We start from the raw sequence: 144,179 nt of genomic DNA on the forward strand, positions 1-144,179 counted from the left end.
CTTGTCTATGTGCTCTGTGCTTAGTCAGTCGTGTCCCACTCTCTGTGACCCCACAGACTGTAGCCCACCAGGCTTCTCTGTCCACAGGGATTCTCCAAGAAAGAATACTGGAGTGGGTTGCCATGCCCTCCTCCAGGGGATCTTCCCAACCCAGGGTGCAAACCCAGGTCTCGAACATCACAGGCAGATTCTTTACCATCTGAGCCACCAGGGACGCACGTGTATGAAAGACACTCAAATATTAGTTCTTTCTACCTCTTCCTTCAAATTCAGTTCCCAACGATATGTACAGTACATTCCAATAGATCACTTACCAATTAGAGCAAACATCAAGGCTACCTGTACTGAGTGTCCAAAGCAGTGGTTTTCAATTCCAGACACACAAAAGAAATACTTGAATGTTTTTATTTAATATTCCAGTACTTGCATTACATATTATTATTTTACAAGCTATAGCCTTTTAAATTAACTAATTTGGCTGCATACAGTCTTAGTTGCAGCACACAAGAGCTTTGTAGCAGCACACTGACTCTCTAATTGTGGTTCATCTGCTTACTCCGAGACACAAGCAGGGATATTAGTTCCCTGATCATGGATTGAACCTGTATGCCCTGAATTGCAAGGCAAATTCTTTAAACACTGGACCATCAGGGAAGTCCCTATTTGGACATTAAAAAAAAGAATATCTGAGCCAAGAGCAGAGGAGCCAGAGATCAAATTGCCATCATCCACTGGATCATCAAAAAAGTAAGAGAGTTCCAGAAAAACATCTATTTATGCTTTACTGACTACACCAAAGCCTTTGACTGTGTGCATCACAACAAACAGTGGAAAACTATTAAAGAGATGGGAATACCAGACCACCTTACCTGACTCCTGAGAAATCTGTATGCAGGTCAAGAAGCAACAGTTAGAACTGGACATGGAACCACAGACTGGTTCCAAATCAGGGAAGGAGAATGTCAAGGCTATATACCATCACCCTGCTTATTTAGCTTATATGCAGAGTACATCATGTGAAATGCCAGGCTGCATGAAACACAAGCTGGAATCAAGATTGCCAGGAGAAATATCAATAACCTCAGATATGCAGATAACACCATCCTTATGGCAGAAAGTGAAGAAGAATTAAAGAACCTCTTGAAAGTGAAAAAGGAGAGTGAAAGGGAGCAGATACATGTATTAGTCAATCAGTTCAGTTGCTCAGTCATGTCCAACACTTTGCGACCCCATGAATCGCAGCACACCAGGATTTCCTGTCCATCACCAACTCCTGGAGTTTACTCAAACCCATGTCCACCGAGTCGGTGATGCCATCCAACCATCTCATCCTCTGTTGTCACCTTCTCCTCCTGCCCCCAATCTGTCCCAGCATCAGGGTCTTTTCCAATGAGTCAATTCTTCACATGAGGTGGCCAAAGTACTGGAGTTTCAGTTTCAGCATCAGTTCTTCCAATGAACACCCAGGACTGATCTCCTTCAGGATGGACTGGTTGGATCTCCTTGCAGTCCAAGGGACTCTCAAGAGTCTTCTCCAACACCATAGTTCAAAAGCATCAAATTTTTGGCACTCAGATTTCTTCACAGTCCATCTCTCACATCCATACATGACCACTGGAAAAACCATAGCCTTGACCAGACGGACCTTTGTTGGCAAAGTAATGTCTCTGCTTTTTAATATGCTATCTAAGTTGGTCATAACTTTCCTTCCAAGGAAAGTTGCCATGTATACATATGGCCAATTCATTTTGCTGTACAGTGGAGACTAACAGAACATTGTACAGCAACTATATTCCAATAAAAATTAAAAATTAAAAAAAAAAGAGGAGAGTGAAAAAGTTGGCTTAAAACTCAACATTCAGAAAACTAAGATCATGACATCTGGTCCCATCACTTCATAGCAAATAGATGGGGAAACAATGGAAACAGTGAGAAACTTTATTTTGGGGGGCTCCAAAATCACTGTATATGGTGACTGCAGCCATGAAATTAAAAGATGCTTACTCCTTGGAAGAAAAGCTATGACCAACCTAGACAGCATATTAAAAAGCAGAGACATTACTTTGTCAACAAAGATCTGTCTAGTCAAAACTATGGTTTTTCCAGTGGTCATGTATGGATGTGAGAGTTGGACCATAAAGAAAACTTAAAGGTGAAAAATTGATACTTTTGAACTGTGGTGTTGGAGAAGACTCTTGAGATTCCCTTGGGCTGCAAGGAGATCCAGCCCATCAATCCTAAAGGAAATCAGTCCGCAATACTCATTGGAAGGACTGGTGCTGAAGCTGAAACTGCAATACTCTGGCCATCTGATGCAAAGATCTGACTCATTGGAAAAGACCCTGATGCTGGGAAAGATTGAAGACAGGAGGAGAAGGGGACGACAGAGAAGGAGATGTTTGGATGGCATCACCGACTTGATGGACATGAGTTTGAGTAAGCTCTGGGATTTGGAGATGGACAGGGAAGCCTGATGCTTTACAGTCCATAGGGTCAAAAAGAGTCAGACACAACTGAGTGACTGAACCGAACTGAGCCAAGAGCCCAACCCCAGAGTTTCTGATTTAATTGTGCAGGGATGAAGCATGGAAAGCAATATTTTTTCAAAAGCTGCCTATGTTGATTCTATTGTGCAGGAGGGTTGAAAAGCACTGGCCTGAAAAAAGAAAACTGTTAGCTCTCCTTACTCTGCTCAGCATAGCAGGATGCTGCAGTCCATCCTGGTAAATTTCCACTATGAGCAGAAACACAAATGGGAGGACCACTTGCCTGGGGAAAGGAATTAAACCTGTATCATAAAGAAAGAAGCTCAATGGTGCAATGATTAGCCTGACTAATTAAAGACAGTGAGGAGCCAACAGTCACTCTCTTCTATTATCTGAAGGGTTTTTCTGTGAAGAGGGATTGTGCCTGTCTTGCATGGCCCCAAGAGATGAAGCTCTATGAATCAGGGGTTCAAGTCAGATATGACCACAGATGGTGAGTTCACAGTCACTGGGGGAATTCAAGAAGACATTGCATGACCGCTTGATGGGGATGCAGAGAAGGGGATTCAAGTGTTGAATAAGCGGTTGGTCTGCTTCTTAATGGCCTCTATCAACACTTTATGGCAATAGCGATAATGAATTTTGAGTGATTTTGTAGGACAAAGAAGTCTGTAAAGTGAAAGGGTGAAAATATCAAGCCATCATGCTCTGTGCAACACTTGAGTCTTCCTACTCCATGGGCTTAAGTGTCCTCAGACACAACTGAAGCAGACTCAGTACTCCTGAAAGTTGTGGGGAGAGAATTACATGGTACATCCGGTGGAATCATCTAGTCCAAGGTTTTGCATCATTTTAAAAATTATTTATTTGTTCATTTTTGGCTGCATCAGGAATAGTTGTGGCATGCAGGCACAAGAGCATGAGAGATCATAGTTGAGGCACTCGGGGTCAGTAATTGTGGTGTGCGGGCTTAGTTGACCCAAGCGTATGGGATTTTAGTTCACCAACCAGGGATCGAACCTGTGTCCCCTGCATTGGAAGGTGGATTCTTAACCACTGAACCACCAGGGAAATCCTTATGTCACTTTTTAAGATATTGGAACCCCTCACTTCCTTAAAAAAAAAAAAATCTACGTGGGAATCTAATGAATGACAAAGGTGGGGCTCTCTGGGTGAAGTGGAGTGGCTGTCTCAATCTCCCTCAGTGGCTACTGAGAAACCTGCTCACAGCCCTGGGGCTCCGCAGTATGTGCGTGTTAGTTGCTCAGTTGTGTCTGACTTTTTGCAAACCCATGGACTGTAGCTTCTGTCCATGGAGTTCTCCAGGCAAGAATACTGGAGTGGGTTGCCATTCCCTTCCCCAGGGGATCTTCCTGACCCTGGGATAGAACCTAGATCTCCTGCATTGCAAACACATTCTTTACCATCTGAGCCATCAGGGAAGCCCCAGGGTGCCATCGTACAGGGGTTGAAAGCCATCATATCAATCCTCTCTTTTTACACATGAATAAACTGAAGCTCAGAGTGATTGTGACTTGGTTAGAGTCATACAGAGAATGGGAGAAGAGCTGGACCCAAACTTAAGCTCTGCATTCTTGAACCCAGAGACTGTCCCACTTGCCTACACTAATGCCTTTTACTGTGGATAAGAATGTCTCCAGACCAGGCTGTCTGACCCATTCTTTGGCATTTGTCTATGACAACAATGATGCATAAAAGACTCGAGAACTTATTTCAACTAAAAAGTCAATCTTTTCCCTAGGGTTGCCCATTCTGTGTGGCTGGTGGTGGAGATGGATTTAGTCGAATAGCTGGCTTCTTACTCAGTGCCCCAGAAACCAAGGCCTTCCATTTGCATAGTGACCAGACTGGACTGGGGAGGGGGAAGGCGGCGCTGTCATTGCACCCAAGCAAGCCACTGGCCCATGCAGATGGGATCTCAAATCTTGGTCCCAGCACAAGGGTGCTTCAACTAACTGAGCAAAGCACTTATAACTGACTGGAATTTGGATGTTGTATTTCTTTCCTTCCCTTTCTCTAAATTTGGAAACGGATTTAGAGAACTTACACCAAAAGGCAGGTAATAGAATGAAAAGGGAATTGGTAAGGACACAGGGGTGATTCTAAAAGCAAATACTAATAAATTGGGGGATTGGGATTGACATATATGCACTACTATGTATGAAGCAGATAACTAGTACAACACAGCAGATAACTTGTGTACAACACAAGGACCGCTGCTCAGTACTCTGCAATGGCTTATGTGAGAAAATCTAAAAAACAGTGGATATATGTATATGTATAACTGATTCCCTTTGCTGCACACAAGAAACTAATGGGGCTTCCTTGGTAGTTCAGCTGGTAAAGAATCTATCTGCAAGGCAGGGGACTCTGGTTCAATTCCTGGGGGGGAAAGATCCATTGGAGAATGCATAGGCTACCCACTCCAGTATTCTTGGGCTTCCCTGGTGACTCAAGTGGTAAAGAATCTGCCTGCAATGCCGGAGACCTGGATTCAAGCCCTGGGTTTGGAAGATCCCCTGAAGAAGGGAAAGGATACCCACTCCAGAATTCTGGACTGGAGACTTCCATGGACTATGGACCATAGAGTGGCAAAGAGTTGGACACAACTGAGCGACCTGCATTTTCACTTTGAAACTAACACAGCATTGTAAGTGAACTATACTTCAATAAAAATGTTTTAAAAATAAATCTAAATACCAAAACATTGGATAGTTGGAGGTTCAATCGTAAAGTCTTTCCAGCCATTCGCTCAAGTAATCAATCACTTACTGACTCCCTCATTCAGTACTTAGTTATAGAGCACCTATCACTTCTAGACAATATTTCTAAAAACAAACATTAATGTAAAATTGATGCAAAAAATCAGTGCTAAAAATCAGATGAACAAAATATCAAAATTTTAAATAAAGACAAAATCAGTATTTTAAAAATGTTTTTCCCTTCTGCCTCAGGCTCCAGTAAACAGCATGGCACTGTTACAGAACTCATTTTTATTTAAAATTTTGATCTTTTTGTACAGAACAGACTTTTGGACTCTGTGGGAGAAGGTGAGGGTGGGATGTTTCAAGAGAACAGCATCGAAACATGTATATTATCTAGGGTGAAACAGATCACCAGCCCAGGTTGGATGCATGAGACAAGTGCTTGGGCCTGGTGCACTGGGAAAACCCAGAGGGATCAGGTAGAGAGGGAGGTGGAGGGGGGATCGGGATGGGGAATACATGTAAATCCATGGCTGATTCATGTCAATGTATGACAAAAACCACTACAATACTGTAAAGTAATTAGCCTCCAACTAATAAAAATAAATGAAATAAATAAATAAATAAAATGAACTCTTTAAAAAAAATTTGATCTTTTGTTTATCTTGGATTCTTTTGCATTAATTTTGATTTTTTAAAACATTACATTAAATAGTATCTATTTTGATTATTGCATTTGTTTGATACCCTCTTAAATTTTGTGCCTCAGGCAAGTGCCTCCTGCTAATTCCTCCTGTCCAGGCTTTGTAAAAGCAGAAGAATACAAAAAAATAAATAAGATCTGTATGTATTCTCAAGGAGTTCTCAGCCTAGTGGGAAAGACAGACAGGGAAACACATAATTGAAATACAATTATTTCTGTAATGGAAATATGTGCAAGAGCCAGAGTTGGCACAAAGAAGGGAGGAATCCTCCTCGTTGGGATGGATAGTTGGCATCAAGAAAGGGTGAAGAAATCGTGTGCTCAGGCAAGGAGGAGTGCTGTGGCAAGATGAGCCATTCAATCCAACTGGCAGGAGTGCAAAGCCAAAGCTTGGGATGACGGCACAGCAGAAGGGGAACTTGGATGGGTAGGCAGGAGCCAGGGGCTGCAAACACTGACTGAATACCTGGCATGTGCTTGGTGCTCTGAGAACCCCACAAAGCATTATAATCTTTGTTATAATGTGTGCTCTGAGGAGCTCACTTTAATTACAGCAGACAGAGCACGTCATAAGGAAAAAGAAACAATAAAAGAAGGTAATTAACAAGGGGCGCAGGGACAGTCTGCAAGACAGTGGCTTCCAGGAAGGTGCAGTCAGTCACTCTGGACTAGGGAGGACACGGAGGAAGTGGCCCTTCAGTTTAGAAGTGAGGGGTTTAGCCAAGTGCCAAGACTTCACATCTTCCTGGCTATCTCCTCCCTGTCATGAGGCTCTGTCTGCATCTCCCTGACTGAACAGCTTCCGTTCATTCATTCTTCTTTGTGAATGCAGCCTAGAAAGCACCCTCCGTGGCCCTGGTTTGGAAGGCAGCCAGAGCTCTGTGTCCCTGGAACATAATCCCAGCTGACTCCCCTTGCTGGATGAGCACCGCAAAAGGTATAAATAACAGCAGCAATAAACCCCTCCCAGGGCTGCTGTGGGATTAATAAACCCTTGAGACCCTGGCACTCCAAGTCCTGCAGAAACTAATGCTTCAATAGCTATTATGAGCAGGCTCCCAGCCATGGCTCCTTCAGCACATGCTGTTAGATAATCTCTCCTGACTATTGCTGGGAGCCATCAATCACTCAGTGTCTGTCTCCTAACCCAGGCTCTGGGAAGAGAAGGCGAGGGATTCTGCAAGGATAATGTGGGGTAGGACATGAAGGGGACAACCGTCCCCAGCTGGGTGACTTTCTCAAGAATAAAGTGAGTATATGTCACAGGCACAGGCAACTTGGTTTCCCCACCTACTGGGTGGCCAGCAATTGGGCTGTTGATAACTATCCCCATTCTCTCACTGGGCACACGGTGGAATTGCATTTTTCTTCCTCCTTTGGGGGCTTCCCAGGTGTTGCTGGTAGTAAAGAACCCATCTGCCAATGCAGGAGACATAAGACATGAGTTCAATCCCTGGGTCAGGAAGATCCCCTGGAGGAGGGCATGGAAACCCACTCCAGTATTCTTGCCTGGAGAATCCCATGGTCAGGGGAGACAGGTGGGCTACAGTCCACAAGGTTGCAGAGAGTTGGACACGATCAAACGGACTTATCACATACACCCTCTTTGGAGTCAAGTATAGCCATGTGCCTCGCTTTAGCCATGAGTGTGAGTGGAAGCTTGGGGGAGGGGTGGTTAAAAGCTAGTGCAAAACTCACCATTTTTCCAGCTGTATAACAATTGAGGAAGAATATGTCAATATTGATTTAGCTTGGGAATCTAAATGACCAGGAAAAGCAGAGACCCCCCTGATCTGCCTTCCAAACATGAATGAGAAATAAACTCTTGTTCTTTTAAGTTACTGAGACTTGGGAGATTTTTGTTACTGCAGCCTAGCATAGATGAGCCTGATTGGGTCAGGACAAGCTATCCAACCTTTTGAAGGCTCTGTTTCCTCACTTGCAAAATGGGGATAATCATATCTATCTATAGTGTTAGAGTAAGATTTACAAGAGATAATTCATGTAAAATCATTAGCAAGTTCTCAGCCCATAGTAAGTACTCAATCACTTTAGCTCAGAAGTTATTATTATTATCGTCATAGTATTCTCACATTTGGTATTACATCTCTCTTCTTGGCTGCTACCTCTCAATTTCTATACCTCTTTACCATCCCTGATGGAGGTATTTGTCCTCCATGTGTAGACTGAGTCTTATTCTCAGGCTCTAAAATCAGGTCCGGCTGAGGTGGGAGGGTTTGAAGCTGCTCTAATCCAACTGCCTGGAGGTGGTACCAAGTTATCCATCCACACAGAGCCGCCCTTGTGCCTGGGTCCCAATGGCTGGGCCTCTGCCCACTGCCTCCTCCCGTATCATACCCTGGGAAATGGTAACTAAATTTTCATGTCGTTTCCAAGGTCTAATGTCTGGTTCTTCATATCTTACATTTACATCCTTGGTATCTCACTCCACACCCTTAGCTGTGGATTCCGACCCTGAAATCTGCTGAGGCCTCATCTTCTGCAGACATACTTGTTCAGAGTCCTTGTCACGCTTTGGTCACTCTCTGGCCGTGCACTGACCCCTGGCTGCTGAGCCTCTGATAAACTGTGACTGCAGCATCTTTGCTTTGCTTCCCAGAGCAGTTTTTATCCTCCCCCCACCCCCACCCAGCATCTGGGGGCTATCTTTTATCGGCTATCTTTTCTAGAGTGTGTGAATGAACTATGACTTGTTCATGCTTGTAATTCCAAAGCTGGGCATGCAGTAGGTACTTAGAAGGTATCTGTTGAACGGTGAAAGAATGATGAATGAATGAATGAATGGAATGATGGAATCATAGACCCTGAATACCAGGAATGATAGATATTAAAGCCCTTTCAGACTCTTCTCTTCTTCAGATTTAAAAACTGAAGTCCAGAACCACATAACCCCCTTAGAGGCAAACTGGACCCAGTAACCACGCATTCCACCTGGGGAAAACCAAGGGAAAACACACCCTGCCTCAGATTCCCCATGCCAGGGTGGACACAAAATCCCTTACTGTTCTCCCTGACCAGGAGTAAATGTAATCTACTAATAGGTGACTATACAATAAGTCTTGTCTTCTCTCTCTCTTTTTTTTTTTTTTAAAAAAAGCAAAACAAAAATAGAAAATTGTCAGTATGATAATAGGGGGAATTATTTAGGGAAATATTTTTCTTTTATTCCCCTCAACTTATTACAGTACACAAAGAGGAGATGTGTTTGAATAAACAAGGCAGATACTGAGTAGGAGAAGAGGGAAATGACCTTGACTTCGTTCACGCTGACCAACGTGCAAGCCCCAGAGCTGCAGCTGGCCTCCAGACCTTTGCTCTGCTGGGGTGCCCTGGGCACCTGCCTTCTGCCCTTCCCAGGCCTCACTCACATGCAAGATTCTGTGGCAGTCTTGCCTTCTCCAGGGCACCCAACCACTCCTTCGGTGCCCATGAACTGCTCTGTCCTTTGACATCTCTGTGATAGCCCCTAAGCACACACCACGTGCTATTGTATGTGAATGCACAGTACATAGCTGTTTCAAATTCCCTGGCCACTGATGTCCACAAGTACCCTCAACTCCAATCCTCCTAATTCCTGGCCCCCGTTGTTTGCCACTAGAAGGCAGAGACTTTTTGCGAATGCTTCACTGTAGACCCTCAGAGCCTTGGGCCATGCAATATCCATCATCAGTATGGAGATTTGGTTGAGAGAGGAAACTCAGAAGCACAGGCCTCTGTCTCCCAGGAAAAGAGACAATGAGCAAAAAAGTGAGAGAGAGTATCTCTGCTTCAGGGTTTTCTAGCTTCTGCTAGAATGATGAGCTCAGGAACGAGGCTGGAGCAGGAAGGAGCTGCTCATCCTTCCAGATCTCTACATACCAGATAAGGCCTCAGCTTGCAGAGACACTCTTGGCTCACCTCTGGTCCAAACCCTAACTTTGGTTGGATTCTCCTCCAGGGAGCAGCGTACCTCCCTGACTCAAGACCTCTCAGTTCATAGTGGTAGACAGCTAAGAAGCTCCATTACCTCAGGTTTCTGGGGGCGGTGCCACTATATGTCTGTTGCTGGTGTGGTTTTTAGTGGCACCCCTGAATGACCCTTCATGTGGACAACCTGAGGGGTGCCTGGCTGGAGGAGCCCATGGCTCTCTCCCTTTCCAGCTGGGGCTAGGTCTTCATGCTCACTCATCACTCATCTGGGCAGCACTTTGCTGAGGGTCAATCGCTTTTGCCCTTTACATCCCCGTTTCACTTTGCTATTAACCATCACTCAGTTGAGAGCATCACGTGTGTTACAGATAGGCAGTTGAAGGTACCAAGGTTAAGTGACTCCCTCAAGGTCACACAGCTTGGGGCTAGATCCTGAAGAAAACCCAGCCTTTTTTTTTTTTTTCCCTTGTGCTTTGTCTCTAAGATTGGGGGGAAAAAATTTCCTGTTCATTTCAGGCTGAGTGTGATTTTAAAAGACCAACATTTTCCTTCTCTTCTATCTGTTCCACATTAATGGCCAAGCATACAATTCTTGCAGGGGTTGGGGGGCAGAGTTGGGGGCCATTGTTTCTTCTTCTGGGAACTTCTGGCTGCTGTTTAGCCGGTATATACCTACATACGGTGCTGAAAGATATATCAGTGTTCTCCTTGGCCATGGCAAAAAGGAAGCATTTAGACATTTTACCTCTCCAACTGTGGGTTCTCCTTTGATTCCCCCTGTTGAACCTCTTAAAGAATATCAAGAGAGGCAGAATTTCTCTACAGGAGAGAATTAAAGGTGGCAGTCTGATGGTAAGGCAGTAGGTCCAAGGGACTCATCTTGAGAAGAGAGAGACCTTTCTCATGCCAGGACCTCCTGAGATCTACCAAGTGGCTTTATGGGTAAGTAACTGCCATGGAAATGGAGACTAATGGAAGAAATTCAGCCCTTCTGTCAGCTCAAGTTTCAGAAGCTACAAGTTTCAGGAACTAGCGTTGTTTGATCTGTTCTCAATTCCTTTATCATCACAAGCTTCCTTTACTGGCTGAATGGAAATCAATAAAATTACATTTTCAAGGAGCCTGTCTCATGGATCTGGTCCATGGGAAGCCCAGGGACTTCCTTGGACTCTGCCTCCTCTTCCTCTGTCTGTGCAGAGGAGATGTGCATGGACATCTTCTGCATGGCAAGTAGGGCTCATAATCCTTTGTTTCCTCTGTGCTAGAGAAATGTCTCTGAGTCCGTCCCTCCCCTCCACCCAGGACCAAGTGTCCTCCCAGATAGATGAAGACAGACAGAATATGGATGACTCCAGAACTTGGGGCTGGCAGTGGTGCCAAATTTCTTTTATTAAACTTTATTTCTGTAGTAATTATTTACTCAGTAAGACACATGGTAGATTTGGGGGAGGGTCCAGCATAAGAGAGGTATATATTTGTTCACAAATCTCCCATCTGTGTTGCCTCAGCATCTGTTAGGAGTTTCCTGTTTCCTGATGTGAACTTTTAAATTTATATGTATTATTTATTTTTGGCTACCCTGGGTCTTCATTGCTTTTGCACAGACTTTCTCTAGTTGTGGTGAATGGGGCTTATACTTCCTTGCAGTGTGAGGGCTTCTCATTGGGGTGCCCTCTCTTCTTGGGTAGCACAGGCTCTAGGCATCCCTTCTAGCTTCAGTAGTTGAAGCTCACGGACTCTAGAGCATGGGCTCAGTAGTTGTGGCAGGCTTAGTTGCTCCGCAGCATGTGGGATCTTCCTGGACCTGGGATCAAACCCGTGTCCCTGCATCAGCTGCATCTCATCCACTGCACCACCAGGGAAGTTGGATGTGAATTTTTTTTAATCTTCCCAGAGTTCTCAAGCCCCATGTCTCACTTTCTAAAGAGACAGGGAAAAGCTGTGTGTCAATTAAATAATGTAATTTTCTAGAATCTTCCTGGTGGCAATAGGAAATATTATTCTGGGGCTTGTAGAAATTATGCCTCTTTGATCTTTTGTTTAATTCCTCTGAATTTAAATGTCAATCTGGAGAGAAAAATCAAGGCTTCCTGGACATTTAGAAATACTCTTTCCACCTTTTAGCCTTAGCTCTTGCTGTTATTTCCTCTTGGAATTCCCTCTCTCTTTCCCCTTTTCTCTTGATCATCAGAAACCCACCCATTCTTCAGTCTTTCTCTTATTATTCCTTTATTACTGGTCTAATTTATGATTCCTTTTCTCCTAAAGCATTTCTTTGTACCACATATTCTTATTTAATCATACTATCATGTATTGTTATCTGTTTCAATTCAGCTCAGTTCAGTCACTCAGTCATGTCTGACTCTCTGTGATCCCATGGACTGCAGCATGCCAGGCTTCCCTGTCCATCACCAACTCCTGGAGTTTACTCAAACACATGTCCATCAAGTTGGTGATGTCATCCAACCATCTCATCCTCCTGCCTTCAATCTTTCCCAGCATCAGGGTCTTTTCAAATGAGTCAGTTCTTCACAGTGGCCAAAGTATTGAAGCTTCAGTTTCAGTATCAGTCCTTCCAATGAATATTCAGGACTGATTTCCTAGGATTGACTGGCTTAATCTCCTTGCAGTAGTAATCAGCCTCCAACTAATAAAAAAATTAAAAAAAAAAAAAAAGAGTCTTCTCCAGCACCACAGTTCAAAAGCACCAATTCTTTGGCACTCAGCTTTCTTAATGGTCCAACTCTCACATCCATACATGATTACTGGAATAACCATAGATTTGACTAGATGGACCTTTGTTGGCAAAGTAATGTCTCTGCGTTTTAATATGCTGTCTAGGTTGGTCATAGCTTTTCTTCCAAGGAGCAAGCATCTTTTAATTTCATTGTTACCTGTTTCGGGTATATAATATTATCTTTCTAAGTGAGATAAAAACTTTCTCAGGATAAGAACTACTATCAACAATAGATATTTAGATTACCTACTATTGATACAAAACATGTTAGGTGGAAGAAGATAAAAAGAGAAAATGAAGACTCAGAAAAATAAAGCTGAGTTTGTTCAGGCTAACTTTTTCATTTTATAAATGAGATATGAAGGCAAATACAAAAGGAATCTTTCACATTCCCAAGCATATACCTAAACTGAAATCCAGATTTAACCCCATTTCAGAAATTTCTCCTCTATCTCATGCTTCCCACTCCATAGGAGTTTAGCAGCAAAGATTATATTCTGGAAAGAAATAGATGGCTGGAGAAGCTGAACTTCCCAGGTTTCTTTTAGAAGCTGACTGTGAGGGAAAAATTGAAATATTTTGCATGAATTCAGTTGACTTTGTTACTGTTTCCCATTTTCCAGCTCCCAAGAGTGCTGGATTTCAAAAACCTGTGCCATATTTTTTAAGTCCACGGTAGGCATGCAATATTATTGGGTTGAATTGGACTGAGGTGACAGTGTTTGTTAGGGAAGGAAGGGCAGTGTACTTGATCCCCAGGTCATAGTCTAGCTAGTTACCAAATGAACCAATGATAACGGTGTTTGAATGCCAGTGAGCTAACATTTCATATACATTCTCTCGTTTATTACTCACAACATCCCTATGATGCACATGGGATTATTATGCTGATTTTATAAATGAGGAGACCAAGGCACAGAGAGAGAAATTAAACAAACTGTGATGGAGGACAGGGAGCACCAAGATGGAGAAGGAGACGCTGTCAGGATTCTACTAGTCTTCTGCTATTGGAAGACTCTATTGGTCTCATAGAGAAAGAAAACATATTTTCCTCCACTATAGTTATATCAGAATAATTCACATTAGTTTAAATCTAAGGTTGAAAATAATATCCCATGGGCCAGATATCTGGTTTGGCTACACAGTGTTAAAAAAAAAAAGAATTTGTGAATAACATTTAAAATTGGGAGGTGGTATATAGAATTATTGATTTTTGGCTTCCCTTGAAAAACTGGAAGAATTGTGTTTTTGTGCCGCACGAGTGGTAGCTGGAGCTGAAGACTGACAGATTGCCCTGGCAGATTCTCCAATTCCCCGTGACCCCCCTCTACTTCCCACCACTCCCCAGCATGGAGGTGAAGGGGTTCAGAGTATGCTGCACCAAAATATGCCACTCTGACAAAAGGATTGTTCTGAGCTGAAGGCGCTTAGGAAAAAGCAGACACAGGAGGAGCTCACTGCCTTCCCCCACCAGCCTGAAGGCAGAACAGAAGTCCCCCTTGTAAAGCTGTCTCCACCTCCCTCACTTCCCACACCAGAAGGAGGGAGCAACCTTATCGCTGGAGACTAGATGTCATCATCAGACTAGGTGGCACCAAGAAGGAGTCTACGAAAACAGCTTACTAACTAAACCTTATCTTCCATTTCCTCCTCTCAACCTTTTCTCCTAATGTGCTCAGTCCTGCCCATGGGATTCTCCAGGCAAGAATATTGGAGTGGGTAGACACTTGGGGAGATACCAATTCCTACTCCAAGGAATCTTCCCGACCTAGGGATCGAAACTGCGTCTGTTGCATCTCCTGCAGTGGGAGGCAGATTCTTTACCACTTGACACCACATGGGAAGCCCTATCTTCCATAAGTTTCCTCCATACATTTAGCTTCCCACAGTTTGCTGCCCTGAAAAGCCTAAATCCTTTTTTCCTTTTTTTTGTGTGTGTTGTCATTTCTCTATAAAATTATTGTTTTTCTTTCAGATGTTATATAAGCCTGAAGTCTTAGCCACTTTTTTGCGCTTCTCATCAATGAAAGTGATAGTCACTCCATCGTGTCTGACTCTTTGTAGCCTACCAGGCTCCTCCATCCATGGGGTTTTCCAGGCAAGAGTGCTGGAATGGGTTGCCATTTCCTTCTCCAGGGGATCTTCCCAACCCAGGGATGGAACCCAGGTTTCTTGCATTGTAGGCAGACATTTTTACCGTCTGAGCCACCAGGGAAGTCTTATAGAACTAAAACTCCCAACAAATGGAAAATGTCAGCATTCTTCATTCCAGATTAAAAGAATCAGAGAAGTTCTTCAAGAAGACCACCTGGAGCCAGATTAAAGGAACCCCAGAAATTCATCAGATTACTTAAGACCAGATTAAAGGAGGGCAGGTTCTATTCAACCTAATCCTCTCAGCAACCCCACCCTTGAACTACTGCTCTTAAGTAAAGTGAAACCACTCAGTTGTGTCCAACTCTTTGGGACCCCATAGACTGTAGGCCACCAGGCTCCTCCATCCATGGGATTTCCCAGGCAAGAATACTGGAGTGGGTTGCCATTTCCTTCTCCAGGGGATCTTCCCGACCCAGGGATAGAACCCAGGTCTCCCGCATTGCAGGCAGCGGGTTTAACCTCTGAGCCATCAGGGAAACTCCTCATTAAATCCCCTCAGGTCGGGACACAGCTTTTGAGAGGCACAAATCTGCTCTGTCCCCCTTTGTCTGGCAAAGCAATCTGCATGCATGCCAAGTCTCTTCAGGCTGTTTGTGACCCCATGGAAGTAACCCACTAAGTTCCTCTGTCCATGGGGATTCTCTAAGTAAAGATACCGGAGTGGGTTGCCATTTCCTCCTCCAGGGGATCTTCCCAACCCAGGGATCGAACCCATGTCTCTTATGTCTCCTACATTGATAGGCATGTTGTTTACCACTAGTGCCACCTGGGAAACCCGCCAAAGCAATAAATTTATTTGAATACTTCCACCCAAAACTCTGTCTCTGAGATTCCATTCAGCACCAGCACACAGAAGTTGAGATTTGGCATCAGAGTGTAGAAGGAAAAAGTTTCTCCTCCTCTCCAGAGGCCACAGTGGGTTGTCAGGATTCCTGATCTACTTCCCTCCCTTTCTGCCTGGCCCTCAGAATCATTTCAGTTTGAGATACCTACAGTGCGCACCTATATCGTATTTACCTACAGTGGTCTTTTCTGCTACTCAGGGACTGCTTCTACATAAGAAAAAGGACTTTAAGAGTCTTGTGAAAAATCAATGATCTTTCTAAATTGGAAGAATGAATTATTGTCAAAATAACAAGCCTCATTTTCCAGTGTGGGAAAATCACTGGAATAATTTCTCTAGAAAGAAACAATTTCGTTATATGGAAAAATCAGCCTCTGTTCAGCAACCCTTGAATGGCAGCTTCAAACATTAGAACCTTGCCAAACGAATTTTCCCCTTTCAGATTTAACACTGCTCCATTTATCTCAGTGGGGACTAAGGACCAGCTAAATTTGAAGTCATAAAGCTCAGCCTTTTTGAATGATTTTGGTCAAAACAGCTCTTTTGTAAGCAGGTGAAGTGTGCTTATTTAATGTTCTTCCTTCTCAAAGAGTCTAAAGAGAAATTTCTAAAATTTTCCCCAAACATTTCACCTCTGAGCGGATTATAAAGGTAGAGAATTTCAGTTGGAAAAGGGACACATTTCAGCAGTGTTATCAGTTGGCAGAAAATAGGAGATTATGAAGGAATCAGAGTTCCTCCCCCCCTTGCCTTTAACTAGAATGAATGCTTCTGTGATCACTGTAATAACGACGTTTTGCATTTATATAGCACCATTCATTCTTCTGAGGAGCTCAGAAAGCTTTATAAACATTATCTCATTAAATCCTCTCAACCTCCCTGTGAGGCAGGTAATGACAAGAGAGATTATCCCTGAGGTACAAGGTTCCCTCAGGTTGGGGGTAGGGGGTGGAGGAAGAGGTGAGATGAGCCTCCTCCCTTAATCCCAGGTCCGGTCCCCACCAGGCTGGAAATAAAGCTCTAGTCTGTAGAATGCTGACGAGGCATCATGTGAGGAACCCTGTCTCCTGGGGCCGTCAGGAGGGACTCCGTTCCCCACGTGTCCTTGCACGGCTTCCAGAGCCTCATGCACAGGGAAACCATGTCTGGGTCCTCCCATCTGGAAGCTGTCTGGGGACACAGTAGACAGAGGAGGCATTCAGCGAGTATTACTGAATGCATGAATGCCACGTTAGTCTCAAGATGTCCAGCTGCACTTGGTTGTGCTCAAGTTCAAATTGTACCCAAGAGTTCAATTTTCAGAGATTTTCCTTTACTTTTGAAACACTGAGGCCCATTTTCAAAGGAGCATGTTTGCTAAGTCTCTGCAGTTGTGTCTGACTCTTTGTGACTCCATGGACTGTGGCCCACCAGGCTCCTCTGTCCATGGGATTCTCTAGGCAAGAACACTGGAGTGGGTTGCTATGCCCTCCTCCAGTGGATCTTCCTGACCCAGGGATCAAACCTGCGTCTCTTATGTCTCCTGCACTGGCAGGTGGGTTCTTTACCACTACCACCACCACTAGTAGAATACCTGGTGGTGATTTTATTTTATTTATTTTTTAAATTTATTTTTAATTAGAGGATAATGGTTTTACAGTGTTGTATTGGTTTCTGCTGTACAACAGTATGAGTCAGCTAGGTCACATCTGACCCGGCCAACCCCATGAACTATAGTCCACCAGGCTCCTCTGTGCATGGCATTTCCCAGGCAAGAATACTGGAGTGGATTGCCATTTCCTTCTCCAGGGGATCTTTCCAAACCAAGGATCAAAACCCAGCACTGCAGGCAGACGCTGAGCCACTGGGTAAGCTGGGAAGTGCTATAATGCTAAGCCGCTTCAGTCATGTCCGACTCTTTGTAACCCCATGAACTGTGATCTGCCAGGCTCCTCTGCCCTTGGAATTCTCCAGGCCAGAATATTGGAGTGGGTTGCCACGTCCTTCTCCAGGGAATCTTCCCAACCCAGGGATCGAGCCCACATCTTTAATGTCTCCTGCATTGGCAGGTGGGTTCTTTACCACTAGTGCCACCTGGGAAGGAGGGTAGTTAACTGGACCAGTCCCATAAATTAACAATGAGACGTGTACCTCCAGAGCAACTGGCCTGGCCCTAACGGACAGGCGATGACAGTAGAGGGAAGAAGAAATTTAATAAGAATGGAAACTACAGACTCTTCTGCAGTAGCATTATTCTTCTAGACTCAGAATCCTCATTTCCATTCTAAGCGTCCTCACTAGAGAAGAGAAAGAAGATTTAGCTAATACCAAATAGGACATTGGGCTCACCAGTGTCTTCACACTCATCTTGTCAAGGAATTCTCAAGGAACCAGATAATCTTTGGCCATCTCTTCTGGATCTCACATTTATCGTCTACACATTTATCTATCTGGGCAGAGGAACCTGGTGGGCTACAGTTCATGGAGTTGCAGAGTCGGACACGACTTAGCTGATTCTCATTGTTGTACAACAGAAACCAATACAACCAATACAGTGCATTGAATCTCATTTAACGTGTTAATGAAGTCCAGTGCCTTACTACAGTTCAATTTAATTATTATTTTTAACTATCTTGTATATTGCAGTATAGTTGCTTTGAAATGTTGTGTTAGCTTCTGTTGTACAACAAAGTGAATCAGCTATATGTATATATATATATATACACACACACATATATATATACATATATGTATATATATATACATATATCCCCTCCCTCTTGGGCCTACCTCCTGCCTCCATCCCACCCATCTAGGTCACCACAGAGCACAGACCTGAGTTCCCTGTTCTATACAGCAGCTTTCCACTAGCTATTTTACACATGGCAGTGTATATATGTCGATGATACTCCTTCAATTCATCCCACTCTCCCCTTCTCCTTGTGTTCACAAGTATATTTTCTATATCTGTATCTTTATTCCTGCTCTGCAAATAAGTAGAGCATCTATCAAAACTAAAAGCCACACTGGTTAAATTACTTGGTCAAGATCATATCATCAGTTATATCATTGAAAAAATAAGAACAAATCAATTCAGTGGAATGAAGTTGCTATTTTTCATGGGACCCAAATAAAGGTTATATTAAGCACTGCACACATTCATGCTAATGAAATACAGTTATAGTTTTTAGGAAGCATGTTTTCTTTGTCTTCAAAGCCTTGGGCATGAGCGTAATAAAATATATGCTGGAAACAGGGCATGGTGGCTGTCAGAACTGAAATTTTAAAGAATCATGAGAGTCTAACAATATAGGTTAAATGAATAAAGATACATTTTAAAAGAAGCATAGACTGCATTTTGTTACTAGGTCAGTTGTACAAGGACAGATATGGGTTTCATATGACCCATAGGACATTGGATTTCAATACAGTGTATCATTCACCCTAAGGAAGATACTCAAGCAGTCAAGGCCCTAATAAGGCCACATTAAACCAGGAAACCAACTGCTCAGTGGTGTGTGTGAATCACTGTCACTCTGTAAAATCCCAAGGTCCTCAAAACTTTACATTTTCTGGAATGTTTTAATGAACCGGAAGTTCCAGGAAGGCAGACATGCAGCACAGGAAGTGCTGTTGGGCAGAAAGGAGACACTCCTTTAAGCCTAATGATTTCTACACACCCAGCTCTAGAGGAGCTAAATGCCTTCCCTGGATTTCCCATGTGGCTCAGTGGGTAAAGAATCTGCCTGCAAAGTAGGAGACACAGGTTCAGTCCCTGGGTCAGGAAGATTCCCTGGAGAAGGGAATGGCTACCCACTCTAGTATTCTTGCCTGGAGAATCCCATGGACAGAAGAGCCTGACAGGCTACAGTCCATAGTGTGGCAAAGAGTAGGACATGACTGAACACACACACAAAGGCCTTCCCTAAGGTGACACATTAGGAAGTAGGGAGACAGGACTGGCCTCCAGACTCCACCCCAGGACCCTTTCCTTGACCTGGAGGGAACCATCTCTTCCCCTGGAGATGAGAGAGGGCCTGGGGGTCATGGAGCAGGAGTTGGGGGGGCATCTGCTCCCCAGGGCATGCACTACAGCCTGGCAGCAGGTGCATCAGACAACAGGAAGAGGCTCAGTTTGGCTGGCCAGAGCCCCGGGATTTGCACAGTCTTAGCCCAGCCTGTCACAGCAAGGCCAACATGGCCAGACCCGCCGAGGCAAACATGCCCCTTTGGCTTTCACCTCAGGTCCTTAGAGGGCTCCGTGGAGCTGTGTCAGTATTGCCATGGCAACAGAAGCAGGCCATTAGAGCATTATGGAGAAATGTGAAAACTTGGGGGCCTGTAATTCACCTGTGAGGCTGAGTGGCTGAGAGATGGATTAATAGGGGGTCTCAGCCCACGCTTGGCTGGCCCAGTGTTGTGCTTTAGTGGTAATGGGACACCCCCCCCACCTGTATGCTGGTGGGGGCAAGTGTGGGTGACGATGACCACATCCAGAGGCCTGTGGCCGGCTTCTCACGGGAACCAGGATGGGACCCTGGTGGGGAGATTGAGGAGGGGTCTGCAGACAACCCAAGCTTCCTCAAAGTCCCTGTTGGCAGGTTCTCTGCCACCCTCTGTGGGTCTCACAACTGTTTTCCGTCTTACTTGAAACCAGAAAATGCTCTTCCCAGATGGCAAGGGAGATCTGGATTCATGGTGAGAAGATGGTACTTGCAAAAGAAGCACCCCTTTAGCCTGGAGAGGATGACCCAGCCTGGGTGTGTGCTAAGTCGCTTAAGTTGTACCCAACTCTTTGCAACCCTGTCGACCATAGCCTGCCAGGCTCCTCTGTCCATGGGATTCTCCAGGCAAGAATCCTGGAGTGGGTTGTCATGCACTTCTCCAAGAGATCTCCTGACCCAGGGATCGAACTCTCGTCTCTTATATCTCCTGCACTGACAGATGGGTTCTTTACCACTAGCACCACCTGGGAAGCCCAGGCTGGGTGATTAGGATGCTTCTCCAGGAGGGTGAGGGTTAGCCAGTTGAGAGAGCAGGACTTCGGTTTGGCTGCATACCTGCCTACCCTGGCCGCCTTTATGTCTCTAGCATTTTACACAAGTATCTCAGGGCTTAATAGCACAGACTCTGAAGCTGGAGTTGGGTAGGAATCACAGCTTTACTACTAAAGGCTAATAATAATAACTGCCTTATAGAGGTGTTATGAGGATTACATGAGTTAATGCATGTGGTATTTAGGCTAATGCCTGGTATTTGGTAGGCATTAAATATATGTTAGCTAGCTCTGGTAGTATCATTAATGTTATTAATATCACTCTGGATTTGTCTAATAAGATGTCTTATAATGGAGAAGGAAATGGCAACCCACTCCAATATTCTTGCCTGGAACAATCCCATGGACAGAGAAGCCTGGCTGGCTACAGTCCATAGGATTGCAAAGAGTTGGGCATGACTGAGCGACAGAACACATCTTATAAAATAAGGGCATTGGAGGAAGTTGATAATTCAGCAAACATGCTCTCATACATCACTGTTGGCTACCAATGTCTATTTGATTTAAAGATGGTTTGGTTTAGCAGAAAGCAAAGTTGTGTTAATGCCCCCATGTGAGCTGTACCCCAAATGCTAACCTTATTGGATTGGATGGCCCCACAGCTGTAGTACACCCAGGGTTTGCACATAAAGACAGGGTGGCCCTAGCATAGTTGCCTTGGTTGTGCCCTGAGCAAGAGAGTGGCCAGCTGACCAGTGAGTAAGAATTGAAGTTCATTCCAAGCACCATTCTCCAAGCCACGCTCCCAAGTTGGGGCTAAGTTTGACTGGACGAAGGATGGCCTTTTCTTAATTTTCTCCAAGGTACCCTGTGGGCTATCAGCAGCCTTGTGACCTTTGGGAAGGTCATGGGAAATGGTAACCTGAACCGTGCCCCTCCCCCAACCCCCCAAAAAAACCATTTCACTCAGGTGCAGGTAGTGAATTAAAAACTTATGCTAAGGAAACCTCTGAGTCTGTGTTTATGGTCTTGAATGACACAATTTCTTGCATTTCTTCAGTCTGACATCTTGCCTTCCTATTTCTGCTACCTAATGTAGCATTTGGTTAGATTTATTTTGCTGAGGAGATCACGTCACTTTGCCTTGATGAGAAATGACAAGCAGTCCCTTCATATTTACCCATATTTGTATGTGTGCAGAAATATGGCCACAAATGTAGAAACATGGTAATGTGGAAATGCCTTTTCCTCCTTTATCTTCATTTGTGTCCAGCTGATTTGGATAGTCCAGGAGCTACACCTTTCAGAGAAGTCTGGTAACAACCACCTCTCCCTGAATTAGGTCTGCTGCAGGTGGAGTTTTGGCAAGGTCACACCGCCAGCCCTGACTCAGAGGCACGGGAGTGGGGAAGGTGTCTTGAGTCCTGAAAAAGCCAGAGCCCTGGCCTTTGTCTCCTGGAGTTAACTGGTATTGGCCTCTATTACACAGAAGTGAGCCATTCGGTTTGATACATGTCTAGATACCTTTAGAGGGCAGAGGGCACCATTGGTGCCTCAGCGCAATTCTGGACCCTATGGGGAGATGACACATGGTGGAAGGAAAAGACTAAAATGTCAAGAGTGAAGTGTCCTGGATTCCAGCCTGGATGTGTAATAGTAAAAACTATGAAATTTTAACAAGCATCCAACTGCTCAAACTTTAGATTCTTTATCCCAAAATGGGGATAATAATACTTAACAAGTGTTTGTGGGGATAAAATGCTACAAGGCATGTGAAAATTATGAAACACAACTTAGTAGATCCAACTAAGAGTCACCAAGAATGTGCTATGTGCCAGGTATTGAGCGAAGCATTGCACACTGGGAAATGGTTCGTGCTCACCACTTGCTTCTGATATGCAACATGAGGAGGTTGTATTACATCATCTCTATAGTACCTCTCAGCTTTAGGGCTCTTTTTTATTCTACTCTTATCTAATGGAATAAATGTAGAATTTTTAGAGCTTGGAGGGACGGTGGGGAAGAAAGAAGAAATAGGCATGCGACACACATAAAACAATTTAAAAGAAGACAGAAAGAAATGCACACAGCATCGTAAGGGCATCTTTGAAGGAAATATCCACCCCACCTCCATCATCCCACTGCTCCCGCCACTGGTCTCTTCTGACACCTCTCTGTACAGAGCAGGGAGGTCAGAGGACCTCTGGGGAGACTCGGCACAAAAAAGAGGGAGGAGGTCAACCATACTTCCCTTTGAGTGGTTTTGAAAGTTTATAGATCTGCTTTTATTTTTAAATTAATTTGTTATTTATTTATATTCAGCTGTGCAGGGGCTTCATTGCTGTGTGTACTGTCTCTAGTTGTGGTAAGCGGGGGCTCCACTTTGTTGAGCTCACTGGCATCTCACTGCAGTGGCTTTTGTTGCACAGCATGGGCTCTAGGGCACGTGGCATTCACTAGTTTTAGCATAACGGCTCAGTAGTTGCATCTCACGGGCTCTAGAGCTTGGGCTCAGTTGTGGCACAGGAGCTTAGATGCTCCATGGTATGTGGGAACTTCCGGGACCAGGGATCAAAACTGTGTCCCCTGTATTAGAAGTGGATTCTTATCCACTGTGCCATCAGGGAAGTCCATGAATCTAGTTTTAATTGATAACATAAATATGTGCTCTTTGGGCTCTTGCCAAAAATGTGTATTCTTAATCTACTTGCTGCCCAACAGTAATCAATGGATCAGAGGCAAAAAAAGGTGTTCCTACAATTGTGAGAAGGTCATGCAGTCTACTCCTTGCTCTGTGTCACTGGTCCTCAAATTGCATAAAGATTTGTTAAAACCTAGATTCCCTGGCCCCAACCTTAGCGTTTCTGATTCAATTTCTGATTCTGGAAGAACCTCAAAATTTTGTGTGTCTCATAAGTTCTTAGGTGATATACTGATGCCACAGGGTTACACTGTGAGAAAAACTAGTCTCAATAATCTTAAGTTTATCAACAGGTCAAGCCTAAAGCAGCATGATACATACTTGTAGCAAACTGTTTTATAAAGATTTTTTTCTTTGATATGGACCATTTTTTAAACTCTTCACTGAATATGTTACAATACTGCTTCTGTTTTTATTGTATTGTTTTTCATGTTTCTTTCTTTTCTTTTTTTTTTGGCCACAAGGCATGTGGGACCATAGCTCCTTGACCAGGGATAGAACCCACGCCCCCTGCATGGGAGGGCGAAGTCTTAACCACTGGACTGCCAGGGAAGTCCTTAGCATGCTGTTTTGATTCCTGACCTACAGAGTATCTTTTACTGAATTCCCTGCTGACCCTAAGTCATTCTTTAACACTGAGGAATAACACTAGCAACAGCCTGAAGAAATTACCGGTGTCTTTACTCTTATGAAGACGTTGAGGATGTCAGCTACTGTGTCTCCCAGGGTTCTTTTATTAGGGTAGAAGCAAGAGATTTTTAGTTCTCAGAAGCAGGAGAAATTGTTAATGTTTTTACAGACTGGTTGGGATGCTTTCCCTTTCCAGGTTCTATGACTTCATTTGACCACAGCAAGCTCTGAGATCAACATACAGCCTTTTTCTTATACATAGAACCTATGGCACGTATTTTAGAGTACTAATTTTCCCTGTCATGTATTTTTATTCAACCTCTTTTTCCTTTTTCTTTTTTTCTCTAGTAAGCTTTCTCAAATCCTTCCTGGAAGTGCGGGAGAAATAAATAAATACATAAATAATGAAATAAAGAAATGGTGAAAATTATGTGTCCTGGCTCTGAGGGGACAAGAAATAGCGCAGTAATAGAAGTAGGTGTCACTAAATGTGTGTTGTCTGTCTGTTTTAGTGCAGTAGGTAACAAAAGTGATTTACCCAAGATCCACCAGCTCTACGCTAGAGACCCGGCACTAAAGGATAAATCTTCTTGCTCCAGTGACAGAGATCTTTTTCTAGCCTTCCCTGCTTCCTGTCCATAAAGCATCGAGATAACTGGGCTCCTGCCTCAGTGCTTGGTGTCAAGTTAGCCAGCCCGAGAAATCAATGAAATGAGTTCACTTCAAGCCCAGTCACTCCCACTCCCAACGGGTCAGCAAGAATTTATAAACACTTTAAAAGATGCCCTAATCATTAATAAAGAGTTTATCCAATGTGAGAGAGGGTTGGTCACCCCTCCCACTTCTCAGCAGTCCCTGGAGCCATGATTACATTAACCCCAGGAAGGACAAAAAGTGTTAGATCTTTACAGAATTCTAAAAATGATGCTTGGAAGAATTCAGACTAAAAATCACAGGGGTGATGAAGAGTGAGTCTAATGATTAAGTGACAGCCATTGCTGACGTAGCCCACATCACAGGGATTAAAAGGGCCAGGCGGTCTGTGTGGATCACTCTGGACTCAGCATCCGTGAGTGCCAAGGTATGGGGACCCCTCTAACCAACCCAGCGCCTACCTCTTCACCTTTGGTATGAGCCGCTCATCTGGCCTCCCACTGCATTCCGTGCCCCACACTCACGCACTGTATGTGCATGCGTGCCAAGTCACCTCAGTCGTGCCCAACTCTGTGCGATCCCATGGACTGTAGCCCACCAGGCTCCTCTCTCCATGGTGTTCTCCAGGCAAGAATACTGGAGTGGGTTGCCATGCCCTCCTCCAGGGGATATTTCCTACCCAGGGATGGAACCCACGTCTCTTGCATCTCCTGCATTGGCAAGTGGGTTCTTTATCACTAGCACCACCTGGGAAGCCCCCATCTACTCATAACTCAAGTTAACTATTCTGGTGTCTGCATCTAGACTACAGATTCCTTCAGGGGACAGACAGCCAGAGAAGATTTCAGCAGGGTTGGCACAGAGGACCAAGCCCTGTTTTATTCTTATGTAAACAGATTGAAGGAGCATATTCCAAACCTCATCACCTTGCCACGTGGCTTGGAGGATGATACACAAGAGCACTGATTATCTCTTGCTCCCACCGTGAGGACCTAGGAAACCCTGATCAACCTTGACTATCTTGGTTGCAGAAGCCAGATCGGGCAGGGGAGAGGAGATTAAAATGGTACAACTCCCTTCCTCCTTCCCTGCTGCCTTCTCCTAATGAATTCTTCAAACAACATCCAGAGGAGGAGGTGGACCGGGGAGGGCCAAACCACTAACCAGCTGCATTAATCATGCTCCACGCCTGGAGCCTGGCTGAGATGGATTGTCCTTCAAGCCGGCCAGTGTTCAGGTGTGGCTCTCTAGTCACAAGCTTAATCCAGCACTTCTTGATCTTCACAGGAGTTCTCTCCTCTCGTAAGTTGCCCTGTGAGGCCACAGTTACAACAGAGTCCTGACAGAGGGTTCCCAGGAGCGCTGGATTGGAGCCCTGCACCCCTATTACAGCCAGGACGTCTCAGGCTGAAAAAGGTCACTCAGGATCACAGGAGGAAGACAGGGAAGTAACAACAACAACAACAACAAAACCACTCTTCCATGCCCGATGCTATCTGGCTGCCTGGAGAGGAGAGGGAGTTAGAGACAGACTGGCTGACTCCACTGGGCTCCAGTTTTTTTGAGAACCTGTGTTTATGCATCCTCTTCTTTCCTCTCCCTTTAAGTCCTGTCCGTCCTTCGAGAACTAGTCTGCTTTGTGCACCCCTGATAGATGGATTCTGCTTTCAGTGGGGCTTTCAAAAGCAGTCCCAATGCACTTCCTGTTTATGTACCACAACCCCGGCCCACTCCCCCCCCCCCCCCCCCCGCCAAGTCCCTGGCACCCTCATTCTGTCACCTTTTTCTGTGACACCAACCAGGTGACACGGCCACCTTTAACCCTCATCATACCTACAAGTGCCGAGAGGAGGAGCAGCCAGAGACCTATGAGATGTGGCTTCTTTCCCCGAAAAGAGTGTGCAGCCTAGAGGGGAGAAGAAACATACTTAAATGGAACATCCAGAGAGAAGAGCCTGACAAGGTATAATTAATGGGTTGGCTTGGATTCCACCTCTTTTCTTTCTCTGGTGTACCAAGAGGAGGAAGTGTAGGCGAAGGGGAGAATGACAAAACGGAGGGCAGAACCGGGAGGAGGGTAACAGCTCATTCTCAGGTGGAACAGCCAGACCTCACATCCTAAAAGACTGTCTGGACATTAAGAGTAAATCCAACAAACATCATTGACTTCAGAGTCACATAGACCTTGCCCTGAATTCCAGTTCTTCCATTTATTAGCTGTCTGGCCTCAGGAAAGTTATATAACCTCTCTGAATTTCCACATTCTTATCTGCAAAATGCCTATGATAATATTTATCTCAGGGCGGAAACATTTAGATGACTCAAGGAGGTCAAGTGTCTAGAACTGGGCCTCGGTCAATAGTGACCCTTCATTTAGTTTCTTAGTCATTCAAGAAAGATATAAAGAACATATTATGTACTAGACATTTTGCTAAGCCTGGTATACATCAAGGGTGAACAAAAAAGACAGAATCCTTATCATCAGGAAGACGGCATTGAGGCCAGGGAGATAGACAAGCAAGTGGGCAGTGATAATTCAGTCTGCTTAATACAAGGATGAAAGAAGCACAGATGGTGTCATGGGAGACTGAAGAAAACATCCCTATTTTATTCTTAAAATTTCCTTCCCTGTCCCTTTAGTCACTTGCATTATTTTTTTCTTTTTCCTTCTTCTAAGATTATCTGGCCAACTGACTATTTCTTTTCGTTTTGCTGATAAATCTTTCATGCTCTAAGGAATTGCTGGTCACTTCATGTGCCCAACCAGCAAGCATGACAGCTTTCTCATCTTTCAGCACTTCTTTCCTCCCTGCCTGGCTATCTGCACCATTTTTCAAAAGTAGACTTAACCCCTTGACTGCTCTCCACTGTCTGGTCCAGATGTCTATCAGAAGAGCTGGCAGGAAAGATCTGGTGTTGGGAAGAGTTACTCAGAGCTCTGATATTGAGCTGAGGGGAAGAAGAGGCAGAAGCAGATTGTGAGCTCTTTGCTTCCTCCACTCTTTCGTTTTTAAACAGACAATAATTTATTTGATGTGGGCAGAGATTTATTTCATGACTTACAGGACTGGAGATTTGGGGGCAATAAAAATTTGTCAGACTATTCAGACCTGTCATCTTCTGAGTGCCTTCTTCAGGCGCCAAGGTTTCCTTAACTACGCAGATAAGTCTTCCAGAGGACTGCTGGGTCCTCTGTCAAGGGAATAGTCTTGTTTTCTATGGGGCTGCCAAGCAAGGCTCTGTGGGCCAGGAGGGGCCTGCAAGGATGGATGCTGAGCCTAGAAGAAGGCAGACGCTAGGCAGAGAATGGTGTACATAAAATGAAAAATCTGATCTACTATGTTGGCACATATTCCTTCAAGCTCAAAGGGCTGCAGTCATCACAAGGAAGGCACGTGGTGAGAGGTACTTGAAAGAGACCTGGACTTGAATTTAAAAGCCCCCAAACTGAAATTCTTTGGGCAAGTACTTTAACTTATCTATGCCTCAGCTTTCTCTTCTGCAAACTGAGGGGGACTCCTAGACTTCCTGGGAATGGCGACAAGCTGGCAGAATTCCTGAACTTGATTTAGAGGTGTGTTGCAGACCCTTGTTCACAGCGGCAGTATAGATGCTTTGCCCGGGCCCCACTGCTCCCCCAGCTTCTGTGAGCCTTTACTTATCAGCGCTCAGTCCTCTACTGGGGATGGCCCTTGGACCACTGGAGCTACCCCGGAGTTTACTTTCATCACCGCATCTCCCTCTGGCCCTTAGACAATGCCTGGTTTATGTTGGAGGGTGGAAGCTCCAGTAATGTTGACTCAAGTCTGAACAGACTCTGAGATGTCTGCACACACCAGAGCTCCCCTGCAGGGTCAGGCTGAGCCCAGCACTGTGCCTGGAACATCACCTTTGCTTGGCTTAGTCCTTCCCCTGGTCCTTTTCTCTTTCACACACTAGCTTTCCCTTAACCACTTTTACACGAATGTTCATCCTGGCGTCTGCCTTTAGGGAACTACCTTATGACACTTTTCAAACCTGAAACGTTAATGGAGTTTATTCTGTTAATAAAATATCTACCTATCTTTTTCCTTCCTGTCCCTCCCTTTCTACATCTCCTATATTGCCAACCTATAAGTAAACTTTCCTTTGGCCAACGATGGAGAATCGTTGAGACGGAGAGGCTTTAGGTGGTAAGGGAAGTACCAAACTTGCAGTGGTTCCAGTTAAAGGGGCATTTCTTGCAAGATCATCTTTAATTCCTGAAAGCCTAGAATGACTCTCTGTCACTAGAGTTTTGCTAAGCATTTATTCAATCTGATAGTTAACATCCAAACTTGCTGTGACTACAAGATGCATGGAAGTTTAATGGGATGAGTACTTTTGCTTTTTTAAGTAAGTTTAGAACTCAAATCTTATGTTTGTGCTATAAAAGGGGATAAAAATCATTAGTAATCACATACATAATGCATTAAAACTGGTTCTTACCATACACAGCAACATATAAGTACTTTTACGCTGTCTAGTTTTAAAATTTCAATTTCAATTTCACAAGGCGTACCTGAGCTACTTTTCCCAATACAAGCATGACTAGTATTCTTGAAATTCCAACCAAAGACAGTAACTGTATCATACTCAAGTGAGATGGGTACTTCTTTAAAAAAAAAAAAAAAAAGTGGAAGGGGGAGGATTGGAAACATCCCTCCAAATTCTGAGCAAGTACAGAACTCAGTGGTCCCCTAAGACACCACTTCTTTTCCAAACTATATTGTACTTGTTATGGACACATGTTATCTTCCGGACTAGATTGAATGTTCCTTGTGGACGGAACTTTATCAGATGAACCCTTTGGCATCAAGCACATTGTCTCACAATTCTTACAGAACTCAGGAGACACTGTTTGAAAGAACAGAAATGGATGTGAAGAACAGTGTAACATGGAAGGGTCATCAGTGATGGACTTAAGGTTCAAATTGAGCTCCCGGACTTATATCTGCTAGGCAGACAAGCATATGTTAACCTCTTTGCAACCCTCTTTTCTCATCTGTAAAATTGAAATAGTACTAATTAACCATTTTGTGAGATTTTCCTAAGGTAAGTGAGGTATTATACGTAGAGGGATTGTGAACATTTCAAACACACTGCAGCCAATTAACTAAAACTGACTGCTGTGGAGCTCAGTCAGCTCTATAGTCAGAGAAAAGACAGCAGAAGCCCTCATCCCAGCCATGATGCCTCCCTGGGAAGTGCCAAGGAGCTTTGCTGTCTGCACAAGCTTTCCCTTAGATAACAGCTCACTCTGAAGTTTTAGAAGCCTTTGTCATTCCTATTTTCAAGAAATCTTCTGAAGTCTTATTACTCTCTTGCAAGTGAATCTAATCAGTAAACTTTCTGAGAGTACACAGTGCTATGGAAATGTACTGTATGATAAAGATGACACTAGAGATCAGTGGGGAGATGATAGATTGCTTAGAAGATGGTGTTGAAAAACTAGCAGATTTCAGGAACTTATTTAACTTAGACATTTGCTGCAGATATCTTTCTGGAGAAAAACACAACTGGGTTCCTTTAAGGGAGCATCACACACAGAGCACAACGTGCACAGATTATAGAAGCAAATACTGTGATTGATAGAAGGTTAGTAGAAGAAAATGCAAGAGAATCACTTTATGACCTTGGGGTGGGGAGAGACGGCTTAAATGAAACTTCAAAAGCCTAAAGTGTAATGTAAAAAAAGTTGAATTTGATTGAAAACTAAGGATTTATGGACAATGTGGATACATTTGACAGATGATATTGGAAGGAAATATTTGTAATATCAAAAGTTGGCAACAAACTGATATATAGAATGTATAAGGAGTGCCTATAAATCAACAGCAAAAAGGCAGATAATCTAACAGAAAAATGGGCAAAGGATCAGAATAGAAAATAAAAAAACTAAACTCCAAAGCTAACATAAGAACTGCTCAAACACATTAGTAATCAGAAATGGGCAAAATAAAATAATGAGGCACCAGTTTAAACTATGAGCTTTCCTGGGGGCTCAGACAGTAAATAATCTGACTGCAATGCAGAAGATCCAGGTTTGATCCCTGGGTCAGGAAGATCCCCTGCAGAAGGGAATGGCTACCCACTCCAGTATTCTTGCCTGGAGAATTCCATGGACGGAGGAGCCTGGCAGGCTACTGTCTACAGGTTCAAAAGAGTCAGACATGACTTAGAGACTATACCACCACCAACAACCACATCAAACATGTTGGAATCATAGGCTAAGCAATAAGAGAATGGGAGTGGGGAATGAGAATAAAAGGGAATAATAAATCAACAACAAGAAGGGGAAAAAATCCTTTTGGGAGTGGGGTCCACGTTTCCTCTTTTTCAGTGGCTGCTGAGGTCCAACTGATTTGGGGGATAGATCTATCGATTGCCTTTGGTTGAAGAGATCTGCGGGTTTCAAAAAGTGGCAGATGGACATAGTTGAAGTTTGACCCACGGTATCATCCTCAGGAGACATCCTGCAGATGTCCCCTCACTCTTGGCTTTGGCTTTTACTTTACAGGCTTAGAGACAGTCTCTGTCATTGGTCAAGTGACACTGGGTCCTGGGGGCTGGCAACTGAGATTACATGTGAGACAGAGTTAAAATCAGAAGGCCAACTGATTACATTACAATGAGAGGTAATTGTCATACAACCAAAGCGCTAAATGCCATATGATTAGTCCATTCTCTCTACAGTCAAACAACAGGAGAAGTCAACTCCTAATCAGATGGTTTCTTTGATAGTGACAGAGATAGAGCAGAAGGAATTTAATCAATCTTATTAAAAGTCACTCAACTGAGATTTTGAGGGATTATCCGTGACAGGGATAGTCCTGCTAATGGGAACATATGTAATTTGGGTACATATATTAATATGTAATTAGATGCTGGAGATTGAGACCTAAACAAATATGAACATAAGCAGAAGCTTGACTCCAGACAAATAGTATAGCCAACCACCTTAGGCTATAATTGTAGCATCATCCAAGGTATCATCATCAGGGGACATCCTGAAGATGTCCCCACACTTTTGGATTTGGCTTTTACTTTGCAGGCTTAAAGACAGTCTCTGTCATTGGTCAAACTACTGCATAATTGCGCTCATCTCACACGCTAGCAAAGTAATGCTCAGAATTCTCCAAGTGAGACTTCAACAGTATGTGAACTGGGAACTTCCAGATGTTGAACTTGGATTTAGAAAAGGCAGAGGAACCTGAGATCAAATTGCCAATATACGTTGTATATAGAAAAAGCAAGAGAGTTCCAGGAAAATATCTACTTCTGCTTTATTGACTACACCAAAATCTTTGTGTGTATCACAACAAACTATGGAAAATTCTTAAAGAGACGGGAATACCAGACCAGCTGACCTGCCTCATGAGAAATCTGTATACTGGTCAAGAAGCAACAGTTAGAACTGGATGTGGAACAATGGACTGGTTCCAAATCGGGAAAAGAGTACGTCAAGGTTGTATATTGTCACCCTGCTTATTTAACTTGTATTCAGAGTACATCATGCAAAATGCTGGACTGGATGAAGCACAAGTTGGAATCAAGGTTGCAGGGAGAAATATCAATAACCTCAGATATGCAGATGACACCACCCTTATGGCAGAAAGCAAGGGGAACTAAAGAACCTCGTGATGAAAGTGAAAGAGGAGAGTGAAAAAACTGGTTTAAAACTCAACATTCAAAAAACTAAGATCACGACATTCAGTCCCATCACTTCATGGCGAATAGATGGGGAAACAATGAAAACAGTGACAGACTTCATTTTCTTGGGCTCCAAAATCACTGCAGATAGTGACAGCAGCCATGAAATTAAAAGATGCTTGCTCCTTTGAAGAAAAGCTATGACCAACCTAGACAGCATATTAAAAAGCAGAGACATTACTTTGCCAACAAAGTTCCATCTAGTCAAAGCTATGGTTTTTCCAGTGGTCATGTGTGGATGTGAGAGTTGGACCTTAAAGAAAGCTGAATGATAAAGAATTGAATCTTTTGAACTGTGGTGTTGGAGAAGACACTTGAGAGTCCCTTGGACTGTAATGAGATTAAACCAGTCAATCTTAGGAAATCAGTTCTGAATATTGATTGGAAGGACTGATGCTGAAACTGAAATTCCAATACTTTGGCCACCTGATGCGAAGAACTGACTCATTGGAAAATATCCTGATGCTGGGAAAGATTGAAGGCAGGAGGAGAAGGGAACAACAGAGGATGAGATGGCTGGATGGCACCACCGACTCGATGGACATGAGTTTGAGCAAGCTCTGGGAGTCGGTGATAGGCAGGGAAGCCTAGCATGCTGCAGTCCATGGGGTCACAAAGAGTTGGACACAACTGAGTGGCTGAACTGAACCACCTTAGGAAAAACCTATCTCTGACAACAAAACTGCCCTGGTCTCTGAAAACTGGAATAAAAGCAAAGAAGGCATCTCACACTGGGCAATGTTGATTTTTTACCTGAGCCCCATGATCCTGGAAAAGAGTGAATGTAAGAAATGTCTGAATCCCTTCCTCTCCTGAGAAAGAGCCCCCTAGTCCAGATGACTGAGATATGACTCAAGGGTGCCTCCCCCAACACCCCCACCTGTTTATCTGTGACAAGCTAAGTGTTAGTCACTCAGTCGTGCCTGACTCTTTGTGACCCCATGGACTGCAGCCCACCAGGCTCCTCTGTCTGTGAGATTTTCCAGGCAAGGATACTGGAGTGGGTCGTCATTTCCTTTTCCAGGGGATCTTCCCAACCCAGGGATCAAACCTGGGTCTCCTGCACTGCAGGCAGATTCTTTATTGACTGAGCTACAAGGGAAGCCCCATGACAAGCTACACGTGGTCAAAAAAAGAAAGAAAGAAAGAAAAGTTCTTCTTGATGCCATCAGGATGCTTGCAGGTCTATAGTCACAGCAGTCTCCCTGTTTCAATAGTCCCTTTCCCCATCCTTGAAGTAGTCCTTTCTAATAAAGTCCAGTTGGGATAGTTTAAATTTTCCCTCTTCATAGATGATCCCCTGCAAGCTTCTCTGAGTGCTCTGGAGAAGATGCTACCATCCACTCTAAGTGTGGCAGAAAAGGAGCAGGGTGGGGGGAGATTCCTGAGTACTCTGCAAGAGTTGGATGCCTCAGTGGAGTTTTCCCTTTTTGTGGACAATATTGTGGGCACTACTTTGTCACCTAGTCTGCTCAATGTTCCATGGAGTTTCCTTAAAAGTTAAAAATGGGGACTTCTCTGGTGGTCCAGTGGCTAAGACTCCTTGATCCCAATGCAGGAGGCCCGGGTTTGATCCCTGGTCAGGGAACTAGATCCCACAAGTTGCAACTAAGAGTTCACATGCCACAACGACAGATGCCGCATGCCCCTATTAAGACCCGGGGCAGCCAAATAAATAAATAATTTTAAAAAACTGATTGAAATATAACTATCATATGATCCAGCATTCCCACTCTTCAGCATATATCTAAAAAAGATAAAAATTTGTTCAAAAAGATACATGCAATCTAAAGTTTGTAGCAGCACTATTTACAATAGTCAAGAAATAGAAGCAATCTAATGGAGAAGGCAATGGCACCCCGCTCCAGTACTCTTGCCTGGAAAATCCGATGGACAGAGGAGCCTGGTAGGCTGCAGTCCATGGAGTCGCTAAGAGTTGGACACGACTGAGCGACTTCACTTTCACTTTTCACTTTCATGCCTTGGAGAAGGAAATGGCAGCCCACTCCAGTGTTCTTGCCTGGAGAATCCCAGGGACAGGGGAGCCTGGTGGGCTGCCGTTTATGGGGTCGCACAGAGTCGGACACCACTGAAGCGACTTAGCAGCAGCAGAAGCAATCTAAATATCCATCAACAGATGAATGGATAAAGAAGCTGTGGTACATATACACAGTGGAATACTAATCAGCCATAAAAAAGAATGAAATATTGCTATTTACTGCAACATGGATGGACCTAGAGAATATCACACTAAGTGAAATAAGTCAGAGAAAGACAAATATCTTGTGATATCACTTATATGTGGAGTCTAAAAAATAATACAAATGATTTTATTTACAAAACATAAACAGACTCACAAATGTAGAAAACAGACTTTTGGTTACCGAAGGGAAAAGGCGAGGGCAGAAATAAATTAGGGGTAAAGGGACTAACAGAACATAAATACATATACACAATAATTAAACTATGATTTTTTGTTTAGCACAGGGAACTATATTCAATATCTTGTAATAACCTATAATGGAGAAGACTCTGAAATAAATTTATATAAATATATATAGATATGTGTATAATGGAATCACTTTGTGGAAACCTGAAAAATAACACGCTATCGTAGAGCAACTGTAATTCAATTTTTTTAAAAGTCACCCTTCGATGTTTCGGTTGAAAATTCACTCCTCCCTCCTTTCTCTTTGCTTGGTTCTTCACTTATACTCTTCTTTTAAACTTAAAAAGTTGCAAAGTAACTTCACTGGGCCCTGCATTTGTGAAGAAAGAGCCTTGTGGTCGTCTGGGGATTGGTCTGTAATTTTTCATGTGGTGCAGATGATGTCCACCCAGGGCCCTTCTCTAAGGTGTATTTTTTTTTTTTTTTTTTTTTGCTCTTTAAGCACCTGTCCTAGTCTCCATCCCCTTCCCTTCTTTCTCCTTGCCCTGACCCATTAACAAATGAATTAACTGGTTCACTGACTACACAAGCATATGTAGGACATGATCTGTATCTCAGGATTGTTCCAGGCACTGGAAACAAGAGACTCACAGGCTCTGCCACTGAGAAGCTGGCAGAGAGCAGGGGAGACAGACAAAATAAAGTAATATAGCACAACACGACTCATCCCATAATAGAGATATGAAAAAATAATAAACTGCTGTATATTGAGTTTAAATCAATGTGGCAGGGGTGGGGAGAATGACAAAGAACAGACAAGTAACAGTTGAAATTGTTTCATGTTTTATATCTAATACTCAACCTTCCTTGAGGCCCTTTAGATGAGTCTTTCCTTAGAGGTCACAGACTGGATAATGCAGCTCTTTACCTGTTAGGCATTGGCTACAGAATCCTTGCTAGGAAGGAGCTTGTAAACCTACCCAGTGTTGACTATGGAGAAGCAGCTCACAGTGGGTTTTGTGAGGGAAGTAGGGGGAACTCTGGGGCTTCTCAGGTGGCTCAGTGGTAAAGCATCCTCCTGCCAATGCAGGAGACCCAGGTTCGATCCATGGGTCAGGAGGATCCCATGGCGAAGGAAATGGCAACCCACTCCAGTATTCTTGCCTGGAGAATCCCATGGACAGAGGAGCTTGGCGGCCTACCATCCATGGGGTCACAGAGTCAGACACGACTTCGGGACCAAACCACCACCAGGGGGAGCTCTGGCCTGAATGCCCTGACCACACCCTCCTAGACCTTCCTAACTACATTTCAGAGATGTGCGTGAGCAGGATCACCTTAGGGCCCCATCCCACCAGTCATTGTCTTGTACACAACCTTGGACTAAAAGGGGTTCCAGCAAAGGCGGCCCTGCAGGCTTTCAATGATCCACGAGGTTTTGCCCAGAGATCTGAGTATCTTTCTTTCCTGTCCTATCTTTGCACATCTGGTGACTTTTATAGGAACATCACTCAACTGCAGAGGCAACTCCGTTTGTAGGCAGTGGCCTCTTTCATCGGACCTTTGCTCTGTTATTCAAAGCCTTGGCCCACAGGCAGAGCTAAATGTTAGGATTTTCCACCCCTCTGAGCCCTGTGCTGCTTGCACTGGTAGGTGTTTTTTTTTTCCCAACTAGGAAAAAAAAAGTCGACTTTTCAAAATATATAAAATAATTCAGCTGCTTTAAAAGTGAGTTAAGGACCTTCTAACCTTGACAAATGTACCCTTAATCTTTTTGTGATATCTTTAAAGTCCCAATCCACTTAGGAGATGAGAAAAGAGCTGAGTAAGAGAGAATCAGACAGTGTGAAACGATATAAACTCTTCCTAGTTTTCTGAAGATATGTTGTTTTCCTTTAAAATGTGTTTTTTTTTTTTTTTTCATGAAGAAGCTGGATTCCAATCATTTACTCAACAAATATACACATTGTGTGAGCATGCCTGGCACAGTATTATATGCTGGGGTGTGAGGATGACTGCTTCTCTCAAGATAGCCAAGAGAGACAAGAGACTTTGTGGGTCCAGCACAGTGCCTGACACTTTGGAAGTCAAAACTATATATGGCAAATTAATGGATTAATCAATAATTTGTGTCTAGGCATTCAGTTCAGATACCTAGAGCTGTATGTTTATGAGAGTTGGAAACAAGTAAAAGGATTATCAGGTGAGACCTTGCAGGAAGGGACTCTCCTCTGGGATTGTTTAAACCAGAGCTGTTTTTCTAGAATGGTGCTCCAGTCAGGAAGTACCATCATGCAAGGGCATGAGTCCTCCAATCTCCTGTGAACCCCTCCAGACAGCTGAGTCTCTGTTGTTATTATTTAGTCACTAGGTTGTGCCCAACTCTTTGCAATCCCATGGACTGTGGTCCACCAGGCTCCTCTCTCCTTGGGATTCTCCAGGCAAGAATACTGGAGTGGGTTGCCACTCCCTTTTCCAGGGGATCTTCCTGACCAAGGGATCCAACATGTGGCTCCTGCTTTGGCAGGCAGCTTCTTTACCACTGAACCACCAAAGAAGGCCTGTCATAAGGGCTTACTCAGAAAAATCTGGTCTCATCCTGGCTGGGCAAGAGCACACACAGGTACTCAGCATGCAGTTTCTCCTGCAGGTTGTGTGTGCACTGATAACAGGGCAATGGGCAAAAGTTTATTGATGTGAATGAGCAGAAGTTGATCAATGAGCAAAAGTTGATGATATGAAGAACTGAGTCATTAGAAAATACCCTGATGCTGGGAAAGATTGAAGGCAGGAGGGGAAGGGGAGGACAGAGAATCAGGTGGTTGAATGGCATCACAGGCTTGATGGACATGAGTTTGAGCAAGCTCTGGGAGTTGGTGATGGACAGGGAAGCCTGGAGTGCTACCGTCCATGGGGTTGCAAAGAGTTGGACACAACTGAGTGACTGAACTGAACTGAGCAGAAGTATTGCAAAGAAAGGAGCCACAGGGCTCCCTTTCTTTAGCAGACAGCCTGAAGGGTGGCTGCTATAAGCCATCCGGTCTCATTGGAGATCCTGCACCTAGCCAGTAAAAATAGCCTCCTTCCTGACACTGAAGGGGAAGAAGGATGGGAAATGGCTTAATTACGTTCATCGAGATAAGAAAAGGACAGAAGGGGTCAATATGGACCAAGAGAGCACCTTATCAAATTGTGAACCTTTCATCTCCAGATAAGGCTGGTATGACCTGGAGCCTAAATAGACTGCAGCCAAATTCTATTTCCATCTGGTTGACATTTCCCAACTGAACAGAAGAGGGGATTCTGGGACCTTCTTTCCTTCAATAAGTTTGCTCTATGAGCTTCCACTCAAAGAAACCCTGAGCACCAAGCCCGGACATCAGGCCTGGGCAGGTGATTAAACAGTAAGTGGCCTTTACTCAGAATATCTGCTTTTAAATCTTGAGCCTGGGACAGGAGAGGTTGGACTTAGTCTGCAGGCCTGGAGACGTCCTGGTGGTGTTTAGGTCACCAGGTCCTGCTCACTAATGCAGGCAGGAACCTCACGCCTGGAGGGCATCACCTCTGAGGTCCAAGCTCAGGCCCTGACTGCTGTTGTAAACTGAGAGGTTTGTGAGCTCTGAGCCAGGACAATTCTGTCTTACTGAGTCACCCCAGGCAGCCTCCTGATCTGCCTGATCATCAGCATCTTCCTATGTGAGCAGTTGACAGTGAAGCTGGTGTAGAGAGAGGAGCTTGAAGATAAAAGAGTTGGCTTTCTCCATAATGACATGTTTGGTGGAAATGAATAGAGATAAGAAACAAACTTGAAACTTTAAACACTCTTGTTTACAGTCTATACCACAATCAAAGTATGCACCCTTCAGTTAGGCTTCTAAAATATCCACAGTTATGTATATTTATATTTTCTTCTACGTAGTCATTAGGAGTCTCACCAGAGTCTTTGCAAAAAGGATATTTAATGACTTTCCATGCTCAACACCAGGAGTTTCAAAAGTAATGTTGTAATATGAGCTTCTATTAAATTTGCTTACCTATTGTACACATTATAGGACATAGATTAAGGTTATTTTTTAAAATGCCTTAAACAATGGATGTGGAGATGCTCTGCTATGCTCTGCTCCACCACAGGGTCCCTGACTCTTCCTACATAGGACGAGGAGCCCGCTCAGAGGCAAGTCACAGGCCAAGCTGGCATCCCAGTACATATCCTGGGAGAGGTGGTCCATCCCCACGCCATCCTGAAAGGCATTTCTGAATTCTAAGGGTTCTGCTCAGAAATGTTCTCCTAGAACTGCAGCTTTTATCCAGTCACTTTGTCCTTCACTGTGACCACACCCTCAAGTTCACTGCCAAAGCACTCCTTCTGGTCTGCCAGGGCGTCCCACCACCTGGCATGGATGCCTTGCCAGAGATGTGCTGTAGCACTTCGGGGACAGACAGATGTCTCCTTGAGAAAGTGGCACTGTGTTACACCCCTCTCCGTGAGCCCACACCTCCGGTTGCTGGCAGGTGATGCGAGTGTGCTGAGGGGGCCAGGCATGTGAAAGGCAGCACCAGTCTAAGCAAAACTTCCAAGGTGTGGGGCTCAGGGTGGCCAGCTTCTCTCTGCTGTAAGATGGGGTCAGAAGGAGCACAATGCCTTCCCTCAAAAATCAAATTGGTGGTGATCAGAGCTGAGGGAACCAAGAGACTTAGCAGGGAGGCAAGGAGGGGAGTGGTCCTTAGTGGTCCCAGCTGGACTCCAGCTGCCATTCTTTCTACGTTCTGGGTGTGTATGGTCATTCCATGAAGCAAGTTTCATTTGTTTAGGATGAGGAGCGTGAGAAATAAGACAGGGTTGAAAAATGGGAAAGTGGGGATCTAGTCCCAGCTTGACTACCAACTCCCTGTGCAACAGCAGGAAAAAGCACTTAGTGCTTGGGGCTGAAATGAAATGTTGAAAGAGATGACTTCAAAGACATCTGTCAGCTTCAACCATCCATAATTCTGGGGTTTGCGGTGCTGACCATTAACGGAAGTGTGAAGTAGGCAAAGTATTCTTTCCACCACTCCCAAAAAAATTACCTTCCTCCATCTCTCCCCTCTTCCTCCTTTGCATCCTCTTTCCTTCCTTCTCTTCTTCTTCCACTACAGAGCAACTGAACCTATTGCACGGTCAGACTCTGAGGATGGAGTGGTCCCTCTGGAGCCCCTGGCCAAGATCACCATGCTGTCTCATCCACTGAGAGTTTTCTGATATGGAAACACCTTTGCCAGTCATCAGCCATCTTTTTCCTTCAGAACCTTCTCCGTGTCCTCTCTCCATGGAGATTTACCCTTTCAGATGCAGGGCCCCTGACACTGAGGATCTGACCCTGGGTCAGATGTGAATGCTGGGGTCCCGCATGTGTTGATTTTCTGAGACAACACTACTGGCCTCACCGGGAAGAGAGGCCATAGTGGGTGCTAGTTCCCTCCAGGGACTATTCGATTACTCTGCCCTCCCTCTCATAGTCCACAGCTGGTTGCTTGACTCAGGATGGCTTGGCGCTTCTACTCATAGTGTGGTCCACAGACCAACAGCATAAGCACCACTCAGGAGCTCATAGGATGAGGAATCTCAGCATCCCCCCAGACCAGTTGCATCAGAATCCAAGATTCCCCAGGAGGTTTGCACGCACATTAAAGTCTGAGAAGCACCAGATGAAGGCTTCAAAATAATGGCTTTATATTCTTACATTATCAAAGAATGTTCCTCACCCTGAAAATAATAGTAATAATTAACACACACAACCTCTTTTTTTTTAATTTCACAAAGCTTTGTCACAAATATGATCTTTTTTCATCTTTATCTTTGCAAGGTAGTTTTTGTTTATTTTACCCATCTTAGATCAGGAAATTGATACCCAGAAAGATTTAGTGCTTGTCAAAGATCACAGGTGGCTCAGACAGGAAAGAAGCTTCCTGCCATGCATGAGACCTGGGTTCTTTCCCTGGGTGGGGAAGATCCCCTAGAGAAGGGAATGGCTACCCACTCCAGTATTCTTGCCTCCTTGTTTTTACTATGGTTTCCGTATGCAACTGGATGCTATTGGGGGCCTGCTTAGTTGTTTTTTTTCCATGTCATTAAACCACACCTCTGTGTTGCAAGGGGTCTCAGTCTTAGCTGGTTAAGAGGAAGCCATTTATTTGTTCCTGCCACCCTCTGGGAACAATTTTCTCAAGCCCTGGAGCTCTGCCTTGGGCAAGAATTCCATAGACAGAGGAACTTGGCTGGCTACAGTCCACAAAGAGTCCGACATGACTGAGTGACTAACACTTTTCAAAGATCACAGAGCCTGTGACTAAGAGAGTTAGAATCCGAATTCAAGACTCTGGGCTCCAAACCTCAACTTTCTGCATTATCATTCAAACGTTCCTTACGAAAATTATCGGGGCAGACTCCCCGCAGTCATCCAATGTATATGTTTGCATTCCTTCTCTTAAGCTGCAGTAGGCTTTATGGAAATAGATCTTGGACCCTGTTTGTGAATGTTTATTGCCCACTAATAAGAAGTGAGTTGCAATTTGACTGGAGTTAGAAAGTAATGGCCTGGTAGTTACCATGTAATTAAGGAGTAATGGCACGCGATTATATCTCTGGCCTGGAGATTGAAAATGATATGAGAGCCCACCTCCTCCTCTACAGAGAAACCCCGAATACAAATGCGGTGTCCAGGCAGACACTATGCATCAACCAGGCAGGGCTGGTTATTTTTTCCCTTGCCTCCTTTTTTTTTAACCGTGGTTTCCAGATGCAACTGGATGCTATTGGCAGCTAGCTTAGCTGCTTTTGTTCCATGTCATTAAACCACAGCTCTGTGTCACAAGGGGTCTCGGTCCCAGCTGGCTAAGAGGAAGCCATTTATTCACTCTTGCCCACCCTGTAGGGACAGCTTTCTCAAGCCAGGGAGCTCTACTTTGGGAGAACTCTCACAGAAAGCCACGGGGTCATTGCTTTCTGCAGGAAATGGGAACCTCCAACCTGGTTGTCCTGAATGCACCTGCTTTTTTATCTACTGAGGATCCCAAAGCTGCTTGTCACCTCCAGGGACATATTGTCTGGGGACGGGGGGAACGGCTGACCTGGGTACAAAGACTATTTGAGGTTTCACGTTGGGCATTCATCAAACACTGCCCTCACCTGCTGCCTGGGAGCACCTGGCACACAAGTGGTGATTCATTTCAGAGAGCGGAGGATTCTGTTGGACACCGATGTGCCTATTTGGTTTTCCATCTGGCTGATCATTAGTGCACAGTTGTGCCTCTCCAGCCTCGTTGCCCAGCTGGCTTAGGCTGGAAGGGCAACTTTTCAGGCAACTAGGGAGGAAGTGGACTCCATGAAGAGACCTTACTGCCCTGGGATGCTGGGAGGGGCTCTTCTTGACCAAGAGCCCATTTCCTTCAGTCCCCTCCTCCATCACAGACTGTTACTCCACATCCCTCCTGGGCCATCTCAGGCTGTCCAGCTTCTTAGTGGAAGATGATACAATGCTCAGGCATGAGTGCATCCCCACTGGCAGCCTCTGCTCTTGTTCCCACCATCCTTTTCTTCCCAAAGGTCCAAAGGGAACATCTGGTATTTGTAAAGCCTTTACCAGTTTGCAGAACACAAAATGCTGGGAAGTGTCCCAGCCCAGGAATGGCCTTTAAGGACTTTGTCTAGAGCAGCAAGTATATTATAGGATCCTATTACTGCACCACCATTTTTAATTTCAAGAGACCAGAAAAGTCTCATGGATAACCCACTTAATGTATGGGCTAGAACAGAGCTAACTGGGTTCATCGGTCTATTGTGTGCTGGCCTTACTGGGGAGAAAACAAGTATTGCCTACAGCTAGCTTTGGACCTAAAAGGAGTGAACCAATACAAACCATGGAAGCATACACTTTAGAACCTGAAGAATCTTAGGAAATGATCCAATTCAAAGCCACCATTCTACAGACGAGGAAACAGAGCCCCAGAGATGTTGTGAGACTTGTTCTCAAGATCCCACACTAGCTGGGGCTGCACCAGGAAGAGTGCCCAGGACTGTGATGCTCGGGGAATTGGTGGTTGTCAAATATATGTCCCTGTTCTTCGCTTTGAGAGAAAATGTAATAACAAAGCCAATCACTGCTAAAACAGGGCAAACAAGAAGACTGTGTATTAGAATGGAAATAATTGTGGCATTGGAATAAGAAAACATTAGCTCATTTCTACCCTATAGCTCAGCTGTCTTGCATAAGTCATTGAACTGCAATTTACCCATCTATAAAATGGGAATAATAAAACCTACCTCACCAGTTAAATAGTAACAGAAATTAAATGGAAAGTAAAGTGCTATCTGGACTTCCCTGGTAGTTCAGTGGTAAAGAATCCACCTGCAATGCAGGTGATGCAGGAGACACCAGTTTGATCCCTGGATTGGGAAGATCCCCTGGAGAAGGAAATGGCAACCCACTCCAGTATGCTTGCCTGGTAAATCCCATGGACAGAGCAAGCTGGCAGGCTACAGTCCATAGAGCTGCTAAAGGGTCGGACACAATCTAGTGACTAAGCAACATACTTAATTTCACATAGATAGAGTCATCTTTGCTAATAAGTCTTCCTTTGGTTATATGAGCATGGAAGTCCAAAAAAGTGATTTCAGGGCCCCAGAGGTAAATGCTGGCATAGAACCCTTCCCCTGGCTTGCAAGAGAGTAATAAGTAAATGTATACAAAGAGCCTAGGAATCTCAGAGCAATGAGTGTGAACTTGCAACTCGAAGGACAATTTACCCTCAGCTTCATCACCAAACCCATAGTTAAAGAGCCTCTGCTGGATGGGAGCTGGACTCTCTAAACCCTGATAGAATTGGGGTAGGTAGGGAGAGCTGGGAGGAGGATATAAAATACCCAGATCAGAGTAATGATGGGGAAAAGTTGACCCAGGACCTCACCCCATCCCATCCTCTTCCTCCCACCTGGCTTTCATCAAAGAGAGGCTGAGTTCTGGAGTCTTTCTCTACCCCTGCCCCACCTCCAGCAGAGCAGCCAATGAGCAGAAATACAGCCCAAAGTCCACAGTAGGCAAAGGGGCTGAACGAGCCAAACCTGCACAATCAGGCAGAGAGCAAGGGTGAGTAGGTGGTTCAGAGACTAAGTGCTTAGAACGTGCTCATGAAGCTTGATCACACAGGTCCTGCAATGCACGAGACTGGCCCCTGGGGTCCAGTACACCCTTGTGGTGGAGCCCCTTGCCGAGGTGGGCAGGTATGTGGAATGCCCTTTCATGGAAGCTCAACCTCACACAAATGTGAGTAAGAGAATATACTGTCTAAACTCCAACTTGCCTTATCAATTGAATTGTTTTTAGTCTCTTTCCAGTCTCTTTCCCCTATCCCACAGGCAGATTCCTTTTTCCAACTGCTGAGAACAGTCTGAATATCTCAGTTGCCACGTCCTGTTGATTCTAGGTATGAAATACTGTCATGACCCACCACTTTTCCCTCTGCCATTGCTCTGCCTGGCTTCAGTCCTTCATTGCCATTGTCCTTGACTGTCAACTGTCAGGAGGCAGAGAACTGGATGACCACTCTATTCTGGCCCACTGTAGCTACACAATATATATTGTGGATCAAATGGTGGGTATGATTTACCTTAACAGGCTCCTCACTCGATTCCCTGTCTATATCTATGCCTGTTCTCGCTTCAGCCTGAATCCTGCTGCCAGATTAATCTTCCTGATTAAAATTTTCTAATGCCTCCTCACGGCCTATGGAATTAAATTCAAACCCTCAGCTTGAAATTCCTGTTGGCCATAATCTGGCCCCATCTGATTTTTCTTGTTTCCCTTCACGGATCTGACACTTGTACCATCCTTAGTGACTACTGCTCTCAAACTCACCCTTGAGGTTCCCACTTCTGTGCATTTCAGGATGTTTCCTCCCTCCGGCCATCGCCCCTCTTCCCAGATGCATCTATGGAAACAGTACTCAACTTTTCTAGACCTTCAGTTTCCTCATCTAGTAAATGAGTTGCTAACAGTCATAAGGCTGTGATATAAAACACTAGCTCAATATGTGATGCATGGAGAGTGTTTGATAAGCTTCTGTGAATAAGTATTACCTCCTCTTCAACGTCTGGTTCAAATCTGACCTCATTCAAAACTTCCCTTCTCTTTTGTTGCTCCCCACCTTATATCCGGGCTTCCCCGGTGGCTCAGCGGTAGAGTCCACCTACAATGCAGGAGAACACAGAAGATGCAGGAGACCCGGGTTTGATGCATGGGTCAGGAGGATCCCTGGAGGAGGAAATGTCAACCCACTCCAGTATTCTTGCCTGGGAAAATCCCATGGAGGGAGGAGCCTGGCAGGCTAGGGTCCACGGGATAGCAAAGAGTCGGACACGATTAAAGCAACTGAGCATGCACACAAGAAACTTATATCCAGTCCACCTTATGATCTCTCTAAGCATTTAGAAACTCTGACATACTTTGAGTCTTGGTACTCCTGTGTTTCCCGCTAGGTCATAAGCACCTTGGAGACACAGATTTGTATGACCCAGAGGTTAAGGGTGTGATCTTGGACTGAGTCCGCCCTGGTTCAAATCCCAGACCCACAACTTCTTGGATGAAACACTTCAGGCAAGTTATTTAGTCTCTTCAGGCTTGGATTCCTTCTCTGTGAAATAGGGATAATAACGTTATTCAGCCCCCGAAGTTGTTAAGAGCATTGAGCGAGATAATCCACGTAAATCACTAAGCACAGTGCTTTGTACATAATGTGTGTTGGGTAAATGTTAAGAATTATTGTTACTATACATTTCTGTAGCTTACATACCTAGTGGAGAACTTCGAACACTAAACAAATATTTGGAGAATAAATGAGTCTTGGAGCCTCCGTCAGGAAGGAGAAGGTTAGGCAGACAAGCTTTCCAGGCTCACGGTTCTTTGCCGAATGCTCGCCTGTAGCCATGGAACAGGTGTTTGCAGGTGCATGGCCCAACTGGGACAGGGGGCATCCTCAGAACTCATTCATGTTTAGGAGACCCTCCTAGACAGGAGTGCGGCTAGTGTGGTAAGCAGGGGTCAGATCTTTGTGACCCCGGCCACAGGAAACTCACACAGAAAGCTGAAGGGTAGGTTTCTGGGGTGGGAGGTGGGGAGCTGCCGAGAGACACATGGAGAAAATAACAAAGGAAATAGCATTCAGACACTTGTGTTCCATTTCACAGTCATAGTGTGGGGCCTTCTGCTTTAGCATCCCAAAGGGGAGAGTACTTCCTGTCTCCTAGTTATCCCCAGCTCCACGAACTGTGGTGCTTCACCCTGATGGCTCAGTGGTAAAGAACCCACCTGCCAATGCAGGAGACTCAGGTTCAATCCCTGGGTCAGGAAGATCTCCTGGAGTAGGAAATGGCAAACCACTCCAGTACACTTGCCTGAAAAATTCTGTGGACAGAGGAGCCTGGAGGACTACAGTTCATGGGTCTTTTCCAACGAATCTGTTCTTTGCATTAGGTGGCCAAAGTATTGGAGCTTCAGCTTTGGCATCAGTTCTTTCAATGAATATTCAGAGTTGATTTCCTTTAGGGTTAACTGCTTTGATCTCCTTGCTGTCCAAGGGACTCTCAAAAGTCTTCTCTATCACCACAGTTTGAAAACATAAATTCTTTGGCATTCAGCCTTCTTTATGGCCCAACTCTCACATCCATACAAGACTACTGGAAAGACCATAGCTTTGACTATACAGACCCTTGTCAGTGAAGTGATGTCTCTGCTTTTTAATGAACTGTCTATGTTTGTCATAGCTTTCCTGGAGCTAAAAAGAGCAAGGATCTTTTAATTTTATGGTTGCAATCACCTTCCACAGTGATTTTGGAGCCCCCACAAAAATAAAATCTTTTTTTCCTCTTCCATTTGCCATGAAGTGAAGGAACCGGATGCCACGATCTTAGTTTTATTTAATGTTGGGCTTTAAGCCAGCTTTTTCTCTCACTACAGGGAACATATAAATGCTGATAAAAGAAGACACAGGGTGGCCCATCTCTGGAGATGGATAGGGAATGCTCTCTGTGGAGGCTTTAACTGCATCTGCCAGTCTCATTTGGGGGAAAAAAAAAGTTTTCTTGGCCCATAGGTGATCCTCATTCCTTGCAAGAGCCCAGAGTAGGGAGTTCCCAGAGGCTCTAGCACTGCCCTCCCCAGCCAGGCTCCCCGGTTCCTCTGATTAGGGCCTCCCCAAGGGAGTGGCAATCCCACACTCCCCCAGAGAATGTTCCCACTGCTGTGAAGGGGCTCCCCACCACTTCCAGCCTTCCCACCTTCCCAGAGTGGGTGTCAGAGGAGTCACAGAGAAGAGACTCCGAGCAGCTCTCAGCTGACTGTCTGCCCTCTGCAGAGAGCCTGGCTCTGTGGTCAGCACAGGCTGCTGGGGTTTCTACCTCCTTGACATCACCCCTACTCCTGGGACCTCCCCTGTGGGATGCTGTGATCTGAAACTGGAACAAGAGTAAGATGGTGGCATTTGTCTTCTCTCTGTTCCATCCTCCTCCAGTCCAGGCATAGACCTCAGTAACCAGAGCTGTGTAAAAGCCCCCAGAATCCCAACCAGGCAGGGCATGGCAGTGAGCTAGCCCATCCTGCCCATGCCCAGCTCCCTCTCTACAGTTCCATCAGCACTGAGATAACATCGTCTCTCCTCTGCCTTCTAGCTGGGCTCTGACCTTGTGAGCCACCTACCCAGGTTGCAGTAACCTTAAGACTTTTGTGCCAAAAGAATTCTTCCCTGTTCCCAAAGCTCACCAAAAATCATTCTCCAGGGACTTCCCTAGTGGTCCAGTGGTTAAGAATCTGCCTTACAATGCAGGGAATGTGGGTTCAATCCCTGGTCAGGGAACTGGGATCCCACATGCTGTGGGGCAAAGTCCATTCACCATAGCTACCAAAGCTTGCATACTCTAGAGCCCACACACCAAAACTAGAGAGTTCCTGCCCCCCCGCCCCGAAAAAGGTCCGAAGTGACACAAATGAGACAAGATGAAGCCAAATAAACAAAAAAATTTTTTAAATTGTTCTCCATGGCAGCCCTTACTTGGCACTTGGGAAGAAAACTGGCAGATGAATCAAAATGAAGAACTGTATATGCTTTCTAATCAGCTCAGTATATTCATGCTTCCTAGAGTATGTGTGTCGTAGAATACTAATTACTTATAGTAACTGAATGGTGGCCCTCCAAAAAACATGTCCATGTCCGAAACCCTGAAACCTACAAGTGCGACCTTATTTAGAAAGGAGTGTCTTTTCAGATGTAATTAAGGATCTTGAGATGAGATTATCCTGGACTATCCAGGTGGACCCTAAATCTAATGACAGGTGTCCTTGTAAGAGAGACGAGAGGAGAAAACACAAACACAGAGAAGAGAGCCATGTGAAGGTAGAGGCAGCGCTTGGAGTTATGCAGCCACAAACCAGGAAAGGCCTGGAGCCCACAGAAGCTGGAGGAGGCGAGGAAAGATTCTTCCCTAGAGTCTTCAGAGAAAACAGAATCCATCGCTTTGATTCTGGGACTTCTGGCCTCCGGAGCTGTGAGAAAATTAAATTCTGTTGTTTTAAGCCACAGAGTTTGTGGCAATTTGTTATGACAGCCCAAGGAACCTCACACATTTGATAATCAAAAGCAGTAGTATTGCTGTCTCTTTGATGTAACTTGAGATGCACGAGGCAGGAGAGCAGAGGAGAGTATCAAGAAAGAAAAGACCCTGAATGGAAAGTTAATGCCCTGAGTTCAAATTCCAACCATGCTTCTTCCTAGTACCTGGCCAGGAATGATTGAACTCCTCCAATCCCCAGCTTTCCCATTTGTAAAACTTGCTGTCTGCCTCCCAGGCTTGGCATAAAGCTCAAATCAGGAATGTGTACAAGAAAGGACTTTGGCTCTGTACATTTGTGTATGTCTAGAAAGGATTATTATATTCAGACAGAGCTGAGTTGATGCTTTTGAACTGTGGTGTTGGAGAAGACTCTTGAGAGTCCCTTGGACAGCAAGGAGATCAAACCAGTCAATCCTAATGGAAATCAGTCCTGAATATTTATTGGAAGGACTGATACTGAAGCTGAAGCTCCAATATTTTGGCCACCTGATGTGAAGAACTGACTCATTGGAAAAGACCCTGATGCTGGGAAAGATTGAAAGCAGGAAGAGAAGGGGACAACAGAGGATGAGTTGGCTGGATGGCATCACATAAAGCATGATAATACTCACTATGTAAGAACATCATGAGGATTAAATGAAGTTATAACTATGAATGGGCTTTCTTTGGTGGCTAGGATGGTAAAGAATCCACTCACAATGTGGGAGACCTGGGTTCAATCCCTGGGTTGGGAAGATCTCCTGGAGGAGGGCATGGCAACCCACTTTAGTATTCTTGCCTGGAGAATTGCCATGGACAAAGGAACCTGGCAGGCTGCAGTCCATGGAGTTGCAAGGAGTCAGACATGACTGAGTGACTAAGCACATCACTATGAATGGTCTGTACGTGGCCTAGAACTTGATAGGCCTTGAATAAATAGTCATTGTAGGGACTTCCCTGGTGGTCCAGTGGCTAAGACTCCATGCTCCCAATGCAGGAGGACCAGGTTCGATCTCTGATCAGGGAGCTAGATCCCATGTGCTGCAGCTAAAGATCCTGCATGCCTCAATGAAGAAAAGACTCCCCCAGTGTCTCAATTAAGAACTGGCAAAGCCAAAAAAATAAATGAAATGAAAATATAATTCTAAAAAATGGTCATTGTAATTGTATCATCAGCACTGCCCACCTATAAATAAGATCAGTCCTATATTTCAAGTTAACCTGCTCTCCTAACATTTTTACACATCTAGATATGTTCTCTGGAAAGACTCAATTCCTCCTTTTGGAGAGAGTCTCAAAAGACTGGTTTAGTGGAAACTGCAGATTTCTAAAAAGTCCTTGGCCCTTTCCATAGTAGCCACTGGAAATTATGGGAGATCTCTAAGGACCAAAGGAGCAGGCTATCTCTGACACCCTTGAAATAACTCATTATATAGGTGATGGTCTGAAAGTGTCAATGGACTTCCCTGGAGACTCAGATGGTTAGGAATCTGCCTGCAACATAGGAGACTTGGGGTTGATCCCTGGGTGGGGAAGATCCCATGAAGAAGATAATGGCAACCTACTCCAGTATTCTTGGGAAATCCCATGGACGGAGGAGCCTGGTGGTCACTGTCTATAGGGTTGCAAAGAGTTGGACACAACTGGATGACTAATACTACCACTACTACTGAAAGACTCAGATCACTGGGAGAAGTGCCTCCAGCTCTATAGCCAGTGACTCTCGAAATATGCTTCAGAATCTCATGGATGACAGATTTAAAAGGTTACTGTCTTGGAAACCATGGCTGAGATTCTGACTTACTCTGGGCAGGGGACAGAAAAAAATGCACTTGACCAGCATCGCAGGAGCCTCTGATGCAGCTTGCCTATAGTTCACACTCAGAAATGAGAGCATGCATTCAGGGCTTATCTCTCCACCCAAACGAGGGGGCTCAAGTATTGTGACTTGGGGTGAGGGGAACCTCTCCCACTGGTTCCTAGAGTCTTGTCAGGAACTTTGAAATCTGTGGCTTAGATATCCCTTGCTTGAAGGCCACTTAAAAAGACTTACAGTGAAGAGGTAAAGAGTTAACCCTTTTTTAAAATGCCACTGTTAATATTTTTGCTCGAATGACCCGAGCCGATACAGTCAGGTCTAGCTGAAAGCTATTGAAAGGGAGCCCTGGGATTGGAGCTTGCAGCTGCATTTGGTCGCTGAGGAGCAGGGATTGATTGACAAGGGAGGGAGGAGGAGCCACAGAGCAGGGATGGAGACTAATGTCCTCTGTAGCTCTTTGCAATTTTGCCCAGATCTGGCCTAGAGGGAGATGGAAAGAGAAAGCCGTTGTCCCCAGTGGTAGTGCCAAGCACGAGAGCAAAGGAATCACCAGTTCATTCCATTTGTCTATCAGATCCCTCTGGGCCTGCAACACGGCTTCTGCAGCCATCAAGGTCAAGTCGTGGAGAACACTTATCTATGGGACTCTGCAGAAAACAAAAGGAATCTCATTTTCTCTCAAATTTAATTTTACCCTGTGCTGTGAGAGTGCGATCCTATCAGGGCTGGAGTGTAATAGCCCCGTTGGAGTGGATCAGATTGGATTTTCGATAGCGCCCGCGAGCTCCTGCATGGCGCACACATCCGCCCCGGCTGTCTGCGGATCGGGGACTCTGAGACTGAAGATGATTCGCCTCTCCTCCCTCTCCAGCAGCTGATCTTGTGGTCCTTCAGCTTTAGTGTGTGGTCAGCAGGACCTAGGCACCAGAAAGGTCCTACAGACCCAGGCTAAGATGTTTCTCTTACCGATTCTCAGGGGTAACTGGGTTGTTTTCAAGTTTCTAACTGCTGGAAACAACGCCAGGCTTGCAGTCCTCATCCCTGGGCTTCCAGAAGCAGACAGGATGGCAGGTCATGATGGTGCCAGTAAGAGATCCCTGGCAGACAGTCCATGGACACGGGAAATGCAGAAATATGATGGAAGGATGGCAGAGACGAAATAGAGTGACCTGGCCAATGCATTTTATCGCTGAGAAAAATTTTCCTTCCTCTAAACAGATGGCAATGTGTCATGAGGCTGGAGTCAGGCATTGAACCTCAGAGGGTTAGGGCCAAGGGGCAGCAAGGGGCTACGGGGGCCTGCGGGCCTGGGGGAACTTCACTGCCTGCACTGAGAGGCCGTAGCCAACACGATGGTTAAAGGGCCAGTGTTGAGATCGGGAAGCCAAGACATTTTACGGGTTGAAAATAAAGTTAGAAGCAAGAACCAGATGATTGCTGAAAAATAGCTTTGGAGTGCTGGAAACTCACCTTTATTCTTGCAGGATCCTAAAAGCTAAATCAGAGCAGATGCAATTATTAGTAGGGTGAGTGAATGGAAATGTACACACAATATGTATAGAGAAAGTTAAAAAGGGATGTATAGAAAATAAAAGTGGCAATCATTGAGCACATGCTTCCTCACTGTGTAGATAAGTTATCAGCTCTTTGGAATGAATTTCAGGTGCATAGTAAGTCCTGGGGTGGGACTTTCTGATAGGACCTCTGCCTAGGGGTCATTCCCCAGGACACCCTGAATATAAAGAGCCCTTCGGGCCCTGGTGGCATCATTGCTGAGGCTGCTGAACAGCATGCCCGTCTTGGAACAAGGGGCTTTCAGCTAGAAGAACTAGGGATTTTGTGGCTAAACAATAATAATAGTAATAATCAGGAGTGAAAGGTAACATGGACTTGGAGGACAGATCTGACAAGTAGCAAGATCCCCTTCTGCTTTATGGAGAAGAGCCTTTGGTTGAGGCATGCAGAAAAGAGAGACAGGCTCTTATCCTATCTCTAGAAACCACAAATCAATAAAACCTTTTAATAGAAACTGTCCTGGAATCATAGCTCATTGAGGAAGTGTCTATGAGTAGCAAATCACAAACTGAAAATGTTATGTTGTTCTTATTATTTAGTAATAATAACAGCCATCACAATTTACAAAGTGTTGACCATGTGGCAGGCCTGGAAAGTGAAAGTCACTTGTTCGTGTCCAACTCTTTGTGACCGCCCCAACCCCGGGCTATACAGTCCATGGAATTCTCCAGGCCAGAATACTGGAGTGGGTAACCTTTCCCTTCTCCAGGGGATCTTCCCAACCCAGGGATCGAAGCCAGGTCTCCCGCATTGCAGGCGGATTCTTTATCAGCTGAGCCACCAGAAAAGCCCTAGCAGGCCTGGAGTTAGATGATTTATATGGCACTGAGGGTCCGACAACAATCCTACAAGGGCTCAGGACAGGATTTCAGACTCATCCGTTCTCTCTCCCTCCTCCTCTCTTTCTTTCTCTTTCATCTTCAGCAGATAAGAGGCTTTGGCAGATAAGGGAGTTTTGGCCTCTGTTTCAAACGTCTCCTCAGGTGTTTAGGGAATCCTTCCCTACCACGGTATTTAGCTTCACTGTTAGGCCTCCTTTTAATGAATAAAACACAACCTTTTAGAGCTGTCAGGGCTATTTCACACTAAATGTACTTGTGCTTCTAACTCTTCCTGAGAACTCAGCTGAGCCTTGCCAGCAAAGCGAAGGTGAGCTGAACAGCTTGTGAATAACGGACTGAATTCTTGTCAAGCAAGAGAGTCAGGACAGGACCTGGCTTCTGCATGATCTACTGACGCTCAGACAATGGTCATCTGACTACCCTGGAGGGAGGAGGGCGGGGCGGGGGTAAGAAGATTAATTTCATGAATGTCTAGTTCTGCCAATTTGCAAAAAATAAAAAACTGATACTATCCGAGACCAGGAAGGAAGCGGGGCAACGGGTCTTCTCAAATGTTGACAGTGCAGTCTTTGTGGAACAGGGCCTGGGATGTCCTATACAAATTGCACAGCAACCCCTCATTATGAATCCCTATCCCAGAAATATGTGTGAATGTAATGTATAGTATATATAGGTCTAGGAGTTATACGTACAGGGTTATAGCTTGGGGGCAAATTATAGGGTTATGTGTAATGAATTATCCTACTAACCAAATCAAACAAATAGGAAAAAGTGTGTGTGTTTGTGTGCATGAGCGTGTGTGTTATTGAACACAGAGAGAGCTGTGGAAGGACACAGGCACTGAACTATGATCTCAGCTGAGTGGAACCAGAAAGATCAGAAGGATATTAACTTTCTCTTTATACAGCTCTACACTGCTTTACACATTATGAAAAGCACAGAATGTTTTTGTTCAAAAATTAAATTTTAAAATTGTGCTTAAACCTATTTAGAAAAACCAGGAGGCATGTATGGCCATTGCTGCCCCATCTCTGCTAACAGTGTCAATACATGATCTGCACTGTTACAATTTTAGTCTAGAAGAAACAGGGGAGGGATGACATAAATAATACTGTGAGGAGGGATCTCAGGTTTGTGAAAGTTTCTCAGCCTGGACCTCCAAAGGCAACATCACCTGAGCTCAACAAAGCCCTTGGAGAGCTGGCTGGTTAGCAAACATACTCATGCAGCTTCATCATCAACGGAGCCTCTTCACTTGATAAACTTTGCAACCAAAAGAAAAGCAGGCTTCACAACAAGGCATGAGCAGCTTTGGCAAAAGTGCTCAGCAAATCACATCCTTATAGATGATGTGAGCAGAGCTGGTTTCTCTGTTTCCAAGACTCATCAGTTCACTGTGAAGGACACCGCCACTTGGGTGGGTTGAGAAAGTGGGAGATTCAGGCTCTCACGACATGATCATCGATGTTGTCCGCACTCTAACACAAATTCCTATTTCAACATTAAATTGTTTGATTTCACTTGGGAAATAGGGTCTGTAGGATTACACAAGGTCAAACCACAAGACTAGCTAAAATCTAAAAATGCTGGTACCATGAATTTAGGGTTGACATTTGGCAAGATTGTGCAGAGATTATGCAGTTCTTTATATTGCTGAAGCACCTAATTGTTCACAAGGGTTTTATTAAAAATAAAGGTAACTTTAATATTAACTTTGGTTAAATGCTATTTAGTGTCATGCATCTTATCTCATTTAGTCCCGAGAATAGCTCTGCAAGATCAGATTGGTCTGTTGTATAAGTGACAAAAATGAAATGGGAAATTTGAGCTTACAGATGGTACATGGCGAAGCTAGAATTCAAACCCAGAGCATCTGGTGTCTGCAACACAAATCCAGAACTTTTAATACTAAATTGGGACTTGTCACTGTTCCATGCTGCTTTTCCCATACAAGGTTATGATGACCCTCTCCTCAGATAGACACATACATAGTCTTGGATCTAGTTCTTGGCCATATAACTCCTTTTAGGGAAAAAACTCCCACCCCTCCCCAAGCTCCTGTCACCATGCCTTTGCACAAGCTGTTCCCTCTATCTAGAATGTTCAGTTCCTTTTCTCTGCTTTACAATAATGTATTACTCATCTCAAGACTTGGCTCTGCTCCCCAGACTGAGTTAGACATATCTTCCGTCATCCTGTACTGTGGAACTTAGCTTACCCTGAGTTGTGTGATTTTTCACATGTGGCAAACTCCATCTATCTCCAAAGATTTTGAGAACAGAACCATGTATTCATTTATGTCCCACAAAGCTCAGCACAGGACCTGACACACAGAAGCTGCTTGATACATGGTTGATGGACTAATGAATGGATAAATGAAACAAACCAATGACAGTCACCATGCTCAGGTCCTCTTTTAGAATGAAACCAGAATTCCTTCTGATAGGTGGAGGTAGAGAGAAAACCAGAAAAATATAGATGCCCCAGAGCCAATTCAGAGTCTGACTTTGAGATGAGGTTAGTGCCAGATAACATAGGATGTCAAGTCTTAGCGTTCCAGACAAAGCACCTCAGGGAGTCTCCCAAAGCCCTAGAACATCAGAGCCCAAGAAAGATGCTCAGCAGTGGAGTAGAAGAAAGCCTGGGACCCATTCGGTGGGTGTGCCCTCTTGTGGTCCTTACACAGTTGTAAGCTAAGCCGTATTCCTTAGGCAGGATTCTGCCTCAGTCAGGTGAGGACACACCCACGACAATCACAGCTGACAGTGGACAACTCAGCTTGCCATGATGTCGGGGGGCTTGGAGGTGTGCTGGGCCTTCCAGAGACTCCTGGAGAGCAGGGCATGGCTGGGCTGTCCCCATCGAGCTCAGATGGGAAGACCCAGAGCATGGCAGGGAGTTTCCTTAGGTTCAAGACAGACATTTTAATGACCACTGGCTGACATCTACAGATGCTCAGAAATCTCTGTTGAGTGAATGAGTAAGTGAATCAATGAAGAAGAGGGTTAAGAGAAAAGAAATACAAACCATAAATTATAAATAAAAAAACCTCCTCTTCCTAGGAACTATTGCTCCTATTTCTCTATCTGTACAAATGCTACACGCATCTCAAAGGAGGTTCAAATCCATCTCCACCTTCTTCAGCACAATGGACATGGGGCCCTTTGTATTCTTCACATTTTTATGCATTTATGGACTGTGTCCTCCATTGGATCATATGCATCTGGTAGGCCAAGACTATGACTTACGTTCTTTTGTGGTTTCCATTACCCCTCGTATGCAGAACTTCGGTATAACTGGTACCCTTTGACTGCCTGTGCCTCCAAATGCAAGGAAAGAAGGAAGTAAAGATTTCAGGGTTAAGAGGAACAGTGAGAAAGATGGGAAGAAACAGACAGGTTTTGGTGGCAAAAAAGAGAAAAAAAAAAAAACATGTTTTGTACAATCCAGTTTGTGCTAAAATTAAAATAGAAATGAATTTCAAGATGGCATGTGTAATTGCAATTAATTAAATATTCTGTTACCCAAATTATTTAATTACCAAAGCTTCCCACAGCCTCTGAGTTGATTTAATCACAAATGCCAGGAAAATTAGGGAAGTGGTGAATGGGTGTTTTCTTGGTACATTCTGTGTTATAAATGGGACCCTTGGCCAGAAAAGGAAAGGAGGGAGGCAGAGAAGAAGAGGAAAAACTGAAGCAGAGATCTCCTTATGCTCCAGTCTGCTGGGGCCTGTGTCTCAGAAAAGGGGAGAAAAGGAAGAGAGAGAGAGACAGGGGAATGACCAGAGCTCACGTGCCACAGACCGGAACTGCTCTGGTTGCAGGAGCAGACACTGAGAAGGACGTGGGCTTAAGAGTCAGCCGAGCTCAGGTCAGTGGACTTTCCTGTGGTTAAGAATCCGCCTTCCAATTCAGGGAACTCAGGTTTAATCCCTGACCAGGGAACAAAGATCTCACATACCACAGGGTAACTAAGCCTGTGTGCCACAGCTATGACCCAATGAAGTAAAAAACAAATTGATCCCAGTAACAGCAGTTACTAGCTGAGTGGACCTTCCTATTTTTTTTTTCATTCCTAGAACTGGAATAATAATAATAATAGAATTAAGGCCAACCCATGAGATCACTGGGAAGATGAAATAGCTAATAGATGTAAGCCACTTGACACAGTGAACGATGGTACCCTCAGTGATTGGCAATGCCCCACTTTGATTTTGAAAACCACTTGCTGTTTCAGTTGGGGGCAGGGAAGAAGCCAGGAAGGAGGGCAGGGCTGTATGCTCCTGGGTTCTGATTGCCCTGAATGACTGTCTCTCTGTGTAAGATGACACCGGTGCTGATGATACCCTTGTTCCACTTGTCACCGCTATGCCTCCTTCCTCCCCTCCATCCATCTACCCTCCCGACACCTCTTATCCGCTTCCCCATCAGCCGTGCCCTCTGTCTCACCTGTGGGTCTCTCTGCCTTGTGTGTGGAGCCATCTGTTCTGCTGATGGGCCTTCATCTTCCTTCCCATTTTGTTTTCTTGGCTAAATGATTCTGTCTATCTCAGGCAAGTGTTTTATCTCCATGGCCCACGTGTGTGTGAAGAATAGAATGTATCAGAGGAAATCTGAGTGTTCAGTGGAGTGAAAAGTTGGGTGTTGTTGGGACTTTATATATGGGGCAAGGGACAGGACTCAGGGACTTGACCTGTTAGAGTCAGAACGGTCCTGACATGTCCTCCTCTCTTCCCCATCTCCCCTGCTCTAAGGTGCAGGTGTAGAAACTGAGGCAGAGAGATGGAAAGTGCCTCACTTGTGCTCGATGACTCCTCCAGCACCAGGAGTCAGTCCAACATTTGCTCTTCTCTTCTGATGTCCTTGCTGTGATAAACCACTGTTTTTTCAGGGCAGGTTATAATTTTATACAGTATTCATTGTTGTTTAGTTGCTGAGTCATGTTCGAGTCTTCTGTGACCCTGTGGACTGTAGCCCGCCAGGCTCCTCTGTCCATGGGATGTCCCCGACAAGAATACTGGAGTGGGTTGTTGTTTCCTTCTCAAGGGGATCTACCTGACTCAGGGACTGAACCTGCATCTCCTGCATTGGCAGGCAGATTCTGTACTTTCTTTACCCCTGAGACACCAGGGAATGGTACTTATTCCCAAAAAAATCCCCGAGACAAAAACACTCAAAAAGAGGTTCCTGGGCTTTTCTGGTAGCCCAGTGGTAAAGAATCCACCTGCCAATGCAGGAGACACAGGTTTGATTCCTGGTCCGGGAAGATCCCACATGCCTCAGAGCAACCAAGCCCATGCTCCACAACTATTGAGCCTGTGCTCTGGAGACTGGAAACCACAACTCCTGAACTCATGTGCCACAACTACTGAAGCCCCCAAGCCCTAGAGCCCGTGCTCCACAACAAGAGAAGCCACCGAAATGAAAAGCATGCCCATCACAGCTAGAGAGTAGCCCCAGCTCACTGCAAATAGAGAAAAGCCTTCACAGCAACCAAGACCCAGCTCAGCCAAAAAATATTTTAAAAATAAATAAATAAATGAAAAGATTTTGTTCTAGGTTGCCCAGCCCTCCTCACTCCCTCAAAGGCAAATAAATGCTCCCCTGCCAATCCCCTATTGTCACCACTCCTTAGCACTGTCCCTACTTCCTACTCAGACACTCCTCTGCCCCCCCATAGGTGCTGGTGTGGCTGGCTAGGATCCTTAGCCTTATTCCTCAGTTAACACGATGTATCCACAGAAAGCAAGAGATCCCCTGCCTGCTGAAGCTACAGGTATGCAAGAAGTTTCATCCTGAAGGACGCCCATCCTAGCTCATGGGGGCTGATTCAGAGGCCAGCGCCAACTCAGAGGTCTTGATTAGACCTGACATATTTGGAAGTCATCCAATTTTGAGCAGCCTGGGTTCACCAGCACGTGGGTAAACTGAAGGGTCTCTCATTTTTCCCTTCACACTTTGCCCCAGGACGATGGATGACCTCTAACAGTTTGAGAATTCTCCAGTGGAGATTTGTCCTGGTTTTCACATTTGCCGGCTGCATCAGTCGGATAATTCCAATATTCAGCAGGAGTGAGTTTTCTTATCATGACTTCTTATCTACATTTGTAGAACACATTTTATCAAGTACTTGGCAGGAGATATGGAGTGGTAAGGAGGTAATTCTCTTGTACAGAACTGATTTGAGGATTTTTAATAAAAACTCCCCCAACCCAGTTGCACCGATACAGATGGAACTGGTCATGTGGGCTTCAGACTGAATTAACTCTATAGAAACAGAATTAATCACAGGAGTCCTCAGTAATCATCCCAATGTTCCTGCTCCCATGTGACGCTGAGCCCACCCAGGATGCAGGAGCGCGTCAATCAAACAATAGATCTATTCATCTTGGACCATTACAGTCCACGGAGGCCTGTAGATTACTGGGAAGAGAGTTAGCATTATCCACATTTGAATCCCTGAACGTTTATTTTAGAAAAACAAAAAATCAATTTTGATAGAAGAAGATTTATGTTTCTCCACACAGAAATCAGGCATGCTTTGTGTTTGAGAGCTGCTTATTACATGTTATTGCCCAAGTCATCCATTTAGGCTACTTTCAGTCCACCTCATGGGTGCCAGCCCTACCTCTTACCTATCTATCCAGTTTCGCACAAGCTGACCTTCTGTTCCCTCCACCTGATGGATCATTCTTATTCCAATTCCTAGATCAACACAGAGATGGGAAAGGCAGGAGCTAGTGAGCCACACACACAACAGCTGGGGTTAGCATTCCATCACCCAGTACTGAACTGAGATCTAGGTACTTGTTATTAACCACTGCCTCTTCTGTCATCAGAAATAGGATGTGGCATTCCTGGCATAGTTGAGTGAAAATAATAATGGTTGTGACGCTAATGCTCTATTATATATTGCTGCTGCTTAGTCACTCAGTCGTGTCTGATTCTTTGCAACCCCATGGACTGTAGCCCACCAGGCTCCTCTGTTCATGGGGATTCTCCAGGCAAGAATACTGGAGTTGGTTGCCATGCCCTTCTGCAGGGGATCTTCCCCACCCAGGAATCAAACTGGGGTCTCCCACGTTACAGGCGATTTCTTCACCAGCTGAGCGACCAGGAATGCCTTATTACTAATACGTTATTACTATGTTCTAAACATTTTGTCTCCCAGGTGGCTCAGCACTAAAGAATTCGCCTGCAATGTAGGAGACATGGGTTCAATTCCTGGGTCAAGAAGATCCCCTGGAGAAGGAAATTGTAACCTACTCTAGTATTCTTGCCTGGAGAATCCCATGGACAGAGGAGCCTGGCAGGGGGCTCTGAGGTTGCACAGAGCTGGGGTGGCCCAGAGCTGGATCTGTCTGAGCACGCAAGCATGCACACAAGCACCTTATACTTAGAGACACATTTAAACTCTTCCACTAATAGCTGAGTCACAATTTAGGTCTGAGAGCTCCTGCTCTCTTTCCCAGGCTCCAGGTCCCAGCACTGAATGCCGGTTTAATTTTTGCCAACTGCCCAATTCCCTTGCTATTTCTTATCCTCTTCTAGGACTAGAAATCTGCCCCTGCACCTCAATTTCAAGGCCAGGACAAGTCACCCATAGACAAGATTCCCACATAATAATTATACTGTCTTCTGCCTGATTTCTAAAACTCCTTCATGCGAGGTCTTTTCTGGAGCCCCGCCCTCTGTTTTTGGAACCACAACACTTTGTGCTGTGTGACTCTTCACTGGGGTGGCCTCTCTGTTTGGACTCTGAGCCTCATCAGCCCTGACAGACCCACATTTGCTTGGAACAGGTCTCAGCCCAGGGCTTCACCTGATGCTTCAGACCAGGGTCTAGAAAAAGTAATCACAAGATGGCAAGGCTGTCCACCAATGAATTCCTTCTGGAACTTAGCTAACAAGCACTGTAGATGTTCAGTTGCTCAGTTGCGTCTGACTCTGCAACCCCATGCATCGAGTATAGCTTAAAACCAACCTGATTTATTTCAATCTGAAGAGGGTGAAAGTGTGGTTCCATAATGGATCTTACAGATTGGATTCTGAACTTTCAAAAGAAAGAGGAGACTTAGTCTGCGTGGAGTCAGTTTTTAAGAAAATGATAATGAAAAAATGGCTGGGACATCAAAGATAGCACTCTGAGCTTGTCTTTAGTTTATTTCTGCTACTCCCCAGCATTCTGAGTTCTAACGGTCCCTGATAAATGGCATGCTGGAATATGATTACAGAGCAGACATCGTGATTACATGCTGCCGTTATCAACTGTGCAGCCGTTACTGTAACGTTCAGGGATCCATAATAATGAAAGCAGAGATAACATGGATAATTAAAACTTAAAGAGAATCCAATATCACTTTTAAGCCATTTAGTTTCTGCCACACCAAACCCTTTCTCCTAACTCCCAAACACATGGACTATACATTGAGCTGTACCTCTTCTTTCAACTCATACCCACCCTGTGGTGGAGGAAGGTTAGACTGATTTATAAAATCATCAAAAGACAGAGAAAAACAAAAAAAGAAATAGAGAAGCCCTGGATAATCCACTGCCTGATTAATCATGCTTGAGAGACAATGAGTGAGAGACAATACACTTGTGTTTTCGTGATAGGTTCATCTTTAGGGGCCAGAGGAAGCCAGGTATCAGTCAATCAGTGCCCGGATAATGAAGTATTGGGTGAACTTTGGTGTGGCTCCAAGACGAAATCTTCCACTAAGGGGGAAATGTCAAATCTATTGTCGTCTGGGCTCCTTTTCATTGTCTAAAGCTTGTCTCAGCTGTGACTTTGGATTAAATCTCTTTGTGGAGGTTTCTTATCTGTACATGTGGTCTCATGATCACCATCAGATACTGCTCTGCAGAGGAGATGTTGACTATAATGAGGGGGAAATGAGTGTCATTCCCCCAGAGGTGACAAGCTCCTTTCCCCACCCCCATCTCCAAAGAATCTCAGAAGAGACTCTTGGATTTCTAGGGTTCCTCTGTCACTTGTCAGGTTGCATGCAAGCATCTAATTGCTCTTCTCTGTGGAAGCAGAACTCTTGCAACCAGGTTGCTATGAGTCAGGTTCTTGTGAAACAGGGAGAGCAGACCTTTTGGTAATGTACCTGGGGCCCTGATGCTGAGATCTCGAGACATGGTAGAGACAGAACAAACTTCCTTTTATGCAGAGTCCTGCTGGAAGAGATGCCTCACAGAAGTGCTCTTGTTCAACTGGACAGGATAATGAATTACAAGGGGTCTCTCAGTCATTAACAATAGTAACAATTGTGACACTCTTTGTCAGAGACACTCCTCAATGACTTCCAGAGAAGGTCCAGCCCCCTTCCTGGGGTTGTGTCGAGCTCTCTCTCTTTCTCTTGTTCTTGTATTAAGACCCCCAAAGCCACTTGGACCAATTCTCCTTCAGATGGCTTCACATTGAATCAGCTATTATTCCTGTGGCCTCAGGCTAGCTCTCAGCACAGAAGGACCACTCAGAAAACTCCCAGCCCTGTACCTCAGCCCCAGGGCTGGCAGAGAGACAAAAACTGTCATTGAGCTAGTTGGTAGCAGGTCACAAAAGCCCACACACTGGAATGTTGGAAGAAGGGAAAATTAGGGCATTAAAACCCGCTAGCTGAGATTAGAGTGTAACCCAATCGTCTTGTATATTTTAGCAGGATCTCACCTTTGATTGGAAGGGTAACAAACAATTATGACTGAGTCCATCTTCCAACAAAGCACTCACTCACAAGGCTGAACTAGGCATAACCCCTACTAGTTTGCATCTAGAATATTGTTTTTCTAAACAGGAGTATCAGTTCTCCTTATGTTGTTTTCGTTTAACTCTTACTCTTTCTATGGGAACATAGAGTTTCATTAAAGGAAATATTTTCTTCTTGACTTCTTTCTCTCAACACCTGTATCTAATCCATCAGCAAATGCTAGCAACTTTACCTACAATATACATCCAGAACCTGATCACTCTTCCACCTCCACTGCACATACTCCAGCCTGAGCCACTAGCATCTCTCCTGGAAACTGACATCCTTGTTTCCAGCTTTGCCTTCTGATCATCTATTCTCTGTTTAGCAGCCGGAGTGATTGTTTTAAATCCCAAGTCACATCATGTCACTCCTCTACTGGCTTTCTAGCTCATACAAAGGAAAAACCAAGGACTTCAGAATGACCCACAAGACCTTTTGTAATCTCATTTCAGCTAACTAACCTCCAGCCTCACTTGGGATCCCAGGCCAGGAACCCACCCCAGCTCTGCTGGCCTCCAGGTTCACTCCCATCCCAGGGATACTAAACTTGCTTTTCTTTCAGCCAAGAGTGTTCTTCTACTAGCTTCTACTTCTACTAGCTGTTCACATAGTTCCCTTCCTCATTTTATTTTGGTCTCTATTCAAATGTCCTCTATCAGAGAAAGGGACCCAGAAAAAGAAACACATGCATATTCTTGGCCCTTCGCCTGTAAGGAGGCTATTTTTTAGATAGATATTGGCCCTTGGTATGCAATTCCATAATCACTCTTGACATCCTGGAGATACATTCTAAGTTTTGACAGGAATGTTCTCCCACTACATCATCTTGTAGTCAGACAGCAGTGCTACTGAGTGGGAAGTGTTTGGCAGTAGGCACCTAGAGTTCTTGATCTCCCCTATCACTGAGTAATAATGATATTAGTCACCATAAGTCACCAACATCCTGTGCCTTGGTTTTTTCATACATAAATAAATGTTTGATAAGCCCACTCATTTCACAGTAAAGACCAAACACCATACTTGACTGGGTGACCTTTTTGAATTATGTGTACTATGCAAAAAAGGTAAGATCCTATTATTATTATTATTAAAGGAAAAAACAAAACAAAGAATGAGAAGAAAGATATGGAAATACAAGGGCATTTCGCAGAACCCAGGGAACTTTAACCATTTTCCACCTTCTTTTCATTTTCTTTTCAGTTGGCAATGAAAAATACATCAAAATATGACTGCAGAAGTGCTGCCAAATTCAATACTCATAATATCTATTCAATATTCAGCTGTACACATGCAATATTGCAGATGGTTGTGGGATGTGATGGTCTCTATCCAATAGTTCCAAAGGGGAAAACAAAATGTTATAAGACAACAGTCAATCGTTGGATGCATCCTGATTGTTTAAGTGATATGAGAGTCAGCAATCATGTGCAAATTAAAACATAATTATGCACACAGACCACCCAAGATTAAGTAACATTTCACAGATGTATGCTAAATGACTAAACACCCTCTGAAATAAATTGTGACCATCATTCGCTTTTTTCCCCGAGAATATTATTACTAAAAAAATCAAAGTCAGAGATATGTATTGCCTAGTGAGTTAACAGCATCCATGTAATAAGAGATTGTTACCGCAAATTTGGGGGTGTGTTAGCAGCTAAGTAGTCATGGTACTCCACAGGGTCAGTAAACAATTTATATAAATGGGCACTAAAAGACACACGGTGCAAGAAAATGGCGTTCCTCCCTCGGCAATGCAGACTGTTTAGCTTTGAGGTAGCTGGTGAGTTTATCGCAGATCTAATCAGTGCCTCATCATCGTAATTCCCAGCTCCAAGGAAGTATACAATCCTCTATCTCTGGTGTGAGCTGTGTCTCTCCTCAGCCCAGCCAGATCATGGCTGTAGGCAGAAGGGTAAAGAATACGGCAGGGTTGGATTACTGGTCCAACAATTGGAAGATGGAGAGAGCCTGAGCCGCATGTGGACATTCATTGTAAAGTAGAATGGTGGTTGATTCTCCATTGTCACCATTACTCTGCCCCTCTTGCCCGGTTCCACGAAGACAGGCAACTCCAAGAGAGAGATGATCCTAATGGCAGTGTCCTGGGTCTATTTTGTGAATCGTGGCCCTGAGGTCTGTGTTTTTCTGGGCAACCCCAGAGACTAGGCCATCTCTAGTCTCCCTCATCTCTGCCTTCCCCCAACTAGGATGGTGCCAGGCACAGGGTAAATACTCAACCCATGTTTGCAAAATACGGAAAATCTTGTTTTATTATTATTTTTTAAAATTTATTTTTGGCTACATTGGGTCTTCGTCACTGTGCTTGGCTTTCTCTAATTATGGTAAGTGGGGTGTACTCTCAGCTGCAGTGGGCGGGCTTCTTGTTGTGGTGACTTCTCTTATTTCAGAGCACAGGTTCAGTAGTTGCGGCACACTGGTTTAGCTGCCCCGTGGCAGGTGGAGTCTTCCCGAATGAGGGAAATCCATGTTCCCTGCATTAGCAGGCAGATTCTTAACCACTGTACCACCAGGGAAGTCCAGGAAATCTTTATGTAAGTAGGAGGTCATTCTCTGATCTTGAAGTACTCTTGCCCATTGGGAATCCCTACCAGAATCCAGGCCTTCTCTGGGTAAGACCCTTCTTGCTGTGTCAGATACGATACTCATTTGCAGAGGAGGGAGAAAATGTATGAAACCTGTCTTTTCTCTCACTTCACATTGATGAATAAACTTTCATTCTTTACATGATATAAGCTTTCTTCCTTCTTTCAGTGGCTTGGGAATGAGTCATTAGTCAAGGGTGAAGTGAACAAATTAGCAAGTATTTATTGAGTGCTAACTGAGTGTGAAGATCTGTGTTAAATACAATTGAAAGATTTTGTACAAAAAAAAGAAAAGAAATTCTAATTCCAGCTGAGAAGATTAAAGAGATACAAATAAACTAATTCGGAAACAATAATAAAATAACATATGCTTTTAAGTGATCATGAAATGTATGAATAATTTATGTACTGCTTACCTCCAAAACTACATTAACCAACATATAATAAAACACATATCTGCAGAAAACAAGTAAAATAAAAATCGGTCAACACCAAGAAAATGAAGCAGTAAGATAATTCTGTGCCCAATTTGGAAACTTATAGTTGCTGCCACCAGCATAAAGGCAGGCTTTAAGATTCCCAGCAGCCAAGGCAATAAAAGAAAGGGAGTCCTAACATCCAGCAGCTTCATGATTGCTTAGGAAGAAGCATTCTATGGCGCCAAGAGAAGCAAACATTTGCCTGATATTAAATTCTAAGAGGGATTTATGACGTGGATCGTTGTGTCAGGAACATTGAGCAACATAATGGACAATATCTTCCGCAATAGTTTTTAGAGAAAATGGGAAAATGTACTTCATTTGGCTGATTCTTAAAATGGCCTTCCATAAAAGTCATGGGCATTATAACCAACACGACTCGGTGAAGATATTTCTGCAGGGAACAAAGTTAATGCGGTCCAGGAATACAGCTTCCTGAACAAGTCAACAAGAGTCAGGGAGAGAGCTTAATAAACATTAAACAATAAACGACTGGTGTATACTTTGATCTAACTTAAAAGTTATCAGTTATTTCAACTTGGCTTTTGTCTGGAACTAAAAGGCTGTTGTTTTCATACTGAAGACTGGCAAATACTAGAATGTTGAATGAACAGAGTCCTGTGTCTCAGACATCAGACATGAACATATGACAAAGTTGATATTTTGATATGAAAGTTAAGAAACATAACCATTATTCTTATCTGGACTAAATAAAGGCTGCAAGAAGCTCCTTGGGCAGAGCTAAATTTTTCCTAATTTCTGAGTGCCAAGGCAAGAAGATGAGTTTTCAGCAGTATATGTAATGGTGAATGGGTTTGGGGCAGGGAGTTAAAACGAAGATATTCTAGTTGGGTACAATTGTATAGTCAAAGACTCACCCCACAGTTGTCCCCTCATAACTCAGATCTCTATGAACTCCCCATTTCATGGCCACTAAGGGGGCTCCCATCTGATTCAGACAGTCATTCTGTTAAAACGTTGCTGCTGCCACTGCTAAGTCACTTCATTCGTGTCCGACTCTGTGTGACCCCATAGACGGCAGCCCACCAGCCTCCCCCGTCCCTGGGATTCTCCAGGCAAGAACACTGGCGTGGGTTGCCATGTCCTTCTCCGATGCATCAAAGTGAAAAGTGAAAGTGAAGTCGCCCAGTCGTGTCTGACTCTCAGCGACCCCATGGACTGCAGCCTACCAGGCTCCTCCGTCCATGGGATTTTCCAGGCAGGAGTACTGGAGTGGGGTGCCATTGCCTTCTCCTGAAACGTTACTCTGGACTAAAAAGCCAACTCTGCATGTGGACTTGATTGCACTGACTGGATCACCATAGTGCTGATCTTTTGTGTGGGCAGAGCACCAAACTGCCAAGATGGCATCATCTGTTAGGGGAACAGGCACAGAGCTGCAAATAATCTACCCAATAACTCATCATAAAACATCCAGCTCCAACATTAGGACACTCGCCCTCAGGGCTTTCTTAGTGTAAGAGGTTGCAGTTCGAATACTCAGTGGAAACAGCAGAACCTTTCTCCCAACTACTGATGGAGCCAGAGATATTGCCACTGATAGAGACTACTAGCCCAGTGACCACACACTTAGCACTGCAGGCCAGATACAGCCTGGAGATATATTTTGTGGTTTGTTTTGCCTTAATTTTACTGGAGTATAGTTGATTTACAATGTTAATTTTAGGCATATAGCAAAGTGATACAGTTACACACACACACACACACATATATATATATATATATATTCATTCTCTTTCAGATTCTTTTCTCATATAGATTAACAGAATATTGAGTAGAGCTCCCTGTGCAACACAGTAGGTCCTTGTTGTTTATCTATTTTACATATAATAGTGTGTTATGTTAACACCAAGTTCCTGATTTATCCCTCCCTCTCCACATTCCCCTTTTGGTAACTTTAAGTTTGTTTTGTATGTCTATGTGTCTATTTCTGTTTTGTAAATAAGTTCATTTGTGTCATTTTTTGATTAGATTCCACATATGAGTGATATCATACAATATTTGTCTTTCTCTGACTGACTTACTTCACTTAGTATGATAATTGCTAGGTCCATCCATATTGCTGCAAATGGTACTATTTTTTATGGCTGAGTAATATTCCATTATATATAATAGAATATTTTATGTATATGTGTGTATATATATATATATATACACACGCCAATGCAGGAGACATAAGAGATGTGGGTTACTCTTACCTGGGAAATCCCATGGAGCCTGATTGGCTACAGTCCTAGGGTCACAAAGAGTCAGACACAACTGAAGAAATTTAGCATATATATCTATGTATATATATACATAGATATATATACACATATATATAGCACATCTTCTTTATCCATTCCTCTGTTGACGGACATTTAGGATGCTTTCATACCCTGGCTATTATAAATAGTGCTGCAAAGAACATTGGGGTGCATGTATCTTTCTGGATAACGGTTTTCTGGTCTGGAGATATATTTGTGTGGGCTGAAGAGTGGTTTGACGTGAAACTCTTACATAAAATTCATATTTTTGGTTCTCTTAAGAAATGAGAGGTTCTGACAACACCAGGCTTGCCTACCTATGGCAACAATCGGCTGGGGTGAGCCAGCCCTTGGCCTTAAGTCATGGCAGGTTTCCTCTTCTCTGCCCCAGTCTCTACCATTTCCTAGTGTCTTCTGCCAGGACTGCTTCATCCATTTACATGATCTGCTTTGTCCTGGGGTTATTTGACTTTTTAATCCTTTGTGATCCAATACTCTCATTTTATGTCCCAAAGAGGGGAAGGGACTTGCTCAAGGTTATACTTGGTTAGGGGCTGAGCCAGGGGTGACCCCACCTTCCCAGACGCCATGTCCTCTCCATCACAGATCTGAATCCTTGGCGGGCAGGATAGGACCAGTGCTGATGGGGGTCAGCCTCTGAACAGAGAAGAGGAGTCAGGAAAACACCAAAGTCGAGCTTCCCTCAGTTCACACTGTTTTGCCCCAGGCTGGCTCTGCCTGCAATAATATTTTTACAGTATCCTCCGGAAAAATCAACTTGTTTAAAATAGCAACTGATTTCGCCCTGGGTGAAAATGTTTGGCATATGCAAAAAAGGGAGCATTGTGTGTCTGTGTGTTTTTCTAAAGCTCCTTCTAACCTATGAACAAGTAGAATTGTTCCTCACGCACACACAAAAAAATCGCTCAAGTGTATTTTCTCAGGGGAGGGACTGATTTAAAATTTAGGAATGTGGGGTCTTATCTAATTCTTTAAGAGCCTTTCATTCAGCCACATAATGCCTTTCTTTGTTATAATGTTCGCAAATACCCTTGCCATTCTTTTGTGCTAAATTAAAAAAAAAAAAAGTTTGTGGTGGTGAGCTCTCTTTTAGGAGAAAGCAGCAAAGTACACAGGGAGGAGGGGAAGTTGAAGTAAATGGTTCTGTCTAGATGAAAAAAATCACCGGCAGAACATTTCCAAGCTGCTAAATACTAGAAGGAGATAACAGGCAGTGTGTGAAATGCCAGTTAAGATGGTAACAATAATGAAAACAGTTCGAACCGTAATCCCCACTACACTTTGGAAAGCCTCAACTCCTAGGCAGACCGGGGTCCTCCAGTGTTCAGCTGTTTTCAGTAGTGAGGTCACCCTTACCTAGAAGTTGTGTGATCTCAGGGGCGCGGGACAGGAATGGGAAGCCCAAGGTGGCCCCTCAAGAGATTGTGCCCCATCCATCCCTTTTGCGTGGTTTCTTTTCTAAGAAGCTTCTTTTCTAAGGCCGAACGCTTGGTTTTCCTGACTTTTCCACTTGAGTCCCTGGCAGTTTCCCCTCCCCAGCTGTGTGCAGTGAGGATGGCCTGAGGAGTCCGCTTTTGCTCACCTTGTTCTCCCTTCTACAATGCCTTGCCCCTTCCTTCACCTGTAAGCAAAATTCCAGTGACTTTCCCCTCTCCCCAAGTCCACCCTCTGCCCATGGGAATTATATGTAACTTGCCTTCCTGTTAGCCGTTCCTTGTAATTCCTACTCAGCTTTTTTTCCCTCCCTGCCTGGTTTTAGAGTTTTCATTCAGCTATCACCATTCCTAACTAGGTTGTGAACTGGAATAATACCTCGGCTATGTTTGTATCCTCTAACCTTCAGAATTCTTGGTCTATAGTAAGCACTCAAAAGTATTTAATGAATGGGAGGTCCACTTTGAAAAAAACTGAGCTACTTTGCTGGAACGAGAAGGCCCCGAGCGACACCAGGTAGCATGTAAGGTGATCATGGGAATGTAGGCTCAGTTACCCAATCATTTTTCAACAACTTAAAGGAGTAAACTGGTCTTCACTGCAACCCCTCACTCCATCCCATGACAGCAAATGGCTTGGCATCCTAAGAAGACTGGGCACAATTTCAGTTCTCACTCTCACAAATAGCCTCCCATTCTTTCTCTTTCACAGCTCACTTACCAGGCAAGCACCCTGTTCCCCTTGGCCGTTAGCTCTCCCCTCTCATACTTGTCTGTTCAACTTGTCCAGTGGTCCTTTCTTCTCCTATTGCAAGCAAACTCCCTTTTCTCCATCATAAAAAAAACAACTTTCTCCTTCCTTAAAGTCGCTCTCTCCTCTTTACCATTAGCAGGCTCTTCTGCCCATCTGTCTTCCCCCAAACCTGCTCCACCCTTAACTTTCCCATCTCGGTAAATGCCACTTCATCTACCCAGTTACTCAACCTAAAACCTCAGGAGTCATCCTTGATTTCTCCCTTTCCTTCACGTCTGTCCAAGTCCCATGCTGGGCCATCCTTGTCATCTCCGCCTCCAGAATACCTCCCCAGTCTGCCCACTTCTCTCCTCGTCATCTCCTGCCTGGAGAACCACAGCAGCATGCAAACTGGGCTCCAGCTTCTACTCATACCCCACGGCTTCCAATCCTCCTCATTGCCAGGAGTGTGAAGCATGCTTAGAGCTCTTCCCCCCTGCTTGAAGCCCTCCCAGGGCTCCCCACCATGCCAAGACGAATCTGAGCACCCCCCACCCTGTGGTCAGCAGCCCCCAGACTATACACATTTTTCCAGCTGCTTGCGCCTCCCTGCTTTCCCTTGAGCATGCCCATCAACTCTCCCTCTCAGAATTTTTTTTTCTTTGCTGTTCCTTCTACCTCAAAATTTCTTTCCCAAGCCTGCCCCCTCTGTCTCCAGTCTCAGCTTAGAGTCACCTCTCAAGACAGTTTCTTTGACCCCCTTGCAAAGGACCTGCCTCTGCAGTTAGAATCATGACGCCCCTCTGTTCTTTCCTCCTCAGCACTCCAAGCTTATTTGTCATGATCGTGATTATGTCATGATTACCTCACTGCACTGCTTGCTTATGCAATGTCCAGCCCACCATTAGGCCATAAACTCCATGAGGGCAGATATTGTCTTCCAGGTGGTGCTAGTGGTAAAGCAACCACCTGCCAAGGCAGGAGATACGGGTTCCATCCCTGGGTGGGGAAGATCTCTTGGAGGAGGAAATGGCAACCTGTTCCAGTATTCTTGCCTGGAGAATCCTATGGACAGAGAAGCCTGGTGGGCTACTGCCCATAGGGTTGCAAAGAGTCAGTCACGACTGAACATGCATGCATGTAGGAGGCAGCCACAGCACTGGGACAGAGTGCAGCAAGCAGATGGGATCAAAACAAAAATGACCACCCAGAAGGGAGCATTCCACCCCAGGTATCTCTTCTCTACAACCCAGCCCTCAGTTCCATGCAGACAGACCTCCCCTCCCCATCTCCATTCTCCTGATACTGCTCCTGACTAGCCATCCAGTGACCCTGCTACAGCCCTCACCTTCTTCTATGTCTCTGGAGCCCTTCATTCATTCACAACTGTTTTCCACCCTTGCTGCCCACTTTTCATGCACTTCTGTTCTAGAAACTCCCATGGGGTTTTCCTCATGTTCACCTCTGCCCTTTCTTGCCTCCATATTTTGGCAAGTGCCATCTTCTCTGCCTGGATAACCTTCACTATTTTTTTCAAGCTGATAAAGTATGATTAGATTAGCATGTGTTAAGATGATAGAGGATGAATATTAAAAATAAGTAGATGAAAGCATACATACAAGTAGAAATCCTTTAAGACAGTTTTTCAAACCGAGGTCAACAGAACCCTAGGGAATTTCAAAATGTTGTCTCTTTCACTTTGAAATTAACCTTTAAAAGGTAGTCAATAGACGCATAATCTGGATTATCATGTTGGTTGCTTCATAACCAAGTACTAGACTGTGACTACAGTGCCTGTGTTAGCACTGTTGTTTGCAGTTACCTTGGCAGCAAGGAGGGCTGGCTTAATTGACACAGATTGATGAGAAACTAACTGTGGGGACACTGCCCCAATCACTCCTTCCGCCTTGACTACTGCCCCTCTCTCTCTCCTCATGACTAACTCCTCCTCCAGCATCATCTTCACAAGCACCAGGGCTAGGCCCTTGAAAGCAAAAGATAAAGCCACTGGAAAAGAGCCTTGTTCAGCACATTTTCTGGCGGGAAGGATCACACTGGGGTGAGGGAAGGAATGAATAGCAAATGTGGAAGGTCAAACCCAGAGAGGAACATTCATCCTGCTTTTTGCCCAAGCAGGATGAATGAATGAATGAAGCAAATAATTTTTGGAGGAAAATTTAATCACAACAGATAGTTTAAAAAATAGTATAAAAATATCATAACTAGCTATGTTTCAATAAAATTGAAAAGCTGAAATAGATAAACCTTAAAATACATAAAATACAGTAATTCACACAGATCTTGAAAAGGTCATTCAAGAAATCTGTCCAAAGAATCCCAGTCCTGGTCATTGATATAGGCACATTCTGATAAGTGGTCCAGCAATAGATAATGTCTACATTATATACATTGTTCCAGAAAAATAGTAAAAGAAATATGCCCACCTTATTTCATAAGGCTAATATTACTGTAAGTCTAGTGAGAGATTTTATTTTCTTGGGCTCCAAAATTACTGTGGACAGTGACTGCAGCCACGGAACTGAAACATGCTTGCTCCATGGAAGAAAAAGTATGACAAGCCCAGACAGCATATTAAAAAGCAGAGACATCACTTTATGGACAAAGGTCCATATAGTCAAAGCTGTGGCTTTCCCAGTAGTCATGTATGGATGTGAGAGTTGGGCCATAAAGAAGGCTGAGTGCCAAAGAATTGATGCTTTTGACCTGTGGTGCTGGAGAAGACTCTTAAGGGTAAATTTGGACTGCAAGGAGATCAAAGCAGTCAATCCTAAAGGAAATCAACCCTGAACATTCATTGAAAGGACTGATGCTGAAGCTGAAGATTCAATCCTTTGGCCACCTGATGTGAAGAACTGACTCGCTGAAGAAAACCCTGATGCTGAGAAAGATTGAGGGCAAGAGGAGAAGGGGGCAAGAGAGGATAGGTTGGTTGGATGGCATCACCGACTCAATGGACATGAATTTGAGCAAACTCTGGGAGATGGTGAAGGACAGGGAAGCCTGGCATGCTGCAGATTATGGAGTTGCATAGAGTTGGACATGACTGAGTACCTGAACAACAACAAGAAGAACTGCATAAGAACAGAATAAGAACAAAAATCACTTGTTTTACTTATGTACTGAGGTGTTTCCGGTAGCTCAGGTGGTAAAGCGTTCTACTTATGCACTAAAAAACACAAGTTCTAGATAAAATGTTACCGACCTGAACATAAGAGTGAATTAAAATATAAAAGATTATAGTCAAGTAAGATTTATCCCAGGAAATAAAAGCTAGTTTAACATGGAAGTTTGTTCTAAATCACTATGTTCATGTAGTGATTATATTATTATTCTGATACCCTCAGAAAAAGCATTTAATCAAGTACAAACCTATATATGACTTAAAATAACTTTCAAAAAGCAAAGAAAGAGCTTTATTAATCTGATAAAGGTAATATACTAAAAGCCTCATACCTTTAATGATATGTTTTTTTAAATATGAGAATATATTTGTTACTTTGACTTGGGAAAACATTTTTAAAATAACACTTAAGAAGCACAAATAACAAAGTAAAAAATTAATAGATTTAACTACATCAAAATGAAAGATTAAAAATCAACAGTGACTCCATAGGACAAAATTAACTGATAAATCACAGACTTGGAGGTGATGTCTCAAAGTATAAAACCAGTAAGAAATTAATATCTATGAGGTAAAAGAGTCCTGCAAATCTACAAGAAAGAAAACAGTTTAAAAGTGGGTAAAAGTTACAGATAGAAAATTCACAGCAGAGGAAAGCAAACTAGCTTAGAAATATTTAAAGTGATGATTAACTCACTGTTAATTAGAAAAAGTATTAATTAAAACAATGATATATTACTTTATACCTATCAGTTGGCAAACATTAAATTCAGACACTATCAAGAACTGACAAGTAAGAAGAGAAATCTAGTACATTCCCACTGGGATACAAACTGGCACATTCACTCCAGAGAATCATCTTATTAAAATTATCTCTGTACAAGTATTTTATCACCCCCTAGCCCCATTCCTAGAGATACATTCTAGAGGAACTTTCTCATGAATGGGAGAGATTTGCTGCAACTTTTTTTGTGGCTGCTGGAAATTAAAGGGGATCTAGGTATTTTCCTTAGGAAACAAGCTGATGAAAATGTAGCCAATGCAGAGCACGGTGCTGTATGTAGAGTTTGAAGGTCTATTTTGAAGTTCATTCAGCAGTATGGGTAATTCATAAACACATGCAGTAAATGAAAAAAGTAGGAAATGGAACTAAGTCTATTGCTCAATCTGTTGTACAATTACTAAGTCGTGTCTGACTCTTTGCAACCTCATGAACTGCCGCACACCAGGCTTCCCTGTCCTTCACCATCTCCCAGAGCTTCCTCAAACTCATGTCCATTGAGTCGGTGATACTATCTAACCATCTCATCCTCTGTCGGCTCCTTCTCCTTTTGCATTCAATCTTTCTCAGCAACAGGATCTTTTCCAATGAGTTGGCTCTTCACATCAGGTAGCCAAAGGATTGGAGCTTCAGCTTCAGCATCAGTCCTTCCAATGAATATTCAGGGTTGATTTTAGGATTGACTGGTTTGATCTCCTTGCTGTCCAAGATTGTTATTCTCGAGAGTCTTCTCCAGCACCACAGTTTGAAGCCATCAGCCTTCTTTATGGTCCAGCTCTCACATCTGTACATGATTACTGGAAAAACCATAGCTTTGACTAAATGGACTTGTGTCCACAAAGTGATGCCTCTGCTTTTTAATATACTGTCTCATTTACATAAATTAAAATCAGACCACAAAGCCACTGTATATTTCGCAAGCAAACAGATATCCAGGGACACATACCACGTACATTCAAAATACCCACTTGATTACGGGCATGGGAAGGGACTAAAAGGTAGGAGGAAGGAAGAAGATGGGATAATACAAGAGAGGAATAATACAAACTTCTCTTTATAAGAAGTTATGCTATTTTGCTATAACTTCACAGATATAATTAATTCGGCTTTCTGTGTCTTGAGTTTAACAACAAAAAAGAGACAAGTGTGGAAACACTGGTTATTACACAAGACATAGAGATATCATCAAGTCAGAAGAATTGGCACTGTATTACAGTAGTCAGACTTGCTCTTTATTCTGAGCAAAACAACAGCATATCATTTTAAATCAATGTGATTCATTTAAATGTGGATTCTTTTTAGTTTTCATAAGTTTATAAATTTATTTTTGTTTTATAATTATGTAAGGTTTCCAAGTGTTGAGAATCTATAGTTAGTTTTATGTTTGTATAAATTTAAGTACCATTATAATAGAAAGAATTTAACATTATAGAGTCCTTGAGAACATGTGTCTCTACAAGACAATATTTTCCTCTTTAGTATGTGAAATACTGCTTGAAGGGTGTGACTTTTCCCCATCCCAGATTTATTCTCTTTCCCTTTCTCTTTTCTGTTCTGATTTGACCATGCAGCACAGCTTGCAAGATCTAAGTTTCTCCACCAGGTATCAAACCTGGGTCCCAGCAATGAAAGTGCTGAGTCCTAACCACTGGACTGCTGGGGAATTTCCAGAAGGTTTATTATCTTCAGGCACAATGGCATGATGACCGGACACAGCTAGATATTCCTTTCATACCTTCCCTTACTGCTTTCGAGCATTTCTATGAAGTCCCCCAAATCCTTCTGGCTTATTGCCTTTTGTAGCACTGAGGTCCCCAACTCCCCCCTGATGCGGGCTGTAAAAGATGTTTTAACTGAAATTATTCAGGAGCAAGACCCTGATTTTAGCTCCAGAAAGTCTTTGGTATTTGGGAAGTATCTAAAGCTGATAAATATAAAAATGGATATTATAGAGAATGCACGAATACAGAAAAAGGTGAGCCCCACTCTATCTTGGAGAGAAGTGGATTCAGGGGGTCTATATGAATACAAATTAAGTCAGAATGTTGTCCTTTGTTATCAGCTTGAGAAGGAACTCTGCCCTCTACAACCCAGTCTCTTATGAGGACCTCACAGTTTCCAGGGCACTGACTTGAGGGCCGTGACTTGGTGTCTGTATCCCAAGGATTACTTCACTCCTCCGCATTTGATACTTGCATCAGAGTTCTACCCTCTTCTTGGAGTTCTACCTCCTTGCTTTCATCCAGTCTCCGTCTGTCAAACACTTTTAAGATTTATCTCAATTAGTCTCTTCTACCATTTCCAACAGAAGTTTCCAGCCAGTGGCTGTGGTCTCTTCCTGCTTTGGTTCCATGCCTCTGTTTAGATGCTGAGGACTGGCTCTGGGTTAGAGTTCATTGGGACTGTCATCGCTAAGACCCTGCAGGGCAGTCAAGGTAGCTTGCCCAGTGTTGCAGCCCAAGTGCTTGATGGGCAGCCTGTGCCTCACAGATGTTCCATGAAGTGAATCAGAGCACAATTCAGCCTCTTTTAGACCTACCCTGTTATCTCTCTGCTTCTTCCAGAAAGTAAATTCCTCATTTGGGCTCTAAAATTTTTCTTATTAATTCATCTTTTGTCCAATCCTAGCAGCAAGAAATTTTTATTTCATTTTCCCAATTAACCCATAAAGCAAGTTGCATTGTGCCCATTTTGCAATTAAACTAAGACTCAGAGAGGCTATTAAATTGTCACTTAGGTAGTAATGTGCAAAAGCTGGGATTCAAACCCAGATCATCCTGATTTTTAACTCCATTCTCACCACCACACTAGGCTGCCCCTCAAAACAGAAAGATGTCAGCGAAGGCTATGAGATATCTGCTCATTATCATGGTTCCTCTCAAGGAGGATGGGGGCATGTGTACAAAAGCACTTTGGAAATCCAGATGGGTTTTTTGCTGTTTAACTATTGTGATGACTGTTCTTAATGCTACTCCTTCCATTGGTGTTAGCACAGAGACATCTGTAACCTTACATGAGTGTATCACTCTGGTCATTCCATGAGTAGGGAAACCTCGGGCATCCCACCTCACCAATGGCCTTGCCTGGGAGCAGAAAGTAACAGAAAAGTCTAGGAGAGGTTTGTCCCCTTTGGTTCTGAGCGGTCATGGTAAAGCACAGTGATGAGGCTCTTTGGGGCTGGGTAAGAGATGGTATAGGGGTTCTGGCTCAGGGCTGCCATGTATTGGTCTGCAAGTTGTGTTGCCCATATTGCCGGCCCCAGGGATCAAAGATGCTGGGATCCAGACAGTGTTCTGTTCAGCAACCCATGTGTCCTATGCAGGAGGGTGACTCCCAGAGACAGAGGTAGAATCATATTAAAACATGAAGCACCTCTTAAAACATGGGCACCTTTTAAAAATTGGTTCCTACAGGGAGAGGGGAGGAAGAAGGTCACAGTGCATGAGTGTGCGTGTGTGTGTAACTTTTTCTAATTTCTCCCAAGCCTCCATCAGCTCACCAAGCTCCAAGCCAGTCCTGCACAAGCCCCAAGGTGCCACACAGACAATCCAACATTGACTTTGCCAGCACGGAGGGGCAGGCCAGAGACCCCTCTCCAGCTAATGCAGGAAGGCTGTCAGCTGTCAGATAAAACCATTTTTCAGTTCCTGCCAACCACAGCTGGGTCTGAACCAGTGACCTCTCAATAAAAATCTCCCAACTCCATTAACTCAGCCTCCCAAGAGTCCGGCTCCTGGTTAGAGTTTAGTCCTGAACTTGGAGTCACTGCTCGAGGGTCCTGTGTTCACCGAGGTACTCAGTTCAAGCATCCACCTGGGTGGACCTCGAGTTGACTCACCTGTGCCGGTTAGCCCACTCTGGAGTGGAGGGGTCCCTGGAGGAGAGGTGACCGACCCTCCGACAGTGACAGCCCCTCAGAGCAGAGCTGTCTGTCGTGTCAGCCGGAAGCGAGGAGATGTGGACTCTGTGGGCGTGGGGCATTTGTGAGGGAGGGTGTACGTGATTGCTTCTGTGAGCCTGAAGTTGTGTGTGCGGTGCATGCATGTAGTCATGTGTAAATGGACGTGAACAAGATTATGAATTAATATAACTCTAAAGGAGGATGCGTGTGTGCGGTTGTGTGTATTTTGTTTGTTGTCGGAGGCTGTGCATACTAAATGCAGGAGTAAGACAGAGAGGGCGAGCCTTTGAGGAAGGCGATGAGAAGGAGGAAGATACAGGAGGTGGGGAGAAGGAAGAAGAAAAGATGAAGATGGGAGAGATGGAGGGCTTGAGAAGAAGGAGAGGAGACTGCCCTGTAGGCTGGCCGTTCTCAAAAGCAGAGGGCTGGACCATCCTTATCAGATGCATGGTCTCAGGTCCCAGGATAATGAGGGGATGGAAAGAAGTAGAAGCAACAACCAAGTAACGGCCTCCCCTCGGTGCCCCTGCAGCTTGCAGACGGCTGACCCTCGATGACCGAGTCACGTCACAAGCCCCCAGGGTCCAAGGTCCCCTGCACCCTGCTCCAGGGCTCCGGCTCTCGGTCAGCACTCACACACCTCGAGGTTTGGAGCCAAGGCCACTGCACTCTCCCCGGCAAAGTGGAAGGTGGTGGCTCTCCCCTCCCCTCCGCCTGCCTCTGCCCCTCCAGGCTCAGCTCTTGGCTGTGGTGGAGTCAAAGTGAGGAGATGCGACTTGGCTCTGACCTGCCATGAGGAGAACTGAGACAAGGAGCCATGAAGCTGGTCCACCAGTGTCCATTCACGCCTCCTCCTCCCTGAAGACACGAAAGGATGAGAGAGGGGTGGAGCTCAGACTTTTATGGTGGAGACAGCCCTGAGAGTGGGTCAGTGGTGCTGTGTGTTCTGTGGGGACTGCCAGGAGGGCCCAGAGTGGCCCGTGCTGAGGCCAGAGTAAAACCCACCTCTGCCCCCCGGGAGCACAGCTGTTAAATCCCCAGCAGGAAAGACCTGGCTGAGAAATGGCCATTTGTGTGGGGAGGTTCCAAGCAGCTTCTGAAACCTTCCATCAGATAAAGACAATATTCTCAAGTGGTCTCAGTGGTTAGGACATTTTTGGAGCCCATGCCAGGATCTGACCAGACCACTTTCTTTTCCTTCTTCCTCCAATGGTTTCCATCACTCAAACCCTGCCTGGGTCAGGCTGGTTTTCTTTTCTTTTCTTTTCCTTTCACTTCTGTTTTTCTTTATTCATTGAAGTAACTTTTCTTTTTAACGTTGTATACGTTTCGTGTGTACTGCATTGTACCTGGACTTCTGTTTACAGTACAGCGTCCTTACTGCCGCCAGTATAGGGGCAGCCCCGGTGAGCGTAGCTGACTTCCAACTCTGATAAATACATTTCCAATGATTCCTTGAAAGCAGAGGCTCACAAATAGGGAATACTCGTTAGTCCAAAATCAATACCAGGAGGCGGAATTTCTCCTTCACTCTCCTGCCAATCCCTGGAGCTCATTTCAAGAAACAGACCAAACTGGAGGAAGAGAGGGAAGAGCAACAAGTCTAAAGCACTAACTATGCATAGGGTGCTGTGCTGGGTGCTTGCAAATGCATTTTCCAGGCACCATGAGCTGAGCTGGACCAGAGGAAGCTGGCAAATGTTCAGTGAGGGGTTCTCAATCTAAGTGATGTTTGCTAAGTTGGGAAAGAGGTGGTTTTTTTTTTTTTTTTCCTTCATCACCACTCTAAATTTTTTTTTCTAAGTATAAATTCTGAAGCTAGGCCTGGAGTCCCATCTTAGTAGGAGAGAAAGCTAGAAATCTGGTGACTCCTGACCCAGATGCACACAGTGTGTGGGATTCCTGAGTGCCTCTAAATCAGTGTTGTCCCCTCTCTGGACTCAAATTTCCACACCTCTAAAACGAGGGGGTTGAACAAGCAAGGGGCTCTGATGAAGAGCCGCGTGAGATGTGAATCAGACCTCCCGATCAGCTTGGGGAGCAAATCATGATGGGGAGATGGGCACACAGTGAAACCATCAATGCTCTTGTCATTTGGCGGGAGCTGATTGATCAGCTCCTACAGTGCCCCAGCCAGCACCGTGAACAGGGAACAGCTCCCGAGGCAACCCCGAGCCCTGCGGGGAGGTCACCCAGCCCGCCAGCCTGCATGGTATCTCACCACGGATCCATCTCCTTAGTGTCCTTGACCTTAAGGTCAGGTAACCTTGAGCAAATCCGTTCACCTTTCTGTGTGCCTTGGTCTCTCCATCAGTAAAGTGCCCTGTATCCCGCTCAGACTTAGATCAAGGAGGATTAAGTGGTTATGAAAGAACTTTAAATACCAAATGCCAAGTTTCTGTTCATTCAATATTTATGGGGATCTAAAAAAAAAAAAAAAAAAAGCCCAGTATTATCATAGACATCAAGGATATAGTTAGAAGTAGATGAGAAAGAAGCCAAAGAACACAGCTCCTTGGGTTCCTGGAAGTGTGGGAGAGTTCATTCCCTTCTCTGCTGAATCAGCAGTGGCTTCTAGAAGAAGCAGAACCAGAGACAGGGCCTAGAGATAGCGGAGGAGACTCCAAGTGATGCAAGGCTCCTGGTATGAGAGGCAGGCTCCCGGGCGCGGCCTTGACATTGGTCACTCCACAGCTTGCTCCAAAGACACTGGGCTTCCTCTCCTCGTGTCCAGTCAAAGGCCAGCTGGCAGAGCCTGTGCCAGGGTGTGTTGGCATTCTCATAACACTCAGAGCCCTTGGATCTGGGTGTTACCTTAAATTGTCAGCATTCTTTCAATCCATTTCTTTTCTTTCTTTTTTTTTTAATTTCATTTTTTTAAAGTCTTTATTAGATTTGTTACAATATTGCTCCTGTTTTGCTTTTTTGGCCATGAGGCATGTGGGGTCTTAGCTCCCCGATCAGGGATTGAACCTGCACCCCTTGCATTGGAAGGTGAAGTGTTAGCCACTGGAACACCAGGGAAGTCCCTCAGTCCATTCATTAGTCACAACTCATTCCTGCAACATTCCTTTCCTGAGCTCCTTCTACCCCTCTGACTGCCTGGAGGGGAGCCAGGGAAGCAGTCAACAGTGGGAATGAAATTCCAACAAAAACAACCCAGTGGGGCCATCCTCATGGGAGCCCTAAGCACGCCAATGAAGAAGCTCCTCGGGCATTCCAATGCCCTCTGACATCATGAGGAACAGAGGTGAGCCATCCCACTATCTCTGTCTGAATTCCCAATCCTAGGACTCAATGAGAATTGATCAAGTAGTCATTCTTTCAAGCTACTACATTTTGGAAGACATGGAGATAACTAGATAATGAAACGGGAACCCGGAGCAGGGTGGGGGCACTGGAGGAGCGCTTTCTTTCAGGGGCAGCAAGGGAGGCTTCCCTGTTGAGGTGGATTGGGGTGCATTGGATGAGAAGGAGGGTTCCAAGACCTCCTCCTCATCCTGCTCTGCTCTGCACCGCCAGCCCCACCCAGAGAGTGGCCTCCCTCATCTGACAGCAGAGCAGAAGTAAAGCAAATGTCTTCCCAGAGAGAGGGATTTTGCTGCAAATCCCTAATCAATGAGGGAAAATTTAAAGAGATTAAGGTAGCTGCCACACTGCACACGTCTTCCTTCCCTTCCCCCTACTGGACCTCTGCTTCCTCTGAATTTCTCTTTCTCCCTCTCTATTTGTGCCCCTTCCACACACGCACACCTACCTGTTCTTTCTCTCTCCTTCCTCCCCTCCCCATCCTTCCCGTCTCCCCTCCAGGCTCCTCTCCTCTTCTCTGCCTCTTTGCCCCTCTCTTGCTCCCACTTGTCTGTCTTCCCTGCCAGCCTCTTTCCCACCCCCACACTCCACCTGCTGCCGAGGCTTTTTTTTTTTTTTTTTTCTAGACAGCAGCTCTCTGGTCTTGAGGGGATGCTTTCACTGTGTATAAATTTAGGACCAGAAAAAGTATCCTTTTGGCAAGCCCAGAGGGAGACGTGTCTGCTTCCATCCCCAGCCCGATCCCACCCACCCCTGGAAGTAAATGTCCTGAAGAACCTGGTCTCCTGAGATCAACTCCTTTCCATGTTTTAGGAGCAGGAGAGCTGGTTTCAAGCGGAGAGGTGGGACCGGAAACCACAGGTGAGCGAGGAGGGGTGGTGGGCTCAGGATCATGCATATTAGGGTGGTTGTCAGAGATCCAGATTTGGGTAAGAATAACCATGATATTGAGTTGGACACGACTTAGCCACCAAACAACAGCAACCATGATATTATGTAACATTGAAGAACGCCTTGCACTTGCGGCATGACTCTTTAGGCTTCCAAAGCACGTTTACATGTGTCTTGTTCCCCTCTTTCTGCAGATTCTCCTCTCAGTTGTGGCCCTCGTGTCATAACCCATCCATCCGTGAGGACCTCCTGTGAGTCACACCTATTGCACAAAACCTGGTGAACTAATTCCTATAGTACAGAGCATTCACTTCTCAGAATTGGGCTCCTGATAATTCACGGTCTTCTTTCTTTCTTTTTCTGTTTCTGGTGTATAAGTCCTTTCCCGCTACTAGGGCCCTTCAGGGCTCAAACCAGACCTGATGCTTCTGCTACATGGTTCAGGGGCTGACTTGGTGCTGAGTATCTGGTAGGGAGTCAATAGTATATGATTGATGAATTGACTATGTCATACAATTTATTATATCTCACACAGACCTGTGACGCAGGCAGGAATGGACATTTTTGTTTCTCTACACTATGATGTCTAGTGGAATTGACTTGGAGGATATCTCTTATCTGTCCTCTGGATCCAAGGAATGCATTTATTCCATTAATCCTGCAAGGCTTGCCACAGTCTAGGTGCAGGGGGCAGGGGAGAGAGAACCGAGAGGGTCTAGGATGGGTTTCCTCTAGCATGTCTGTACACCTCAGGGTGTCACCTTGCTCAGCTGCTTAGAATAGAGCTCATATCTACAAAGTGAACACTTTCAGTGTTCCAAGTAGAATGGCTAAGGTTTGAGGTTTGCTTTCAGACAGAACTGTGTTCAAATCCCAGCTAGACTAGCACTTTCTTCAAAGCTCACTTTTCTCATCTGTGAAGTGGGTTTAATTTTTGCCTAGTTGATTTGTAAAAAGGATTAAATGATTTAGCTTATGGAAAGCCATTAGCATAGTATCCAGGCCTTGGTAAGTGCTCAGAAAATGACAGACCCTCTTATTCTTTGACATTACAGGCTCCATGTTGCCTGGACCTTCCTGTCAAGGTTATAGGAGAATCCAGGAGTCAGAGGGATCTCTTGTGGTTGCCCAAGCAGTCATCTTCACAGAGGCTACCTGAACTCTGGCTCCTCCCTCAGGGCATTACCCTGTTCCTTCACCCTAGAGAATTACAGGTGAGACTCCAGTACCAATGAGACAAGTTCATAGCTAGGGCTTGCTCCAAAAAGAGTATGGAGAAGAGAAAACTATAGAAGCAAGGGGTGAGGGGAATCTACTAATGAAGCCTCTTGTAGTACCTGCAGAGGCTGCCCTGAACAGATAATTTACTAGCAATACAGGAAAGGTGAGGCAAACTGCTCAAGTGAAAAAACAGGGAGGTTAGAAAAGTAGCAAGGATTTACTGTATAGCACAGGAAAATATATTCAATATTTTGTAATAACCTATAATGGAAAAGAATCTGAAAAAGTATTTACATATTCATATATGTATATGTGTGTATATATATATATATATATATATATATATATATATATATATATATGAGAATCACTTTGCTAAATGCCAGAAACTAACACAACACTGTAAATCAGCTATACCTCAGTAAGAAATAAAAATTAACAGCAAAAATACAGCTAAGGGAGGGATGGCTTGCTGGCAATGCATATAGAAAGCGCATAAGTGTTTTCACTGACTGTAAATTCAGTATAAACCAATGATGTGACGACAAACACACACAGAGTCAGGGGAAAGTTTGAACGGGTTCTAGATCGGATATTATATAGTGGCTAAAAGAATGGATGTGGCAATTCTGCAGGATTCTGTGTTGGATTGGGGGTTTCAAGCCTGGATCTCACCTTTAAATGGCACAGAAGACAAAAGGTATGTTCAGAAAAGAATGCCCGGGATGGCAAAGAATTGGGAACTGTGAGTTACAGGGACCAGCTGAAAGAATAAAATGCTTTTAGTCTAAGGAACTGCAGACTCAGACTCCAAGGGCATCCATGATAAATAACTGAAGAGAAGCCTTGAGAGAGGGGTTTCATTCTTCTGTGGGGTCCCAGGGGACACACTGACTCCGGGAGATGTGTCTATATGGAGATGGACCCCTGTCCAAAGTGAAGATGAACTCACGCTTGTTTAGAACGGTCCAAGGATGGGCCTCTGAGGACAGGGGTGGGCTCATGTGGGTGGCATGTGAGTCGACACTGAATCTCACCAGGGTGAGGATGGAGCTGTGGTCAGTCCTGTATTTGGAAGAAGGTTTTGTTTTATAAACTTTAAACTTTGTTTTGTGTTGGGTATGGCCGATTAACAATGCTGTAGTAGTTTCAGGCGAACAGTCAGGGACTCAGCCATACAAATACATGTATCCATTCTCCCCCAGACCCGTCTGGGCAGCCACATAGCACTGAATCGACTTCCCTCTGCTGTACAGTAAGTCCTGGTTGGTTACCCACTTTGAATATAGCACTGGGGACGTGACCTTCCCAAACTCTCTAAATATCCCTCATGGCCCGGGAACCATAAGTTCATTTTCTAAGTCTGTGAGTCTCTATTTTGTGCGTTCGTTTGTTTCATTTATTTTTAGAGTCCACATATAAGGGATGTCATACGGTGCTTCTCCTTCTCTGTCTGACTTACTTCTCTCAGGATGACACTCTCTAGGTCATCCATGTGGCTGCAAATGGCATTATTTCACTTGACAATGTCGACCGAGAGGTCCCTCCAAAGCTAAGTGTTGAATAGTTAATTCTTTCAGTCTTTCTCCTTGACCAATCGCGGCCAGCCTGCCTCTGGGCAAAAACCTGAACCTAGACATCCAGCATGTGTGGGCTGGCCAGGCTGGCTCTGGGACAGGAACCTGGCTTGGTCATACTCCCCCGCGGGGTTAGCGCCCATCAGAAAGGGGCAGGGAGGGGGAGGTGCCATGCCCAGGAGGAGGCTGGAGGGGCCTCTCTGTCAAACACCCACAGTAGCAGCTTTAACATTACTGGGTGGAGTGTGGATGGAAGAGAGGAAGGAGGGAGTGGTAGGAGTAGGCTGACTTAACAGTTGATGTGAGCATTTCTGAGATAGGGAGGTAGGGAGAGGGGTAGGTGAGGTGGTTAGGGCAGAATGCCTTTGACTCATGGCAGGCTGCTCTGAGGAAATAGAAGCCTTCAGAATTTCTAAGACCATCTGCAGCCTTTGTGAGTCTTCTATTTCCTACAATTATCAAGGCTCCCTACAATCAAGTGAATTTTTCCCCAGCAAGCCATCTATTCTAATGAGCACAGGAGACGGGTGTCCACGTTTCAGGGAACAACCGATGAAAAGATTCAGGCTACCCTAAGTCTATGTCCTCTGTTTATTGCATCCAGAATATAATTTTGTAAATTTGATTGGCACAGACCACCAGAAAGCAAAGGCAAACGCAAAGAAGCTGGAGTGTGAGGTTGACAGGCGGGCGAGCCCTAAAATATCAAAACCAAGAAAATGTAACAGGAAGGAAGATACTTCGGCAATGGCCTAAAGATAACATACTCGAGCAGGTTTGCTCAGTGAAGGTAAGTGAAACTTCTCGACAGAAATATAAAACTGTTGAAAGGGTAGAATTTGAAGAGGGTGGATCAAATGTCCTCTGCACCTAAGAGTATGAATGAGAAAGCTAATAATCACACTCGCAGAAACATTAGCCAGTTTGATCTGCTAAATGCTGGATGTTGCTTTGAAACAAAGAAAACATTTTGACAAAGTTCTTCCTCCTGAAGCTGGGTGGCAACCCTAACGTGTGGTTACATTTGCCCTTTGAGGCTTCTGTTTAACATTAGGATATTAACATGGGGCTACTTGACCTCTACAGGCTTCCCAGGTGGCTCAGTGGTTAAAGAATTCACCTGCCGATGCAGGAGGCACAAGAGACACGGGTTTGATCCCTGGGTTGGGAAAATCCCCTGGAGTAGGAAATGACAACCCACTCCAGTATTCTTGCCTAGAAAATTCCATGGACAGAGGAGCCTGGAGGGCTACAATCCATGGGGTTGCAAAGAGCTGGACATGACTGAGCACACACACACACTTGACCTCTATAGTTTGAGTTCCATGTTCTAATTGTAGGACCCAAACCTCCGCTCACTGTTAGCTGGCTCCCTCTGTGTGTAAGACACTACTGTCTTTGGGTGGAGAACTGAGGACTGCTGTGCTGTTCTTTGGGATCCAGGTGGCAGGTGGAGTGTGTGAAGACGAGGAAGAAGCTGGCACTTTCCCCACCTTATCTGTTCATGTCCTGGAAGGTCCTTCAGAGAACTGCTCCTGGAAAACAAGGAACCCAGAAGGGCACCTTTCTCTCCAGCCAAGTGGGAATGAGGTTAAATCAGAGTTTTGATGTCACATCATATTTGGAAGCAATGAGAATGATTCTATTGGTGAAAAGAAAAAGAATATCTCACTCGTTTATTTCTTCATCAAGCATTTATTGAGTGTCTCCTGTGTGTCAGGCACTGTGTTAGTCACTGGACATGACAGGTAAAGTGTTCCCTTCACCTCTTTCTGTTGTAAGCACTTTATGGCCCAGGGGGAAAGCAGGTTGTGAATAGGAAGAGCCCAGTCATCATTACCCTGATGGTGCAATGAAACTGGGAGATGGGGTGCCTAAGCCTGCAGAAGAAAGCCCAGATAGCTAACATTACACACTCCTGTTCACCCAGTATCTACCACATGCCAGAACTCCACTATCGACAAAGATCATTTCTCCCTCTTGGAAAGGACCAGTCTTTTGGGACCAGGTTTACCAGGAGTGGATAAAAATAATTTAAATGATCAGGTATTAAATTTCTATGGAATACCTGTCCTATCTTAAGGCTTTACAGGGATAATTGAACTCGAGCTTCATACACCCATATATCATAAACACATGATAATATTTATCATACCCATTTACAGATAAAGACACTAAGACTCGGAGAGGCTATGTGACTTGCCCAAAAGAGACCGGGGAAATTCTTGTCTGCAGTGACCCTTGTAAGGTGGGGCATTGGACAATTCCACCTGTCTTTCTGACCAATAGTCCAAAGAAGCTGGTTCTTTGCCTTCCTGCTTCTTTTTCCCTAGGGACCTGCCAGAAGTGGCCAGGAAGGCTGCCAAGGGCAGCTGGTCTTGCACAGCTGTATGGAGGAGTTTTGAGATGTGCTCTCAAGGGACTAGGGCCCCTTCCTTCTCTAGGCTCCTCCCAGCTTCCAAACCCCAGTGCTCTAGGTCAACCTTGGGTCCCTAAAGGACGTCCATAGTGCGAGGCCAGTCATTCTTCTCATTCCCCTCCATCCTCACCTCTGGGTCCTGATGGCTCCAGAGAATGCCTCATGGCTGCCTGGTATTCCATCTAATGTCCCCGGGAAATAGGACATCAAGGTGCGTGCTGTTACGTATGTCATCAGTAAATCCCACTTCCTCACTCCTAGCAGGATGAGGTTCTGGCTGGCTGAGGCTGAGGTTGCCCTTAACAGATTACAGTAAGTCCCCTACATACGAGCCTTTAAGTTGCAAACTTTCACAGATGCAAGCCTGCATCGGGTTCCAATAGGGAACCAGAACCTGTTCCATCAACGTCAGGCCTGAGTGAAATTGCAGCTTGCCCTGCATCTCCTTTTGCTGACAATCCTCAGCTCTGGCATCTCCCACTTTGTCTCCCTCCTCCAGCCAGTAACTCTTCTTGTCTGCTCACACGGTGCCAGCCCCTGTATGCCAGATGCTATGCTGTGCTACTCTACTTTTCAAGGCACTGTACTGCAAGACGAAAAATGCTTTCTTATTTTTTGTTTTTGTTTGTTTGTTATATATTACTTGTTTGAAAAGTATTATAAACCTGTTACAGTACAGTGCTATATAGCCAAATGTGTTTGTTTGGTACCTAGGCTAACTTTGTTGGACTTTCGAACTTGCTCTTGGAAATGAAATCATTCATATGTTGGGGGCTTACTGTATTCAGTTCTCACACCTTTGGAAGTCCACCCTGGATACTTCAGAGCCCTGCTTTTGAATCATGCTTTTACCACATTGTTTCTGCTTCCTGAATGCTTCTTCCCCATTTGAAAACCTGTCCATCCTTCCAGGCCTGGACTGGACACCACCTTCTCCTTGCTGTCTTCCCCACTCCTCAAGCCAGATCTTGCCTCTCCATCCTCTGCGCTCTCCCAAGCCAAGGCTCCCACAAAACAACACAGCACGGTCTGCACGATGTGACCTCTCATGACAGACAGCGGGTCTCCCTGTGAGCCTGGAAACTCTGACAGCAAGGACCACGTGTTAGCCTTTACTTTATTCCCCAGCCCACAACTATTGCTTTATAAAACTTTACAGAATATGAGTTCATGAAGAGCCAGAAAGTGAACCTCATTCCACTTGTATGTGGATAAGTCATCTAGGATTAATCCATGGACATTTTTTAAGTGCCTACTATGTGCCAAGCATTATGTCATGTGCTAAGAACACAAAGTTGAATAAGGTCCTTTTTGAGAGTGTTTGGTCTACTTGGTGAGACGTACAAGTGAACAGACAATTCCAGCACGGAGGCACTGAGGAGGCAAACCTAACTCAAAGTGGGAGACGAGGCAGAGAGAGAAGAGAACGGTGTTGAGGGGACTGTTCAGAGCAGACGCTGTGTGAGATGCTTCAGCATAAAGTGCTCTGGGTCCCGCCTGTCTACCCTGACACCACCACCTGACTTCCTGCAGCCTGCTTGCTTCTCCCCTCCTGCTCACATACTCTTGACCAGATAACTTTCTTGTATATTGCAAAGGGATCTGGCCACCCTTCGCTACTAGGAATGGAAGGAAAAACTGGAGGAATTTGTGAGAGAGCATCAGTCAGCAGAAGGTCAGCCAAAGAGACCCAGGCCACCCTCCCCTAGCCACTCAAAGTATGGTCATGGGTCAGCATCATCAGCATCACGGGGGAGATTATTGAAAATGCAGAATCTCAGGCCCCACCTTGACCATACTGAACCCAGAAGTCTCCTTTTAAATAGAGTCCCAAAAGACTAAAGTGGCTCAGAGGGTAAAGAATTTGCCTGCAGTGCAGGAGACTCGGGTTCAATCCCTGGGTTGGCAAGATCCCCTGGAGAAAGAAATGGCAACCCACTCCAGTATTCTTGCCTGGAAAATCCCATGGACCGAGGAGCCAGACAGGCTACAGTCCATGGGGGTATTGACACTTGAAAGACAGTGGTGTAATCCACACCTTTATTTGTTTATTTATTTGGCCATATGGCACAGCATTCGAGATTTTAGTTCCCTCAGACCAGGAATCAAACCTGGGCCCCCTGCAGTAGAAGGGAGAAGTCTTAACCACAGAACTGCCAGGAAGTCCCTAACCCATAGCTTTAAATTAGCCTTCTCTGGACCAGATTCTGGGTCCTTCTTCATAGGAATGGCGGCTGGGGACCTCTGCTGTGTACTGGCTACTAAAGAAGATTATATGAGTGAAACTGACATGTAAAGCTTCTTCAGTTCAGTTCAGTAGCTCAGTCATGTCCGACTCTTTGCAACCCCATGAATCACAGCACGCCAGGCCTCCCTGTCCATCACCAGCTCCCGGAGTCTACCCAAACTCATGCCCGTCGAGTTGGTGATGCCATCCAGCCATCTCATCCTCTGTCGTCCCCTCCTCCTCCTGTCCCCAATCCCTCCCAGCATCAGGGTCTTTTCCAATGAGTCAACTCTTCGCATGAGGTGGCCAAAGTACTGGAGTTTCAGCTTCAGCATAAGTCCTTCCAATGAACATCCAGGACTGATCTCCTTTAGGATGGACTGGTTGGATCTCCTTGCAGTCCAAGGGACTCAAAAGAGTCTTCTCCAACACCACAGTTCAAAAGCATCAATTTTTCGGCGCTCAGCTTTCTTCACAGTCCAACTCTCACATCCATCTTACCAGAGAAGAATGAGAAGGAGAGGCACTCAGGAGGAAAGGGGGAGCTCCCACCCTTTGCTGGACCTCAGTTTAACTGATCTGATGAATTTCAGGTTAGTTGTTGGAGGAGAGATGTCCCCTGTCACCCTCGGCCACAGTGTCTGCCTCCTGCTGACGGCTGCATCTCAGCATCTCACGACCTTGCCTGCAGGGTAGTGACCCCCAGGAGGGCTGGGACTTTTGCTGTGCCAAGACTTGCCTACTGGGTCCGGGGATACCATTCACCCTGGAGGAGTGACTCAACTGCCCTGGGACAGGTTGAACAGGAGAAGCAAGCCTCACTGTTGGTCACAGATACTGCCACCTGGCATCTCAGAAAAAGTCAGGGACTGACAGTGGACACAGCTGTAATAAGCATGACAATTGCATTTATTGAACACTTCCCGTGACCAGCACCGTGCTAACATTACACACATTCTCTCTAATGATCTCAACGACTCTTCAAAGCAAGCGGCATCATCTCCCTTTTAAAATAGAGCAAAGGAGGCCGAAAGAAACAAGTAACTTACACAAGCTCCCACAGATGGCAAGAGACAGGCTGGAACTGGAACTCAGAGCTGTGTATACCAGAGCCTGCGGTCTTTCCACTGCCCCAGCTTCCTTGGCACAGTGAGCGTCACCTCCCAGGGATGATGGCAAGTCCTTTTGCTGAGTCCCTGACTGTTGGGTCTCTAAAGGGGAGGTGGTACCTAGGACTGAGTGAGATCTGCATGGGAGCCATCACCTCACAGGAGCTGCCATCAATTCCCATGGCTTCCTCCTCAGTCAGAAGCCAGCACACCGGCTTCTACCTCAGTTTCCCTGCATTTTCGAAGCAGGCAGCCATACATGATAATTAATTATCTCACCGGTGCTTAAGGGATAATGACAGTATAGTACTTGCGAGACAAAATGCAGTAATCATGATTATTATGTCTTCTGCTGGAAATCCCTTCTTCCCTGTAATGGAGAGTAGGAAACATTCTCTGGGAAAGTGTATCGCCAAGTACTATGTTTGGCACTAGGCATGCTTCCTGAATGAACACATGAATGAAAACTCCAGAGCTTGTCTGACCCCTCTCCAAGTTTCCCTCTGTATGCACACTCTGTCACTCACATAAAATGTGTCACATAAAATATGCAGCCACGAACAACACTGAGGGATCACTTCCCACCCCTCCACAGAGCACACTGTGCTCCCTTTCAGGGATAAAACAATTCATCACTTTTTTCCTCTTTTTTTTAAGTAAAACAGTAGGTGTGTCTGTTGTGGGACATGTAATTACCCAGTTGGATTTTTATCAAGTAGAAACCCAAGTCAAGTTTTTGAAAGTCTCTACAAGAGTGTTAACGTTAATGACATCAACTGAGCTGGGATTTCCAGAGGGCATAACCTGTGAGGGTGGAGAGGAAACCTCTTTAAGATCTTCCACGTGGAGTTGGCTTAGGAGAGGTGACTCTGGGTGGTGGGTGGGGAAAGAGGAGGAAGGGCTGGTCCCCTTAGAACACAGAGATATGAGTCTGGGGGCTTTATGGCCCCAGAAAGGCATAACGCCTTTGGCTTTCACCTGTCTGACATCCGAGCATCTCAACTCAGGAACTCAGGGGCAGGGACTCCCCAGCATCTGTCTTCTTCCAGCACTTGGCAGAGAGAGACTCTCAGAGGCTGAATTGGACCCTTGGTCCTCTTGTGCCGCATGTCATTATGTGGCTCACATGCCTCCTGGTCCTTCCAGCCCGACGCACAGCCCCACCTCCTCTTTTATCCTCTCTTATCTCCTGAGCCAGCCAACTGGAATAGCATCAGGCGACTCAGAGTGTGTGGAGTACAGGGAAGTCTACGTAGGTACCAGAGAGAGGTCAAGAAGTTCAGCTCATGGACACCGTGACCTCTGCCCCAGCAATATTTCCTGTCTCCAGGGGCACAACGTTAACTTCATTGACCCCTGAGACCTGTCACAGCCCATTTGGGAATTTTTTTTTTAATTATAAAAATATGATAACTCATTTACAGGAGACTTGGAGAATGCAGAGCAAATTTACGTATGTGCTGTGTACTGCGCTAAGCCACTCAGTTGTGTCCGACTCTTTGCAACCCCATGGACTGTAGCCCACCAGGCTGCTCTGTCCATGGGGATTCTCCAGGTAAGAATACTGGAGTGGGTTGACATGCCCTCTTCCACGGAATCTTCCCAACCCAGGGATCGAACCCAGGTTTCCCACACTGCAGGCAGATTCTTTACCATCTGAGCCACCAGGGAAGTCCCAATGTATATTACAATTGTTTGTTTTAAGTAGATAAGTTAAGACTTTTAGTTGGAGTTTCAATATCAAACTCTCAGAAATCAACTGAATATACAGAGAAGTAGAAGAATATAGCAGACCTAAAAAGCATTATGAACCGATTTGATGTAATTAAGATTTCTCCATTTTTACACAACAGTGGGATACAAATTCTATTCAAGTTCCCATAGACTATAAATTAGGAGACACTGGAACACACCCAGAGACATAAGACCGGGTGAGAAATTTACTGGTCTAGAGGTGTTGAAATCATACAGTCTGTTATCTTATTATGCACACCAGGACCCAGGAGAAAGGAGCAGTGACCTCACAAGAGACTTCGCCAGACTTACCTGTTGAGTGGGAGTCTCTGGCAGGGGTGTGGGTTGACAGCAGCCTGCCGCGTGGTCAGGGGCCCTGGGAGATGAGATGTGGTGGTGGTTTAGTCGCTAAGTCGTGTCCAACTCTTGCGACCCCGTGGATTGTAGCCTGCCAGGCTCCTCAGTCCATGGGATTCCCCAGGCAAGAATAGTGGAGTGGATAGCCATTTCCTTCTCCAGAGGATATTTCTGACCCAGGAATCAAACCTGGGTCTCCTGCATTGCAGGTTTATTTTTTATCAACTGAACTATGTGGGAAGACCTTAAAAGTTTAAAAAAGTAAAGAGGTAATGAGATCATACAGAGTCTGTAATCTTATTATGGGGATTTCCATATGTTATCATATTATGGGGATTTCCATTCCAGGTCCAAGTGTCTCAAATCCAGGACATGAAGCCTGGTATGAGCAGCTGGTCCTATCGTCTCACACAGAAGGGAGGGAAAGAAGAGAGAGAGGGCTTGCATCTGAACAAATGGAGGGAAACGGAAATGGTTTTAGCCTAGGTTGGCATTTTGTGAACCCAGAGAGTTGGTAAATAAATAAATTTTCAATCTTGTAATTGTTTATTTTCTTATTCAGTTATGGTTTATTGATCACCTACTATGTGCAGACACAGTGCTTCTTACAGGAGTAAGCAGTCAAATACTAAAGTGTGATAAGTGATTATCTGAGCATGCCCAGAGTATTGGGGAAACCCAGAGAAACATCTGTGTAATCTCTGAACCAGGGAAGACTTCCTGGAGGAGAGGACAGTTGAGTCAAATTTTGAACAACAAAGTCAGGAAAGAGCATGATATGTTCAGAAAGTACAATGGTTTCAGATGGATGGAGAGAGGGATGAAGACGGGAGAAGAGGGGGATGGGTCCAAAGATGTACAGAGGATGCAAATCATCAGAGGCTCATATACTAAGCCAAGGGTGTTAACACGATCTTAGCAGGGGACCAGTGACAATCTGAATACGGGCAAGTGTACCGTCAGGTTTATATCTTGAAAAAATCACCCTGAACATGTGCCATGAGAGCTGGATTGGAAAAAGAATGAATTAAAAGTGACTTAAAAAATTCAGAGGAAGAGTGAAGATGGCTGGAACTTAGGTAATGACCTGGAAATGAGGAGAGGAGAACAGGATGGAAAGAAGTGAGAGGGAAAGAGATAGCATGTGGTTATTGAATAACTGGGGTGTTTCTAGAAAGAAAGAATGGCTGAGAGAAGTTTCCAGCTTGGGTAACCCCTTTACCACTATAAGAAACAAGGTGAGAGGTGCGAATGTGAGGAAAAGATGGCAGAGCGGGCAGAGGCTGTTTATTACCCAAGGCACTTCCGCCCCCTTGCCTGGACTCCTGCATGAATATGGAGACTCTGTCCTTCACTCAGCACTGTGGCAATGACAGGTGGCAAGGAGGTAAGATTGCTGGATAAAAGGACACCCAGTTACATTTGAATCTCAGATAAACAGCAATTTTTTTTAGAATATGTATGTCCTAAATGGGCTTCCTCGGTGGCTCAGTGGTAAAGAATCCACCTCCCAATGAAGGAGATGTAGGTTCAATCCCTGGGTTGGGAAGATCCCCTGGAGTAGGAAATGGCAACCCACCCCAGTATTCTCACCTGGAGAATCCCATGGACAGAGGAGCCTGGTGGATTATAGACCATGGGGTGACAAAGAGTCAGAAAACTGAATGACTGTGTATGCATGCATATCCCAAATATTGCATGGGACTTACTAAAACTTTCTTCTTTGTATATCTGAACTTCAAATTTAACTGGGGATCCTGTGTTTTTATTTGCTAAATCTGGCAACCTTACAGGCAGGACTCATGTCCACATTCTGATCCTAATAGGCTCAGAAACTTAGACTTGTCCTAGTAGCAAAATAAGCACTCGGGATAGCCCTGGCCAGATCTGCTGGCCCCATCGCGTGCTCTCCTTACCCAAGGAAGCCTGAGAGCTGTGCCTTTGTTTGCATGTGATGCGGCATATTGACCTTCCACTAAAGGGCATCAGTACAGTGGCCGAGAATGGTTGAGGGCTCCTAGAGGCTCCTCAGTATATATTTGAATAAAGACACGGGTGGAGACTCACTCCACACACAGTTAACTTGGGCAAGTTACTTATCTCACCGCTTCAATTTCCTCATTAGGAAAATAGAGATAATAACATTGCAGACTTATTGTGAACACCCAATGTGATGACTCAGGTAGAGTGTCAAGTGCAAAGTGAAAATCACTCAGTCGTGTCCGACTCTTTGTGACTCCAGAGACTGTAACTACCTGGGCTCCTCTGTCCATGGGATTTTCCAGGCAAGAATACTGGAGTGGGTTGCCATTTCCTTCTCCAGGGGATCTTCCCGACCCAGGGATCAAACCCGGGTCTCTTGCATTGCAGGCAGATTCTTTACCATCTGAGCTAAGTACAGGTCCTCCACAAATGCTCCTCGCCTGCCCCGCCCACCTGGTCTGCAGGGGCCCAGCCCCACCCAGCCCTATCTGCCTGTGGCCAACATGGACAGGGAGGAGACTCTCTGGGTCTGGCATCCTTACTCAGCAGTCACCCTGACTTTGACCTCTGAGTCAGCACAGAGACTGGTGATGCAATAGGAAAAGAGACGTGCTGACTTCAATCACTGATTTTGTGTTTCTAGAGCTGTGAGTCAAAGGAGGGGCTGTCCTAAGTGTCACTCTTGTCCCTGAGTGAGGATAAGTTTGTCACTTAATATCCATTGGCTGATAGCCTGTCAGTCCCCAACAAAAGGAAGTTTCTACACACCTTCTTAGTGAGGCCAGCAAGTATCCAGGCCAAAACCCCATGAATTCAGAGACGCGGATTCTAACCAACTCAGAAGACACTCCACAAATTCTCTCGCTGGTAGCGCCTGAGAACCTTCTGAACGTCCCCCTGTGCCAAGTGACCCTGGGCTCCCAGCTGGCTCGGGGCTTTGCGACAGAGGAGGAAGCAGGTGCGTCCTGCAGAGTTTGGGTTTGATTTATCACTGTCATCAGCTCCCATTCATGTTCCCTTTCAGTTCTGAAATGCTGCTTCCCACCAGGCTAGTCACCACTCTTTTCCTGCAATCAACACACTTACTTCTGATTCCACGTCTGCATATCTCCTGTAGGGCTTCTCATCTCCTGAAAGCCAGCTCAGGCTGTGAGGTATCCTCTGAGCCTTGGTACCCTGAGGCCCTCACCTGTCTGAATTCCTGAAGCCCTGCATCATCCACCAGGAGCCCTTAAGTAAAATCTGCTTTGACTCGCTACTTCACTTTTCCCCGGGAATGTCTTGTCCCTGGATTGTGAGCTCTTGGAAAGAAAGTCAAGATGTGACATTTCTTTCCAGTTCTCTTTAAGCCTGCACTTGCTCTGGCTCAGGATGTTAGCACATGACAGATGATTAAAGAACAAATGAAAGAATAAAGAGTCAGCACCAAGGACTTCCATTTGTCCAGAGGCTTCATGGGGCAACAATTAAGCTTATAGGAGTCCTGCTCTGTGTGATTTATAAGCTGAGACAGACAAGGTGAGTCTCATAGGGAAAGTAGACGCTTTCAGAAGGATGAGTAGGTGCTGGACCAATGTTTAAATGTTTACTTTATGCAGAAGCAGAGGGGCAAGCATATTTGAGACCCTGGAAGAATAAATAAAGAAGAGGGTCTTGAATGTGAGCTTGTTAGTTTAGTCAGTCAACAAACACTTTTAATTGCCTCCTATGAGCCTCCTCTCCAGGCCCAGACCTGAGGGCATTCAGACAAATGAGTCATGCTTCCTGCCCCACAGGGCCTCACAGCTGAGTGAGTAAAGACTTTTCCTTGGTGGGATTAATCTAGACGGTCTTCCCAGGAGGTTAAATGTCAAGATCTGCTGGTATAGGAGAGGGGAGTGGAAATGGAAAGAAAGGGGAGTGGAATAGGAAATAACTGAGAGTGAAAAGCTGTTTTTGGCATGTTAGTCATAAGAAGCACCAATTGTATAGTTATCACTGGTTAACAGAGTTATAAAAGAGGCACCCAAAGAATAAGAAACTCGGAAAATGCATCAGGAGACTTGACGTTGCAAAGCATGAGATATGATTAAGGCTGAGCGGTGCAGAGGCACCTCACCCCTCTCACTATCTCACCCTGGTGCTCAGCTCTGTGGATTAACAATGCTGTATGCCTCCTCTCTTCTCCATCCTGGCTCCAAGAGGGAGGAGGAGGGGTGGTGTGATGTGTGGGACCTAAGGGATGCTAAAACGGGCCCTCCATTCAACGGTCAGGGAGCTGGGAGATCTGTGTGTGTCCAGCCTGGCCAGGGAGAAGGTAGAGAGGGAGGGCTCCCACCTGGAGAACGTTTAAGGAAAAGGAGAAAGGGTCAAGGAAGAAAGGCTGCAGACCCAGGGATGAAGGATCATTTTCTTTTCTTTTTACCACCAGACAGTTCTCCTCCTGAGCATGTCTCTTTAAAATGGAATAGATGGCATAGTTCTGAACGGCAGATCTGGCCTAGAGCTGGACCCCTGGAAACCACATGTCCAACTCCATCAGAATCCATTCTTGATGCTTGAACCAGAAGCCTTCCCATCAGACTTCAGCCATCAATCTTGCCTTTCTCCATCATAGTATACCCAATCCCCATACGTGGGTCATACATACACACACGTACACACACACCACTGGCCTTACCCCCTTGCCCTTGAAATTAGGGGAAGCTGTGATGCTACAGATCAGGTGACCAACCAGCCCCTTTGAGGCAGTCCCTTGCAACCTGGGATGGCTGATCCCCCTAAGGCTGAGTACTCCACGTACTGGGGATGCCCAGACTGTGATGTCCTTGCATGACAGCAGGCAGCCTCCCTGAGCAGCCCCTCCCATGGCTGTCCCTGCCTCGTGAGGCTGCCTGCCCCTCTGGCCTTCTGGGTCCTGCTTCCCTTACCCATCCCCTAGCAGGGAGGAAAGCACCCGGAAACCCGGCATCAATTTGCTGGGCCTCGGAGAACCTGTCCTACTGTGATGGATTTTTTAATTGGATGGTGACAAACATTTAATACCTAATAGAGCTCTTACCAGCACAGTTAATTAAGAATGTGACTAATCTAATTCAGTCGGAGCTCAGAAAGAGAGAGAAGAAGGGAACGGGAGAATGGGGAGCAGGATGTGGGGAGACGGGGGTGGAAAAGGACTATTGAGCCTGCTTTTCCTTCTGCTGGGTGAGGGGATTCCAGATACATAGCACAGAGAGATCGCATCAAGTTTGCCAGGGAGAAGCGAAGCATCATGCAGAGCGGCCAGGAGAACAAGGACCCTCTTCTCAGCTTCTCGCTCTGTCCCACTGTGCACGTTGGCTTGCCACCACAGACTCGTTAGCAATGCCTGAGCAAACAGACCTCTGTGGATCCCCTAAAGTGGTACAGGCAACTACAGAGTGTTTCAAGCCTCCTTCCCGAAACTGCCTCATCGAGGGTGGCCGGGCTTGGCACTGCCCACCCAGAGCCATCGACCCTTCACCCTTCCTGAACCCCAGTGTCACACAAATAGCAGTTGGAACACAATGACTGTGTTCATAACTCCTTTGAACTACACTGGTACACTCACAAACGTGCTGCATACCCATGCTCCCATGCGCACGCTGTCTACACAGGCACGCAGGTGTCACTGTGAGTCTACACAGCAGAGATGTGCATGCGCACGCACGCAGGTGCGCACTCACACACACACACACACACACACACACACACACACGGCACAGATGAAATCGCCAGCGCTGATCCGCAAACACAGCACAACCACAACACCTGGGGGAGCAGGACCGGCACGTGGGTGCCCTCCTGTCTAAAACAGAAGCTTGTCTCCTGCTGGGCCTTGCCGCTATCTGAGCGGTGACATCCCACCAGCCTCCCGAGGTCTAAGTGCCTGCTTCCCCGAGAAGACCTGGCCGGAGCTGTTAGACAGCTGTCACTTGCATTCTGGCAGGTGGCCTCATGCACGGGAGTGTGGAGGGGGGCCGGGTTCCTGGGTGAGTAGTGTCACTCCGGGGGATGTGGAAACCCTAGATGCTGTCGACATCACACCCGATTGTGGGCGGATGCAAAAGGGAAGGCTGAATGTCAGGGTTAACGTTCAAGGGTGGTGTGGGGGTATTCATCTGGAAGTGCGTGGTGCCATAGTAACTGCTGCGAAGGAGAACTATTTCCAGTGTCTCTGCAGCAGCACCGCGGCAGGTACCGTGCTGGGCTTTACAAACGTGAGCCTTTCATATTCTGGTCTTTAATGGCAGGTGATAAGATTAGGGTAAGAGAGCTGCGATTTAGCCATACTTGATATCTCACTGAGGGCTCAGCATCGTCGTCTGCATTAATCCCCACAGGGAACCTGTGAGGAGGGTGGGTTAGGCTGAACTACCTGACTCCAAAGAGAAAGCCAAGCCTCTCAAACATCAACCCCTGGAGGGCAGGACGCAGACCTCACCCCTCCCTGCTCAGCTGCAGCCTGCTTGATGACCGCTGATGGAGACGCCCAGCAGCTCCTAACTAACCTGGTGAGTGGCCAGACCATGTACACTGGCTCTGTGCAGAGGGTGGGACAACTGGCAGGTCACTCTCTTTGGGACTGAAACAATGATGAGTCCCCTGATAGCACTCAAAGAGACTGATGACGAGAATCACAGTAGGAAAGGCCAGAGGAGGCATCAGCTACAAACGAAAAAAGCTAAATAGGAGAAGCCACCAAGAATTGAAAGAAAGCTCTCTCTCCCTTTCTCCTTCACTTGTCTACTCTTATATATGAATTATTCCTTATATATGTATGGCATTTCCCATTCTCAGAAACTCTCATGTAGATAGCGCTATTCAATGCTCCTATCAGAAGGAACCTGGGACTTCCCTGCATAAGGAGTTATGCAATAGTTAGAGATGTAGCCCCAAGGAAGACCCAGATCTCCTAGATCTTTACCAAACACCAGCTCCACTGCACACAATCTCACTACAGCCACCACAGCACTGAGAGGCATCCCATTTTACAGGTAAGGAGTCTGAGGCTCTGCAAGAAAGTGTCCAGTTATGCCCAAAGCCACTCGGGTAACAAGTAGCAGAGACAGACCTTGGGTTTAGGCATGTGGATTCCCAGTGGCATGATTTCCCACTTCCTCGCCTTGTGCTTTTTCATTGAAAAGCACACTGTACTTTCTTTCTGGAGACCCAGAAAGAAGAGCTGAAATGTGGATGGGGATCTAACAGCACTGATTCCTCAACTTCCAGAAGGCATGTGGAGCTAGAATGCAAAGTCAGGCGGATAGTGTCCACAATGTGGCCAGAAGACGTTCGGTGAGGTTCTCTCGTGGGTTTTTTCTATTCCCTCTTGGGCTTCTGGGTGCCTTTCTTTCCTTTTTTTTTAAATGTTAGCAATATTCAGATTTTAATAATTTTATATAATAACATTTAGCTGTATAGTATAACCCAAGAAGGTTTATCATCACACATTTGACAATGTTTACCATGTAACTTAACATACTAAATAAGCCTAATTAGTTTAGTTCTCTCTTTGAGTTGTTTCAGGGGTCCTCAGAAGCATTCCAGAGTTAGCTAGAGGTCAAAAAAACTTCATTCAGGATATCATTAGAGAAAGATTTTCAAAGCTATTAAAAGATTTTAAAATACTTTGTCAAATAGGATCATAGTCACTATGGAACAATACTTAACCAAAGTGGCAAAAGAAGATTTTAAAAGCAGATAATCATAATAACAGATTGCTAAAAAAGGTAAAGAAACATTAAGATCTGTTATCAAAAGCAGATCAATAAATATTTCAAGAAAAGTGTGTCCTTTCTTTTTAAAAAATATTGATTTATTTCGTTTTGGCTGTGCTGTACAGGCTGTTCTATAGTTGTGGGGAGTGGGGGCTGGCTACTCTTTGCTGCAGTGCAAGGGATTTTCATTGTGGTGGCTTCTCTTGTAGAGAACAGATTCTAGGTCGCTTGAGCTTCAGTAGTTGCAGCTCCTGAGTTCAATAGTTGTGGCTCACAGGCTTAGTTGCTCCGAGGCGTGTGGGATCTTCCTGGACCAGGGATCAAACCCATGTCTCCTGCCTTGGCAGGCAGATTCTTTACTACTGAGCCACCAGGGAAACCCTGTCCTTCTTTCTTGATTTGCCTCCCTTGTCCCACCATGCTGCTGCCCTGGGTGACCCCATTCCTCTGGAGCTGGGCAGGTGAGTGGCCCTCTGCCATCATGGTCTTAGTTCTTTGCAGCAGCAGCAGCAGAAACAGGAGGAGGGTGTGTTGGAGCTCATCCCTCCTTCCCAGCTCTGGGCCACCAGGGCAGACCTTTCCACCACAGCGCACACAGGCCTTTCAGTGCAGCAGACAATCTCTGACCAGTTGCTTGTCTGACAACTTTATCCTGGGAGGAAAAGCCTAGGCAGCAGGGAGGGGGTGGAGTTCCAGGAAAAGACCTAAGATAGGCAGCGCCCCGGCAGCAGGCTGAGCCTCGGTCAAGGAGAACAAAATCCATGTTTACTACTTGCTGCTGAAGCGACCTTACCCGAGTCATTGAATGTTTTTGAACTTCATCTATTAACTAGGAATTAAAAATCTCTGCACGCCTCACTGGATTTTTGTTGGGGAGAAATAATACATAGGAAAGAGGTTTGAAAGCTGTAAAGGGCTACAGAAATGAAAGGTAAATGAAAGGTGTTTTCTATTAAGTAGAATAAGGAAGATCAAGAGTGACAGAGAAAGGAGGGAAGAAGTCAGAGGACTAGGAGTAAGTGCCAGCAGAAATGAATGCTTTCCCACAGAGAAATGCATTAGGCACCTTCAAATGTTCGTTCTTTTCTAGAAGATTATAAAGAAAGAGCTATTCCTAATGGGCATCAATTATACAACTTAAAAGTTAGCTCATGGCATTCGTTGCTAGCTATCATGGTGACTCTTTCAATTATTTCCCCAATCCAGTCTGATACACAAAAATCTCTCCTTTCCTACCCTCGGCCACCCTAGAAAGGACAGTACTAAGGACGAGAGAAGTCGAAATGAGGGAGGAACAAAGTGATGCCCATCTCCCTTCTCCAGGGAGATGAACTGGGGTGGACTACTGTGCCTCGCAGACTTGGGTCAACCTGGTGGTAGGAGAGTTTATACCTTTTAAATATCAAATTTCCTTTCCTTACCTTGAATCTGTTGTTGCTTAGTCACTAAGTTGTGTGCAATTCTTTTGCAACCCCATGGACTGTAGCCCGCCAGGCTCGTCTGTCCTTGGGATTTCCCAGGCCAGAATACTTTAGTGGGTTGCCATTTCCTTCTCCAGGGGATCATCCTGACCCAGGGATTGAACCTGCATCTCCTGCATTGCAGGTGGATTCTTTATTGCTCAGCCACCAGGGAGGCTATATCTTGGATCTACAGAATGAAAATCCCCAAGGTGGGGCCCTGGCATCTGTATTTTTTAAAATAGGCCCCAGGTCATTCTTATTTACGGCCAGATTCGAAAACCACCATTCTGTTTTCTGCCCTCCCAGCCACAGAAACCAATGTACAGGCTTGGCCACCTTCTTGCCACTCTTCAATTCACATAGGGGTCCCTTCTGGGGGATGTGGTATTGGAATGATCTTGCCTCCCTGCCTGCCTACCTCTCCTGCTGCTTTCTTTTTTCATATGTAATTTATTTATTTATTTGTTTGGGGCTGAACTGGGTCTTCACTGCGGCATGAGATTTTCTTTGGTTGTGGCAAGTGGGGGCTACTCTCTAGTTGCAGTGGGTGGATTTCTCACTGTGGTGGCTCCTCTTGTTGTGGAATATGGCCTCTAGGGCATGCATGCTTCAGTAGTTGTGGCCCATGGGCTTAGTTGCCCCACAACATGTGGGATCTTCCTGGACCAGGTGTTGAACTCGTGTCTACTGTGTTGGCAAGCTGATTCTTTACCCCTGAGCCACCAGGGAAGCCTCTCTTGCTGCTTTCTCACTCTCTCCATTCTTCTCCCAACCCAGAGACAGTCCTGGAAGAAGCACCTGGGAATGGGCTAGCTTGCAGCTGCAGGGCATTGAGCGAAGGGGGATCTCAAAGACAGCATCCAGGGGGCAAAGATGGCACTGATGATAAAATAAACACAATTAAACACAATCGGCCTGCAACCTAGGGCTTGGCAGAGACAGGGAAACCGTGTAGGACACCACAGTGGTTTGGGTTGGAGAGACAGAGAAGAAATCTTTGCAGGTCCATGGCTTTGCCCTTCTGGGAAGGCAGAGAGACTAGGAAGCACCGTTGAGGTAAGACCACCCACAGCACCTGAGTGTGATGAAAAGCTGTGGTCGGCCGGGGTGACTGGCTGTGCCGCCTCCCGTTTCCGAAGTAGCTAGGTGCCTCCCTTCTCCCCATGACTGTGTCTGTCCATGTTCCCAGTGAATATTCAAGTAAGGTGGGCAGTGATCTGGTGCTCAAGAAAAGAGAACTCTTCCAGCTCAGTCTGTTTATTTTGCTATTGATAAAGTTTATCCTTAAGGGTCAGGATGAAATAAGGCAGCCCTGCTGGCAGTCTCGCTTAAACAGCCCCAGCCTCCACAGCTAGTGTCTGGGAACCAAGCTGCACCACTACAGAGGCTGGGCTGAAGTTTGCTGAACATCACGCATCCTCCCTGCCCTGTGGGACAGCATGCTGGACCTGACAACCAGGACACTGGCCAGAGGTCTCCAAATTTCTGGCCAGGTGTCAGCCCTCTGGACCATTAACTGTGTTTACTGAACACCTACTGGGTACTGGATGCTAGGCCAACTGCAGGGGAAGGGGGAGGGACCACAGTAACAGAAAACATAATCCCACCATAAAAATACCCAAGTCCAATTGTGCTGGGCCAAATGCCCAGTTATAGGAGCGTTCTATCACGAGGTGCTATCCCCAGCCCTGGAGGCAACGTCACAGACTGTTATTGACAAGACATGGACTAAAAACAAAGGACTGTATTGGGGTAGAGGGTGGTACTGAGGAAAGCAGGGATTGGAGTGAGGCTGGAAGAGCTGAAGTTTCTTTGGAAGGGGCCAGGGTTGAGCAAGTAAGTAAGAGTGAGTTCCACAGAAGGCTGAAGGACATCCCTATGAGGACCAGGAGGAGAGCAAGCAGAGGAGCAGAGAATTCTTCAGAGGGAGGAGCAAGGCCTGGATTCTGTTTCCAACTCGAGTTGTTTCTTACTCCGGCTTCAGTGCTTGCCTGCAAGGGGTAAGGGGATTCAGGTACCAGTCACTGCCCCTCCATGAAATCCGTCGCTCCTCCACCATCCTGCCTGTGGGCACAGAGCAGGAGATGGAGCTCCCCCGGCACTGTGTAGCCTCCTCCTAAACACAACTGGCCTTGGCTTTGAGAAGAAGTCCTGGCCGAGAACCACGTAGGCCCCCAACTGAACCCCATTGCCAGCCAGCCAGCTGCTCCATCTGAATGCAGGCCACTCCTCAGCCCCAGAGTTTCTAAATAAACCAAGAGAAGTCATTTTGTCCCAAGAGACTGGGCTGTCTCTTGAAATACAGAGATGTTTTGTCTGGAGCCTCCGCGCTTCCTGAGCTGTTCTTCTTCAGCGAGGAACAGGGCTTAGATTGAAGCGGGTTCCCATCTACAGCTGAGAGTCTCAGCGGGGGCAAAGAGGGTGGGGCAGGGGAGGCAGAGACACGGACAGAAACGCTTTTAGTTGCGCCCTGACGTAATAAATGGGACCGCTAAATGAACAAGAGGGGAAGACAGAAGAGAAGCATGACAGAGAAGGCAGGAGGGTGTTGAGATGGGGAAGGGGCAGTGAGAGAAAGAGATATTGACAGAGATATAGAGGAGAGATGCTGGCAGACTGTCAACGGAAACATCCATGCTGAGACAGGAGAGAGAGATGGGAAGATTAGGAGAAATGTACAAAGGCAGACAGCTTGCAGCAAAATGCTGGGACTGTGGAAATGCAAGAGGGATGGAGGCAGAGAGGCAAGGAGTCAAAGCGCACGCTGAGACAGAGAGAGTTGCAGTGAGGGAGCACGGAGGAGGGGAGGGGAAGGCGGAGAGAGGACCGGCTGGGAGGAGGAGGGGAATAAAGGGACACTGTGTGCACTTGGGGTCTGAGTGTGAGGACTAAATACTAACGCGTGTTTAAAAACAAAAGAGCAGTGTTATCTGTCTCGTATGCATCCTTGTGTAGATAAACGGCTTTGAGTGGACCCTGGGACAAGACTGTCTGGGTCTAAATGCTGGCAATACTGGTTTCTGGTGGTGCGAATTTTGGCAAATTAGGGAACTGATCTGAACTTCTCTCTGGGATGGGGATCACGTTAGTACTTCTTTATGGGGCTGTCATGAAGATTGAAGATTCATAGATAGTACGGTACGCACTTAGTACAGTGCCGGCACAGAGCAAGACCTCTGGGGGGCTCTGGTGCGGCTGGGGGGCTGCAGATGTGGACAGAGTGTGAGTGCACACAGACAAAGGGGGACAGGAAGGATGGGGGGCAGGGAGAAGCAATGGCTGAGGTGAGCCCTCCTTTTTTAGTACAAATCTCTTGTTTGGAGTCAACATACTATTTGTTGTGAGCCATGGGGCTGAGGAGTGGAGATGCCTTCCAGAAATGGATCAGCCCAGCCCACAGCGTCTAAGCCAAGAAAGAAGAGGAGGAAGGAGACATCGGCCAGTAACAAATGAGACTCTGAAGCTGCAAGTGAGTGAATGGCTGGCTGGGGATGCCATAGGACCCAGAGGAGGCTGAAGTCATAGACAGCCAAGGTCAAGCTGGCTCTCCTGGTGGGCTGCTCCAGGAAGAGGGAGTGGGAGGGGTGAAATGCAGGGGAAGACAGTCAGAGCATGACCTGTGAGGAAACCTATGAGGAAACCCTGTAGGTCACCCCACGGCTCATCCGTCAGAAAGCCCAGGAAGGGGAGTTGGGTGAAATCTGCCGTCTCTCAGGCAACATGCTCCTCTCTCCTGCCATCCAGAGGACGGGCTTTTTAAATTCCTCCTATGATGATGTGAAGGCTTCCTTGGTGGCTCAGTGGTAAAGAATCTGCCTGCCAATGCAAAAGACTCAGGAGATGCAGGTTTGATCCCTGGGTCAGGAAGATCCCTTGGAGAAGGAAATGGCAACCCACTCTAGAATGCTTGCCTGGGAAATTCCACGGACAGAGAGGAGCCCGGCGGGCTACAGTCCATGAGGTCACAAAGAGTCGGACATGACTCAGTGATTAAATAACAACAAAAGTGATGTGAGACTTAAGAAATGACTTCCTCTGGGAAAGACGTCACACTCTACTAACTGGATTCAGGACGGTCCCTGGGGCAGAGTCACTGACCGGAAATATTTTTTCTGGGAGGAAAGACAAGGATATAAGAAGCACAGTGAAAGAGACGGAAGCTTGTTCTGCTGCAGGGCCCTGCCCTCAACCTGAGGTTGGCTCTCCTGAGCTCAGGGTGGGCCAGGGTTAGGGAACCAAGGGTGGAGAGGTTAGGGAACCTTCTTCCATTCTCCCTCACTGACCAGAACTAGCACTAACGCAAAGGTCCCAGCACACCTGAGCATGGTCTTTGCATTCAGTAGGTGCTGCTCACTGAATGGTTTTTGGTCACCAGAGATGGTTCCTGAATCACACAAGACCCTCAAGGATGGTTTTAATCCTGAGGGGGGAGAAATGCAGGAATTTAGGATCTTAAAACCACACTTTGCTGAACTAGGCTCTTGGTGCTGGAATTAAGCCTGCAGCAACAAACAGAAAATCACGTTGAAAAGTTAAAACATATTAATTATTGCCAATGCTCATTTGTGATTATGAATATTATAATCATAGCTATCACTTACTGCAAGCCTCCCCAGGGGCCAGTTGCTTCTACACATAAGCTCGTAAATCCTCACAATGACCCTACAGACTGGAGATTAGAATTCCCTTTTCTAGACAAAGACACAGGCTTGGAGAGGTGAGGAATGCTGTCACTCAGAGTGGCTTGGAGCCTCCACTCTTCCCACATCTAAATCTACCTCGGGTGTCCTTAAGGGGAGGGGATTTCCTTTAATTTCAGATTCTACTTTAAATGTACTTTCACTGGAAGGTAGTACCACCCTCTCCTGATTCACACCATCTTCTGTGTAGGATGGAGTGAGAGGCTCCATGGAAAGTGTCTCTGTGAACCAGACGTGACCCCAGAACTCTGGCAGAGAGGCTAACCCTCCTGAAAGATGCTCACCCAGAGACAGGTGGCAGTTCTCCTCCCATGCAGACTGCTGGGACTGCTGGGGGGAGCAGGAAGGGGGTGTAGCAGGGAACCATCCTCTCAAACTCTTGTGTAATAGGAGGGGTGCAGAGCCTGCTGCCCTCTTCCTCTGGAGACCTGCACTTTCTATGAGGGTGAAACAATGACACAGCTTCCCTCTTCTAATTGTCCAAAAGTTTAAAACCTTACTGCTCCAGGAAACATTCTCTGTGTAGCTAGAGCTATGAAAGCCCACAAAAATAACAAGGCTACCATTTCTCTGTTTGCAACAAGATTCAAGCTATTCTAAACTCCCATTCCCAGAAACAATGGATGGGTTTGGGGGCAAGGGGTTGGCACCACCTGGGCAGGGGTCTATGGGCCTGTGATGGCTGACCCTACTTCCCCCTTTCTCTATTCACTTGAGTGACTTCTTGTAGTGCTCATAGCATCCAGAAGAAGTTGTCTTAGTCTCTGCAGGCTGCTATAACAGGATCCCATAGACGGGGTGACTTTTATAGACAGATTTACTTTGCACAGTTTTGGAGGCTGGGAAGTCGAAGATCAAGGTGCTGGCAGAATCAGTGTCTGGTGAGAGCTGGCTTCATGATTCATGGATGACCATCTTCTCACTGTGTCTTTGCATGATAGAAGGGGTGAGGGAGGTCTCTGGGGTCTCTTTCATAAGGGCAGTAATCTCACACAGTAGAGTTCTATCCTTATGACCTAATCAACTCCCTAAGGACCCACCTCCTAATATAATCAACTCAGGAGTTAGGATTCAGCATATGAATTTCAGGACGTGAACGTTCAGTGTGCAGATGGTTTGTTAGAGAATAAGCTTCCATGCTCTTCTGTCCTTATCTCCTTGCTAATCACACACACACACACACACACACACACACACACACACACACACACACACACACACACAGAGCTTATTCCCATAAGAGAGCAAGGAGCCCACAGAGGTCTAATCAAGGAAGATAATAAAGTCTTGTCCTAGAAAAATTAGGTTAATACCCAGCTCCTTACAGGCAGTAAGAGGCAATGTGCTACCAATACTGATCAAATTCAGTCCAGATGTGACCAATCCCACAATCTCCAGGGCAGAGCAGCTTTCAGTGGAATAATTTTCTTAAAGGAGTGACTGCTGCCACCACCCTTCTCCAGACAAGACCCCAAAGACACTTAAATTGGCCAAGGGTGAGCCAGTGGAAGGAGCTGAGCCACCTTCTCTGTCTGAATCCCTCCAGCACGAGGCAGGTGGTCACACCCCATGGTCTGGACATTCACACAGAGACCAGTGCGGGTGCCGGGTCAGCACCTCTCTGCCCATCTCCCCCCTCAGCCCAAATGCCTGCAGTGGGAGGGCAGGTGTGATGGTGGAGTTGGGAGGCAAAGAGGGAAGGGAGGAGGGGGAATGGAAAGGACAGACCAGACCGAGAGGGTGGTGTGAGAATGCATGGTGGTGTGGGTTTGGGGAAACCCCAAGAGATCAGCTTCCAACGGTGATTAATTTAGTGAGAGAAAATAGATTCTCACTGCCAGCCACCAAGCCTGCAGAAGCTGACAATGAAGCGATCAGCTCCACATTCAGGCAGCTCTGGTCCTGTGAGAAGGCAATCTGTGAGCCTCGAGCTGCTGCACCAAGGACAGTGACTGTGGGGAAGGAACCACCCTGCTCTTGGAGAGGAAGATGCTAACTCTTTCTACAGCTTGCCTCTGGACTCTGTGGGATGCAGGAACCCAGAGATGGAAAGGGGATCCATAGAGATACCGATGCCTTGCCAGTCCCATCCAGGAGAGTGTCCATGTGGCATCTCTCTGCTGGATGTGTGTGTCATCCTGACTCTGTTGTTGGAGGAAGGCTGAAAATTCATCTTCCTTTCTGGTAGACATGACATGAGGGCTCCCAAAATATGAAGCCACTCATTCATTCATTCACTCAACCAAATGTACTTCTACTGTGTTTCCCTCCTGTTAGGCACTACGGATCCAACAGTGCGGATAAAATGGAAGCAGACCCTGCCTTCCCAGAACTTACAGTTTAGTGAGAGAGGCAGAAAATCAATCAAGTGATGAATGGATTTCACCCGTCCATCCCTTTAGATGCACATGGTTCCAAATAATCGGAGGGAACTGGTTAGAACGATAAAGCCTGAGACAGCATGAGACTTCAGTATCATCTAGCGCATCATCATTGGACATGTGAGAGAGCCCAGAGGGGTTGCATAATGTCCAAAGTCACACAGGTAGCAAGTGGCAAGCACAAGGACAAGGACCAGAACTTTAATTAAACACTTAGCTTAATGTTTTTCTTGTCACAACACACACCACAGTCCAAAGAGACCCAACACAAATGAAGCATGTTCAACGTTTCCTGATGTTCTTCAAATACCCACTCTGTTGAACGAAAGTGCAAGTTGCTCAGATGTGTCCAACTTTTGTCACCCCATGGCGTATACAGTCCATGGAATTCTCCAGGCCAGAATACTGGAGTGGGTAGCCATTCCCTTCTCCAGGGGGTCTTTCCAACTCAGGGATCAAACCCAGATTTCCCACTTTGCAGGTGGTTTCTTTACCAACCGAGCTATTGGGGAAGCCTTTCTTTGTCTAATGCTCTGGGAAAAAAGTGTTCTATCATCAACTAAGTTTGGGAAATGCCAGTACTGTGTCTTCCTTATAGAGGCTGACAGTGTACATGATCGTATTAAAGGCTCTGAGGTCTGTGGATTCATCATTGTCTAACGCAGTGTTTCACAAACTGCTTTGACCACTGAAGCCCTTTTATTTATGTAGCACATATTAACTGCACACTGGGATTCCTCAGGAGCTTTGCAAATCCCAAATAAATTAAAGTTCTGTGGATTTTAGATAGTTGACCTTCCTTCGCTGGCTTTTCCCCCCTGTTTTCTTGTGTCAAACAGCCTTGGTTCCTTCCCTCTAAGTTACATTACATCTGAGTCTTCATTCTCCATCAGCTCTCTGAGACTCCGCATTTCTGAATATCCTTTTCCCCCTAGAATTCTGGAGTTCATCCTTTCTTGAATTTCTTCAATTTGCTCTCGCTGACAAGTTACTTCTTTCTGTCCCTTGGTAATTGATATTCAATCTACTACAAACTTGCTTTTTTCCTAGGTGATCAAGGAAAGCACTTGAAACATCACTACTCATCTTCTTATGCATAAATCACAAATCCAATAACTGACCTGCGACCTTTCTCCACCACAATGTGCTTCTCCCCCTAACAGTTCATTCATCTATTTGAACAATACTTATTGAATGCTGATCACAGGTCACACTAAAGGCTACTTGCCCAGCGATTTCTGTCTAGTTAATTCCACTGGTTAAGGAACTTTGGACCATAAAGAAGGCTGAGCTTTTGATGCTTTCCGGTTGTGTTGTTTGAGAAGACTCTTGAGAGTCCCTGGGACTGCAAGGAGAGCAAAGCAGTCAATCCCAAAGAAATCAACCCTGAATATTCGTTGGAAGGACTGATGCTGAAGCTGAAGCTCCAATATTTTGGCCACCTGATGCAAAGAGCCGACTCATCAGAAAAGATTCTGATGCTGAGAAAGATTGAAGGCAGGAGGAGAAGGGAGTGAGTGACAGGACAAGACGGTTGGATGGCATCACTGACTCAATGGACATGAGTTTGAGCAAGTTCTGAGAGATGGTGAAGGACAGGAAAGCCTGGCATGCTGCAGTTCATGGGGTCCCAAAAAGCCAGACTGAACAACAGCAACAAAAGGGAACTTTCGGAATAAGGTTAAGTTCATAAGTTGACCACTTTGGGGCCCATGAGTTTCATTCTGCCCATGACCTTGAATCCTGGCCAGTATTCTCTCAAATGGGTGTCCTTGGACATGAAGAGAACAGGAAAAGATAATGTGGCTGGCCCAGTTCAATTTTTGACCTCTGCAGGGAAAAAAAAAAAAAATGAAAAAAAAAAAAAAAACCCCAAAAGTCCATGCCCTGGGACTGGAGGCATCACCACATAAGTGTGTCTAAGTGTCAGTTAGTTCCTCCCAAAATCAGCCATCCAACCATCCAGGTTCCTAAGCATCTCTGAAACCATCTCCCTCTACTAAATTGTGTCATTAATTCATCAGGAAATAGCTAACATGTGTCTTTGATTTCTTTGTACTCAAACAAACCTAATGTTCGTTTCTATTAATAGACTTATCTCTTTATTTTCCTGGACACTGTGGTTCGTGTGTGTTGCTCAGAGATTTCATTTGGGACTGAAAGAATGAGGCAAGTGACCTTAAAAAATACTCATTGTTTGGCAGTGGGATTATAAGCAATACGGTCCCTTTTGCAAGAAATGGGCTACCACCAGCTGTGTGACTGGGTCTGAATTTTGACAGCGTACAGGCATGCACATACCACACACACACATGAGTGTTTTACCACAGGAAGAAAAGAACTAGAAATTGATTTTTTTTTTATGCACTTAAGTTTTCATGGAATCCTTTGGGGATTATTTTCATGGAATACAGCTTATTACTCCTACTTTTCTGATACACTTGGGAATATCTAAAATATAAGACAAAAACACTCTTATCATAGAGTCAAGAAATATCATAGAAAGCACACACAGTCATTAATTTAAAAGACCATGTATAGACACAGAGACTTCCTAGCCAATCTTAGAGCACAAAGCTCACAGCTTTCACCTACCACCAGGGTTCTTGATTCTTTACCCTGAGTGGGTGGGAGAGACTAGTTGGTGCTCAACTCTGCCTGCCCTGGTCGCTCTCTCTGCTCTCCACCACACCCTTCTCTTACCTCTGGCAGCCCATTCAAACCCCGAGTCCTTCCAGAACCCCTCTGCCCACTCTGGCCTCCACCACCCTTGCCTCCATCCCTGTATTATGGTCTTGTTACAAACACTTGTTTTTCCAAAAGCTTCATCTACATTAGTCTTGTCAATTCCTTACACTCACTGGAAAGGAAGCATGTTGTAATAGGAAGAACATAGCATCCAAAATAAATCAACATGTTCTTTCCCTTGCTTTCTTTTATTTCCCTTGTTTTCTCCCAGGCAACTTCCAGCTCGCCTCCTCCCCCAACTCGGAACCTGTCTCAACACTGGCAGGTCACGGTTAACCCCCAGGTGAACAGGACACATGATGTGCCAAGATTCATCCTTCCCAGGCATATCTTTCATGCCCTTCCTTTCTTTTCAGAAGCCAACAGTGAAGACTGAATCCCTGATCAAGTCCCTGTTCCCCGCACCGAGAAAACGTGAGCCAGACACAGACAATGAGAGACAGATGCCCCTGTCAGAATCCCGTGCTTCAAGTGAGATGTAGCCCAGATGGCTCAGGCTAAGGACTCCCTGGCCCTCCCCTCTTCTGCTGTTAGTCCCCTGTGCACACCTTCCCCTCCCCAGAACACTCAAACCTTTCAACAAGTCGGGCGTGAACACACCAGCCATCTCAAACACCCAGGGATTTGGGCAAAGTGTTAAGAATCAATGTAAACAATACATACTAATTGCTGCCATGACGTAAGTTATAAATTAAATTAGATGGGCCAGAATGCTGAGCTGTCCTCCCCCAGCTTCCACCGTGAGCATCATGGTAGACCAGGCATCTCAGAGAGCAAAAGCCAATTTCTTATGAGCACCTTTCGATGGGTTTCCCAGGTAGCGCTAGTGATAAAGAACCTGCCTGCCCAGAGACCCTGGTTTGATCCCTGGGTTGGGAAGATCCCCTGGAGGAGAACATGGCAACCCACTACAGTATTCTTGTCTGGAGAATCCCATGGACAGAGGAGTCTGGAGGGCTAAAGCCCATAGGGTCGCAAAGAGTCAGACACAACTGAAGCAACTTTGCACGCACATGCACACCTTTCGATATTTCAGTAACTGGACCCCGCGATGCTTTGGGTCAAGGTCACCACTAGCTCTGCTATGCGCTGGGGTTCTAGGTACCCTGGGTCAGTGCAGAGAGAAGCCCTCACACAGGGATGGACAAGCACCCCTGCAGCTCCCATGCTTTCCATTGGAGTTGCAGCCTCAGAGATCAGCACTTCTGAATCAGCCCTGCCTTGGAGGAGTGGCCTGGAGGAAAAGCTCCCTAAGTACCTAGGACAGGCTTGCTGTTCCCTCCTGTGGGACTGCTTGGGAAATCCCCGGGCCTGAAGAAAAGCAGATGCTAAAGGAACACTAGTTGAGTAGGTGAATGAATGAACAATGAATAAGAGAATGAATGAATCTATTGGAGAGCCCAAACACCTTTCTTTTACTCACACCCACGTTTTGTTCAGTTTTGTTCCCTGGAAGCCCTTGTCTTTGCCACGGGCAATGCTTAAAGCTGGCTCAGTTCAACAAAATCCAGAGGCAGCCATGAGGGTTTGCTGTTCTGTTAAATCATGATGGGGTGGGGACTGGGCCTGAGATTCTATTAGTTTTTTCCCAAGAATTCCCCACCCACAGAACAGTGCTCTTCACGTTGCTGGCATCCTTACCTTTTTGCCCCTCAGAGAGTGGCATGCTACAAGGCCAAGTCTGCATCTTCTGTACAGAAGCTACAGAGGATATGGTCAAAGTCTACGCATTTAGCCAACAAACATCTACCAGTGACGTGTGGGTGCCTGGCACCATGCCGGGCTCTGAGGATCCAGAGGTGAATGAAACACAGTTGCTGACTTCAGGGGGCTCACAGTCTAGTAGAGATCCGGCAACCAAACAGCAACAGTTCTGGCCCCTGTGGGCCTCAGGGTCTGGGATGTCTCCATGATATGTCAGGTACCTTGTCACTGATGGAAGCAGAAAGCTCAGAGACAACCAGAGGCTTGTGCTGGGTTCACTGCTTTTCTGGTTCCCTCCTAGGGCTCTTTGCCCTCCACCAGATGATGCAGCAGCTTGTCCATCCAGAGCACCCTGGGCAGCACTGCAGCGCCTTTCTGTACATCCCCTCTGTGGAAAACTTGTCACAAAGAGCACTTGTTTCCCCAGGGACAGCTGGAGTATAGCCAAATACCTTTGCCTGCCTCGGGCTTTCTTCCATTGTTTTCATCATCAGAAATCCCAAGCGCCAACTCCCTTTTAGATTGGAGGCCTGCAGGCTGGCAGGGAAAGAGACACATTGGGAAAGAGTCCTGTATGTGTGCTTTCATTAAGGCAGGCAGTTGCTTGCCAGACTGCCAGTGCCCCTGAATACGTGTCTTCCTGGGGTGATAGAGAATCAATTGGCTTGATGCAACTTTTGGATCCTTGCTAAAACCCTGGCTTGGGTCCCACGGAGGCCCTGAGACAGACATCAATAACCTTGTCTCTCATTGCCTTTATCAGCCGCCATCCAATGCCATTAGAATGCGCCAATATTTATGTCCAGTTGAACGGCACTGCCGGAAGCAGCATTATAACAGAGTGGCCAGCCATGGGGAGTAAAGGAAGGCTGCAGGTTGAGTTTTCACTCCCTCACTCTGCTTTTGTTCAGTCTCGGGCCGGAGGGCTTGTCTCTACCCAAGTCCTTCTCTCCATCACCTGGGGCCAGTTTCCACTGCCACTCAGAGGCTCAACATTAATAAAAATAGGTAGTATCTGTTGGAATATAATGGTCAAGGCATACTATTTTACATGCCTTCACTATCTCATGCAATCCTCTCAAAATTCAGCATAGTAAGTGGCATTGCTATGGAAGCAATGAACAAATCAAGGCTCAGAATGACTGAGAAGGAAGCTCAAGGTCACGCAGTTGTAAACAGGGTTACAGGCAGGGTAACAAGTTCAGATAGAAAGAATTGGGTTTTAGCTTATATCCAGACCCAATCACTATGTGCTTTTACTCTATTATACTGCCTTGTGTTTTTTAAATTCAATAAACATATAATTATTGAGTACCTACTATGTGCTCTTGGAGAAGGAAATGGCAACCCACTCTAGTACTCTTGCCTGGAAAATCCCACAGATGGAGGAGCCTGGTAGGCTACAGTCCATGGGGTCGAAAAGAGTCGGACATGACTGAGCGACTTCACTTTTCACTACTACGTGCTAGATACTGTCATAGGTGGATATTGAAGGTACTAAGACAGATGAGGTCTCTGTTCTAGTGTAGGGACATTGTAAAACAATAAACACACCCACAAGAAAATATTGCCTGGTGATAAGTGTGTGCAGAGAGTTAAAACGGGCTGATGTGAGAGTGAAAGATTGGATGGCTACTTTCAGATGGAGTGACCGGAAGTCCTCTAGAGGAGGTGACATTCAGAATGAGTCATGAAAGGCAAGGAGGAGCTGGCTACATGACCTTCAGGGGCCCAGCTAGTAATCCCAGGGTGGGTTTGAGGAAAGGAGGAAGGACCAGAATGGAAGAAACTTAGCAGGTGAATGGGGCAGAGGTGGGAGAGGTAGGCAGAGCTGACTTCTCCTGGCTTATATGCCAGAGGAAGCCATTTGTATTTAAATTTGATAGTGATAAAAAGTCACTGAAGTGATAAGAAGTTTGATAGTGATAAGACTCTATCAGATGTAATTAAATTTCCCTCTGCTTTTGTGTGGAGAAAGGTCGGTGGTGGCGGTTTAGTCATTATGTTGTGTCCGATTCTTGTGACCCTGTGGACTGTAGCCTGCAGGCTCCTCTGTCCATGGGATTCTCCAGGCAAGAATACTGGAGTGGGTTGCCATATCCTTAGAGTAGAACAAAAGGAGAAACAGGAGTTGGGAGACTAAGGTGGTGGTGGCTTAAGGAGGGGTGGAGTCACTGAGGGAATAAGAGATGTGAACACAGGCTGGATATGTTTCAGGAGCAGGTAAATTGGACTGGCAGATGGATTGCATATGAGGCATAAGGGAGAGAGAATCAAGAATGTCTCCAAAGTTTGGAGCAACCTGAAACAGAGCGACTTGGTGAATCATGATGCTATTTATGGAAAGGGGGAGGGTTGGATGAGGAATTGATTGGAAGGCTTGGGGTTAAGAAATCAAGAGTTGTATTTGGGCCATTTTAAAGTTCTAGATGTTAATTAAATATCTACATTAAAAAACTAGATATCATCTTGCAGAATGTACAGATATTGAAGAGGAAGAAGTCCAGGACTATCCCTGATGCACATTAACATTCAGAGGTAGAGCAGAGGAAGAGAAAGTCAAGAAATCTCAGCAGGGCAAGAAAAAACCTGGGGGATGTGATGTCCAGGAAACAGATGAAAAGTTTTCAGAATAATCGTAAAGATGAAGATGATGGTGGTGATGATGATTGAAGGAGAAGAAGGAGGAAAAGAAAGGGAAGAAGGACTAGAAGAAGTGGAAGAAGAAGAAGGGAAAAGGGAAGGAGAAGAAGAAAAAGAAAAAAGAGGGAGACACTGTCATTCTCCCTGTTTCATAGATGAGACTACCAAGGCCCAGAGAGGCTACTTAACGTGAAATCACAAGTTTTCCTTCCCCTGCATTCACTGAATAAGTGATGCCCAGTTCTTTCTTTTCACACCCTACAAATCAGCTTCTGAGCCTCAAACAGGTCCTGACTGAGTTCTCCAGAGGTCCTGTCCTTTTGCAGCCCTGAACTTGGTTTATTAATCTCTTTGTCAGTTTCAATGCCCAGATCAGGGGAAACCTGCTAGCTTAGTTGACAGACAAGCAGACTGCAGCTGTGGAGAGTAATCAGGTTTCCTATTTGGCTCTATCCTCCAACAGAAACCTTTTTTGCGGGTTCATCCCCTTCCCACATCCTCTGCTAAACACATCGCCTAGTGCTTGGGTCAGCCCTTGCTACCCCAAACAGCTCCAAATCCTTTCTCAAGACCTCATCCAACTCTTATCTCCTCTGAGAGGGCTTCCCTGAGACAACTACCCTATTCCTCTCTACAGTCTCTCAGAAATAATTTCATATATAATTAATTTTCATTTCTAATTAGGCTCAATTTTGCACTTCGTGTTGGCAAAGTAGTTGGGTTCCAGTGACATACTTCACAGTTGAAAATGTTATTATCAGAGGTGAAAATAACAATGAAGGGAAAGAAATGTATCCCTGAGTGGTAGCAAAAGGGCTAGGGGAGAAAAAGATATTCTGAGATGCCAATTAACCTTGGAGAAGAGGCACGCAAGAGCAGGGGGCACCAAGGAGGGTCTGGAGGAAGGGGCGAGGGTGAACGTGGTCTGGAGCAGGACATTTGAGGCCCTAGAACCTGAGCTCTCTGCCACTGGAAATGCTCAGAACGTGATCCTGTGCAGCTAGACATGGCCCTGGCTGGCCCTCCAGGGAGCAGGGCCATCTGGGAACTGAGCCTGGTTGCAGCATCCCTTCTAACGTGGCTCTTATCACATCCACCTGAAATGGACCAAATACGTCTGCACATGGAACGTGCCCTAGCAATGGTCAGTATAACTGAAGAGTGCTCCAAGTTCCTTCCCCCAATATTTCTATCTGCTTAGAGTGTGAAATTTGTACGTTTGAAGAACAAAGCTTTGAATTTTGCTGCTATAATAATAAGGGGGCTCCTTTCCAAGAGCACAGCTGAGGGAACACAGTGGGGAGAGGTGAGTCACCCAAGGGATAGTCAGGTGGGGAAATGAAATTCTGCCCTAAATGGGGTCATCAGTGGAGGAGTGAAGATGAAGTTCTCATTAAAAGGGCAGTGGGAGGCATGGGAAAAATTGTCATGAATTTCATAAGCCCCTAGGATAGGCCCTATTTTCCTCCAACATATGCAAACGAATAAGACAGATAGGGTAAAGAGAGACACTTTATCATGCGCCATTCTGCGCACAAGTGAGGCTCTGCAGTGCCATCCCCACATGTAGGGAGACCCACCTCGGTCCTGCTTCACGGAAGTCCAAATAATGCTCATTTAGTCGTTCCACATACATTTACTGAACACCTATTAAGTGCAGGCCCCATTCTAGATGCTAGCAATATGTCATTGAACAAAACAGACACAGACCCCTGCATTTGTGAAGCAAATGTTCAAATGATGAGACTCAGACAATAAGCTATGAACTTGATAAATGGTAACATAAATGGGATGCTAGAGTTGCTACAAGTCAGGTCTTTGAAATAGCCCATCTCTCCCAAAACTTGGGCTCTCCTAAATACTACATTCTCCTGTACAACATTGTTCTCTGTTATCTCATCAGAAACCTCTGAGGCCAGAGTCACCACACTTCCCACTTCCCTCTTCTTTCATCAAGTACCCTCCCCTACCCAGACCTTGTCCTAACACACACAGTGGACCCAGAGAGGATGCTTAATCCCATGTGTGACATTGAATCAGTCATCCTTGTTTGGGAGCACAGATTCTATCCCCTGGCGGAAACCCTCTTTTAACATGATCTGTTTACCCTAGAGTCCCTTTTCTCCAGACCTTTCCCTGTGACATATGTGGTTATCCAAGGAGGGTAGATCTAATTTGGGAGAAAAGAGGAAAATCTCATTCCTATCATGATTGATTTCCCTTCCTCTCCAGCTTAGGTCTCCCAGGATCCCCATCTCCACTCGTCACCCACAACTCCTCCCCTCCTGCATAATTCCTGACCCAGAGGAGAGATGGGGATAAGGCAAATGCTGTATCCTTACCTGTGGGCCACAGGTGACTGTTCAAAAATTTTCCACAGTGAAGGTCTAAGAACACTTTGACTTCATCTCATTTTTAGCACATATGTGTACATGTGTGAAAGGGAGAAAATGGTATCCTTACGTGTGCCCAGCACTAGGAGACATGGGCACAAGCATTCTTGGGTAATAGATCATGGTAATAGTACATCCCAACTGCTCTCTTCTCAAGGCTTCGCTGGTGGTCCAGTGGTTAAGAATGTGCCCTGCAATGAAGGGGACACTGGTTCAATACTTGGCCCAGGAAGATCCCTCTGCCGTGGGGTAACTGAGTCTGTGCACCACAACTCCTGAAGCCCATGTACCCTAGAGCCCATGCTCCATCCACAACAAGAGGAGTCACCACAATAGGAGGAGGAGTCACACAGCAACTTCCCTGACAGCTCAATTGTAAAGGATCTGCCTGCAATGCAGGAGACCCCGGTTCAATTCCTGGGTCAAGAAGATCCCCTGGAGAAGGGAAAGGCTGCCCACTCCAGTATTCTGGCCTGGAGAATTTCATGGACTGTATAGTCCATAGGGTCACAAAGAGTCGGACATGACTGAGCAACCTTCACTTTCACACTGCAACTAGAAACTAGCCCCCCTTCACCACAACTAGAAAAAGCCCAAGCAGCAATGAAGAACCAGCACAGTTAAAAATAAAGTGAATAATTAAATTTAAATTACTCTCTGGTCCTTCATCTCTTCTCCTATGTATCATATCAAGTTCCATAAAGACATCGCTAAGCTGTACTTTCAAATTCAGTGTATGTGAAAAATAGAAAAATAAGACCTAAAAATGCAGTGCTTGGATGCACCAGAGTTCTTTGAGATCAGTCCTAGGCCCTTTTCTCTTCTCACTAGTACTTTAGTCCTGTCCAGCCTCATCCATGTCTTCTTTTCAGATACCACCTCTCTGCCTATGACTTACAGGCTTATATTTGCAGTCAGATGTCTCTTAGAACCGAGCAGCTCACAACATCCCAAGGGATGTTTCTTCTTGGTTCACTACCAGGTTCCTCAATGACACACAGCCATCACAAACTCATAATCTTCCTACCACCACCTCCCAGCCTGGACCTCTTCCATTATCTCTTATGCCAGCAATAGCTTCACCACCATCCGGGGTAGAAGCTAAAAATCCAAGCATCACTGTTGACTCTCCCTAGCTCTAGCTCTCATGCTCATAGTCTAGCCACAATCCTAACAATTTTGCTTCCTAAGTATCTCTTTAATCTAGCTATCTCCCTTTGTCTCTGTTGCCACCACCTTCATCCCCACACTCATCCCTTCTCATTTGGATCACTTTAAGGTTTCTAGTCAACTGGCACCTGACTCTGTCTCTAATCAGATCTTCATGCTGCAACCTGAGGGATTTCTAAACGCAAATCTGAAAGAGCCTCCACCTCACCACACCTTCATTTGCAATGGGTGTTCAGTCATGTCCAATTCTTTGTGACCCCACGGACTATAGCCTGCCATGCTCCTCTGTCTGTAGGATAATATAGGCAAGAATACTGGAGTAGAATGTCATTTCCCTTCTCCAGGGGATCTTCCCAATCCAGGGATCAAACAAACATTTCCCGCATCTCCTGCATTGGCAGGCAGATTGTTTACCACTGAGCCACCTGGGAAGCCTGTCCATGGAATTTTCCAGGCAAGAATACTGGAGTGGGTTGCCATTTCCTACTCCAGACACCTACAGTTACTTCGATGATTTCCTGTTGCTCCAAGAAAAGATAAAAAAAAATGTGTTGAGCTTCCCTTTGGCTGAGTGGTAGAGAATCTGCCTGCCAATGCAGGAGATGCAGGTTCCATCTTGGTCTAGGAGATCCCACATGCAGCAGGGCGGCTAAGCCTGTGCGGCACAACTACTGAGCCTGTGCTCCAGAGCCTGGGAGCCACAACTGCTGAGACCACCTGCCCAACTACTGAAGCCTGTGCGCCCTAGAGCCCATGCTCGGCAACAAGAGAAACCACTGCAATGAGAAGCCCATGCATGGCAACTAGAGAGTAGCCTCTACTCGCTGCAACTAGAAAAAAGCCCATGCAGCATGAAGACCCAGCACAGCCAAAAATAAGTAAATAAATTATTCTTAAAAATCCTTGTGTTGTGAGCTGAATTGTGTCCTCCTGCAAAATTCACATGTTGAAGTTGTACCCCACCCTGGTACCTGAGAACATGACTGTCTTTGGACATAGTCTTTAAAGAAGTATTTCAGTTAAAGTGAGGTCTTAGGGTGGATCCTAAGTCAATATGACTTGTGTCCTTATAACAAGAGGAAATTTGGACCCAGACAGGCAGAGGGCCAACCAGGGAGAAGAGGACCATCTAGAAGCCATGAAGAGCCTCAGAAGATGTGAACCCTGCCGACACCTTGATCTCAGACTTCTAGCCTCCAAAACTGCGAGACAAAACATTTCTACTGTTCAAGCTACAGAATCTGTGGTGCTTTTGTTATGGCAGACCTAGCAAATGAATGCATCGTAAAATAGGGCCGCAAAGTCCTCCATGGCTCATAGATGATTTTAAAACACAGCCACAGAATTTTTGATCCTCTCTTTTCCAAAGGTAGCACCTAATTTTCCTCTTTTTAGGTGTGGGCTATACTTAGTGGATCACCTATAATAAATAGAGCAGAATGGAAGTGGCAGCAAGTGACTCCCTAGATTAGGACTTAAAAGGCAGCATGGCTTCCTTCTCTCTCTCTGGCTCTTGAATCATTGCTCTGCAGGAAGCCAGCTGCCATGTCATAAGGACCCTCAGGGAGCCCTATGGGGAGATCACTCAGGGAGGTCTGAAGTCTCCTGCCAATAGCCATGTACATGAGCTATCTTACAAGAACACTCCACAGTCCAAACAGACTTTCAGATGACTGCAGCTCTTGTGATGTCTTGACTGTGACTTCATGAGAGACCAAAACCAATAAGCTAAGCTGCTCCAGAATTCCTATCCCGGTGAAACTGAGATAATAAATGTTTGTTGTTCTCAGATGCTGTTTTGAGACTGTTTATTATGGATTTTCCTGACCCAGGGATTGAACCTGAGTCTCCTGCATTGCAGGCAGGTTCTTCACTGTCTGAGCCACCAAAGAAACCCCATTTGTTATGCAGCAGTAGATAACTAGAAGAGCTTGACTTGAACTCTTTTTCTAGGCTTGCCTCTTACCACTCTTGCCTACTCTCTGAGCCCAAGCCCCACTGGCTTGCTTGCTAGGTCTCAGATTTCCCATGCTTTCCAAGACCCCTTTTCTAGAATGCACTCCTACATTCTCCATTAGTTGAGTTCTATTAATCCTTTGGATCACATTTCAAGCATTAATTTTTCATAGAAAACTTTCCTGACCTCCTAGTCTAGAAATATGCTTTCATTAAACCATATTCCTCTCCTTCAGAACACTTCCCTCTTATTATAGCTTATTATTATTTGTTCATTGGGGTGATTATTGAATTGATGTCTATCAAAGAATTTGTCTGCAATGTGGGAGACCTGGGTTTGATCCCTGGATCAGGAAGATCTTCTGGAGAAGGGAATGGCAACCCATTACAGCATTCTTGCCTAGAGAAACCCATGGACAGAGAAACCTGGTGGGCTACAGTTCATGGGGTCACAAAGAGTCCAATATGACTATTTAAGTCCAACACTTTCACTTTCACTTTTTTCTACTAGACTTCAAGCACCATGAGGCCAGAGATGGTGGTATTTTTGCTTACCTCTATGTCCTATGCAAGTTAGTCAGTCAATACATATCAATAATTATTGGATGGATGGATGAAGGTAAGCCAATATCTGCAGACATGTAAGTCTTACATTTCAGAATTGTCCTCTGTTAGGTGTCCCAGTTACAGAAACATCTGTGAACCTACAAACAGATTAATCAACCTGTAGCTACACATGAGTTAACTAGAGCTCAGACATCATACATTGTTTGCTTATTCATTTGATGCCATTAAAAATTCTTTTGCCTTCCTTTTCTTTTCAAAATCCCATTCCTATATGTCACTATTTATGAGTGAGGAGAGAACAAGGATTCTCTTCCAAATCTGGAGCAGATAAAGGGGAGAAGCCCCCACAGGTACATGGGTGGGGACAGGTGGGGTGGTTGGCACTCCTCTTCTTTACAACTGTGGGACATGATTAAAGAGGTGCAATACGGGAGTGGACTGGGCAAGGCCAGGTCTTCTAGAGTAAAGATACAGCAGCTCTGCAAATGGTGCAGTGCACAGTTTGTCTTAATTGATGAACCTTGGGGGAAGAAAGCCAAGGAGAAACGTTCATTGGTTATGATTTGGGTAATCTTTCCTGGTATAGACAATAACATGAGCAGCTCAGTACCTGACTGATATAGTGACCCTACAGGAGCAAGTTCCAACCCATTTTTACAAGTAAATACCATAATTTTCAATAAAAATACATGCTTTTAAGTCCAAGAGCTTTATTAAATCAAACTATTTAGCTGCACTCAGGCTGCTTTGCCCTAGTTCATATCTGTGTTGTTTGTAAGTGTATTTTATGAATGACACTTCTTTAAAAGAAAAAAAAAAAAAACCACCAGAAACCTATTTATCTTGAGCCTCTTTATCTCAGGCTACTTTGCATGTATATATATGTACATATATCTGTAATTTCTCCGGAGCACCAGGAAGGCCAGACTTGGGAAGAGCTTTTATTCATTATTTAATCAAGGAAAGAGCTTTAACTCAAACAAGAGCAGGGAAGGGGGGAGCCGGGGGGAACGTCCAGGCAGGAGCAAAAGAGTCTGAGCAAGAGAGAACATTTTTATAAACAGACTCTCAAGATAAAAACCTGAACAAAGAGCAACAAACAGCTCCTTTCTACATCTTTTTTTTTTTTTTTTCCTTTTCTTGAAGCTTCTGACAGACTCAATTCTCTTCCTGCATAATCTCCTCTCATTTCTTTCTGGAGCAATGTCAGTGTTCTGAATACAGAAACACATCACCATTTGTTTCCCTTAAGGTGGCTCCTTCCTCTGGCTACACACAGAGGCGGGAAAGGCACAGCCCAGCCCCCATGTCATTCTCTGCTACAGTGATTTCAGATCCAGCAACCCTCTCCACCCTGGGGACGCCTCCCCTCACCCAAGAAGGTTTTCCCTGGTTTCACTAACTTTGCAAGAAGCAGGTGGTAGCTGATAGTCAGCCTCAGTTCCACCTTGGGTAGGTCAGGGGAACTTGGCCCACAATAACCCAGAGAGGTAGGTTTCTTCCTCTCACTTCTTGCAGATAAGGGGACTGAGGTTTAGAAAGACAGTTTCAAGCTCATAAAAAGAATCGTGACTTCGGAGTCCATGATGAAATCTGACTCTCTATCCCCATGTTTCTTGCTTTCCCCATCAAAATATTTTCCTAGGAGATATTTCTTTGTGGTCTGTATCTCCCTCCTCTTGTATTTCTCCCATCAGCTAGATCCCTTTACCTCGTTCACTTTCACTAATTTATTATTGCAACCACGGAGCATCTCCCATGTGAAGCAATCAAAGTACTCTGGCAGAGTCTACATTCTAGTTAAGGAAGACAGATAACGAACGAGCAAACATGTCCCATGTCAATGGTGATCCGTACCAAGTAAGGAGAAAAGACCACCCAGGATATAGGTGGAGGTGACGGGGTGGGAAGGAGGGGACTTGGCCTTCTATAATGGGTGGTCAAAGAGGCCTCACGGAAAGGTGACCCTTAAGAGCAGACATGAAGGAATGGAGAGATTTGGTTTGAGTGAGAGAGGGTTTCTAAGAGGAAGGAACAGGAAGCCCAAAGATGCGACTCTTTTGGCGTGTCTAAGGAAGAGTGAGAAGGCCAGTGTGGCTAGAGTGAAGGGTCAAGGAGGCATGGCAGATGAAGCTGGAGAAGAAAGGACAGAGTGGACCAGGAGCAAGAGATCAGGTCAGTGACCTGGGGAGGAGAGCATGAGGGCCTTCTGCTGTAACAGCTTTGCTTTTAACCCTAAGTGAGCTAGAAAGTTATTGGAGGATTATCAGCAGAAGATCTAACTTGACCATTCTGCTCAATGTGCTAAAAATAGACTGGGGATGGGAAGGCAAGGTTGGAGGAAGGAATTAGACCTGTTAGGAGGCACTGTAGGAATCCAAGTGCAAGTTGATGGAGACAGACAAAGAGATGAGACTAATTAGAGTTTGGAGACACGTAGAAGGTGGAACCAAAGGGGTTTGCCAATGGTTTGATGAAGGATGCAGACAAAGAGAGAAATCAAGGACGACCTCAAGGTTTGGCCACAGTCACTAGAAGAATGGAGCTGGCAAAACTGGGAAGGAGAAGACTATGAGAGGAGAAAAATCAGATGACAGTAAAGAGGAAGGAGGGAGTTTTGCAAAGAGAGAAGTTAAGAGATCACCATGCAGGCGAGGAGAGTAAATGGACTAGGAAAATGCAGTAGTATTGCCCAGCAGAGCTGAGGGCTAACTTGAGGTTGGTGGCCATGAATAAAGTGACATTATGGTTAGGTTTGGGTTTTTTTTTTTTTTTTCTTCCAGCCATTTTCAGCTGTATTTATATAAACATGGAATAGGCAGAGAGCTGGATCTAACCAAGGTTAGGGATCTGCCACCCCAGACACTGGGAGGACAAGATGCAGGAAGGAATCAATGAAGATCGTGCATGGGCAAAATGAAGACCAAAGGCACTCAAACAGGATAGGAATAGGGTAGGGCAGGAGGGGTGAGAACAGTACAAAGTTGGCAAGATCAGTGGGTTTTGTGTTTTGGAAAGGTGGAAGAATTGTTAGGACAGGGATGAAAAAGGGAGTGAGCTGGGAAGTCAGGAGATGGTAGTCAGAGATGGGAAACATTAAAATGGAGATTATGGATGAGGGTAGAAATCGGAGGTTCCAGGAAATAAGAATGGGAGTGGGTAACCCCCAGAATCATCTCCCCTGACATCTCCCATGTCTTGGGATCCCCTTCTTCTCTTCCACTTGTGTGCTTTCCCAAGAACCCTTTCTGATATTTACAGCATTAATGGATACAAATCTGACTCATTTCCTCTGCCCTTCCTTGTCCCTTCTTGTGTATTAGTGTGGGTCCTCGGAGAAGCAGAAGTCACAGGACTAAGCAAAGAAGAATTTCCCCCAAGAGAGGGAATGGGGAAGGATGTGGATGAGGCTGGGAGAATTGTCCAACCACCATGAAAGAGAGCAGGTTGGGTGGAAACATCTAGATAGCTGGGCAATTGAACAAGGTTTAAAGTCGGCAATGCTCTTAGGGAGTCCTGTAGCTGGAGACACCCATCAGAGACCTGAAGGAACTGGAGCTGGTCTGCCTTGGTGTCCCCAGCATAGTCATTGGCTAGGAGCAGTCCATGGGAAGCATGGGATCCAGCTAATGCAGCCATAGATTTCAGAACACATCATCTGGGGCCCTTGGTCAATTTCACTGCCCATAATTGGGATTCTATGAAGTACATTCCCACTGATAGCTCCCCAATCCAGCATCAGAACCAAGCTCAGGAGTGAAGTCACTGCGTTTAATTCAATGTCCTGTACTTTTGAGCCTTTGCTAAGGTCTGGGTGCTGCCAGCTTCCCGAGAATTGCACATGGGCAAAGTGCAGGTTCCTTGTTTCCGCCACACACAGGGACCTTCCAGAGAAGGGACTCAGCTCCAGAGAAGCTTCTATGGCCTCAGGAAGGCTGCACTGCAGGGCTAGCAAGAGCTGGGTTTGGAGAGCATTGGGATGAGCAGACCACGGAGGTGGAAGCCGGGTCTCCTTGGATCACATTCATTGCTCCTCTTCTGACCCCAGCAGGCTCTGCATCTCCACTAAAGGGCCGTAATTTTTTTTTCCTATCCATTTGGCATTCCTCACATCCTGCCTGATTCTCTGCCCCACTCATTGATACCTGAAAATTCAGCCTTTACGAAATATCACCTCAAAGGCTTTGTCCTCCTCCCCCTGCCCAAATTCTCCGGCCTTCTGCCCAAATAAACACCATCTTTAGCCCCTGAGTTTGCTCTTTTGATTTCTCTTTTTCCCTCTACAATTTCTTTCACTCTGCATCACTTCGTAAAACCTGATATGTCATCCGTGCTCTTTCTCTGCAGTCTATTCCTATACTTCTCTGCTTCCGCCAAAACATTGGCTCATGCTCCAGTTATCATCTCCCTGAACCCCCAACAGCTTTTACTTTCTGCTTTTGCAGCTCCTTTTTTTCCATCTTCTCCCTTGTTCCTTCCTCTCTCTGTGCTCTTGCCTCATCTCTGTCTGACAGCTCCCCCTCCCCGCTCCTCTCTCCACCAGGAAGATGGACCTCCCAGATCCACTCACCCCACCCACACTTCTTCTCACCCTGGTCTTCAACGCTCACCCAATGCCTACTTTTCCAAATGGTTTCTCCTAAAATAGAAACTAAAAAGAAAACAAAAATATTCCTTCCAACAGTGGGGCCATTTAGAGCAAAGCCTTTCTGCAAACAGTCCAGCATCCCCAGTCCCCAGCTGGCCGGCAGGTACCCCACTGGATGCACCCACAAGAACTGAGGATTTATTCATTTTTTTTGTGCCTGTTGGAGCCAGCATGTGCATTTCCTGACCAGGGATACAACCAGCACCCCCTGCAGTAGAAGCGCGGAGTCTTAACCACCAGCGAAATCCCAAAGTGGGGATTTTAGAGCGAAGGGTTGAGGCTGGAGTTGGAGGAATAAAGAAGCTTGGAGCAGGGATTCTCCAGGTGGTCTCCTCAAGGTTACTCACTAGTGAGTGGCGAAGCTAGAACGCTTGTACAGTGACCCTCAGTCCAATATTCTTTCAACTTTATCTTAATGGCGCTCCCAACTAAGAAGAAATTTCAGCTTGGGGTGAGAGCCTGGACTCCTCATGCACCAGTGTGAGGGCAGTAGTGCGGGGCTCGGCAGGGAGCTTGCTGGGCAAAAACGCAGCATCTGGGCCCCACAGACCCGTGGAGCTGCTCTCTGCACTTTCACCGGATCTCCCGGTGACTCCTCTGCATATTAAAACACGAGAAGTGTTGATGCCTGGACCCTCAGGCCTGCCTGCCTCCCAATTCCAAGACTGTGACTTCATTTGCCAGACTAGAGGCTCTAGAACACAGGTATTTGGCAGTCAGTCTACAGCGCAGCACAGTGAGCTCTCTGTAACACAAAAGATGTGAAATCAATTTTGTTTACTGACAGACTGATTAAACCCCTTAATTATTTTTGTCTTCTAAAAATGGTAAGTCAAGCGGCTCACGTCCCAGGGATATTTTCAAAGGAAGACACACTAGGGGTGACTCCAAAGCACCCTTTGTGGCTATTGCGTCTTCCTTGTGCGCTAAACTGCCGGGCACTGGGACCCCATGGGATAGGTCAGCAGGCGCCCGCAGGGAGAAGAATAAATACAGGCGCCTCACACACCCTGTTCTCAGGGCCACTCCACCCGCTGACGCCGCACAGAGCTTCGGGCTATTCTCAGACTGACGTGCCACCTCTGGGCTGTCACCCAGCCAGCTTTCTTTGTACTCTAAAGAAAGGGAGTCCCTGGAACATTAATTTGAGGACCCCTGAGCACCATCCTTCCTCCAGATCCGCAGACAGGAAGAAGGGCATCTTTGGCAAAAGGCCAGGCAGCCTGGACCGAGCCTCTTGGTAGATGAGGGGGGAACTAAAACAGAGAGGGAGGCGGCGTCTGGTTATCTCATGCTGAAATGAGGTAAAGGGTCAGAAATACACTTGCTATAATCCTACCTCTAGGCACAGCAGGTGCGTGCGCACGCAGAGTGCTTACTGAAAAAGAGCTTCCAGGAAAAAAAAAAAAAAAAAATCCTATATGAATGGCAGCGTGTGCGCCGCAGTCCCGGAAGATTTCAGGTTTGAATTTGGATGCACCTGCCCAATACACATAGATAAACATCTGGAGCCGTTAAATGTTCTGCATTTCAGGGCTGTTCTGGATCAATCCCAAATGAGGGTGTCGCTTTCTTCTTTCTTCTTGGGATTAAAAAGACGCTTGAAAGATGTAGACTCCTTTGGATCTGCTCTCATTTAAAAAGCACAGTTATCCCTGAAGTTTTCAGTTTGCTACCACAGACAGTTTCCTGCTCAAATATAGTAATTCAAAATATACATCCAGAATTCTTAGCATCTGCTCTGTACAGAGCAACATATTTTGACATTCCAGGAAAGTTTTTTTTAAAAAAATAAGACAGGAAAGAAAAAAAAGGAAAAAGGAAGGAAAGAAGGGAGGGAGGATTACAATATATATTCTCTGAGAATAATTTCCTCTCTGAAAGGCTAATAATATATAAACTTTAATATTTACATTGACAGGTTCTTATTTGGTTAATTGACAGTCTGTATTTTTAGTAGAGGGCCATTGGCAAAAGTAGGTGAAAACAATTAGTAAAGCATTCATTATAGATCAATTTACTGAAAAAGGTTAATAGCTCCTTGTTTGGAATAAGATCGCTACTAAACCTTCTGTGATATGTGTTTTTCCTCTATACAGTGCAATTTAAAAAGTTAGTCAATGAAAGAATGATTGAATGTTCACGTTTGTATGGAAATATCTTGAGTGTCTACAGGAATGTTTGAATTTCATTTATCCTGCCTTTCACTCAGGTTGATAATGTCTAGGCTCAGTTAACACTTGGCTTACTGATCATTTTAATTAAGGTACAAATAATAATCCTTCACCAAAGATATCAGACAGAACCATTTCTTAAACTGCAATAAACCACCCAATAGAAAAAAGCAACAGATAGGAACAGGCAACACACAAAAAGAGAAAATTCATCTGGCTAATAAACATATGAAAAGACAGCCCCTCTAATGAGCAATCAGGAAGATGCAAATAAAAGCACCCAGGAGATGCCGTGTCTAATCCATCAGATGGGCAGCAATCAGGTAAAGCGACATCATGGGTAAGGGCGTGGGCTCAGAAGGCAGGATCTACCACTTGCCAATGTGTGCCCCAGGACTAGATTCTTAGCTTCTCTGGGTCTCTAAAAAAAGGGTAATAATATCAACATGTATCTCACTGGGCTGTTGTAAACATCAAACGATTTCACACACATAAAGCATTCAAAACTATGCCTGGCAGAAATTATCCACTTGATACATGTGTCTATTTTTGGCATCAAGTGTTAGAGAATGTGGGGAAGCCAATACTTCTGTATATTGTTGGTTGGAGCATAAATGATCACAGCCATTTTGGAAGGCAATTCAGTGGCTTCTATAAAAAGTAAGGTTATGTATATCCTATGATCCTGCTGTCATTTCTATGGATCTGCTCTTGAGAAACAAAAATATCTGTTTCATTCTCATGTTCACTGCAACATTATATGTAATGAACAATATCTGGAAAGAGTTGCTCAGTCATGCAAATGAACAATATCTGCAAACAAATAGTTGCCCAGTTGTGCCTGACTCTTTGCAACCCTATGGACTGTAGCCATCAGGCTCCTCTGTCCGTGGGATTCTCCAGGCAAGAATACTGGAGTGTGTTGCCATTCCATTCTCCATGGGATCTTCTTGACCCAGGGATCGAACCCAGTTTTCCTGAGTTGGAGGCAGATTTCTTTACCATCTGCGCCACCAGGGAAACAAATAGGGAAATGGCTAATTATGGTATAACTCTAATTACTATGTAACTGTTGAAAATAATGAAGTAGGTTTCTAGGTACTGACATGGAATGATCTCCAAGGTTTGGCTGAATGGAAATATCAAGTATCAGAACAGTGACATGATATCACTGTGAATAGCATTGCTATGACATGATGTGACATTTGTATATATATCACTTGTATAAAAGCTACATACAAAACCTTTATTATATTAATGTATTTAGGTCAGTGTAGTCATTAACTCTAAGGGAGGTATTGGCATGGGATGTGATAGTCAAAAGAGGATTTACTGTATTTGTACTATTTTTAGTAAAAACATTATTTTTGTATCTGTTTTTACAGTGCATTCCTCTACTATTTATATAATTAAAATTTAGGGAAGGGGGGATAGAGAGTCATTGTTTAACAGGTACAGGGTTTCAGTTTGGGATGATGAGAATGTTCTATAGGTGAATAAAGGTGATGGTTGCACACCAGTGTGAATGTACTTAACGTCACAGAGCTATATGTTAAAAATGGTAAATTTCTGTTATGTCTATTTTACGACAATGACAATTTTGATTTAATTTAAAAATTCTTTATACAGTAACGTGACGCAACAGGACGGCTCTAGTCAAGGACTAGCAGTGTGTGCCCCAATGTACAGAAGTTGAGCCTCTCAAGAACCCTGGGACATGGTGGGGGTGAGTTGGAGAGTGGCACAGAGACTTGGAAAGGAGAGGCAATGGGGAGGCCAGTCCTCCTGGAGAAGGAAAGTCTTAAATTCGACATTTGGTGGCAAGTCAAGCAGTGCCCAATTGATAAACTTGGCCTTGATCTGCTGGGAAGAAGAGAATTCATTCCCCTAGTTCCCGGTTTCCCTCTCTCTCCAGTCAAAAACCCTCCAGAGATAGATGGGGAGGGCCAGGGAAAGTGGCAGAGAAGGAAGAAAAGAAAGGGGTTATGAAAAGCAGAATCTCATAATGGCTTGTATTTTTGCTGCAGCAGCTCCTCTTTCAAAGAGCTTCCACGCACCTGGAGGGAACTTGATTTCCTTCTGAGAATATGCCTTTCAAGTAGATTAAAAACTATTTTCATGAGTTGCGGCTGTTTACATGCAAACCTGTCATTCAGATGATATGTGCTTTCACAGATGCCCATGCAGGCTTATCAACAGTTCCCTTCTGTTTTGGGATAATTTTCTGTATGCAGTGTGTCTGGGCAAAAGGAGGAAGGTGAAGGGACCTGAGGGCATTTTATTTCCTTGACAAGGTGAAAACAAAAATGCCAAGAGCTGAAGGAGGGTGGGGCTGGAGCCAGAGTTCAGAGTCTCCTCCAATTGGAATGAGGGCTGGATGATGTTGGAAGCTGGTCTTTCAGTGCTGAGCTTGTCCAGTGTTTGAGATGGACAAGGTCCACCCTTGTCTACCGATTTAGCAATTTCCTACCTGTCTAACTCCCAGCTTTCAAGATTTCTGCCACCCATTCCCCAGTAGAGCCTAATACCAAGGCCACACACTAAGGAGAGAGGTCTACCTGGTGAAAGGCGCATAGTCTTTGGGAAATATGAAGAGGCACAGTTAAGCCTTGACATCAACTATTGTAAATTCCCAAATTCTAGGAGAAAGCTTAAAACATATTCTGAGTTGAAAAAAAAAAAAAAAACATATTCTGAATTGAATTTATGTTTACTTATTCGCCAAATTTTTTAAAGCAATTATTAAGCCATTTTAATGGAGAATCTACAGTGTTTTTTAGAATTCTCCACACTGAGAATCAATCTAAATTCTAGAAGGATACAATGGTGGCTTGTGAGGCTTTGGGAACAAAAAGTTGATCCACTCAAGCCAACATAAGACAAAATACATAATAAACCAGTGCGCATGTGTTGGCTCCGTATGTGCTCATGCTTGTGCATGTATGTGTCTGTTTGAAGGATTGACAAGATTTTTAATAATGTTTCAAGGACAAGGTGGAAAAAAATGGCCAGGGTATTAACAAATAGAGGTTGATATAACTTACCAAGCCACATTGCCCTAAGATTCTTCATTTTGTAAATCTAGATTTTTTTTATCTGTAAAAGAAAAACGTTGAAATGTACATCCACTAAGGTCTCCTCCAATTCTTCAGTCTTAAGTGGTTTACTTGGAGGAAGGTCCCAAGAGATGTTTCACAAGATTTACCAAACCTTGTCCTAACTTGGGGTGAAAACGTAGGAGCATGCTTAGAAAATCAGAGAAGACACAAAGGAAAGAGCATTTATGGCCTTCGAGGATAGAATAGGCATTACATTGCCCCCTCCCAAGTCAATAACATCATAGTTTGAAGCTAATGAGATAAAATATAACTGTATAAACATATGGTTTTTAAAAATCTATTCTACAAGGTCAACAATTTGGAGCAACTCAGATAAGAAAACTGCAGGAATCTGGTTGACTTTAAATTCAGTGTCAAACATCAGAATGGCATATTTAAGGACTGGGTGCAAAAAAAGACTTAGTATGGACTAAGCTCTATGTAAACTCTGGGGTCCAAATCAAAAGGCAGCATTACCTACTCAATACCGTGCCCTGAATTTGGAGAACCAAGTTCAGTACTGGGCGCCACCCATTAAGAAGGACATGAAACCAACAAGGACCTACTAGGTAGCACAACGAACTCTGCTCAATGCTATGTGCCAGCCTGGATGGGAGGGGAGCTGGGGAGAGAATGGATACATGTGTATGCATGGCTGAGTCCTTTCACAGTTCATCTGAAACCATCACAACATTGTTAATCGGCTGTACCCCAATACAAAATTAAAAGTTTAAAAAAAGAAAGAAGGACATGAACAAGCAGTAAGACATTTTAAAGGGTGTGGTAATGGCAACCCACTCCAGTATTCTTGCTTAGAGAATCCTGTGGACAAAGCAGCCTGGTGGGCTCCTGTCCATAGGGTCGCATATGGACTGAAGCGACTTAGCAGCAGCAGCAAGGACCAGAGGGCTCCTCTGGCTACCCCACCCCCTAACCATCTTGCCATCACCCCACCACACCTGACTTAGCTCTTTAATAACATTGTTGCACTGTAGTTGTCAGTCCTTGCTTGAACATATTAGCATGAGAACACACCATTTCCTAGTGTACTAAGAAACTTCATCCTTACCCTGAGTGGAGATCTCATTATCTACGAATCTTCCACTTACTGCTCCAGATTCTGGAGCCCTGGGCCCACACAGGTCAATTTTCATCCCTCTTCTACATACACAGCCCTTCAGATGAGTCGAGAAGATGACTGGTCACCTCCAAGAAATTTTTAAAGTAAAGCTAGGCTGTTTTCAAAGATTAATCCTTTTTGTGGCTATTGGCCCCCAGGGTTAAAGTGTTGTCTATTCCAGAGATGAAGCCTCTAGTGCTATTCTTTCCTCCTTGCAGTGTTCAGAAGCAAACACAAGTAGTGAGGAGTTTCTGTTGGCTGGGCCTCACTAGTATGGCTTCCAGCTTCTCATCTAATGCCTAGATATGCTCAAAAATTGGAGCAATGATCCCTAGTTGTGACTTTTCAATACTTGAGGGTATTTCCAGTTTACACAAAATTCATAGAACACTTGCAGCTCACATTAATTGTAAAAATAAACAGATGCCCTAGAGCATTATAGGAACACACAAAATCCCAGGTTGCGATTCCAGACAAGATGAAAATCACTGGCTCATTTAGACATTTGTCTTCTACTTCCCAAATACTTTAGTTACCTTGCCTTAAAAAAAAATTCTCTGAATGCTATTGATTTCTATTCTGCATTTGACAGACATGGTTTTGTTTTATTTATTTATTTTTTTAGACAATACGGTACAGCATGCTGAATCTTAGTTCCTTAACTAGGGATCAAATCCAGCCCCCCCGCCCCTGCACTGGGAGAATGAAGCCTTAACCACTAGACCACCAGGGAAGCTCCCACACATGAATATTTTTGTAAGTGCTGCTGATGGCATCACTAACTCAGTGGACATGAGTTTGAGCAAACTCAGGGAGACAGTGATGGACAGAGAAGCCTGGCATGCTGCAGTTCATGGGGTCACAAAGAATCGGACACACCTTAGTGACTAAACAACAACAGCTGGTATTGCTACATATTCCCATTTATCTGTTATTTATTTGAGTGCCTGCTATGTATGTGACACCTAAAAGTATGTGGCAAACAGGAATCAGACCAAAAAACAGGAGATCACCTTGTGCATACCACAGTATGGAACAAAATCCCTCATTTATGAAGAAACACCGAGGTATAGGACAGTGTGGGTGATTTGCCTTCAGACCGGGGCAGAACTGGAAACCCATCCCCCATATTCACAGACCTGAAAAAGACCACTGATAGTTTAAAACCTCATTTTGCAACCCAACTTGTTCAAAGTAAATAAAATGTTGTTTGTGTAAGTAATTAATCAAGAATTACATGGAAGGTTTATTACAAGGCCAATAGCAAACAGTCTCCTGAGGCATTCAGCAAACTTTCTCTTTCAGTAAATAATTAAGTAAGTTAAAATTATTTACTAAATTAAGTCATTCCTTTTGTGATATCTCCAAGACTTCAAGTAATTGGTTGGATTCACTTTAGTTTGGTGTTTTATAAAGGAAAAAAAAAAGTGCTACATAATGAATTAATGGTGCAATTAACTATAAATTTAGCACTTCAGAAACACATTTTTAATGACTAAGAACAGGTACAAAGAGCCCTGCATGGTTTCTTTGGTTGATTTTTTTAAAACCTAGGCATCATTTTCCATCTCGTTTAATGCAGCAATGCTGGGGAAATGTTAGCACAGCATAACATTATTTTCCATTTACCAAGAGTCAGCAACCTGAAAAGCCCCTTTCAAGCAGAGCAATAGCCACAGGTCCCTGCCCAGGGATCACTGTGTAACCACTTTGGCCTCAAGGCAAGTCCAACTCTATCCTTTCTCTCCTCGGCTCCCACTGTAAGGGCAGGGTCTCCCGGCAGCAGGGCCCTCCTGGGGTAGGCAGGAAGAGTAATGATCAGCTGCCTAGAGCTTCCTCCCTGCAAGCCACACGTCCCTGTTCTAATGGTGAGAAAATAGCGAAGAGTAAAACCTGGGCTAACCAACACCTTTAATGAACTATTTTGTGGTGTTCTTAACTTTTAGGAATAAAATGCAAGTCATTGGGTTTTAAAAGCAAGAAAGAAAACCAAATTCTCCTCATTAAACACCATTGACACAATGGACATGAGTTTGAGCAAACTTCGGGAGATAGGGAAGGACAGGGAAGCCTGGTATGTGGCAGTCCGTGGGGTCACAAAGAGTCAGACAAGACTTAGAGACTGAAAAGCAGCTACAGAACATTGATATCTTGCAAGGATAGATCCTATCACTGCATATTTTCCCCACAATTGGGGGTTCCTAGCCATAGAATAGGAAGTGAGCATCCATCACGTGCCAGGCTATGGGGTCTTTCAAGGACGTTATCTCACTCCATTCTCATGACTACTCCATGATGTCGGTGTGGCAAGTGTCAGCTCGCCACTCCTTCTCCAATACCACGTAACTTCTTTGCAACACATCCAAAATCCCTCAACACATTCCCCTCCCTCACCTTCACCCATGACACATACTCTCTCCAAGAAGAGATCAAGAATTTCTTTTTTTCTGTTTTAGTGTGGACCATTTTTAAAGTCTTTATTGAAATTGTTACAATAGCTTCTGCTTTATGTTTTGGTTTTTTGGCTGTGAAGCATGTGAGATCTCCGCTCTCCAACCAGGGATTGAAACTGCATCCCCTGCATTGGAAGTGCAGAGTCTTAATCACTGGACTGTCAGAGAAGTCCCAAGAATTTCTTTTAAATACTCTCTAGGATACATCCTCCACCTTTGCTTCAGACATAGTGACCAAAGTCCAAATGAACCTAAAACTCAAGAAAATCCATTATTTGTTACTTAGTTGGATTTCTGTAGTTAGTATAGTTTCTAAAGGCAGGAAAGTAAACATATTTGTTGTACAAAGAAATAATTTTACCAGTAAAGCATTGAAAATAAGTGTACTTTGAACTTCACATAAGTAAACATAATATTCATCAATCTCTCTCCTATTGGTTCTATTTTTCTGGAGAACAATGACTAATACACCCTCCTCCTATGCTAGTTGTCCAGACGTGACCTCCACTTTCAGAGAGCTCAAGAGTTATTGGGTGACATCAACATCTCTGCCATTCACTCTAATGCAAAATAAGGAAGAGACAGAGGTGGGTTGAAATGCTTTGAATCCATATTAAGGATCTAACAGATTATTCTAAGGACAATGAGAAACTATTGATGCATTTTAGTAGGAAAAAAGGGTATAGCTAGGTTTGCTTTGTTCAAAGATCATATTAAAAAATTATATTAAAAAGCACATAAATAAGGACTTCGCTGGTGGTCCAGTGATTAAGAATCTGCCTGCCAATGCAGGGGACAGAGGTTCAATCCCTGGTCCAGGAAGATTCCGCATGCCTTGGAGCAACTAAGCTCATGCGCCTCAGCTACTGAGCCCATGGTCTAGGGCCCATGAGTCCGTGCACCCAGAGCCTGTGCTCTACGACAAGAGAAGCTATAGCAATGAGGAGCCCACGCACAGCAACTAGAGAAAGCCTGCATACAACATCAACCCAGCACAACCAAAAATAAATTTTAAAAAATTTTTTAAAGAAACAGATACTTAAAAAAAAAAATACAAAAATAGCACATGACTAGAGTGAATGGACTGGAGGATGTCAAGAGTAGGAAGATCATGTAGGCGGTTACTGCAATTGTCTAGTGAAGAGAGAGTGGTTGCTGGCCTCCTGTGGTGGCAGGAGAGACAAAGAGGTGGGTAGATTGCATAGACTGGCAGGACTTCGTGAGTGAATGGAGGTAGGAAGGGAAGGACATAGGATGACTTCCTAGATCCTGGCTGGACAACCTTCCCTGAGACATAGGGGTGGAAGGGGCGGAGATGGCATGTTCTGTCCTGCACATGCTGAGCACGAGGTCCCTATGAGGTCTCCCAGAGAGCTGCTTACGAAATGTCCATGGGTCCGGGGGGCAGATCAGAGCTAGAGTGACAGATGTGAGAGTTGTGGCAATATGGCTGCTGGCCAAAGTCATGAGAGTGGCTGAGATTCTGCTAGGAGAATGTGCAGTGGTGAATGAAGAGGCCTTCATGCAGAGCACTCCCGATAGCCCTCCTCAGACTCGCCGATTACCCAGCCCTCTCAATGATCACGAGCTAGAGCAGGGCCCGCACCCTGCCTCTCCTTGCATTCCTTCGCTCTAACTTCAGGCCCTGTGCACTTCTCAGAGACCACGGCAATAACCTGGTCTCAGACTCTCTTCCTTTAGTTCACTTTTCTTTTTTTTTTTTTTGGCCATGCCACACGGCTTTCACAGCTTAGTTACCTGACCAGGGATTGAACCTGGGTTCACTGCAGCAGAAGCATGGATTCTTAAACACTGGACCGCCAGGGAAGTCCCTGATTTACCTTTCTTATCTTTGCCACAGTAATTTTCATAAGGCGTGGACTCCTGTTTTCAATGTGTCCCCATTCCCTGCCAAATAAGGTATAATCACTTCCTCCTGAGACCCAGGCCTGCTGTACGATGCTCTCAGATGGACCAGGCATAGCTTTGCTGCTGTTGTCTATTTTCTCCGCTCTCCATCAAAGGTGATACACAGTACGTGACCTTGCATAAGTCATTTAACCTTCTTCTCCTCCACTTTTCCATCTTTTGCGTCCTATGGGGGATGACAAAGGGATTCACAGCCCTGAACAAAAGGGCATGCCTCAGGGCTCAGAGACAGATGTCTACCTCTGACACTGGTTTCCCCCAGGCTTCAAGATCTGTTGCTGTGACGTCAGTAGGCAAATGAACTGTGGAGCTGGTGGGGAGGGAGTGGGGGGAGCCCTTCAGCCCTTGAGAGGGAAGCATCTCTGGCCAGCCAACCATTTCAGACAAATGGAGCCTTAGTCCATTCAGAGGGAACTTTAGACAGGAAAATTCTATTTGCACCTTTAATTGCACGAGTTACTTACAACAATGTATCGATATATTTGGGTTTCCCTGGTGGCTCAGACAGTAAAGAATCTGCCTGCAATGCGGGAAACCTGCTTTTGATTCCTGGGTTGGGATCTATAGTAGTGTGAGCCAGCCCTGGAGGGGGAATGGAACTTGCCGTCTTAGAGAAACAGATATAAACAAAGATCCCAAGGTGCATGAAAGAGAGCTCTTTGGAATAGACTACTTCTGCTGGAGAGTGGTATGAATGGCAGAAGACTACTTCGACAAGATTTGTTGAGCATCTACTGTGCGCTAGACACTGTTATATATGCTGAGTAAAACAGTGAACAAACTAGACAAAAATCAAGGCTCTCATGGAACTTACCCTACAGGAAGGAGACAGATTTTTTTTTTTTGTCAATCTTCAATGACTTTTATTTTTTTTTTTTATTAGTTGGAGGCTAATTACTTCACAACATTTCAGTGGGTTTTGTCATACATTGATATGAATCATCCATAGATTTACACATATTCCCCATCCCAATCCCCCCTCCCACCTCCCTCTCCACCCGATTCCTCTGGGTCTTCCCAGTGCACCAGGCCCGAGCACTTGAGGAGACAGATTTTTTAAAATAGTAACTAAGTAGATTGTATACTATGTTAGAAGGTGTTAAGTGCTGTGTGGAAAAGAGAATCAAGTAAGAGAGATGGAGCGTGATGGAAGGGGTTACATTTTTTTATAAGGCCACCGGAGCAGGCATCATAGAGAAGGTGTCATTTGAGCCAAAGAGTTGTAGGAGATGAGCATGAGGCATGCAGACATCTGGGGAAAGAGTGTTTCAGGCAGAAGGAGGAATGACCAGTGCAGAAATCCTAGGCGGGAGCTTGCCTGACACATTGGAGAAAGAGGAAAGAGACTAGTTTGGCTGGAACAGAGTGACCACCGGGCAGAGCAGTAGAAGGTGAAGTTAGGGCTGAAGAGTCACATTGAGAAGTGCCTTGGAATGGCCCCACTGGAAGCTTTGGGGGTAGAGGAATGATTCCACTTCTGTTGTAAAAGCAGCCCTCTGATGTCTGGGAAGAGAGTACATCATGAAGGGGGCAGGACCAGAACAGCAGTGCTGGGCGGGAGGCCATTGCCACCATCCAGGCAGGAAGATGGTGCCTGGGACCAGACTGTCAGTGGTAGCGGGGGTGAGAGGGAATGGACTCCAGACAGACTCTGAAGATACACAAGTATGCTAGGTCGCTTCAGTCTGTCCGACTCTTTACGACCCCATTCATTGTAGCCCACCAGGTTCCTCTGTCCATGGGATTCTCCAAGCAAGCATATTGGAGTGGATTGCCATGGCCTCCTCCAGGGGATCTTCCCTCTGAAGATATAGACAAGATTAACTGATGGGCTGGATATGGAGGATGAGAGAAAGACTGCCATCAAGCCTTTTGCTCTGAACTACCAGAAGGAAGGAATTGTCGTTTTCTGAGTCAGAAAAAAACTGAGGATAGAGTCTGCATGGGGAGGTAGACTATAAGGAGTTCCACTGTGGACATGTTAAGTTTGTGATGTCCATTACACAAACACACACACACACATACACACACATCTAAATCTGGATTTCAGGAAGAAAAGTCAAAGCTGAAAAAGTAGATTTGGGTCCAGATCATAAAGATTTTCCTCCACGATAACAGTGAAAACCAGCCCCTCCTCTTCTCTCCATCACCACCATCTCCTCCTCCCACTGTTGGGAATTTCCACATGCCCAGCTGCATGCTCACATCATTGACATCATCTCGTTTACTTCTCACAGTGGCCCTGGGAGGCAACCAGGACCATCTCCATTTTGCAGATGGGGAATCTTTGACTTAGGCTCACAGAGCTGGAAGGAACTTCATCCTGCAGGCGGTGAGGAGCCATTAAAAATGGAGAATAACATAGTCAGATATTTATTCTGGATACATTGCTCAGAGGATAGCACAAAAGGTAAAACAGGATGGGACGAGAGCAGTGGGGCTGGGGTGGGGGGCGCTACAACAACTCAAGAGTCCAAAAAAGAGATGATGTGGGGGGAAGGGTCTAAGAGTGACCAGGTAGCATGACAAGGCTGGGCAACCCATTGAGTTGGGGATGTGAGAGGAGAATCCATGATGTCAGTGGGCTTCTGGTGGGGGTTCTGGAGGAAGGGTGATGCCACTTGCTCAGGTGGGAAACAGAGGGGGATGATCGGGACCTGGCGGGTGGATGCAAAAGCATCGTATCAGGAGGCGGGGGGAGGGGGGGATGCTGGGATAGCTGGGATCAACCAGGAAAGGTCTTCCCTGGGAGGCTTTGGAACGTAACTCTGCAGACTAGAGAGCCATTGAGATTTGAGTCAGATAAATGTGGTCACATTTAGCACAGTTCTCTGTGCTTTGTGAGGGCTGGACTGGAGCCTGTGTGTGCAGCGCACTGTTACAACCATCTGCACACAGCAGCTACTTAACACAAGAAACCACACTCTCACCCCCTTCCTACCCCCCCTCTTTTGGCCAATTTATGAGGCATACTCGCAGATTTTTTTTTTTCCCCGATGCAAGCACATTGTGCAAAGAGGCTGAATACACTGAACAAATCCATTCAGTATTTCTATAGAATTTTTTTTAACCCAACTCATAACAAGTAACAGCCCACTTACTTCTCCACAACTCACGACTTCCCACCACCCCATTGTCTGCCCTTACTGGGATAATGGGTAATTGTGTTCCAACATGCATTAGGCTAAAACGCTTCTCTTCACCCAGCTTCAATCATTCTCAAAACCCAGATCCTAATCTAACTTCATCATCATTAAGCAGCCAAAGCAGCTGCCTCAGTGAAGACGGGGGGAAAGGAACAGGCTGGGGAGAAGGGCGATGTTTCTCGGAGAAACAAAAGAATCTCTTCTCTGATCAAGGGACCCGGCGCGAGAGGAGGAAGGGAGCGCGCGCAGAGCTGACTAAAATAAAATTGCCAGCTAGGCCGTCTTCTCATTAGTTTCTCTTTCACATCTCACATTAGCACAGTGAAAGGAAGATGAATTAAGAGTTAAATGCCCCAAAATAACTGAAGCAATCTTTAAATAAGACTTAAATGTGCTCTATGTCTCCACCAAAACCCCTCTGCTTCATGTTCCCCTTTCGCTCTCTTTGACTTCTGGGCCTCTCTTTCTTTCTTTTTTTAAACTGTTATTGGAGGACATGCTTTACAATGCTGTGTTAGTTTCGGCTGTACAACAAAGAGGATGAGCTGTAATATACACATACCCCTGTTTTCTGAGGGGATGTACTTCCTTCCCATCAGGTCACATGGAGCACTGGATAGAGTTCCCCGTGCTATACGGAGGTTCTCATTAGCATCTGTTTTACGCATACGAGGGTATATATGTCCATCTAAATCTCCCAACTCATGTCACCTCCTTTTTTTCCTCCCCCCACTTGGGGTTCATACATTTGTCCTCTACGTCTGTGCCTCTATTTCTGCTTTGCAAACAGGTTCATCTGCACCACAGTGCTATTTACAATATCCAGGACCTGGAAGCAACCTAAATGTCCATCAACAGAGGAATGGATAAAGATGTGGTACATGTACACAGTGGAGTATTACTTGGCCATAAAAAAGAGTGAAATAATGCCACTTGCAGAGACATGGATAGATCTAGAGACTGTCATACAGAGTGGATTTTTTACTTTTTGAGGTGACCACATTGTGCAAAGAGATCAAATACCTCTCTTTCTCTTGTTCTCATGGCCCTTTTCTCCCATCTTCTCTCTAGGTTCTGCCATGTCCTCTGCTTGTACACTTTCTTTTCCCCAATGGCTGGCTTGATCCTCTCTTTGAGATTCCTCCCACCTCTGGAGCCGGTCAGCCTCCGGGACCCTCTTTGCATCCAGGCCCTTCCCAGCTTCCAGTCCTTGACCCCAGAACTTCATCTGTGACCTTCCTTCCCCATCTTCACCCTGTCCCAAGCCCATGCTTTCTGGTGTCTGACCTCAGAGGCCACCAGAAGCCAGATTTCTAGCAATAGAAAGCTTATTGTTGTCAAATGGAAATAGATGATATAAATGAAACAAATGCTTCAACTCATAATTAAAATAAGCCGAGTGAAGCAGCAGAACAAGACAGATTCATGGTTTGGAGAGTTAAGGATGAAGACCCCCTCCTCCCACTTCTCTGCTGGCACAACGCCCCAGAAGTATATTGACTGGCCGATCAATTCTCAGATTCTAGGTAGATGGGCTGGTGATAAATGATTAGTCCATGGCTCCTCCTTGGAGGCTGCAGGCCTGGCTAATGCACCCTGAACAGTCCCCTGTTTCCAAATACCTTGCCCAGATTGTTTATCTCGCTTCCTTCCCGACTTTTGTTTCCAGCTACAGGGAACTCCTAAGTAGAAAATCAATAGGCACTTTAATTACTGCCCCCCAATTCATCAGGGCCTCAACTGTAATTACTCTGCCTGAGCCGGGAGCCTCAGGAGCCAATAAACTGAGACGGCCATGCACTGGGTGCATGATGACGAGAGGCTGAAGACTGTGACTCAGCCTGGGTGGAGCCTTCTTAGACCACCTGCCCACCTTCCCGCTGCCCCTTCCCAGGTCCCTTTCCCTGGTGGGCACTGGGGGAGGGAGGCAGTTCCCAAAAGGGCAGGTGGGGTTCAGAACTGGTGGGAGGGCGTAGTTGGACACAACGACAACTCTTTTTCTCTCTCTCTGTCTCTTATCCCATTAACCTCTAAGACCTTGCTGCTCAAAGTGTAGCCCATGGCCCAATGCCTTCAGCATCCTCTGGGAAAATGTTAGTGGTATAGATGCTTAAGCCCCACTTAGTTGTATTGAATCATAGTAGTAGCAGTGTTAGTCGCTCAGTCGAGTCCGACTCTTTGCAACCCCTGCCAGGCTCCTCTGTCCATGGAATTCTCCAGGCAAGAATTCTGGAGTGGGCTGCCATTCCCTTCTCCAGGGGATCTTCCCAACCCAGGGATTGAACCCAGGTCTCCTGCACTGGAGGCAGATTCTTTACCATCGGACTCACCAGGGAAACCCTGAAAACTGAATCAGATGTTGTGCTGAACAAGATGCCCACGGTCAAGGATAGGACACACTGCTTTAGGATCACACTGGTGTGTGTTTGCTTGGCTAGGGCTGGTGGGGAGGCTGGGCAGCGCTTTTAGTACCCATTCCATGGCCCGTCAAACTTCATGCCACCCACAAAGTCTTTCCCAAGCTCTTTTTAGGTTATGAGGGGCTCATAGATGCTATAAAGTTCTTTTTCCCTCCTGGCATATTCATTCTTTTCCTTCCACCTGTTCCCAAAGGCAGGTAATCTGAGGGTCTGAGAGTTGGAAGGCTGCCTGGGAATCGTTCCTCTGTTGCCCCCTAAAGGAAGCCTGAAAGGCCATCTGCCTAGACTTAGGGTCCTGTTCCCTGGCCCCAAGCTCCCTAAGGTTGACATGCTCCTGACTAGTTCCCTCCTTGTCTCTGCTGCCAAGGTTCATTCATCCTCAAAGGATGGATCTCAGGGACATCCTTGGGATTCCTTCCAGGGACTATGCTGTTCCCATAGGATGATGCTGGAATAAGAATCGATCTCATGGGATCCCTTTAAAACAGCTAGGGCTGACGAATTCTCTCCCCCAGGAAACGAGGAATTCATCTTTGGGACAGCTCAGAATGAAGGGCTTCCTTGTGATGGGTGAATTCATAATCCATATGGGTCAGGAATTGATTCGTCTTTCATGCTACTCTGGCTTAGAGGCCAAGGATGGTGGCAGAGTGAGCCAGATGCCGGAGCAGGCTGTGTTTCTCATGAGAAAAAGCTGGGCTGTACCTGCACTATTTCCTGCACACACATCAGCCAGGGCTTTGAGTCTGAGCACGGAGCCTATTGACTCAACTGATCAATTTTTCTAGTCGCAGGCAGCCAGGCCGATGAAAAATGACTTTGTTGCCCATCACCCCACCCCACCCAGACACTGGCTCATGCAAATGGAACAATTCTCCATTGAGGAATGGCTTCTAAGCTTCTCTCTGTCCTTCTGCCTCCCAGCTGAGCCCTCTGCTCTTCTCTCTCTGCTTTCTTTCCAAGCTGGTACACTCTCTCCATCTCAACCATCACTTCTACAGAGGGGCATTCTCAAGGCTCCCCATATCCAGGTCTGTGCCCAAGCTTTATACTCACATGGCTCTAGCTGGGTGTTCCTATCTGATAGCCCAGTAACTAGTATCCTTAAACTTGAGGTATCTCAAAGTAAAACTGTCTTCCCCCCACATTCTGTCCATGCCAACCTCATTTTCCACCCAATAACTATCATTCTTGTGACTGGTACCCAGGCTCCAACCTCATCATGACTTATACAATCCTTTGGACAATCAATCCTAGAGGTACTCAGTGCCTTTCAAGGGACTCTCCC

Source organism: Dama dama, chromosome 14, assembly GCF_033118175.1.
Source record: "Dama dama isolate Ldn47 chromosome 14, ASM3311817v1, whole genome shotgun sequence".
NCBI lineage: Eukaryota > Metazoa > Chordata > Mammalia > Artiodactyla > Cervidae > Dama > Dama dama.